Below are 144,179 nucleotides of genomic sequence, written 5' to 3'. Positions count from 1 at the left end.
GTTGTATTGTTTTTGTTTTGTGTCATTATTGTTGAAAACTTTATAAATAAAAAGTTATTTTAAAAACCCCTGTACTATCCAGAATACTGTCCAAATTTTGATATTCGTTCCATTACAGAGAGTGTTGATCAGTGACAAATCCAAACAACTCTCTGACTTATGTAATGGAACAAATATCAAAATGTAGACAGTACTCTGGATACAAGTTGAACAAAAAGAAAATAAAAATAATGTTACTTCCGACAACGACAGAGGAACTAGAAGAGATTGAAAAAATAATGGACTGTGCCATTACTACAAAGCCTGTAAAATACCTAGGGATAAACATATCCGTACAGAATGAGAATCTTTATAAGAACAATTATCAAAAACATAGCTTCAATGCAGAAATAGACTGAGTCCACCAATCTCACCACTGATGTTGCCAATAAATGCTCATCATGATGCTGCCACCAGAAACAGAATCGATCAGTTCAGTTATGAATCTATGATAGACAAGCAAGGAAATGTGAAAACATGGCAAGAAATCCCAGCTCAAGGGGAAAATAGTCCATGGTTGACGTATCACCAAATAGTATCAAGGTTCAAAGAACAAACTCTTAAAGAAGGCAGCAGTTTAAGAGAAAAAAAGAATTTGAATTACTAATGTGGCAACCTGAATCATCTATTAGGGAAAATTTACAAAATTTTATTGCAACACCACACAGAAATGGAACCAGTTAAAATCTGTATGTTAAAATGGATGAAAAACTTTGGAGAAACTATCCCTAATAACATATGGGAAGATCTATGGATGAAAGATATTAAATTTACAGATTGTCAGTTGTTAAGAGAGAATTGGTATAAAATGTCCTTTAGATGGTATACTACCCCAAAAGACATCACAAGAATTTGTAAGGACTATAGTGGACAGTGTTGGAAATGTCAATGCACGGATGTAACATTTTATCCTATGTGGTGGACATGTAAGAAAGCATGAAGATATTGGACAAAGATACATGAAGAGATGCAGAAGATTCTCAAGCTCAGGTTTGGGCTAAATCCAAAAAAAAAATGCTATTAAACATTTAACCAAATAATATAACAAAAGAACAGGGAGAGCTTTTCCAGTACATGGTGACAGCTGCAAGAGTAATATATGCAGCGAAATGGAAAACAGAATTATGCCCTGATATGCCGGAGTAGATAGGCAAGATTTCTGAATATGCATCAATGACGAAATTAACTTCCTATGTAGGCAATAGACCAATAGCGGAATTCTGGAAAAAATGGAAAGATTTCTTTGACTATTTAGGTTAAACCAAGATAAATTAAGGTAATATGAAACAAGAAAAAACACAGGAGAAATGATTGATCAGAATTATTGATACTAAAGTTTGGGTATAAGTAAATAAGGAGAGAGAATGAGAGCTATTATATAATTTAGTTGTGTTGTCATTTACTCTGAATATATCTTTCTACTAGCCTAATTTAAATTCACATGTAGTGCTTGTATAAGTTCTTATGCACTTTCTATTATTATATCTTTTCTTTTTAAATAAGATTTTTTTAAAAAAAATTTAAACCCTCAACCCCAAATCCCACTTCTGATTAATTAAAAATCTTTCTAAACCGAAGGCTTTGTGGGCTCTGCAGAATTATTTTAAGTCCACTCCCATTACCTACAATGTAAACCAGGTTTAAAAAAACCTGGTTATAAGATCCCTTCCTGGAGCTGAACTCTTCTGAAAGAAGAGTTTTCATATCTGTCTGTCTGTCTGTCTGTCCATCTGTGGCTGATTCCACACACATTGGATAATGCACTTTCAATGCACATTATCAATCATTTGAGGTGGATTTTTTGTTCCGCACACAAAAAAATCCGTTCCAAATGATCTATAAAGAGGATTGGAAGTGCATTATCCAATGTGTGTGGAATCAGTCTGTCTGTCTGTCTCTCACTTTTCTCCCCAGTGGGGATCCAAAATGATTTAGAACATTGTTCTTCCCTCCTCTGTTTTCTCACAACAACAACAACCTTGTGAGGTAGGTTAGGCTGAAAGAATGTGACTGGCCCAAGGTCAGCCAGCAATCTTCCATGGTAGAAGTTGAGATTCAAACTTGGATCTCCCAGGAACTCAGTTTGTCATTCTATTCACTACCACTACACCACATCCAAAGGAAGCACATCTTCTGTGTAACTAGTCTTAAAGTAATGAGACAAAACTCAACACTGAAGATTTTTAGTGTGCATTCCAAGACTGCTCAAGTCTTCCTCTTTGTTTCTGTTGAAATATTGTTTACTTGCTCTGGCTATTACCTATTTAGTCTAAGGAAATGTGTAGATTTAAAAGCTGGCTTTTATTTTTCCACTTTGGGTAGTAAATAAAGGCATATTAATGGCCCTTGAGTTTGCTGTGAACATTGGTCCCATCACTAAGCTATTTTCCAGCAAATATTTTTTCCCTAATCGTAAACCTTAAAAAAAAGTCAAAGAGACAAAGTTAACGCAACCTTCACAGATGCCTTAAGAATAGCTATGTACTTTCAGAACCTATCAATAAAGTCTTCCCTGGCTGTATAATTATCTTATTAATTGGAACATTATTTACAAGGAGACTTTGCAGCTCAGCATGCATCTATTTTCTGAAATGCTTATAGCACTTTGTGCGCAGCAGGCTGCCTGCATAAAACTCAAGTTAAGGAAATAGCAGAACGGCTGTGAAAGCGCTGCTTAATGAATTTAGTCCTTGCAGCATCAAGAGATGAATCAGAGGCGCCCTTTTCAATCAGAATGAGAAGTGACCTTCCAAGGTTGTCCAGCTTTGCAGATATTAACACACTCTTGGTAGTGACTGACAGTCAATTTTAAACTTTGCTTTAAACAAAATAGAAGTCACAGGAAAGGAAAAAAGTTACAAAAATGAAAATGGCACTAGTTTGATGCTTGTTCTTGGAAAGAAATCTGATCTGCGCTAGTTTACAAACAGTGCAATCCTAAACAGGGTTATTCCAGTCTAAGTCCATTGATTTCAATCGGCTTAGACTGTAGTAACTTTGTCTATGCTTGCATTGAAATGGCACTTTGGATTGCACTGAAAAAAGGGTATGTTGATTTAGGTTTTTATCATTGTTTGAATAGAGGTTTGAAGTCACCTTGGAAATATTTTCTTTAATGGAATGCCAAGATATAAAATAGTCTAAATAAATAAATACACACGTTTACTTCAAAAAATTCAAAATGTACTCAAGAAAGGATATTTTAATCTGAGTATTTCAAAAAAGCATTTCAAAATCATTTTGATTATGCATAAAAATGGGATTTAAAAATAAAATCTTTCTTTAAAAACCGAATGCTGCTAAATCCGTAAAACAAAACAATCGGCCTACCGTTTCTTCTGAGTCAGAATGTAGCTAAAAACCTGTTGAAATAAAAAGAATATTATTCAATTTATCCTGGTAGCGCGTAAGAGACAATTCCCGTGTTGCATGTATATAGCAGCTGCTGCTCTCACATGGTCAAATCACACACCAGAAAGGTTTGAACACGCCATGTAGACCATGTAGAATGAACAAACGATTGTGTTTTGCACATAGTGCTGGTTGCTCCTATGATGGTTTAGTGATGTAGTGGAAAATAAGTCTACCATCTACCCATCCCATATAGTTTCCCGTTTCAAACAATGTCAACATGGTAGGGGGACCCATGCTGCTCTGGGTGAACTGTGGACAGCCACGCCACACAAGTAATGTGAGAATATCCTTTATTATTGCACTTGAGAAATCTTAGAGCCAAGCTACAAGTGACGCCTGACACAGGTTGGAAACTTGTCAGCTTCCCTCAAGTTTTGATGGGGAATGTAGGCATCCTGGTCTTGCAGCTGTAATGGAGAGCCAAGCTGTAAAACCAGGACGCCTACATTTCCCATCAAAACTTGAGGGAAGCTGACAAGTGTCCAACCTGTGTAAGGCGTCACTTGTAGCTTGGCTCTTAGTTTATTGCAGGTGCCAGGCCATCAGCTGATAGGGTCTGATGAAGAGCTGGCTATCAGCTGGACAGGACAAGAGCACTATCTTGAATTGGTGATGGTCAGCTTCTAGCAGCAGGCAGGCAGTTGGGGGTTAGCAGATCAAACTGTAAAAGGCAACGGTGCAGGGGGAAAGACCAGACACTTTGCAAAGCAGTATCCTTTCTTGTAAGTTAATTATGTCTGCACAGCAGGCTCTGCAAGTACAGGTTTATCAATGCAGCAAACAGATATTGGTCCTTCCCAGAAGTAACTGACTGACAGCTCAGCCAAGTGGCAGGAATGGTACTGCAGCAAAGGTGGAACCCTTGAAGCATGGACCAAAATGTGCAAAGCCTGTTGTGGGAGAGAGGAAGCAGCACGCCAGTGACACAGGAAATAGGGCACTGAAGTCCAGCTGAGGGAAGCCACTCCTCGACACAAACAGGGATAAACACATGCACACACTGGCATCCTAGCAAGTGTTTATGGTTTTTGCAGTCATGAGGCCATAGCACAAAGGGTTCTGGTAGCAAAACGTGTGACTTGTAGATCTGTTGTTTCATGTATTTTGCTGCTCGCTGGACTGGCACTCTTTTGGCTTAGCCTTTTAAAATTAAACATGAAAATGGAGATGGGATTTCAGGTGATTTAAATAATTATTCCCTGCATAAATTATCTTTGCTTCATATGCGCTGGACATATTTATTAATTAGAACTTTTTCAGTGCAATCCTAATCAGAGTTACTCCAGTCTAAGCCAAATGAAATCAATGGATTTAGATTGGAGTAATCTATTTAGGATTACACTGTTTGGCACTTGGCAGCAAGAAAAGGACTTAATATAAATGACTGTAAATTAATTTCCAAAGTATTGCAAGCTTAACACTTTTATCATGATCAGTCAAAGGGGAAAAAAACGCATATTTTACAGAAAGTTAGAAAGCTCAGAGGATTTTTTAAAATGTTGTCTGACTCTATTTTGGGATGTCCTTAGGAAGCTCATAATCCTAACAGTTTCTTCGAACAAGAGTTTAGTCTAGAAATTAGAAACGAAATAGAATCTAGGAAAATTGTTAAAAGCTGTAGTTCATGGAAATTGAAAAAGAAGAAGTTCTGTTAAAATACCCTACTTCCCCCTAAACTGTATTTGCTGGAAGCATTACAGTTTTTCATTTTAGGTACCATCCAAGCACTCATTCATTTGTCAGAGAGGATTTTAACTTTTGGCCACTGGTAAGTTACGGAAAGAATCTGATAATGCTCTTAATGAGTTATGAACATCTAAGTGTTCTTAGCTGATTCAAGATTTGATTCAGCTGATTAGTCTTGTTTTTCGATTGGTCAAACCACCTCTGATAGTCTCTTGCCACTAGGGGTCGCCGTAAGTCAACTCTGACTTAAGGGCACCACACACACAATCACGTTACCAACTGAAACAGGTGGGTTTTTTTTCTTGAAAGAAGTGGTGTATTAAAAATAGATGTGGCCCCTTTTGAGTAAAGCATGTTTAGGCATATAGTTTTAGATACAAGAGAGCAAAAATTGCTATATCTATGCTATACCTGAGCAATCAAGCAAAATTTTAAAAAATTGTCTTATTTTAGCTTGCTGGCCTTTGGCTTCGATATCAGCGACAACTCTCCTTAGGATGGCGTTGTTGGACTCCTCCGCCCGATTCCCATTCATCCTTCCACATACGGGGCTTTTCTACACCGGATTTTTTGGTTGGTTCTGGCCCCATACTGCTTCGGTTTATGCCCTGGTTGCCACATGTATTTTTGTGTCTTCAGTTTTTGCTTCGGGGTTTCCTCCCAAGGTTTATTCTGATTCCTTTAAGACCATTTTTATCCTAATATTTTTCTGGAAGCCAATTTTGAGTTGATTCCCCCCCCCCCTTCACGCAGGGCTTTTTCTCAGCTGGAACAGGGTGGAACGGAGTTCCGGAACCTCTTGAAAATGGTCACATGGCTGGTGGCCCCGCCCCCTGATCTCCAGACAGAGGGGAGTTTAGATTGCCCTCCGCGCCATGTGCGGGGCCACCAGCCATGTGACCATTTTCTCCTAGGGCAACCCACTGAGTTCCACCACCTCTTTTCCCAGAAAAAAAGCCCTGCCTTCATGCATGATGTTTCTTTTCGTTGTACCTTCCACTCCCTTCCACTCCCACCCCCCCTCCAAGCCACTTTGCGATAATTGGACTGTTGTCATCGTCAAACTGCTCCCTCTCCTCCCCTCTGAAAACAACTGTTTTTCTATTCAATCTTTTTCGTTCAATTCAACCAAATTTCTTGCGCACGTTTATATCACTGTACTGATGTAAAGGCTGAATTTTTAAAAAAGATTAAGTGTGCATTGGGGAGTGAACGGACAAAAGGTAACAACCCTAATGCAGGTCTTTCCTCCATTGGCCCAGCAACAGCTGTGGAGAAGCCCTGTGTGAGAGAGCGATGGAGCTCATGCCAGCCTCCACCTGCTCACTCTTGGTTGGCTGGCCCGAGTAGGGGAAATCTGGCTTGGACCACGGGGGATAGCTGGCAGAGTTGCTCCCTTTCAGGCGTTCCCCATGCAAAGGCAGGAAGGTAGGACTTTTTTGAACGGAAGAGTCCCCTAGCTGAATGAGGGATGGGTAGCATCAAATCTCCCAAATAGCCAGCTGCAGCCCCCCCCCATCCCCAGAAATGCTATCCTTCCCTCCCACAGTCTTGTGTGTGTCAATGGAGCCCCCTGCTCTTTCTCTTTGGGCCAAGCTACACGTGACGAATGACACTTGAATGGCAAGTGTATTTCTCCCTGTTCACTTGCCTTCCACTCAATCCACTTGCCGTTCAAGTGTTATTCGTCACTTGTAGCTTGGCCCTTTGTCTCAAAGCATGTGTTCATTTTCATCTTTAAAAACATTCATGTATTATATCACTGTATTAATACAAGCTCATGCAAAAATAAAGCGGGGGGGGGATGCCACCGAGGATAACAGCAGCCTCCCTTAAAAATTCTGAGTATTTAAGGCATGTGAGGAAGATAATAAACAGACTCCACAACAGGAAAAATGCAGGGGGGGGGGCAGACTTGCAAAGCAACTGTAGACCAACTGAATCCAATACCAGGAGATCGACTGCCACGAAAATCAGGAGTCAGTCAAGCAAAGGGGGGAAAACCCAAGTACTCCAGACTGATAGGATGGTTGAGGAAATGGATGCCGTGCCACAGCTGAGAACTTTTGAGCAGACTTTATCTTGGCAAGAATGCGGCTGCATCCAACCAGCTTTTTGGCCCACGGAAAGGGAAGGAGGGAGTTCCTTCGAGTTGAGTTTATTACATTTAGATCCCGCCTCCCCGCACGCAGGCTCAGGGTGGCTCATAACAATTAAATACAAAACAGTGAGGGGGAGAACTGGGTGAGATTTAGCTAAAAAACTAGCTGGATCCAACCCGTGGTATGTCAACAGTCAGGAATGTTCCCGGTTAGATACCCAGTTTCTGTTGTTTGTATTTGGCCTGTTCTTTGTTTTCTGTACATTGTAAAATTTCTGATAGGGTGTTGCACATCTGATCCAAGGGTCCCTATTTTCCTTGTACGAAAGGAGAGCTCTGTTGATTGTCTGCTGTTTAGAAACAGGGCTGCTTGCTGCTGTTGTAGCTAAAAAGTTTCAGCAGATGGCACCGTTCGTCCATTGGTGGCTGCCAGCTGCTTTTGCTTTGGCATTGCCAAATTTTATTCTCTGTATTCTACTGTACACAAATAATGTCAGCTGGAGATACTGCATAATGCTGGAAAAGGAAGGAATCCTCCAGGTGACTGAAGGTGCTTAATTCAAAGTAATACACCATGTACATTTACCAATAAAAAGAGTCCAACCCCTATTCAGGCTTTCATCCAGGGTAGAGCAATTCATGGAGCAATGCATTGTAGGTGAGTCCTCTAGATCTACTCTGGATCTACTCTAGATCTACTCCGGCTTTGTTTACTTGCTGGGACTTGCATAGAAACACCCCCCCCCTTTGTTTGTTTCTATCCTAACTTTCTCTCAATGGAAACTCAAAGTGGTGTCTAAAATTCAAACATCACACACACACACGTGTGAACACGTGCACATATATGAACAAGACAGTACTCCAAATTCTGGGCTGGTCCTGGTCTTGAAGTTTTGAGGGGCTCAAGCTATGAGCCATGGACCGTGAGCCAAGGGCGAAGAGCCCTTTGCCTCTTGCTCTTTGGCTCATGCCAAAGACTCACACCTCTTGCTTCTCTAGCCAAGGGGCCTACCCATTAACTTTTGTGACTCCCTAATGTACCCATTTTAATTGTCTCCTAAAATGATCTCCGAGTTTTGCAAGACCAGGGGAGATTGTGGATTGGGGAGTGGCAGTAGAATGGAAGTGGTGTGAGATTTAATCCCCTCTCTTCACTGATCTACTCAGTAATGGGAAGCTCTCTTGTGAACGTGTATCATGTGGTCAGGACCTATATATAGATGTAGCACAAAATGATCCTAGTAAATGCTTCATATCCTCCAAGTGGAGCCGTACGACAGCTGCACAACATACATGCAAGAGACACGGGTTGTGCACTCACTTGAACTCTCTTGGGCTATACTTGGATCTTGCTTGTTCATGACTTCAGATCTGTATTTAACCATGTCCCAGAAAATGATTTTTTCAGAAGCGATCCTTTTCCAGGACATGGTCAAATGTAGCTCTGGTTGTATCTTCTCACAAAAACATATTAGAAATGATGGGAATCTCCTTGGGGTGGCATTTTTTTGGACATAAAACATCCTGGATAAACATTAAGGATACTTTTCTAAAGAGGTGTAGACTAAGAGTTGGGCAAAGTTAGTCTATTTTAGAAGTGATCTTCCTAGGATTCTCCAAAGGGCTGGTATTGCCTGTATGCCACGGCAGCTGGTGCCAAACCAAGAACCTTTGTGAACTATCCTCCACCATCTCTTGTGTCTCTACAGTTTCCGTGCTTTAGGAATAGATTGTGTTCTCTTGCACATATGTTACTGCTCTTACTGGGTATTTATGATTCTGATGTCAAGTCATATGATAAAGTGGGGTAAGTACCCTATATTAAGTGGTAGGTTGGCGTGTAAGTAAACATCCAGCAAATGGAAGCTATGCAGATTGGAAGATCTCCCCAGTTTCAGGGTTTCTGTATCATAACGTAATGTCCGTCATGTCTGATCAGCTTATTTTTGAAGGAGAAAGCTTTCTGGTCCGGTATTAAATACAACTGAAAAATACAAAATACGTCCAAGCTGATAGAATATATATATTTGAATAAACAAATGCCTTGATCCCACCAGTCATTAGTGCACGGAAGTAAGCTTTTCAGCGTGGGATCCCCCTCGCCATTGGATTTAGCTTATGTATATGCTGAAGAGAGGTTGGGTACAACAAGAATCACCAGTATCCAGCACTGTGCTGTATCCAGGATTTGCGTTGAATCAGATTCAAATGCCTCTGGATGATGTGACAGTTTTGATGCAGTGTGTGTGTGTGTGTGTGTGTGTGTGTGTGTGTGTGTAGAGGGATTAAACACAAGCATCTTCTGTCCAGAAAAGGGGATATCAAAATTGATTGCATAAACAGTTTAGGAAATGTGTGAGAATTGCTAAACCGGCAGTGCAATCCTAGGCAGAGTTATGCCAGTCTAAGCCCAATGGAATCCGTGGGCTCAAGCTGGAGTAACTCTGCTTAGGATTGCACTGCTCATATTGAACGCATGGATCAGGGCCAAAGCGTTCTCTTCGTTGTGGTTCAGGCATTAGATAGTAGACAGAATTGTATGGAATCACAAACAGGAGGATTGTTTAGAAATAGTTGAGATTTATCAACTGTTTTTCCTTCTTTCTTGCCTTGCCTTGTTCCTGAATGTGAAAGCCCACCAGAAAGGTAACAACACCTGTTTCCTGTTCCGTATCTTTTCCCAAATGTGTGTGTGCGCATCTTCATTTTCAGATGTTAGAATGACATATTGAAACAGAAGGGGAGGGGGGATGCTGCTGTGCATGAAACGAAACGAGCCTTCGTCCGACTAAAGCTTCAGTGTTGCCTAGCAACTTCTCCCCTCCACCCTTTCCCGCAGCCTGGTTGCCATAGCGCTGTCTGCCAGAACTATCAAATTACAAAGAAGACGCATTACTCATTAAAAATTAGAGCTAGAGAGGCAAATAAACATTTTGAAGCATTTTATTTAACTCCGGTTGTCATTGACTGGAATAATGCTGCCACAAATTGTATTGTTTCTCTTAAGAGTGCCATATTTTTTCTTAGTTACAGTACAATTTTTTTTAAAGTCCTCCATGAGTAACTATTTTGCTCACTCATTCAATGGCCTTAAAAGTGTGCATTTAGGAGTACGTCAATAGATTTTGTTCCAGCCCAACAGAACCAATGTCAGATTAGAGTATTCCAGCAGAACCAATGTCAAACCAGAGAATCTCAGCAGAACTAAAATTCTCAGTACAGCCAAATCAAACACCAACACTGTTGCAAGCCCAAAAGAGCCAGCGTCACCTGGAGCCAAGCTAGCAGTGATGAATTACACTTGAATGGCAAGTGAACAGACATGAGGAATACATGTGAGTCCACTTGCCATTCAAGTGTAATTCGTCACTTCTAGCTTGGCCCTCACATAAGCCAGGCAGAAGCCAGGGTCAATGTGGGAATACCACAGAACCAAGTACATTCAGCAGAACCACCAACCTGGCACAAGCACAAGCAATGGCAAGGAAAAACACTCACCACAGTAACTTAGATCCCTTTCCTAAAGAAGGCCTGAGAAAGCTAGAAGGAGGGGTAATTTTGGGCGACCCAAGTTCTCCTTTCTCTGCAGTCTGCAGCCTATGCTGTCAATTCACTGGCGCAGAGGAGCCTAGACCCAGAGCTGCAGAAACTGCCCTTCATCACTGGCCCCCCAGTTCATACCCACCCCTGTAAAGAAGAAAGTTGACACAACAGCAACACAACAGCATATGCAGTAGTTTCTTTTTTGGTGCGCCTGTGAGTTTGCTTCTGCAACATATATAGTGTCAATTTTCTACTTTCCCTAACATCACTGTCCCTGTTCCAGTAGCAAAAGAACAACGTTTTGGGTGCCACTTTTCTTAATTTTCTGCACAGAATTGTCCCAAGGTCCAAGGAGCTGGCTGAGTTGGTATGTTTTTGGTGGTGGTAGTGCAGGGGGGGAGGGGGGAGATCCAAGTTGGAGTATGGATCTTATATAGTGTGCTAACTGGATAAAATGTCCTGCTGGTTTTCTATCCATATGAAGATCCCATATGAGGACAGACGCTGCCGTTGTTCCATTGGTGAAGTGGAATCACTTATTCATATGTTCTTCCTCTGTCCTTTCCATCAAGTTTATAGGGACAAGTTTATTTCCCCACTCTTAGACAGACCAATTGCAGAGGCAAATAAGGCCTGCCTAGAGAAACTCCTAATTGATGAAAATCCAACTATCTCTGGGCACATTGACAAATTCTGTCTCCATTTGGTTAAATTCCATAATAAGAAGCATGGCCATACATAGTCTGTTCTGCTCTTTTTACGATTTTAACTATTTTAATGTCAATATTTTAAATATTAGAATCACTTCTGTTCCTAGAGAACTATATACATTTTTAATGCGTCTCCTAAGATTTTAAATGCTAAACGTATTTTTCTATGTCCTTCTACACTTTTACGCTGGAATTAATTATTCTATTGACTGTTAGGGATGTATTGCCATTGTAATGGTCTCTGACCGCAAATAAATTCACTCATTCATTCATTCATTCATTCATACCTGTGTTTTAGCTTTGGGAAGAGTGCATTTCCCCACCTCCCCAACACAGAAAGAGAGAAGATGCAGGCTCAAGAAGAATGTGCTCACTTCTCTCACTCTCAGTCCCGAGCTGGGCAACTGAAGAGCCACAAGTTGACCTTGAGGAAGACCAACTGCAGGGGAGCAGATGAGTCCAATGAGGGCTGACAAACTCACACGGGAGAACCTACACTCACTCTGCATGCTCATCAGAATGCATGAGAGGAGCCCTGGAACCTTGAGAGAGAGGTCTGGCCGGACTGCCGCCTTCTTCGCCCAGTAGCTCTGAGGACAGGTGCTAGGCAGCTCACAGGGTCTGAGAAGCAGCCCCCAACTATTGCCTTTATCAAATCCTGGCTCACGCTCCTCATGTTCCCAGAGAAGCTGAGAGCCTCCCCTCTCCAATGGTCACCATCTCCATGAACATCTTGGGAGTGGGTGTGGGAAGGGGGACCGTGCCCAGAAAGCAAGGTCTGAGGAACAGCGGCAGAGTTGGTCATCTCCATCATCCCCTCTCCTGGCAGGGTGGCCTGCATCTGCTGCATCCGCTGAGAGAGCTGATCTCTCGAGCTGGCGAGCTTCCCAGCCTGCTCAGCAACGCCGCCCTGGATGTGCAGATCAAACACGGGCACCAACATGTGCACTTTGTTCCCAGTGAGGGATTGCAAGCAGGACTCAATGCCCCCTTGCAGCCTTCTCACGAGTGCAAACACTGCTGAAACAAAGTCTGCACATGTGACTAGGTCCAGAAAGGTGACCATCTTCCTCTGAGTGTCTGGACCAAAGGAATGACCAGACCCAGAGTTGCCTTGTCAGCTGAGACTGTGATGGTGAAGTTCTTAAAGCTCTTAAAGACCTCCACCCTCTCAGAGATGGTCAGCCAGTCCTCGACTGAACCAACTTTTCCCCCTCCCAGTGTCACTTTCCTAGAGTCACATTGTGAAGGCAGCCTTCAGATCCACCAAATACTCAAGCATGGAGTGGGTGGAGTTCCAGCCTGTGCTTACGTCGTTGATCAGGTGATGCTCCAGGACCGGGTTCTGGTACAGCTGATGGGAAGCATCCAGTGGGACCCTCAGGATCCAGACCCAGACCCAATGCATCCTTCACCATGAGGTGGAAGTTCGTAAGCTAGAAATTAAATATACTTCATTCCCACTTGCACTTCCGCTGCCTGGATGTTTTTGCGGCCACAGGTCACCATGTATCCTGTGGTGACATCCCTGCCTATGCACTCCGCCACGTGTGCCTCATTGAGGACAGCGGCATGCACAGAGCCTCCCGTGTCTCCCTACCTGACACTAGTTGTCCTGTCCCCACCTAGCAGAAAGTTGTTGGGTGGCTGTCAGTGCACAGTCAATGAGAGGGACGTACGAGTGCGCACACTTGTCTGTTTTGGCCCTAAGAACATACTGGGTAGAGGAAATACAACAATGACCTGAACAGCAGGTTCCTGAGGAAACGTGTGTGTGTGCGTGAGATCCGAAGAAAGATATAATCAAGGAAAAGATTAGACTTCAGAGCAGGAGAGGTGGTGGACTGTTGGCAAGAAGGAAATAGACATGCCTGGCAGGTTTGGACAGCTCAGGACGTGAACCGGCAGCTGGGAGAGATGCATAGAAAGGGGAAACGTTGCCAATTGTGGCTTTTGCAGCCACTGCAGCGTTGTTAACTGGCAACCTTAAGGAAGCAATGAGGACCAAAAAGTGGGTGGGGAATGTGTTGCCCTGATATGAACTAACCAGGCTTGTTTCTCTGCTGCCAACTTCTAGCCCGACTCAAGTAGTTGCAGAGTTTGCGAATGGCAAGTTTGTCTACTTGGCTTAGGTGTTCACTTCTATTATTAATCTATTGAGTTTCCTCTGCCTGATGTGAACTGCAGACACCAACAAGCTGGGTGGTCTCGTGTACCTGTGACACAAAATGCTTCTTTAAACAACAAGTTGAAGCAGACACATAGCATGAATTGGCTCCAATGATCTATCAGCACATGATGGCTGGGGGTTGCAGATCTTTCCTACATTTCCCTGCCTTACCCAGCATGACTTTTGGACTCCTGGATTGTTCTCTGGGCTGTGATTTTGGAGACCTGCCTGAACTAACAGCCATGCAGGTCAGGAATTGCATTGGGGAGGGGAAGGGAGAGGCACCCATCCTCTCTGCCTCTGTCATCAGAGTAAATCCACGGCTGAAAGAAGGTGGATGACTTCTCCCCTTTCCCACTATAGCTTCCCAATGCACATGGCTATCAGACCACAGGAGTCTCATAATCTGGGAATAAACTTTCCAGGATTAGAAAGAACTTGGGGGGGGGGGGGGGGAGATCCGCAATCCTTGTTTCTTCCGATCACTGGATCCAACAGAATGCAAAAAGAGCAAATTAGGACAGTCTTAGCTGGAGTCTGCCTCCTTGAATTTCAGAAGGGACCATGCTCTACAATGAGACATTAGAGGAAGCCACCATTTTGAAACATTCAACTTCAAAATATGAGAATAATCCGTCAAACATGGTTGCTGCTCACTCTACCATAATTTCAATGGAGTTTGAGCAGGAGGCCAATCCGTGAAATGAATAAAGGTTGTTCTGGTTTGTGTTTTCATCCTGAATTGCGACATCAATATCAATTTTTTAAAAGGATGAAGGGCACTGAGCTGCAGTACTGGATGGATTTTGCCTCCTGCCCTCATTTGCCCCTTTTAAAATCTAGTCCTGAATATCAGCTTGTTTCAAGAAGTTCCTAAGGTTTGGGCCGCTGGCCAATTATGAAGCACTATAGCTTTTACATCTCTTGGCTAGTCTGTGCTTGTTTCTCCTTTGTCCTTGGAAAGCACTCTCTTCGTTTCTTTAGCCAGGTGTAAGAAGAGAAGGTATCTCTAGATTTTAGGCCTCTCATATTGAAAATGTCTGTCTAGTATCTTTTCAGCAGGCAAGGCTATTACCAGCTCATGCTAGATACGTGAATGACGCAGGCAGTCTGAGATGCTATTTTAGAGAAAGCATTTTGCAGATACAGTGACACCATTTACAATACGAAATACAGCTACTAGCATAATAAAAATCATGGGGGAATTAATGTTAGCTTTATGTTAGGAAAATACTGTTTTTAAGAATTCCCTTAAATTACATGACCCTTATTTGAGATTTTTATACCTTAGTTTCTTTCCAAATCCAAAGCATTAGGTTTTCTTCACCTCTATTCTATGTAGATTCTGTGCAGTGTAAGAGTCTCTCTACACATGTAGAGTCTCTCTACACATGTTCTTCATGTGTCGGGACTCTGGAGACATAATGTTAGCCAGGAAGCGTAGTTTTAAAAGACAGAGCTGGTGGAGATTGCTCTGGAGGAGATGGATTCTCTCACAGCCCTCCACTGCCTCTGATGTGCCTGACTGTCTCACCTTCCGGAACCTTTGCCCTGCTGAGGCTTGGTTAAATCAAAGTTTTAAGCAGCGAGGGTGTCTAACATTGCATCTCCCGAGTCCCAGCGCTTGATGAACACGCGCCCAAGTGTCTCTTGTAGAGGGACTCTAAGTGAACATCACAAAACAATACATAGGTTTAAAAAAATCTGGCACACCAATATACTTGTCTGTATTTCATAAGAAAGAAAGAGAGGTTGTTAAAAACATATTTTAAAACATACCAGAAGCTTTACAAGGATTCAAATTCTTGATTGCAGTTCCTGAAGCAACCTTATCAAAAAGAGGACCACAATTCAGATTTACAGGGAAATATACAGACTTAAAGCTTAAAGAAAGATTAAGGCTGCAGTTGTATGCACACTGTTTTGCAAATAAGTCTCATTAAACCTGCTGGGACATACTTCCAAATTAGCCAGGCGCAGGATCAACCAGGCTTGGAACATTATTAAAGATTTGAATAGCAGAACCAATCAGAGAAAAGGTGATACATTTTTTCAGAAAGAAATGCATCCGAAGAAAAATGGTACAGGCTGTTTTAGTAACTTTAAACTTCACTATCAATCAAGAAGGACATAAGAAAGGACTTGCCAGATCTAGTCTGGAACCCAGTTTCCTGCAATGGCTGACCAGGTACCCCAGAAAGCTTACAGAAAAATCACAAGGCCGTCGATCTCTTGGCTGCTGTTTCAGAATAACTGGATAATATTCAGAGGAATAATGCGTCAGAACAAGGCAATCCTATTCAGCCATCATGGATAATAGCTTCTGGTGGGCCTGTCCTTTGTGAATCTGTCTAATCCCCTTTTAAGGCCTTCAGTCATCAACATATACCATGGAAATTAATTCCACAGATTAATCACACGTACCTTCTTTTGTCCTGAATCTACTGCCAGTCAATTTCATTGTATGACCACATGTTCTACTTCTTTATATGACAAGTGATTAAAATGTGGTATTCGCTGCCACAGGATGTGATGGCCACAGGTATAGACAGCTTTAAAATAACAACAACAACAACAACAACATTTGTTTTATTTACTGCCCTTCAGGATGACAACACCCACTCAGAGCGGTTTACAAAGTATGTTATTATTATCCCCACAACAAAACACCCTGTGAGGTGGGTGGGGCTGAGAGAGCTCCGAGAGAGCTGTGACTGACCCAAGGTCACCCAGCTGGCTTCAAGTGGAGGAGTGAGGAATCAAACCCAGTTCTTCAGATTAGAGTCCCCCACTCTTAACCACTACACCAAACAGGCTCAGACAGATCGGTCTGGCTCAAGGGATCCGACAGATTCATGAAAGATAGGTCTATCAGTGGCTACTAGCCATGTTAACTAAAGAGAACCTCCACAGTCAAAGGCAGTAAACCTACCAGTGCCAGAAGGCAACATCAGGGGATGAAACCTAACAAAAACAGGATAACCTGTATGTGAAGGAATCAATTACCATACTATTTAATTGTAGAGTTCACACTCAATATTAGCAACACTATAAATCCCTTCCAAAAGGTTAATCAAATAAATAACATCAGTAATAAGCAAACAATTCCAGGCTCAAGCCACTTACAAATAAATAGTCAAGATAATTCAACAGGTAAAGTCTGATCAGTTCAAGGTAAGTCCAATTGATTAATATTCCATAGAACACCATATAGGCTTGCTGAGCCTGTATCTTCTGGTTATGTATCTTATGTATCTGCTTATGAATGCTTATGTATCTTATTATTTATTGCAGGTGCAGACCAAGGGACGTCCGGGCAGACAATCCCTGCCACCCAACATTCAGGGCCGGCAACATGACCTGATGTTTCGTATGATTACCTCCTCAGGGGCAAATAATCTCAAGCACCTGTAAAATTTAAACAATGTGTATCACAGATTTGAACAGTTAGACTCAGCAGTTAGAGATCAAAGACAGCGGCTATATACTTTCTGTATACCGTGCACAATTTTAGAAACCTTTGTGCATAAACTTCTATCATATCACCCCTTCTCTAAGGGCCAAGCTACACATGACGAATGACACTTGAACGGCAAGTGTATTTCTCCCTGTTCACTTGCCCTCCACTCAATCCACTTGCCGTTCAAGTGTCATTCGTCATGTGTAGCTTGGCCCTAAGTTGTCTTTGCAAAGGCCTATTACACCATTTCCTGCTTTGGTCACTTTGTTTTATTGTTTTCATCTCTAGATTACGCTCAGAGTTCTGACCAAGTAGATGATAATATTAGAAAATTTACAATGCCCCCCATCCCCGCTCTTTTGATTTTCCATAATGCACAGAGAGGTGGCTCTAAAACACTGTCCTTTTAGGGTATTAGTAAACAATGTTTCCAAAGTGCAGCAACTTACCACCTACAGTTTTCATTCTGGAAACAAAAAAGAAACCCAGAAATCTACTTATTTTGCATAAAACTTAGAGCCAAGCTACAAGTGACGCCTGACACAGGTTGGACACTTGTCAGCTTCCCTCAAGTTTTGATGGGAAATGTAGGCGTCCTGGTCTTGCAGCTGTAACGGAGAGCCAAGCTGTAAAACCAGGATGCCTACATTTCCCATCAAAACTTGAGGGAAGCTGACAAGTGTCCAACCTGTGTCAGGCATCACTTGTAGCTTGGCTCTCAGTCCTTGAAGTGTATCTGTTTTTTTTAAAAAAAATACCCCATGGATTTCCCCCCAGAAATCACAGTTCCAGGGAATCTTTTTGAAGTTTTCCATCCCTTTTCGATAACCTGAAGAATATCCTCATTACAGGGAGAAATGTTATGGGGTACAAAAATATCCTGATAGAAATAAAATGTGTGTGTATTAACGTTATTATTAAAGCAATTATTTTCCATCTCATGTAAAAGTGTTTTTTTAGGCTCCGAACATTTTGCTGGATATTTTCTATTACAAGATACGTTGGAATTTGGTGTGGGGGTATCAGGATAAAATGTATGATCTGTTTTTTCCAGAGTACAGTAAGGTTAAGGTAAATTAACAGATGACTGAGGGACATTTATTTTGGTTAAGGGCTTATGGAAGTGATTTAGTTGATGCAGATAAACTTCCCGAGAAATTATCAAGTAAACATATTAGAGACTTTTAAAAGCCTCATGAAGGGTGAGATCCTCGGTGATAATGAATTCCACGAAACGTTTATTATGCATTTGGATAAGTCTGATGGACCAAAGCATAAACTCTACCAAAATGCTAAAAGACCTTCACTTGATCAATCTTTGGATATACCTAAAGCTTAAAGTACAGATTTTAGGCAGTGCCATGTTGTTTTTATGCTTATATCAATTATTCTTCTCCAGGTATTTTTCAAAAGCTGTTTGTGTACAGATGTATTCTCGTAATTATAGAATGGGCCCTGCTTAGGCTGTAATCCTAAGAACAGAGTAAGCTCAATGGAAAACAAAATGGCCTACTTCTGAGTAGATCTGCTTGGGAGTGCTCCTTTAGTAATTTATTAATAACTAGCAACAAAGCCCGTTGTGGAAAAAAATACAGCAGGCTCTAGAAAGGGGAGGGTGGGCAGGTGGGCATTCCATCATCTTCTGTCACTGATCCTGGCCAGATGAAGGTGGGGTGGGTGGGCATGGCCACATCCTCTGTGCCTGATTCCAGCCGAGTGAAGGGGGGTGGGCATTGTAACCCACTCCACTCCTGATCCTTCCTGGGCAAAGGGGAAGGCGTTGCTGCCTGCTCCATTCCTGATCCCAGACTGATAAAATGAGGAGGGCATTGCCACCTTCTCCACTCCTGATCCCGGCTGGGTGAAGGGGGGAGCGGGCATTGCCTCTTGCTCTGCACCTGATTCTGGCCAGGTGAAGTGAGGAGGGCATTGCTGCCTGCTCTATGCCTGATTCTGGCAAGTTGAATGGGTGGCAGGCATTGCCTCCTGCTCTGCTCCTGATCCCAGACGGGTGAAGGTGTGGTGAGCATTGCTATCTGCTCCACTCCTGATCCCAGCTGGGTGAAAGGTGGGCAGGCATTGCCTCCTGTTCCATGCCTGATTTCGGCCAGGTGGAGGTGGGGGGGGGCGGGTATTGCCACCTGCTCCACTCTTGATCCCAGTTGAGTAAGGAGGGGCGGACATTTCCACTTGCTCCACTCCTGATCCCAGCTGCTTGAATGGGGGCAGGCATTGCCACCTGCTCTGCTGCTGATCTCGGCTGGGTGAAGGGGGGAGCAAGCATTACCACCTGCTTTGTTCCTGATCTTGGCTGGGTGAAGAGGGAATGGGCATAGCCGCCTGCTCCACTCCTGATTGCAGCTGGGTGATAGCGAGGGGTGGGCATTGCTACCTACTCCACTCCTGATCCCAGCTGGGTAAAAGGCGGGTGGGTATTGCCACCTGCTTTGCTCCTCATCCCAGCTGGGTAAAGGTGGCAGCAGGCATTGCCACCTGCTCTGCTTTTGATCCCACAGGACCTCGGTGGAAGGACCATGCCAAGGGTCCAACAACTTCATCAGGGGCTTTGTGGTGCGCTGAGAATATCAACTTAAACATTGCAGATTTTCGAGTTTGAATCTTTGTTGTTATGGTGGACCGACTGCTTGGCCCCTGATGAAGTTCATCCTGTATGAAACAAGTTATTATCCATAGCCAACCACCCGGTGGGCAGGGGGATCCTTCTGGGTCCTTCCCTCAGTGTTCACGGCTCTACCTTAAACACTATAAAAAGAAAAGTTTACTTCTGGTGAAGCAACGTTATTGTGTATTCCTTACCTGTTGGATTAACATTCACTTTGAAGCATTCTTCTTCGGTACAGCATCCTGAAAGGAAAGAATACGGATTTCGTCTCAACTGAAGTTTTGGGCTGAGATAGTGTCTCTTTTAGAGACACGACAGTCGCTTATATATTTCTCATATTGCCTTTAAGATTATCATTGTCTTTCCAATAAGGTTACGTGGATTGATTTTTGTATAAGATTTTTATATTAATATTTATACATTTATCTGTATTTATTGCACTTGTCATTTTTCGCCTTTAAATAATATTCAAATTGTTGTTACATTCATTAGTTTTTGTTTATTCATTCTAACCCCTTGGCATGGTCCTTCCACCGAGGTCCTGTGGTTTGTACCACTGCCTCTTTTTCTATTGTTACTGCTTTTGATCCCAGCTGGGTGAAGGCAGAGGGCAGGCATTGCCACCTGCTCCGCTACTGATCCCGGCTGGGTGAAAGCAGGGGGGGCAGGCATTGCCCCCCCCTGCTCCGTGCCTGATCCTGGCCTAGGCTTCCCACTGTGGTGCTCTCTCTGGAGGTCTGGCTGCCTCATCTGGGCTTCCCTCCACAGCAGCGCCCTCTGGAGGCGCACCAGGGTAGGAAGTGAGTTGTGTTGAATACGATTAGCCTTTTATATAGTAGGATAGATACTGGTGCTTAAATAACTTCATTTTGAAGCTATTATAGAAAGAATAAATAAAGAAATAGGTTATTGTTTCTCAGTCAGTGTTACAAAAAGAAAGCTCTAGAATACTGAGTGGGCCTCAGGAAAAACAAATTTTAAGGCATTAAAAAAAAGTCCTAGCAATGAATTCGTTTGGAGGACAAAAAAAAAGTTAATGTGATAGGGAATACAATTAATGGAGAAATCCTTTCTAACATCTAGCATTATATTTTTGTAAATGGACCCTCAGCTCTTCCTTTCATTAGTTTCAAATAAAATGTATTATAAATGTGTTATAATAACAACAACAACAACAACAACAACAACAACATTCGATTTATATACCGCCCTTCAGGACAACTTAATGCCCACTCAGAGCGGTTTACGAAGTGTTATTATTACCCCACAACAATCACCCTGTGAGGTGGGTGGGGCTGAGAGAGCTCCAGAGAACTGTGACTTGCCCAAGGTCACCCAGATGGCTTTGTGCTCTTAACCACTACACCAAACTGGCTTATGTAGTATTGTTGACAATTTACCTCTTCTAAACTGTTTTTGAATTGCTATAATGTAGTTATTAGAATCTAAGCCTTATCACTGTTACTTTACATTGTATATAGTATTGTTATTTGGTTATTGGTTGTGTTTTAGTTACCAATTGTTACTTGTTAATCTGTGCTATCTTGTAATTTATTGTATGCATTTTATTAATAACATTTTGTTTAAATTAAAATAAATAAATAAATAAAAAATAAACTGAGTATGTCCCTGTAAAATTACATGCTAGAGATGTAGTGGATTTTAATCGTTTGTTGCAATTTTCTAAAGTCCACATTTTCTGGAAAAAAATATACCTAATTAACAGCTCAAACCTGAGATCTGTTTTGAAAGGGCTTAGGACTTTGACTAACTGCCACGCCTGGCATATTTTAGAGATACGCTAGTGTCTGGGTTGCCCATTAGTTGCAAAAATGAATCTTTCATTCGAGTCCCTCTGTAAATTACTGGAATATATGGACAAAATTGCTCAAGATCAGAAAAATCTGTCACCTGTTAACGGCTTCAAGAATTATGATAGCTGTGAAATAGAGTTCTTCTGAAATACGTCTGTGAAAATGGGTATGTCGTATTTCGAATGCAGTTTAGCTATCAAAGATTATGAGAGCGTACAATTTAACACACTTTTAAATGCTGGCAACCATTCATGAGCTTTTTTCAAGCAAAGATTTAGTATTGATTTGTATAAATGGAGTTGTTTAATTAGTGGGTTTATATTTTCACAAATGTTGATTTGATATAACAGATCTCTGACGTTAAATCTTCGGCAGAAATCTTCTCTCCCCCACTCATCTTCTGGTATTGCTCTGTCCTTCATTCATTTTTAAAAAAAAATAATATAATTTTATTGAAATTGTAAAATCTATAACAACATTGAGATAGCAATCAATAGCAATAAATAACAATAGATAGTAATAACAATAATATTAGTAATAACAATAATTAATATAAACAATGTGTAGCTCTCTAAAAAACAAGAAGACATATCTAGTTATATAATTGCTTTTTCGGGGAGAATATGTTAACAATATCAAATGTGGTGCTACAATATATAAGTCCCTTACATATTTGCGTATAAATTAAAGATTTTTAATCCAGGTAGAGAACTATTAATCGTGTCGTTCCTACATCTAAGTAATCAAAGAAAGGGAACCATTTCTCAATAAAGTTTGTTGTGCTCGGGAAACATTCTGCTTGATATAGTTTGTCCTTCATTCATCAGATGTAAGGTGGGCAAATTGGTTTACTTCATATTTATTTTTTTCAAATGATTTGGGAAGCCAGTTCTCTTTGGATAATACCGGGGCCTCTGAGGAGGCCATAGCAATGGCAGCCATGTCATTTAGAATTGAACCAGGCAGTTGATGATCCACTAGAAGCAGAGCCTGGAATTTTAAATGCTATGACAGGTGAACCTCGGAATGTAAATCAGGTGAGTGCCTCCATGGCAAGAACTAAAATGAAGATGGCATGACCTACAATGGAATAGTAACAGAACTTCATTAGCTTGCATTAATTTTATAGGAACATCATTAAAAAACTAATTAGCATTTTCTCTACCTGAGGCAGTCTTAGGAATGGACTGAGTCTTTAGTTCTGCAATTCAGGGCTTTTTTTTCAGCTGGAATGCAGTGGAACAGAGTTCCGGCACCTCTTGAAAATGGTCACATGGCCAGTGGCCCCGCCTCCTGATCTCCAGACAGAGGGGAGTTTAGCTTGCCCTCCGCACTGCAGCTGCAGCATGGAGGGCAATTTAAACTCCCCTCTGTCTGGAGATCAGGGTGCGGGGCCACCGGCCATGTGACCATGTTCACCAAGGGCGATTTAAACTTTAAAAAACTCCCCCCTTTGTTCCAGCTGACTCAAAGTGACGTCATTGTGCGTTCCTGAGTTCCACCCCCTCTTTTCCCAGAAAAAAAGCCCTGCTGCAATTTATACTTGCAAGTCCAATGCCAAAGGATGAGAGGATGAGGGCAAAACAACAGAAGACACAGACACAATGTGATGGAATTTAAAAGGCCGCAACTTCATTAGTTAACTGCTTATGGAGACTTGGTGCAGATCCTCAGTACCCCCCTGGCCCACCTGCTGCGGGGGAGAACCACGAAATGACAGTAAGTGGGAGACTGGAAAGGACAACAAAAAGGGGAGAAAAACAACAACCCTGCAAACCAAGGAGGCTGGAACAACTGAAAAAATAAAATAAAATTGTTGAAAATGACTAAATATATGAATTAAAAGCAGTTGTATAAAGTTTAATTAGAAATACATAAATTTGTATTTTTATTTTATATATAAGATGCAGCTGAAGGAACCAGGTGGGCTGAGCCTTTAAACGGCCACCCGCACCACTCCTGGGGTGCACCAGACCTAAAGCCTGCAATGCAGCCCAGCCAGAGCTCACTGGCCAAGATGAGGCGACTCTCAGGCGCCAGCTCCTCCTGTTGCTGCTGCCACCCCTCTACTGCGGCTGTTGTAAGGGGGCCTGGCAACCCTAGTCGAGACTCAAGTGCTGGAGGGCCTGGCCGGCTCCCACATATTCACCCAGTTGGTAGACCTGAGTGAAAACTGTGTGCACCCGGTCCGTCAGCTGGAACCGCCCCCTTAGCAACCTGGCCAGCCCGTTGTTGATTGGCTGGTTTGGCATTTCAAATCTGAGGTTGCCAACACAGCCCCATGTGGGCTGCTGGGAAGCCACCATGGCCTGCAAGCAGTGGCCCCAAGTCTGGGCCTGGGGGGCTTTTAGCCAGAGAACCAGCCTGATAATGCTGTCACAGAAATCTCTAGACTAAGGTGATAGTAATTGCATGAACCGCTGCAGTCCTGCCTTGTGTGAGCCACTCCCTATTAGAGCAAAACTCATGCATTTTGGATCTAGTCTACAGCCACTATTGGTCTACTTCAGGCCTGCACAACTGGTCAATGACCAAGCTGAAGATGGGACTGTGTGACATCATTTTGAGGGTTTGTGTTTGCTGCCTGGCTGGTACTGGGGAAACAAGACTGACGGCATTTGCCAGGCTGCAGTAAATGCCAGGTGGACTGAGTTCAGCTTGGCAGGTCACAAATGGAACAGCCTGGTCTGATTTTTACTTCAGTCAACAAGTGCAAACCAAAATATAGTCCAGATTAACACAACTGCAATGCTAAAGGTTGGTTGCTTTTAATGGTTTAAAAAGGTGATTTTATTACGTATTTTTAAATTTGTTAGCTGCCTCAGTGGCTCTTCTGAAGCCAAAAAGGCGGGATATAAATGTTGTTGAAGAAATAAAGTTAGCTCTGTATTTTAAACCTGTTTGAAATATTTCATTCTTGCAGTCAAAAAGAACAGAAACACACACATGTATTTCTCTTTATCAGTTTGGTCGGCTTCTTAAGAGGTTTTTACCAAAAAAGATTTTATTTTGTCTTGATTTTTTATTTTGTGATTAAGTTTTCTGTTTATCAGCATTTTCATGATTTGTGGCAGGTTTTGGTGTGAGTAATCCAGCCTAGAGAAATGAAACTCCACTAGCTTTGCAAGCACCTGTTTGTAGGTTAAGGCTATTTCAACACAGTTTGTAAATCCACATGGAAGAGAATTTCCTTTTATTGCTCTGTTTTCTTGTACATTTACCAATGAGAGAAATAACGGCATTTATATATACTGTCAACTAATCTGGTAACAGATGATTTTATGCAGCTCCAGAACATATTAGCAATGTCTGCAGCAGTTATAACACTAGTAAAATGAAATTGGTGTCGTATAACAGGAAAAGAGACCATACAGGTATTCTGAACTTCCAGTTTTTTAAAAAATGAAAAGACCCAGTCCTCATCCAGAGAAGTAAGTCTATACTAGAGATGGGCACGAACCGGAAAAAACCCAAACCATGTGGTTCGTGGTTCGTCAAATTTCACAAACCATGAACCACTAACTTTTCACGAACCTTCCCTGGTTCGCGAACCGGTTCATTTGGTTCGTGAAAATGTCACATCCAGGTCAGAAAATCATCATTTCTGGGTCAGCAGAAGGTCACTTCTGGGCACCAGAAGTTCACTTCTGGGTCAGCAGAAGGTCTGCAGGAAGTCCATCCCCTGTTGCCTAGGAAACTGATTGATTGGCACCAGGCTGTCTGCAGTGACGAACCAAAAAATGAACCAGCCTAAAAGTTCATGGCGGTTCGTCAGAAATGGGATCTGACGAACCGTGGTTCACGAACCACGAACCAGCCTAGTTCGTGCTTAATTTTGGTTCATATTTCAGTTCATGCCCATCTCTAGTCTATACCACACCCCCAAACAGCGTGCTCTGGGATGGGCGAAAAAAAGACTTCAAGAATAAAGCTCCAGTTTGGATGCAACATCATTTCCTGCCTACTGGAGCAGAGAGGCTATTTGCCCCATTTATCCCTCCTCTCTTTGCCACTATATGAGGATTGACATCATCTAGAAAGAGGGTGTAAGGGCTGACCAGGACTCCCTGAAGCAGCCACATGCTACAACTGACTGGGTGTGAGGGAATTATGCAAACTTCACCATTGCCCAGAAACTGTGCCCCCATGTTTGAGCCTCCCTGAAGGCTCTGTCAATTTTACCTCCCCTTTGGGGAGGCAAAGATAAAATTAACAAACCCTCTGAGGAGCAATCTCTGTCAGCTCTGTCTGTTTAATCTACCCTGGTGTAGAGAGGAGAAATTGACAGAGCCTTCTGGGAAGTGAAGATGAAGTAAACAAACCCTCTGAGGAGCAATCTCCACTGGCTCTGTCTTTTTAAACTATGCTTCCCAGCTAACATTGTGTCTCCTTACACTTGAGCGTCCCTATGTAAGATGTCTCATGTAGAAAGACTCTGACTGAACAATGGGTAGGATGGGGCACTTGGAGGTCGGGTTGCCAACTCTGGCTTCGACAATTCCTGGAAATTTTTCTGGCAGGGTTGGGTTTGGAGAGGGGAGAGAGCTCAGTGGGGTTATAATGTCATAGAATCCACCCTCAAAACAGCCATTTTCTCCAGGGAAACTGACCCCCACTGTCTGGAGATCAATCATAATTCCAGGGGATCTCCAGGCCTCACCTGGAGGTTGGCAACCCTACATGGAGGTGATAACTGGGCTATGCATCAACAGCAAGGAAAGTACTTGCTCACTATAGTCTAGGAGTTGATAGAAAAATATATATGCAGGTTTTTTTTCTTTCAAAGCATAAGAGTGAAATGTGAAACACCATTCAATGCTCAGCTTGATCACCTGAGGCACAAATATCAGAATGAGTCTTTGGATCTCATTGATTATGACCTAGAGTTTAGCTTGGCTTTAGGTGTGTCAGAAAAATAAGGGTACTGCAGCCCAAGCTCTGCTCACGACCTGAGTTCGATTCTGGCGGAAGCCAGGTTCAGATAGTCAGCTCAAGGTTGACTCAGCCTTCCATCCTTCCAAGGTTGGTAAAATGAGTACCCAGTTTCCTGGGGGTAAAGTGTAGATGACTGAGGAAGGCAATGGCAAACCACCACATAAAAAGTCTGCCAAGAAAACGTCATGATGCGACATTCCCCCATGGGTCAGTAATGATTCGGTGCTTGCACAGGGGGACTACCTTTACCTTTTTAATGTGTGTTCTACCCGCTTCTTTAATAGATTTTTGCTTCCAGATTCATCATCTACATGCCAAACTGATATGTAAGACAGTCTATGTTTGTTTGTTTTCAACTCTTTCAACTACACAGAACATAAACTTGGGCCCTGTAGTAAATTTCCACTAAAAGAATGGGGGATGATTTTTGCAGTTTCCATCCCTCCTGCTGCCGATCTTCTACTTCTCACTCGTGCTATTTCTGGAGTTCCTCTGTCCCCCAGGAGCAGCGTTTTGGGGAGCTGTTGGAGGAAGATAAGGAAGTCCTGTTCAACAGACCAAAATCCCTTTCATTAGTGTAGATTTACTGTGCAGTCTAAGTCAGTACAAGTACACACACACAGGCGCACACACAAACACAATGGCAACGTTCTAGTGGTGCATCTCATTTTACCTCACATTTGTTTCTTCTTTATTTAGATCCCTTTTTGTTCGTGTATTAACATGCCACATTTTAGCCACAGGCTGAAAGTGCTTTGTAGGGAATTGCCTGAAATTAAAATCAATTCAGTTAATGAATTTAAGTATGGATCTTCTAGCCCTTTGTGAGAACTCTAGAACAGGCAGAGAGCTAGAAGAAAAAGATTTCTCCCCCACACAGAGAACTGCTTACAATCTACAAGCATCTTTTTAGCTGCCACAGGGCATCTTCTCATGCTGTCGTCCAAAGATTGTGAAATAGTATCTGGTCTCTTTTCGACATGTTCCTGGCTGCCCCTGCAAATCCCCCAGTCCAAAGCTTGTTTGAAACATACCAATTTTTTCTAGTTTTTGTTTGTATATGATGGACTGTTATTGTTTATTTTTCATTGAAATAATTGGTGCAGGCCAAGGAAGTAGCAGTGGTTGAAGGGGTGCGTCTGCACTGTGACTGCGTGGAAAGGAACCTGGAGAATAGGCTCATACTGCTCTCAGGCAACCTGAACTGTGCACCAAACAATTGGCTTCCTGCTCATAACAAGCAAGTGGGACACGAGCCAGGCCAGCAGCTGCCCAAGTGTTTCTTCTTATATCCCATCTGTGGCTTGGCTTGCCGTACGTTGCTTTGGAGAGGTAGATTTTATGATTTGAGTTTCAAAGGACATAGGGGAAAGTGTCCCAGGTCTGAACTTTATTACAAATCACTAGCTGTGATCTGTTCATTTGGGCATGTGTGGGGTGGGGGGGTGGAGGGGGGCTGGTCGTAGTCACACCTGCTGGCCCCTTCCACTGCCTCCATGGGAATTGCATATACAGGACATTACTCATGTTAGGGTGGAAATATGTCCCTTGAAGGTGTGAAGTTCCCCTTCAAATGCAGAGGGGCAGCAGAAGTGATCTCACTCTTTACCAAATGAATGGACTACAGTACCTGGTTAGAGCTAGGGTATCTTGAACTGCATGCATCTACATATCAAATTTCAGTTCTCTGGGGATTTGGAAAATATGTCCATCTGTCTAAAAAGCAGGCTGTTGAGACGGTCTTCCTTGGCTGTCTTCTTCCAGCTCTTGCTTCAACAGTGCTTGAACGGAGCAGGGTCGCGGCTGCCCCATCCTCCATTTCTCTGCCAGTCCAGCTAACCAGCCCACTGCCTTCGTCTGCGCCATGAGGTCCCAAGTGCACCAGAACGACCACGCCGAGAGTGAAGCTGGGGTCAAACGCTTAGTCAACCAGTTCCTCCATGCCAGCTACGCGCACCTGCCCCTGAGTTATTATTTCACCTGGGATGATGCAGCTTTATTCAAGTTTGCGTCCTTTTTCTGGCATCTGTCTGAAGAGAAACATGAACAAGCTGAGAAACTGTTGACCTTCCAAAACCTTCGTGGAGGGAGAGCTGTCCTGCAGGATGTCAAAAAACCACAGCAGGATGAATGGGGGAATGGAGCCTCTGCCATGGCCTTTGCCCTTCAGCTGGAGAAGAGCGTGAACCAGGCCCTGCTGGAACTGCACCAAATTGCTTCTTGCCGTTTGGATCCTCATATGTGTGACTTCCTAGAGACTCTCTACCTTGATGAGGAGGTGAAGCTGATCAAGAAGCTGGGGGATCACCTGACCAACCTGAAGCGTGTGCGTGCCAGTGAGGACGGCCTGGGCGAGTACCTCCTCGATCGTCTCACCTTGGGTGAGTCCAGCGACTGAGCTGCAAAGTGCTGGCTGCCCCCAGAGTCCTCTCGCCAACACGTCCTGCTGCGTTGCTCTAATGCATCATGCGTACATGTTAAAAGCTAGCTGTTCAGTGAATGAGGCATACCCCTGTACCCTGCTCATCTTGGGGGGAGAGTCTAAGTGGCATTAAATAGAACTTGGCATTAAGCACTAAAAAAATAAAAATAAAATAAAAATAAAAGGCAGGCTGTTCTTGTGCAGAAGGCACAGTCCTTTCTTTTGTTTCCAAACGGAGAGTTTTGTCCAACAGGCATTCAAGTCAGTGGGAAAGAGTCCCTCTCTGTCAACAAAAGCAAGATCATTCAAGGATGTAGACGTCATTGCCAATTATGAAAACATGTTTGTATCTAAGAATGAAGAGCAGCATTACCAAAGGTTACAAAGCATGAATGCTGACTTCAGGGGTCCTTCTGAGAACACTTGGAACATCTAAAGATCAACAGAGAAGGGTAAATAATACCGCAACACTCAGCTTCCCAATCTAATACTCATATGGCCTTCCTGAAGTAACAAACAGCGCAATCCTAAGCAAAGTTACTGTAGTCTAAGTCCATTGATTGCAAAGGGCTTACACTGGAGTAACTCTGCTTATGATTGTACTGAAAATCATTTTTCCATTATGTTGTTTTATTTGGTGAGTATCTAGATCTCATAGCCAAGAAGAACAGTTTGTGAGTTCAGTGGGCAGTAGACTACCATAGGATGGAATATTTTCCAAGGAGGAAATGAAGTGGCTTTTCTGTCAGGGGAAGATGCTACATGAAATGCGGGAAGACTTCAAATATTAAATAGTAGAGTTGTAGGATACTGGCCAGTGAACCAAGACAAGGTCTATGTGAGTGTTACAGAGGCTGGGCTTATCAGCTCTTCCTCCAGTTACGTTCCAAGTACTTGGCCGCTTTCACACTGCTTACCAGCCATGGAACATCGCACCAAGCTCCCGGAACAACAGCGTCTTCCTGGCGCGATTTCACGTGAGAACTCAGGTGAAATTGCACCAGGAAGATGCTGTCATTCCGGGAGCTTGGTGCGATGTTCCGTGGCCGGTAAGCAGTGTGAAAACGGCCCTTGCCCATGATCCGTTGGAGATGGGAGGTAGGCGGCAGAAGAGATGTAAAACACACTGTACTGTGTTGTTAACTCACTTGAGCACTAAGAGACCGTAATGCAACGCAGTAATCCAGTAATGACATAATATAGTAATCCAGTAATTCTTCATTTCAAGCTCAAACACCAATTCAGCATTCGTACTGCCAAAAAAATATATGCAAAATTCATTGTAACTCAATACCTCTTTTGAAGATTGGGTTATTAGAAAGAAAAGTGGAATTCCCTCAAAGCCTACTATCTGCTTGATGTGAACCTACGTAACAAGAAGTTACTGGAGACTAGTATCCTCAGTGGATGCAGAGAGCCAGCCACATGGCAACTTCCATTGACTATTAGTTTAGTTCTGCTGCTTTTTAATCTGTGTTCTGGGGAAATTACGTGCCCTGACCAGAGGGCGACGGGGTGTTCAGTTCTGTGGTATAGAAAGGAGCTCTGATTTTCCAGGAATAAAGGCCAGCTTGAATACAGTTTTACATCTAGAACCTTGGCATGATTGCGTTCCGTTGTATACAGCAGAGAAAGCCTTGTTTACTGTTAGAGTTTTGTATGATTCATGCTTTATCGTGTGTGGTTTGATTCACGTGATAAATAGTCAGAGAAGCAGTCAGAGAAGGCTTTAAACTTGGTGACTACGCTTAAGGTCCTGTTTGCTCCATGACTTGACAGGGCTTTGATGTTTTCCTCTTCAGAAGGGTCACCCTCAGAGCAGCTGGTACTTCTGTGCTATTCACACCACTGGGGTGCATGAGTCATGGCTGCAGATGCCTTGCAAGATGGAGTCCAGGCAGGGTTTTTTCCCACCCTGGCTGGCTGCTTGGGATAATTTTACAGCATGGAGATGCCAAGGACTGAACGTGAATCCTGCATACACAGGGCAGTAGCTAGGGTTCGGGCACTCGTGCTTTGCCCCACCTAAAGGACAGGTTCACCTGACCGAGATTAAGGGGAGGGGGACATGGGTTTTTAAAAAGGCAGCATTAATGCTTGTTTTTTCCATAACAGGAAATCTCTGGATTTGAAATAAACCGGGGGGGGGGGTCTGATCTGACAAGACTTCAGGGTGGATTTTCAAGACCATTAATAGTTCTGCTACAATAAAGTCAGTTAGTCTTAAAGGTGCTACTGGACTCTTAATAGTCTTGTTGTGCTTAAGTTCTCCAGGGAAAAAAAAACCTCCTTTAGCTACAATGGCAACGAATAAGGGAGGTGCTTAAAGGAATAAGAAGCAACATAAAGCACGGGTGGGTGACTTCTTCAGCCTGGGCTTGGATCCTCCTCAGCCCCCCTTTCTGGGGACTGTTTCTTTTCCCATGTACATTGACTAAGGAGGGATCGGCCCCCTAGGCAGAAGCACCCTCCTTGCATTAAATGAGAGAGCTTTTGCATCTAACATGGAAAAAGGTCTTCAAATAGCGCATACGTACGTATTCATAAACCTGTTTCTTTTACTCAAAGTATTTATTTATTAAAGAAAAGGGTTCGTTGTATGAGAGTAAAGTTTCTACATCTGAAATATCTGTTCTTCTCTGATTTCTATGTTGTGGATGCTAATTATCTGTAAAATGCTAATATACAGAAAAAATTACATTGGCAGCAGAGTTCCAGAAGTTCCAGTTATGAGGAAATCACTGGTTGATTTCTGGTAGCTACCTTCACTTCTTGAGAGCAGGACACACAGAGAAAGGCTTTCACAGATTATTTTACTTGGAAGGCACAGAGATACATGGCAATAAGTGGCTCTCTAAGTACCATGGACCTAGGGTTGCCAACTGCCTGGAAAAAAATCTTTAATAGAGGTTTTAATGGGATGTTATTTACCAGGTGATGTAATTTTCCTCCATGCTATGAAAAGCTTCAGTTGCCCATTTCCACACATTACATCTTTGTTAAAGGGACAGGACATTTTTCTCCAGGCCAGTTGGCAGTCCTTCATGGACCTCAAATGTTTAGGGATTTAAATTGCACTGTAGCTTGTTCTTGGAAGTTCATAGATCTCCTTCAGTACTGACAGAATGTGTACTAGCTAGATTGTCTGGCCCTCTATGTACTCAAGACAACATCCTACACACTTATGATACAATTCTACCTTTCAAGTGCAAACACCAGCTCAATCCCTGCATGCATTTTCAAAGGTTGGAAAAGCTTATAAAGCATCCTGTAACATGATAGCACTCTTGAAAAAAAGAGAGAGATTGCTATAACTTGATATGTTAGGCTACTGCAGACTTCTCACCATATTTACTCAAAGGGACGACGACTCCAACTGTAAGACAACTCCCTTAAAAAACCTATTATTGAACACAACTGTAACTTGTACTTAAATGTAAAATTGCCCTCTCCCCTTTTTTTGATGTCATACCTGTGAAAAAACCTAGTTTTGCATCTGAGTAAATAATCTATGTTGTAATGAGGCATTTAAAACGAGACATCTCAAACACTGGACTTTACTACCATATTGCAATTATATAATGTGTTATTTTCCAATTGCATGATTTAGTATTTGTCATTTTTCTGCATTCCCCAACCCATAATATTGGGAATGGAGGAGTAAAGAATGTATAAATACCACAGAAGCATTTTATTTCATAGCCATTCATTTACACAGAGCTCTTTGCATTTCTGACTCTGAGTCCTCTTGTTGGCTGAAGGCCAGTAAAAGGAATACTTTTTTAGACTGATGGCTTAAGGGGAAAAGAGTGAGCAGTGACTAAAAGTCTCTTTGATTGAAATATTGCACAGGGATTCTTGGCGAAGCAGTTTATTTGTGGACATGGGAAATTCGGAGGTTTTTCCCGAGACAGAAAAAATAAGAAGTGACCAAGAAAGATGTGGAGAACTGGAAATTTTGGCACAGGAATCTTATTTGGGAGGTTGTTGTGGATTTTCCGGGCTGTATGGCCATGGTCTTGGCATTGTAGTTCCTGACGTTTCGCCAGCAGCTGTGGCTGGCATCTTCAGAGGTGTAGCACCAAAAGACAGAGATCTCTCAGTGTCAATGTGTCACTGTCTTTCGGTGCTACACCTCTGAAGATGCCAGTCACAGCTGCTGGTGAAACGACAGGAACTACAATGCCAAGACCATGGCTATACAGCCTGGAAAATCCACAACAACCATTGTTCTCCGGCCATGAAAGCCTTCGACAATATATCTTATTTGGGAGATTTCCATGACGGATTTACTCAGGCTGAGCATCTCAAACTGGAAATGGGAATATAAGTAAGTCTTTTGGGCTCCTAGAAAATTCTCCTAGGCATATAACAACCACAACTTCAGGACGACTTAATGCCCATTCAGAGCAGGGCTGTTTTCACATGCACATAGCCTCTGGAAAATCGCGCAAAACTCACAGCATGAAGTGTCTTCCTAGCATGGTTTCCCATCATGATCCCATTTAATGGCGCGATTTCTGACATCATCGCGCCATTAAACGAGAAGTAGCGCTAAGAAGACGATTCATGCCGTGAGTTTTGCGTGATTTTCCGGAGGGTTACAGGGGTGTGTGAAAATGGCCCAGTTTACAAAGTGTGTTATTATCATCTTCATGACAATCACCCTGTGAGGTGGGTGGGGCTGAGAGAGCTCTGAGAGAGCTGTGGCTGAGCCAGCTGGCTTCAAGCGGAGGAGTGGGGAATCAAACCTGCCTCTCCAGATTAGAGTCCTGCTGCTCTTAACCACCACCCCAAACATGTCCCATGTTTCCTTTCATTTAAAAGCCTTCTCTTCTTTCTTCATTATTTTAAGTACTATTTATACTCATCTTGCAAGTTGCTTTCCCTTTGAAACAACTGGAGAAGAAATTGCATTTGCCCTTGCAAATGCAAGATGCCCATCCTTCACAAGGAGAGTCATACAACAGTTATACTGTGAACTGGAAAACCAAAAGGGAAGCGCTAAAAGGGAGGAAATCAATTTATTTCATCCCAGTGCATTTAAAATATTCACAGCACAATCATAAGCAGAATCCATTGAAGATGAATCCCTTTTAAAGGTTAGATTTAATGGCAGCACATTGAAACTCTCCAGGATCAACTTGTAAGTTGCTCCTGGAATAGATCACATGATGAAAAGACAAAATTCACCGGGAAAGACAATAATCCTAGGAAAGGTGGAAGGACCCAGATGAGATGGCTTGACACAATAAAGGAAGCCACAACCTCCAGTTTGCAAGATCTGAGCAAGGCTGTTAATGATAGGCTGTTTGGGAGGGCATTTATTCGTAGGGTTGCAATAAGTCGGAAGCAACTTGACAGCTTCACACACACACACACAAGTCTATTATAGTCAATGGACTTAGAAGGGCATAATTCTGCTTAAGACTGCGCTGTTAACCTTGGAATTGTTGTTGTGGATTTTCCGGGCTTTCTCCGGCCGTGAAAGCCTTCGACAATATAGCGAATCTTGGAATTGTGTGAAGTTCACATGTAGGGTGTGATTTGGGTCACACAGGATTATAGTAATGAGATATATCAAGGTATACTCAATAAATCAAAATTGTTATATATTTTTCTAGTCTTGCGATATCTTTACATTTTGATCAGAAACAATCCTTTAAAGGGGACAAAATTAATTGAAAATCAGCTTCAAATTAGAATCTGTCACTGTGTGGTAAATAACATAACAGGTAAAAATATAAGCAAAGAGCTATTTTCCTCTGGCTGGCTGCATGCTATATGCAATACATGCTAAATGGATTTTTTAAAAAAAAAACAGTTTTCTTATGCCTGCTGAGAAATACAAAAGATTTTAGTAATGTCTTTCACTCATCATGAGCAAGAACCAAGCTGTGATGCTAGATACGCTCAACTAAGAAGGATGCTCATTCTTGAAAGCTTTCTTTTAACTAGTCGCCATTAATAATCCCACTGACACATCCTTGGGAACATGTTTAATGGCTCGGCTGCAGGGTTACCAATCTCCCGGCACGGACTGGAGTTCTCCCAGAATTAGAACTGATCCCCAGACCACAGTTATCAGAACATGATAGAATATGAACTGTTCTTAAAAACATGATAGAATATGAACTGCTCTAAAAAACAGCAGCCTTGGAGGGTGGAAGAAATTGAAATCCCTCCCGAGGCACACACACACCCTCCAAATCTCCAGGAATTTCCGAAGCCACATTTGCCAACTCTACTCTGCTGATACCTACAAGGGCTTGATGGAAAGGACTAGGAATGTACTGAGATATCTTTTTAACTGTAGCTGAATAATACCAGCTGTGCCAACTTGGAATTAAAAGCAGATACTTTGTTCAAGTGTTAAGATGGGTTCAATGTTGACCTCAAGATGGAGGAAGAGTATGAAGTTACTTTCCAGTTGACCATGTCCATGACCACCCTTTTTTTCTTTCAACACATACTTGTGTCCCTAATCATCTTGTCAACGGTGACATACTGTGTTTATTGTGTTTCTTGTTGGAGGATAGCAATGTCTTGTGTACAAAGAAGAAGAGAAGAAGATCCTTCTGGGGCAGCAAACTCTAGTAGGGAGAATACCTTCTTTCTAATAAGGGGTTTTCTCCTTGTAGAATGCTACTCCCAAGGTACTCTCCTTTTCAGAACTCTGGAGAACTCCCTCAACTAGCAAGCAAGGCAGCTACATTTATTTTTCTTCTCTTTCCTATCCAGTTTGTTATTCTATTAATAAAGCTTTTGTTACTCTCAATCAGTTCAGTATCCTGGCAGCTGCATAAGCACTCCGCCAACAGGAAGTTCTGACCCCTGCATATCACATTCATAAGGATTTTGATCTACAAACGGTTGTATCCTACCACTCTGATTAATGAAGTATGGAGCCTATCTCCTGCTCAAGGAGTTTTCCACTGACAGAAAAGGTGGTTATACTGCTGGCTTTTCTTCTGGAGGAAAGCTCCTTGAGTTTGAGGAAGCATCTGTACTTGGCTAAACAGAGTGATAAGGTACAAGCCAATGTTCCATGGCTACTAGAATGGCTATGAGACCCTAGCCTGGCTGTTGAATTCATTCAGCAGGCATCCTGCTGTTAATGTGAAAAAATTGCCAAGGAAATACAGCACTTTGCCTTTTCGAGGGACAATTGGTATGCTCCCAGTTGTGTAATATTCCACGCTATGCTGAATCAGGTACTTAAAAATTACAGCATGTCCATCATTTTTGAACACACGGAGCGGCCTTGTAATTGCATCAGACTGTTGGTCCACCAAGGACTGTCATCTTTGATTGGCAGTGACTCTGTGGGGTGAGTCTCAAAGAGGGACTTTTCCCACCATCTCCTACCTGCTGAGCCTTTTAACTATAGACACTGGGAATTGACCCTGAGACCTTCTGCCTGCAAAGCAGATGTTCTAGCATGGAACCATGCCCCCTCCTTAGAGAAGTATTTTGAAAAAGCCCATAGTGGTAAAGGGTGTTTTTTTAAAAAAAATTAAAGGGCTCCCAATTCCCAGATGTGAACAATTAGCCTTGCATAGCCAGAAATTGGTTTGACATGCCACTGTTGGTGGCGGCGGGGGGGGGGGAGTTTACCTACCCCTGACCTAACCTATATAAGTGGATGGCAGTGAGGATGAAAGGAAAGAAAGGGCCGTGCGCTCTTTTGAAATCCTATGGATTTTTCATGGTGGCCAAATGCCTGGGAAGTGGCTACGGAATGTGTCTGGACATGGAAGCTCAGCTTTACTGTGGTGTAGTACAAATTCTTTGTCACAGTGTATCTGCCTGTCTGTGATGTGTGGGTGGATTCTGCTAGTGGAGGTGTGTAGGGGGTTTGTGTGCTCAGAATGGCACATTGCCTCCGACTGCCTGAAATTTCTAGATGCCATCTCTAGTGGCTGGCTCTGTTTTCTTTTCCTTCCATCCGTTTAAACTCAGTCCCTACTCTACGGGGAGCATTACTGTTTGAGGTTTGGGTGTTGTGATGAATCCTCATCGGGATTATTATGCTTGTGCACACGCTGTTTTCCCTCTGCCATGTCTTCGATGTGCATGCTGTGCCTCCCCGGTGGCAGCTGCGCAAGTTCCTGACTTTTTGTTCTCGTTCCATAACCCAATGTGTGTGCATTTGAGAGAGAAGTGTTGCTTATGAAAGCCTGGGAAGTGTATGTGTGTGTATTCATGTAGTAATGGTGTGTGTGGCAATGGGATGCGTGGCCATTTGTGTGAGATGCCGTTAACAAATGAGGGCTGTTTCTCTTATAGGTCTCTTATAGGACCGCCAAACTGCTATTGGCAGATTGGTTGCTTGGAATTAATACCAGGGGTGACAGCAGGGTTTTTTTTCAGGGGGAACACGGGGGAACGGAGTTCCGGAACCTCTTGAAAATGGTCACATGGCTGGTGGCCCCACCCCCTGATCTCCAGAAAGAGCGGAGTTTAGATTGCCCTCCATGCCGCTCAGTGGCGCAGAGGGCAATCTAAACTCCCCTCTGTCTGGAGATCAGGGGGTGGGGCCACCAGCCATGTGACCATTTTCTCTGAGGGCAACCCACTGAGTTCCACCACCTCTTTTCCCAGAAAAAAAGCCCTGGGTGAAAGTAAGATGCTATGGGTGGGTATGGAGCAGCAAAGGGGCCAGAATGGTACCTCCCATCCTCTGCTTCGAGCCCCTGAGAGAGAGAGTGCCAGTCAGGGATTTCTTTCACTCCGGTTGATATTCATGTTTCAGCTGGCATAACCCAGTGGCTTTGTAGAGGGGAAGGACTATAAATTATCGGTAGTGGATATGCAACGAGGACTTAACGTTACCCCTGCTAATAATGACATTGCAATCCCACATTCTGCATTGTTCACAGGATAATTGACCTTAGGCAGTTTGCTGTTTTCATTGTTGCTCACATTGATTTTGGATTTTTAATTTCCTAATCCTATTGGGCCCTGACCTGGATAGCCCAGGTGAGCCAGATCTCAGAAGCTAAGCAAGGTCGGCCTTGGTTAGTAATTGGATGGGAGACCTCCAATGTAGACCAGGGTTGCAGAGCCAGGCAACGGCAAACCACCTCTGTTAGTCTTTTGCCACAAAAACCCTACCAGGGCTCACCATAAGTTAGCTATGATTCTCCACCAGCAATCCTATTGGATTGTTCATTGATAGAGTTGCCAGGTCTCCTGCTATAGTTTCCTGGCAAACCCGTTCACTGCCCACAAGTGGCGAAAAGTCCGGCAGGAAGGAAATGGGGGAGGGGCACCAGCTAACATTGCTTCCATCAAAAATCATAAGTGACATTATGTCATGTGCAAAAACTCTACGATTTTACCATAGAGTTTTTTGCAAATCCTAGAATCCCTCTCCACCCTGATGTCAGCCTCAAAATGGAGTTGCAGGCTGTGGCCTAGCAAGCCTTTTCTGCTCTATGGTTACATTCTGTTTTCTCTTTAATCTGAAAACCGTCTTCCGTCTCAGTGAGAAGGGGGGGGAGGCTATAAATAAGCTAAATAAATAAATAAATAGCTTTCTGAAGTTACTCTAAACCCTTAAGGTTACCACCCTCAAGGCGCAGCCTGGAGTTCTCCCAGAATTAAAACTGATCTCCAGACTGCAGAGGAAATGGCAGTTTCGGAGGGCAGCCACTGTGGCATCATATCTTTGTCAAGCTCATTCCACTTCCAAAACTCCACCCTACCCAGGCATTGCTCCCAAATCTCCAGGGATTTCCCAAGCCAGAATTGACAAACATTATTAGTTGTCCCCTAGAAAACGGGCCTCTAGAGATATTCATAATCAGTCAGAGTGTCTGGTTGATTGGGATCGTGGAAATATTGTCCACCCAAAATTAGCCCAGGCCCCCTGCAGTGTGCATTCCTGTTACTGGTGAATTAATTCAAGGGAAAGTACCACATCAGGACCCAGAGTTAAGATCAAGGATTAACTCCAAAATAGCAGTCTATATGAAGTAACATTAAGCTCATTATTAAGACTTAATTGCCCCTCTGCCACCAATCATTTATAGTCTTGTCTCTACACTTTTAGCTGAAACCTGATAGAATTTGAGTGGTAACGTACCATGACAAGATGGTGTTTCTTTTGTGTGTGTGCAGCGCATCGTACCATTCAAGAGGGAATTTGGTACAAGGGTAGGAAATGACAAACTTTCCCTGCTCCCCTTTTTGTGTGCATGATACCCATGCTCCACAGTTATGCTGTGTGTGAGCTTTTGCTCATGCAACGCAGTGACTGGCTATATGTGCCAAGGCAGCAGAAACCCTGCTGCAATTCTATCCAGCACATTCCTTCTTTGAAAGAGGAGATGACCAGGCAGTAAGAACATCCCTAAAACTGCCCTAGCTGGAAATTCTGTGGGTCTGGATTTGAAACATACATAGTTCTTTACAGGTTTGACTTTTAACAATTTAAGCAGCAACTGATGTGAAGCTTATATGTGAAAACGCTTGGTTATGGAACGGACATCCATACATATAAAAGATTGTTTCCAAAATCCCCATTTTCCAACACACTCTTTGCTGGTTGTTGTGGGTTTTCCGGGCTGTATTGCCGTGGTCTTGGCATTGTAGTTCCTGACATTTCGCCAGCAGCTGTGGCTGGTATCTTCAGAGGTGTAGCACCAAAAGACAGAGATCTCTGAGATCTCATCCTACCAGCACACAGATGGCACTTCTGGTGAAAGGCAGAAGTGAGGTCATGGAACTAGACACTGCAAAACTTAGGAACTGCAAAACTCTAGGGTAAATCCACTAAGTGTTTGCAATTTATAGAAGTTTCCATGACTTCACTTTCAGTTTTTACCAGAAGTGATATCAGCATGCCTGTGTGCACTACAGTTGCCAGGCCCAATCCGGCAACCAGCAGGAGGGGGACAGGGACATAGAGAGGCATTGCCATGACATCACTTTTGAGTTAATGTGGAAATGATGCTGTACCTCTCTAGGAATTGACTGGAACTGTATGGAAAACCATAAAGTTTTCAACAATTCCTAGAGAGGACTGAATACAGTGTTTAAAAGGCCACTGGCCATCAGTACAATGTCAGTTCCAGGAAAACTCAGAAGTGGTGTTGGTCCTCTCCAGGAATTGCTTAAAACTCTATGGTTTACCACTGAGTTTCAGGCAATTCTGAGACTGGCATGATGTCCCTTTCAGGTTTACCTGGAAGTGACATCACGCCAATAGCCTTTTAAAAATTTATTTTTCTCCTGCAGCCACTCAGAGCACACACCTCCATCGCCCCTCCATTTCCTCCAGCCATTTCCTTCAGGAGCTGGCAGACAATGAACCGGTTGCAAGGATGTCTCCCAGTATACTAGGATATCTGGCAACTTTACTACAAATACCAAAACCACCACAGCAACCAAACACACAGGTTTCAAGCTTGATTCCTATTATCCTAATTTTCTCTTTTTCTGGAGTTTGCAAGCACGTCAATATCCAAAGGTAGAATCTATCATCTATGGTCTGAAGTAGGGCAGGCCATGTTACCACCTCAACACTAGACCACTTCATTCTCTGGCATGTGCAACCCAGGCCTGAGAATGATACCCCATCTATTTCCATGGCAGGAATTTTGCTAGTGTTAAAATAAACCTGAAGTGGCCATCAAGCTGAGGTTGCCGCTTGCTTGGGAATAAGTCCCATTGAGCTCCATGAGATTTGTTCCCAGATAAAAAAGCATAGGATTGATAGACACCAGAAATGGGTCCACCAAAGGTGAGTAGTGAGAGAAGATAGGATAGGGAATGAGAACATGCTAGTGATAAAGGAGAGGAAAAACCCACTGTTCAGTAGGTAGTGTTCCATTTTTCTTTTTCTTTTTGGGATCACCTCCTCTGGAAAGGACAAAGAGGAATACTGGGAATAGCAGCTTAAGAAGGAAACTGAATGTAGAGAGAGTTGACAGGAGACAGCCAGTAAGCTGATTAGAAAAGAAGAGGGCAAAGTTGAGAGTCAAGAGTCTGGGCTTAAAGCGGAGGAAGTTGGCAAGGCCTTCAGACTTTCTCCAGAGGCATTTAATAAATAGCACATGTGGGCAGAGTAATCTAAGGACGGAGTTTCAGTCATCTTTAGAAACGAAACCACACTGGTTGTTTCTTTGTGAACAACCTTGACTCGGGTTAGAGCAACAGTGAGAGAAATAACATTCAACTGAACATGAAAGTAAACTTTCTAATAAGAATAAGAATAAGAATAAGAATAAGAATAAGAATAAGAATAAGAATAAGAATAAGAATAAGAATAAGAATAAGAATAAGAATAAGAATAAGAATAAGAATAAGAATAATAATAATAATAATAATAATAAGAAGAAGAAGAAGAAGAAGAAGAAGAAGAAGAAGAAGAAGAAGAAGAAGAAGAAGAAGAAGAAGAAGAAGAAGAAGAAGAAGAAGAAGATTTGATTTATATATTGCCAGTCAGGACAACTTAATACCCACTCAGAGTGGTTTACGAAGTATGTTATCCAATCCAATCCAAGCAAGCCTTTATTGGCATATATAGTATGGTGATCAATCAGTCAAGTTAGAAAAAAATTCAAAGTAAGATTAAAATTACAAATAAGAGCAGAACAATAGGGTAGCAAAACCTAATATAAAGTATTACTTATCAAGGCATATAGCCATAACACTGTGAAGAAACTTTGCTACTATTTTGGTTATTTCCACATCTGGGTTAGCAGAAAATGAACCTTAGAATCATCAGAAAACTCTAAAAGTTGGGCTAATGTAGGATGTAAGAAATCCCGATGTGGTGCCAAATAAAAAGGACGCTGAAGAAGGACACGGGAAACAGTTTCAACACAGGCCATCATACAAGGACAACATCTGCTAGAATAAGGAATCCCGTGGAATCTACCAGATAAAATAGCTGAAGGAAGAACATCAAATCTGGCCAGAGAAAAGGATCTACGCAAATTGGGAGCCAGGAGTTGATAGAGGTATACTGCTGGAAAACTTACATTAGGAACAATCCCTAAGTTTAGGAGAGAACAAGTTCTTTTGGCAGAACTATACAGAGTTTGTAACTCTAATCCCAATAGACTGGGTTTTATTTTTGAGAAGGCCTCAGACTCAGAAAGCAGGGATAAAGATTCTATGGATAAATTCAGGGAACTTATTTTAGCTTCAATATAGGCTGACCAACTAGAGTTGACAGATTCAGATAATAAATGATACATATAACTAGGGGGGTTAGAATTAAAATGAAGTCTCAACCAATATTTGATAGTTACCCCACAACAATCATCCTGTGAGGTGGGTGGGGCTGAGAGAGCTCCAAGAGAGCTGTGACTGACCCAAGGTCACCCAGCTGGCTTCAAGTGGAGGAGTGGGGAATCAAACTCAGTTCTCCAGATTAGAGTCCCGTCGCTCTTAACCACTATACCAAACTGGCTCACTACACCCGAATGACTCAAGTTCAGAGCTTTTGTAGTTACTAACATAAATCCATCCTATCTATACAACATCCTTGTATTTTTATTGCAGTTTTGGGGTGGGTACGTTGGTTCTCCACAACAATGTGGAAAGATGAGTGAGTGGGCCAACACTACCCACTGAAGAGTGAAAGAGTACTCTAAAGTCAAGTACCCCCCTTTGTGGAGGCTGCTTGTTGCATCTCAGTACAATTTGTTTGTTAGCTGCCCTTGCGTCCTATTCAACTTCTGCTGGTCATGGGTAATTCTGCAATTAGTGCATCAGATATAACTGTGTCATTCAATCATTACTGACACCGAGGTGCAGCAAGATTACCTGGCCTCTGCATGAGTTGCTGCTCTGGGCTTGCCTCCTTTGTAAAACTGTGAGCCATGCTGAATTTTAGGAGACAGTCTCTCTGGGGAGAGTAATTTGCAAAACTTCCTAGTGGGGAGTAATTCGCAAAACTCTGGAGCTGCCCCTCCGCTTTGGCCTCCCCGATCCAATCCACGGATCGGAAACGGGAGATGATCGGTGTGGATCGGTGATTTGGGGTCTTTGCCAGAGCCTATCCCCGATCAGCTTGATCGGTAATTTTTTTTGGATCGTGCCCACCTCTACTTGGAATACTCCACAAGCAGCTTCAAAATTTTGCTGGGGCCATGTTGGCTAGAGAAAATGGCTTAAAGGGGAACACAGGACCCCCCCCACTGCCTTTCCAAGAAGAACTGGGCTCCTGCCAATTTTTAAAATGACGTGCCATGCGACTGCGGTGTGGCTCCATGGAAAGAGAGTTCGGTCTGTAGAACCCTGACCCAACTCATTAAATAAAACCATGTAGTGTAGCCCTTACCTGATGTCAGAAGCCATTGCAAGTGGCAAGAAGGGGCAGCTTAAAATCCCAGCTGCCCCTTTGCTTCCAAAAGTTCTGAATGCTCCCTGAGGTCTGTGCATCACTCCCTATTAAAAATCACTGTAATTGTTCATGCAGTACAAAAATGAAGCCTCAAATCTGTTGACCTGATGGACAAAGAGATAGCACAGCAGGTACCAAGGCTCCAGTCACTGGACAGAGAATGAACGACTGCAAAGGACTTGTGTAATGATTTTAAGTGTGTGTGTGTGTCTTTAAATGCTTGGTGTGGTATAGATGAAAAGTGGGGTGAAAGAGAGGCATGAGTGAGTGAGATGATTGGTTGATGACTGAGAGGGTGGGCTGAGTGAATGCAGTTTTTAGTTACTGAGGGAGAGAAACAATTCAGTCAGGGCAAGAGAGGCGAGCTGTGTGCAGCCTGACAGGGTCCTTGCATTTTTGAGAGAAAGGCAACCTGTGTGGAAGCCTGAACTGTGTGTGTCTGTGGGACCAGGGCTTTTTTTTCAGGGGGAACGCGGGGGAACGGAGTTCCGGAACCTCTTGAAAATGGTCACATGGCTGGTGGCCCCGCCCCCTGATCTCCAGACAGAGGGGAGTTTAGATTGCTCTCCGTGCCACTGAGCAGCGTGAAGGGCAATCTAAACTCCCCTCTGTCTGGAGATCAGGGGGCGGGGCCACCAGCCATGTGACCATTTTCTCTGAGGGCAACCCACTGAGTTCCACCACCTCTCTTCCCAGAAAAAAAGCCCTGTGTGGGACTATATATTCATTCTGTTTGAAGCAGGCAAACTGTGTGTGTGCCTGAGAGAGAAAGTCTATGTGTATTTGAGTGAAAGGTTGATATTGGAAGCAGGCAAACTGTGTGTGAAGCCTGAGAGAAGATCTGTGTGACCGTGTCTATGAAAGGAAACTTTAAGATCCAATAACACTCTTTGAAACCATCAAGCTTAAGAAATAATATGAAACCGATATGCTTCTTATAAAAATAAAAGTTTACTTTGGTTTTTTTTTTATATCCCAGAGTATCTGTCATTCCTATATCCCATTCCTACCCTCAGAGCCACACAGTACCAAGAAGGAGCCTGACGCTTGGGCACGTTACTAAAGGGGAAATTTAAATAAAATATCTTGTAATATAATATTCCTGGTGGCAGCAATCTACCCAGAGGGTGTAAGGGAAAAATTAAAGGCAAAATTTACCTAAGAAAAAGAAAGGGTCGTAACAACTTGCTTCCCTGCTCTTTGCCATGACAAACTCTACTACTAAGCCAACTGCCCCAAGGCCGTGGAAGTGAAGGTGCTCTGCCATAACTAAGGCCGCAGGATAATTGCGCTGCCTCTGGAAAATCAGCTTGGCCCCAAATGGACATTGTCACACTGATCTTCTCATTTTCCTTTCTCCTCCTCTTAGGGAAACCTTTTTAGTCTCTAAGCCCAAAGGCTGGGTCTGTGTCTCTTGATTGGCATAAGCTGCTTCGGAAGACAATTATCTGACATCAAAACAGAAGTACAATAAATAAAGATTGTGGGACATGACCCAGCTGTGCCCGCGATCTGTGTATTATGCATACATATCCTCAATGTACTTCTATAAATAGAGGTGTCTTGTCTGGAGTGCTTCTTTACTCCCATTGATTTCAATGACTGAGCATTAAGCCAACAGGGCTTTAAAGTATACATTTGGCTGCGTTATGCCCAACATATTTCTGATGCTCGTGTAAATCAAAGTATTCCTTTATTTGCAATTAGAATAGATTGATTTCAAAATATTATAGCATAGCAAGATTTAACATTAGCCAAACACACCCTACAGTCAATTTTCAGTGCTGTCTTTCCCTTGCTAAAGGATACTTGAAAGCAGTTTGTAATGCAGAACATGACAAGATTATTAACCATTATTATTATTATTTTACCTTGAACGGGCTATCTAGAATGTAGCATGAACTGTAAAGATGTAAGTTATGCCACTGCTGAAACAGCAGGACAAATTAAAAATCTGAGAGTACTGAAAGAGGTAGACGCGATGTTACTTACCACCTGAAACAGTCATAACACCTTCCCTGCTTTCCTTTTCCTGTACAAAGAAGGAAGAACTGAGCAAGAATGGTTTGTTGTTGACAGTTTCCCCATGCACATTCTGTGAGTGCTTTAAAGCCATCAAACGTCATGAATCGTGCGCGTGGTGGTGGTGGTGGGGGAGTGACAACAAGCAAGCGGATAAAAGGTTTATGAATTATTTAACATGGAGGAAGGGGGTTCTCCAGTAGAAACTGAGTATCTGTCTGTGATGACAGAGATTTTGATCAAAATAAAAGCAATGTCTAGTAGTGACTGCAAGGAAGAAAGGGGAAAGGATTTTAAACTGGGGTAAGGTTAATCTCTAGATGTCAATCAAACCACCAACAGAGCCGTGGAGGTCAACAATTATCAGCCCATCATTGCTTTGGACTTGGGTCAACGTCTACAAATCCATCTAAGTGATTAAGCAGTTATGAAGATTGTGTTGTGTAGCCAGTGGGCAGCGGGGTGGGGTGGGGGGGCTATTTCAGAGCCCTTCCTTGGTTCTCCAGCGCTTCTTTCAAAATGTAATGCCTACATATCCCTCTCTCTGTTATCAAAATCATTATTTGAAGGTCATGGCTTCGAGTTAAGCTTAAAATAAGTCTTGCTTAAACTCAGTATTCCCAAATCTCAGGGAGAAACTGTAGGTCAGCGGTAGATCAGCTGTATTATGTGCAAAAAGGTCCTAGGTTCATTCATTCGCATCCCCAGTTAAAAGGATCCAGGTAGTAGTGGATGTGAAAGACTTGAGACCCTAGAGAGCCTCGCCCAGTTACAGGAGGAGACAATACTGACCTTGATAGGCCAATAGATTCCAGAGGGAGCTTTGTATGTTCCAGATTGCCTTTGAGAAAGCAATGATCTCACAAGAAGTTGTGGCAGCAAAGAAGAGCACCCAGAAGGGTCTGAAGAATAAAGCAAACTTTCTCAGGCTACCCTTATATAATATGTACGAATACGTAACTTGGCAGAAAATCAAGCCCAGCATCCTACTATATAAAAGGCTAACCGTATTCCAGACAACTCACTTCCTACCCTGGTGCGCCTCCAGAGGGTGCTGCCATGGAGGGAAGCCCAGAAGAGGCAGCCCGATTCTCCAGACAGCATGTCACAGCGGGAAGCCTAGGCCAGGATCAAGAATGGAGCAGGTGGCAATGCCCGCCCCCCACCTTCACCCAGCTGGTAACAGGAGCAGAGCAGGTGGTAATGCCCGCTCCCCCTTCAACCCACTGGAATCAGGTGCAGAGCAGGCAGCAATGCCTGCCTCCCTTCATCCCATCAGGATCAGATGCAGAATAAGCAACAATGCCCGCCCCTCCCCTTCACCCAGCTGGGATCAGGCGTGGAGCATGTGGCAATGCTTGCCCCCTGCCTTCACCTAACTGGGATCAGGAGCAGAGCAGGTGGTAATGCCCCCCCCCACCTTCACCTGGTTGGGATCAGGTGTGGAGCAGGTAGCCATCCCCATCTTCACCCAGCCTGGATCAGTCACAGAGGAGGAGGCAATGCCCACCTCCCCACCCTCCCCTTTCTAGAGCCCATTGAAATTTTTCCCACAACGTGCTTTGTTACTAGTACATTAATACGGGCACGCTTGCATTACGTAAATGAAATTATGCATATCATCCTAGTTCCCTGTTCTCTTGTGTTTGCTTAATAGGTACTGAGAGAGATCAGATGTATGCTATGTACTAACATGCTCTGTAGTGGTGTTTAACAGTACTATATTTGCTTGCATTGTCATAGATATGACCTGTTGGAGTACAGTTATAGGTCTTACTTGTACAAATATCAACTAAAAATAATACCTTTTTTAAACTGGAAAACAAAGGGACGGAAAGAAAAGTTGAAAATATCCCATTCCAGGAAACCTTCAGTAGTTTCACACGGTGCTGAGGATTTTTGAACGTTCAGGGGTCCTGTGAACCAAAGGGTTGGATCCAACCAGCTTTTCTGTGGGTAAAAAAGGGAGAAAGTATCCTTTGGTTACCCATAAAGGCTATGGTGGGGATCATCTGGCCTCTCTGGACAAGACCTATGTGGGAGTCATAGTAAGGAGCTATAGTAAGGAGGAGGATAAATGAGAAAGCTGGCTGGATCCAACATGTCGTTTAGTAATACAGGTTCAGCAGGGGTCATTTCGTAGAAAAAGAGTTGGAGGAATTCATTAGCATAACTCATTAGCATATGCCATGCCTCTTGCCATCACCGGAAGTATGTCATTGGTATAACTGATTTTCATATGCCACACACCCCTGACATCACCTATTCTGGCTGTTTTGGACCCAATCCTGGCCATTCAGGGCCAAAACTGGGCCCAAAATGGCAAAAAGGGGCTGAAAATGGCCGAAAAGGGGCCCAAAATGGTCAGGATCAGGCCGCTGCTGAGTGAGAGAGTAATCCACCACCCGTCAGAGGCCCGATCTGGGCCGTTTCGCCCCCAATCCAGGCTGAAATGGGCCCAAATGGCCGAGAATCAGGTGGGCGGGGCCACCTGACATGCAACCTCTTTGGGGACCTGCCAGAACTGCGTTCCTGTGCGTTCCCCCTCAAAATTAGCCTTGAGGTTCAGAAACCAGTAAAAGTCTGTGAACTCTGGCGGTCCAAAGACAAGTTGGCAATAAAAAGGGAAATCAAAGTCAACACTGTTTAATCAGCACATTTCAGATAATTTAAGTTCCTATGTAGTTTTTTTTAAAAAATTACAATAAAGGCATGCATCTATTTCTTGCTGCAATGGTCTTTCAGTTGCACTGTAGCTACAATATTTTGATGTTGGGAGAAAATATCTCTCTTTTGGTATGGAGCATGGCACTCTTTTAAGGTATATAAATTCTCCCCATAGAGATTCTGAAACTGTAATTGCCAAGGAAGATATCCTAGCCCATTATGGTTGGCTTAATATCATTTCTTCCGGAGCTGGTGAAAAAAAACTCACCTGCCCATATGAATATAGGCATATAGCTCTGAAAGTGAACAGAATGCCACATGAGATTTCACTTGGCAATGGGCTAAAACGGAGGTCCCCAATCATTTTGAGCCTGTGAAATTTGGAATTCTGACACATTTGGAATTCTGACACAGTGTGGTGGAGACAGGCACAAAATGGCTGCCATAAAATGGCAGCCGCAGGAGGTGGAGCCAGCCACAAAATGACTGCTATAACTTACCTTCAGCCACACCGTGAAGGTCCTTGTGGTGTGGAAGCTGTTTCTGCTAAAGCAATGCATTTAAAAATCTGCACAGCCAATAAAATCTCCAATGGCCAATCAGAATCCATGCTTGGCAAAAGCCCCACCTAGCCCCACCTTGGTGAGCACCAGGAAAAGTGTCAGCAGGTGCAATGGTGCCCCTGGGCACCATGTTGGGGATCCCTGGGTTAGAATGTAGGTTGTCTCAAATAAGTTACAGAGAGGCTGGATTGTGCTGGAAAAAACAAAGAACCATCTTGGCAATTTCAAATTGGTTTGTGTATGTGTGCACGTGCTAGATTTGTGCATAAACATTAAGGCCAGATTGTAAATCTCATTTTTTCATTAGGTGAGTACTCCAATATAGAAAGGAGCTGCTTCTGGCTTCTTGAGTTACCTGAAACAAAGGAACATTTTAAAACGTATATATTTTTGAAAACTACTGTGTGAGTTGGTATAACAGTATGCACACTTATGCAGTACAGTCTGAAACATTCCAGAGACTGCTCTTTCAAAACCCACCTCCTGGGCTCCTGATCATTTGCAGCGTGTTGAAAATTAACATTAAAAAATGAATGTGGCATTTTGCTTCAATCGCTGTGTATAATCCCATCTTCCACCTCCTGGGCTGCCTGAGATGTGCGTTTCCGCAGGGCCCCGGGGGTGCTCTTTCAAATCCCACCCACTAGACAAATGGCCATTTCCAGCAGTCTCTTGGACTTCGAGCAAGCAAGCTGAGGGCTGTGAAAGGAACAGTTTTCTCATCCATTGTTGGACAGAATATTCGCTGCCCATTGGGAATGAATTAGCATCTTCCTAAATCTCAGCCGAAGCCAGCAATATTTCCTAGCAGTGGGAAAATCCATAGCTGAGGACCATCTGGTCCCAGGACTTATTTGTTAAAACATTTAGGAAGCAATAATCTGTTATTTCAGGAGAAAAGAAGACACATGTCTACTTCATAACACGCAAACAAGAACATTTTAAAAATCTTTTTAAAAAAAACGCTTTCTCATGATAGTGTTAAGTTAAAGAATTAAAGATACCTATTCGTCATCAGGTAGAACTGTAAAGATGCACTGAATTATTAGTACAAATATAATTTAGTATTTCTTCACGGAGTTAACCAATACTGACACTTTAAAACTTCCAGTATATATTGATTACAAGGTAACAGAGAATGTTATCTTAGGCCCAATTGAGTGGTCAGTGTTTCCTTTTTGTTGAGTAAAAAAAAAAGTAGCTGCAATTTAAGATGACAACAGCATTCGATTTACATGCTGCCCTTCAGGACAATTTAACGCCCGCTCAGAGCGGTTAACAAAGTGTATTATTATTATCCGCACAACAATCACCCTGTTGAGGTGGGTGGGGCTGAGAGAGCTCCGAGCAGCTGTGACTTACCCAAGGTCACCCAGCTGGCTTCAAGTGGAGGAGTGGGGAATCAAACCTGGCTCTCCAGATTAGAGTCCTGCTGCTCTTAACCACTATACCAAACTGGCTCTCAGATTAAACAGTTTGATAAGAGTCCCTCGTGTTAAAAAATGCCTGAAATGGCTTTATGGTCATAGAAACAATCTCTAATAATTTTTCTCCCCTTCTTGCAAGCAAGTATATTTACAGTTTCTAACCAATATTTTAAAAAATAGGTAGCGGAGAGAAGCCATCCCTGTAGCATGCGCTCAGAGGAATGGAGGAAAGGGATTGTAACTGAGGATTATGCTGATGGGCTAAGAAGCTGCCAAAAACCCATTCCTTGTAGCATAAGAACTGAAAATGGGAGATTATCTACCCGGTAGTTTTACAGCTGCTATGACACTATGGAAAAAGAAGTTGCACCTAGGAAAGATTTAGAAATACGCAAATATTTGTAAACTCAATTAACAGCCATTTGAGTAATCTGCTACATTGTTTTAACGGCTAATAACTCTAGCAATTACCAGCGCTGCTGATGCATTTTTTTTTAAAAGTCTGTGTTGAGACTGCTTAACTGAATTTATTTTATCAGACTCCCCCCATGCCAAATTACACCCTTCTAACTCTGTTGGTCAATGGGCCTTAAGGGTGCAACTCTGTTTAGGATGGTATTGTTGGGTGTGGGCAGAAGTAATATCAATATATCTAATTTTCAACCTGGCCCCATTTGTGGATATTTAAATCCATAGATCGGGGGGAGGGGAGCATGAAGAGAGAACGATGTTTCTGCAACTTTGCAGAAAAAACAAGGTTTGCAGAAAAATACAAAACTTTTTTAAAAAGGGAAATTTTCTTAATAACAACATTCAATTTATATACCACCCTTCAGGACAACTTAATGCCCACTCAGAGCGGTTTACAAAGTACGCTATTGTTATCCCCGTAACAATCATCCTGTGAGGTGGGTGGGGCTGAGAGAGCTCTGAGAGAACTGTGACTGACCCAAGGTCACCAAGTTGGCTTCAAGCGGAGGAGTGGGGCATCAAACCTGGTTCTCCAGATTAGAGTCCTGCCGCTGTTAACCACTACACCAAATTGGCTCCAGACAGAGGAATATAGTCTGTGATTAAGCTAACTGCTGGCTGAGCACAATCCACCCTCCTCACCACATGTAGGAGATGTTGGAGGAGGGGAAGCTGCTGCTGGAGCCAAATAGGAGAGGGAGGACAGAAATGGCTTCCTCTCTGTGCAGAGTGCCAGTGAGGAGAATGGGTGGGCAAAACAGCAGGCGGGGGGGGGGGACGTGGCTGGGTAAAGCAGTGAGGAGGCTGATGGACTAGGGGAAATGGGGAACAGCCAGGCAGTGGAGGTGGGGCAGGCAAGCAAGCAGGAACCCAAGCCATGGCTGTTTCAGCCAGGCCCATGGAGGCAGCAGAGCGGAAAGCAAGCCAGCAGGCAAGCAGCGGGGAAGGGGCAGAAGTGAGCAAATGATACAGCAGCGGGGAACCACTGCCACCAGTTACCCTCACCCCCATCCCAAGACTCCTGCAGTTCTCCACTTGTAGAGGTTCTGATTCACACCATACAGGCCACAGCCTGAACTCAAGCCCCAAATACATACATGCAGAATCCAGTAGAGTGCAGCGTCATGAGAGCCGTGTCACACCACCATGTTCTTTAGGGACTCCTTAAGAGTGCAGAGGAGGAGATGAATGGTCTGTAGGAGCAGTGCAGGTGGCAACACGTTCCAGCTGCAGGTGTTAGGTGGCAATGAAGTGCAGTTGTCATATAATAATAAAATGCGGATTTCCACATGAGTTATTTGCCCTCGATTGTTGCTGTTGAGCAGTTTTTCCCCTACATTCATGCACTTAATCAAGGTTTCCTCAGCTTTTCTGTGATCTTTCTCAAACCTGCTTCTCTGTGAAATTTTGGGAAAGATCGCTGTAAAGCCTGAATTGATTTTCCCACCCACATGGCAGCTATTTTTCCTGACCTTGACCATTTCCTCCCCCCATCACCAGAGGGATTTTTAAAATCAGCAACTGAATATTGTTATATTAATAAAACATTTTAACAATATGTGTATCAGGTTCTCTGAATTCCCAGCTTTTTTTAAAAAAAAAAACCTCTAGCCCCTTTCATTGTTCAGATATAAGGGGAAAGGCATGTCTGTTTAAAGGAAATGGCTAGAGACTTACTGTTTTAAAAACGAAAGTTGGGAATTCAGAAACCCTGATATACACACGGCTATAATTTTATATCGCTGTAACAATATTCAGCTGCTGTTCTGAAAAAAGAAATAACTGAAAAAGCTGCAGTGGCCCAGTGGAAGTCAGATGGCTATTGCTGAGTTACTGGGGCATGGGAACCTGTCATGTGGAAACCCTGCCACTGTTTTATATCAGCAGCCATTGCAGCAACAAGAAAACCATGCAAGACTGTTCTCATGCCGAAACCACCTTGAATGATTTTTTTCAAGTTTATAAAAGCTTCAGTCTGCACCCAAGAGGAAAAATAACAATATTAAAACACTTGGAATTAGTATGTTGACATCAAATATATTTTGTTTTTTACTCAATACATTTTTTAAATCTTATTGAGAGCCACAAAGTCAGTCAAAATTACACCGATTTTTATTGAACCAACATATTCGTAGAAATACACTAAGCTTTCCGGTTCTCAAAACCCTTAATCAAGCTAACATGAAATTGTCTTGAAGTACATTATTCAAAATGTCAAACAGAAATGCAAACGATATATAAATTAGGAACAGTGAGTGGTAAACATTAGAAAAGGCTAATACTATATTATCCTGATTCATACTACAAACGTTCTGGGTGATGAATACATGGAAACACAACACAACCCTCTTGCCTATCTCCACGCAAACTGGTGTGCACATTCAGAAGACTACAGTCCAAGCTAGCATCCAGTCCAGCCTTTCTAGTTCAGAGAAGTGGCCGCAACCGCTTTACGTGCAGGCCCCAGGTTTAATCTCTGACACCTCCTATTAACAGATCAAGTAGTAGGTGATGGGAAAGACCTCTGGCCGAGACCCTGCAGAACTGCTGCCAATCACAGTAGACAGGACTGACCTTGACAGACCCCAGGTCTGTGTTTTACTTTTTTCAAACAGGGCATGAAATCAGCAAAAGGGACTACAATGCATCCTGAAGAGTGAAACATTAGAAAGAGAACGGAAGTGTGCATCCCAGAGGCCTTCACCCATCAGAACATATGCTTAACCTGGGGTTGCCAGCCTCCAGGTGAGGCCTAGAGAGCTCCTGGAACTACAACTGGTCTCCATACCACAGAGATCAGTGGAAAATGGCTTTTTTGGAGAGAGAACTGTACGGCATTATACGCTGCTGAGGCCTCTCCCCTCCCTGAACTCTACCCGCCAAGCTCTACTCCCAAATCTCCAGGAATTTTCCAATTCCGAGCTGGCAACCCTACTTGGCTCCCATAGCCATTTTCAGGCGTGGGGGTGGGACAATGAAAATCTGAGTAAATGCAATATAAACAATAAGGCCAGCGGGTTTCTCCTTTAGCAAGGCGGTCAGTTAGCCCCTCTCTGGTTTATGAGCTTTTCACGCTTAACGGTTGACCCAGGATCGGGACTCGGGGGTGATAAGAAACATCTCTCCCTTTCTCCCATAGAAACGGAGCCCAAACCGAATTTCCTCTATCCCCCATTATGTCAAACGGTTTCCCAGCCGCAGGCATCGGAAAGCAGACAGCATGGCAGCCCTTGCTTCTCAGGCTCCTTTGCGCCTGCCTCTCTTCCCGATTTACGGTTGTTAACTCTGGGTTGGGAAATTCCTGGAGATTTGGACGTGGAGCCTGGGGAGGGCAGGGGAGAGACCTCAGTGGGTATAAAGCTATGCGGTCCACTCTCCAAAGCAACCGTTTTCTCCAGACGAACTGATCTCTGTCGTCTGTGATTCCGGGAGATGTGCAGGCCCCACCTGGAGGTTGGCAACCCCACACCATGTCCTGGAGCGCCTGCCCAGGACTTTGCTAGCAGGCAATCCGTCGAACTGGCGCGCGGGGCCCCTAGGCGCGTGTGAAGGAGCGCGCGTGCAGGAGCGCGCGCGCGAGGAAAAGGCTCCGCAGCCGTGCGGTGGCAAGCGGGGATGGGAGGGAGCGGGGCCCGGAGCAGAGCGGCAGCAGGACTGCCTCCGCCGCAGGGGAAGCCGTTCCTGGTTCACGCCGCACCGCAGCTCCTGGGCGGCCCTTGACTCCGGCAGGAGGAGAAGAAGGGAGGAGAGAAGCGCCGCCGCCGCCGCCTTGGTCCAGCCCTTTGGGAGGGGCCGGTCCAGCCCGTCCCCAGCGGCCGCGCCAGGAGAGCTGCCAAGTGCCTGCCTTTCCCGCCGAGCCCCGGAGCGCGGCCCCCGCTCGGGCCCCCCGCAGGTGAGAGCGCCAGAGGCGCGCCAGCTCCGCCCGCGTCCCCGCAGCGGCGCCTTGGAGAGATTTTGGCGCGCCGGGCGTAGAGCGGGGGAGGGGCGGGGGGGGCTCAAGGCTGAGGGGGGGCGGCCGCGTGGGGGGGGCTCGGGAGAAGGGCCGGAGCGGAGGCGCGCGGGCGGCGCGCTCAATGGCTGCGGCGAGGGCGGGCGGCGTTGCCAGGCGTCCTGTTTACCCTCCAGCCGCCGCGTTCGCATTGGCGCTTCGTGCCGCCGCCGGCCTGGGAGGGGACGAAAAAAGAACATTTCGCGCCCAGGGTGCCGCCGCCGCCGCCTTTAACCCCTCGCTGTCCGGCGGGCTGCCCCGTTTGGCAGCCGGTCGAGGAGCCCCTCAGGGCAGAGCGCAGGGGATGCAAGCGGGAAGGTCTCTTCCTCTCCCAAGGACGGGAGTCCAGGGGCGCCTTGGAGACCGACAAGAATTTCGAGGAGAGGCTCCCGACAATCCAAGCTCCCTTCTTCAGATACAGGCAGGAGCGGAGACCCCACGAATACCTTGGAAATCTTGTCGGTGCCCCTGGACTCCAGTTCTGCTGCAGACAACCACGCGGCCTGCCTGAACCTGGCCTCTCCCAAGGAGACGTGTGGAGAGGTGCTGTGCGGCTCCCTGTATCTATCTGTGTGGCAGTTCAAGCTCTCCCTTTGCCCCGCGAGTTTTATGTCATGAGAAAAGCCTGCCCCCTTCCCCCCCCCCAGGACAGCCTGGATAAGGAAGCCGAGATTTTCAAAGCTTCCACCTCTTCTTCCCAGCAATGAGCAGTAGTAATATAAGGACTGTTCTGACGCCTGCCTGGACACGGAAATCCAGGAGTTGGGTGATTCCTCTAGTATCCAACAACGTGTGAATCCAACCCTAGCCCTTTAAACCGCTTTAGGGCTTAGGGTGAGTGTGGCTCCCTTGTTGCTGTCAGTTTTTAAAAAGATGATGAACTTTGGTGTGTAGGGGGGTGTTATTTGCTTCTGGCTTCTTGCAACGTGCAGAAAGAAAGCGACCGGTTCCCTATTATGTTTGGTTCAGTGCTGATTCACAGTTTTGTTAATTCAGCATTTTGATGACCTGGTGCTTTTGGCAGACAGCAGCAGGGAGCCAAAATGAATGGCCGAAGTTGTTCTAGCAAGGAAGACTTGCCTGCGAAGTATACATATAGTATTGAGCATTCTTTTAAAAGTTTCTTTCTCACTTCTGCGGCTCCCGCTGGTATGCAAGATTGGTGTGAAAAGCAACACTGTAACTTGATGGTTCCTGAAGTGTTTTGATAATAGATATTAAATATGGAGGCCATACGTGTCATTCCATCCACTCTTAATGATTCCTGATGAAATGATATTGAAAGTGCAAATGTCAAATCAAATGTAACATGTGAAGCAAAGGAATTACTTTCAAAATTAGGGGTTTCTCACCAAGATTGCATGGAGGAAGCTTTTCAGATGCTTGGAACAAATGTGCAGCACGCTCCTATGCAGTTAAATTAATTTCAGTGGTCTTAGGATGGAATAGCTGCATAGGACTGCACTGATATAATACTCAAAACTGTATTGTATTAATAAGTTTGCAGAAAGGCGGTTGCGGCTGCTTTCCCCTTTACATCACGGTTTTTGAGTCGACAACATACTTAAGGCCATTCTGCATGGATACAAACCATCTTCCGTTTGAACCAGTGCTGAAACTATATTGGACTGCAAGTCTCTGGCCCTGATTTTTATGTAGTCGAACGCAGTAGAGTTGCAGGCAATTAATTAATGGCTTGGAATAGTGGAGGCAGATGAGTGTTGTATGCATTGTAAATGGGATGTACCTCATCTAACATGCGTGTTGTGGGTGATGGTTGTATGGGTTGTCTTGCACTTAAGTTCCCATAGCAGCCTGCTTCCCACTGTATCTTCCTTGCTGAAGATACAGTGCCATCCCGTTCCTATTGAAATGGAAAACAAAACTCTTATTGATTCTGCTGGAACAAGATTGCTGCCTGTGTGTGGTGAAACAAAAATAATCACAAAATGTTTCTCTCTATTGCAGTTGTCAGCATGTGAAACAAACTTTTAAATGTTATTTTAAAAGACTCGGCGTGTCCATTTTAAAACTTGATACAGATTCAGATGCCAAATTGTGATTCTGTGCAAGTATAAATACAATATTTCAGTACGGGAGCCCTGGAATCAATGTATGATGTGTGAGAAACATAATCCAAAATGTCAGGCAGCTGGTGGGTAGCTAGTACTGAAACTGACCCATTAAAGTCAGTAGAACATACTTCAATCAGTGTTACTGCATCCCTACGTAACTTTACTTGGGAGTACACCCTATAGAACTTTGGGATCTTGCTTCTAAATAAATATGCAAAGGATTGAACTGTAAGCCATAAGCCTAAATCTGATAACACTCTATATAGAAATAAATTGGACATTTCAGAGTACTTGAAATGCTCCTAGGAGATCCCATGGAAATCAGTGAGAGAAAATAATAGATGGATCGCAACATAGACTTTGCAAAATAAATGAGTTTAGTATCCGTCAATGACCATGATGTTGACCAACTTAAGATGCCTCAAGTTAGAGTGACTGTAATTGTGTCCATTCTTGTAGAGTGAAAATATTCATAATGCTCAGCGCAGAGATGAATGCAGTAGTATGATGTCATGTTAATAAGGAAAACGTGTTTTATCATCAGCAACAGGGGATGACTCTGGCCTTCCTGGTTGACTGCTGGTTGGCTGCTGTGGGGAACAGGATACTGGAATAGGTACCACCAGGGCTTTTTTTCAGGGGGAACGCGGGGGAATGGAGTTCCGGAACCTCTTGAAAATGGTCACATGGCTGGTGGCCCCGCCCCCTGATCTCCAGACAGAGGGGAGTTGAGATTGCCCTCTGCGCCGCTCCGGCCCAATCTCAACTCCCCTCTGTCTGGAGATCAGGGGGCGGGGCCACCAGCCATGTGACCATTTTCTCCAAGGGCAACTCACTGAGTTCCACCACCTCTTTTCCCAGAAAAAAAGCCCTGGGTACCACCTTGGTCTAATCTAGCAATGTTCTTCATTTTAAAGTTTTTCTCTTATTGCACATGATCTTCTCCCAGATTTCTCATTGAGTTTTTAAAACCATAAACACACCTTATCAGTTGGCAGAAGAAAATGTCAATGAGGAAGATCCAGCAGCAGCAGTCTCTTTCTCTCCACATGCATTGATCCCCTTTCTTTGTTGGCATTTGTGAATGACAGACTGCCAGGTGCTCAAGGGAAGAGGGCTTTTCTTTTCAGTTTCTAAGAATCCGATCCTAACAGCATTACTTAGAAATGTCTCATTGCTTTCAGTGGGATTTGCTTGTGTGCAGTGAGGTTAAAGTGTTTGTACAATAAAGCAAAAGGTGTGTGTCACTCCTGAATAGTACCTCATTGTTTGTTTAATAAATAAGCTATAGCACAATAATCATGCGTTACATCCTCAGGTTGTGAGCAAAGCTTGGATTTTTGAACAGACGCATGGATTTCAAATTGAAGAGATTGAAAACCTGCAATAGTTCTAGTATCCTATTTTCAAATGTTGTTTACTTAAAATTTGGTCCTCTGCAGTCCCTTGGATACAGTTTGCAGGTCAAAATCCAAACCTAAGTTATGAATGTTTAGAAAATAGTATTGGCATTATTGACTAAGGGCAAAGAGATGTTGTCTATGTTGCACGAAGCATATGGCACATACTGAAACTATACCATACTGTGATTTAAGTACTGTACCATAGCTATGACAGTGGTGATGAGGTTTGTGGGGGAGCTATCGAAGTGCCCGTCAGTGGAATTTTTCCAGATGTCACAGAAGTATGCAAAGTTGTCTTTCCTAGCTCACTGTGATGAGTATTCAACTATTTCACAGTCAGACTTGCTCAGACTTGAGTAACTGATAGGACAGATAGTTGGAATGAGGAATAATATTCCCTTGAGAATGCTCCAGTGAATTCACTGAGACATACTTCGTAATGGGATAGGTGTAGGATTGGGAGACATAGGCCTTTGAAGGTCCTACAGGCATAATGCTGTTGGCTGTCTGCTCTGTGTCAGTGTGTTAACCAACAACAGTAATATCTCTGTTCTGCTTTAATGAAAAGTAGCAGACTTAAGACTTCTTCCAGAAATAGCCTTGCTGTGGAGAGAGAGGCCGATGTCTTTTTAAAATTTTAGTTTAGTAGTTGGGCATGGAAGAAGATGCAGTCTTGGAGGGAAAATTAAAACTGAGGTAGAAACATTTTCCGGCGGCAGAGTGCTCAAAATAGTTTAGGAACGTGAGGGAGAGATTTGTGATGTACCTACCTGTGATGTAATAGGAACTGTACTGTTCCAGCAGCAAGCTGAATATATTAATCAATATGTACTAGACTAGAATGTATGCCTATAGTTTTAAGAGAAGTGCATCTTGGGAGTTGTAGTCAGCCCCAGTGCCAGGGTTTCTCGCTCCGGAGGCCAACCACGCGCACGTGCCCTGCGCGCACGCATGTCCCGGACTGTGTGATGACATCATCATGCAGTGCTGCCGGCGGGTGGCTGGGGTGGAGTGAGGAGGCCGCCTGCTCGCCGCACACCGCCCGGGATGCCTGTCGTCCCTGGCCCGTGGCTGCTGCACCTGCCCGGGGGTGGGCAGTGGCGGTGGCGGTGGCGCGGGGCTGGCTGGTGGTGGCGTGGGATGCACACCTCTGTCCCCGACACCCTCTCTGACACCCCCTCCAGCCCCGCGGCCCCTGCCTCACCGCCTCAAAGGTGGCGCCGGCCCTGGTTGTAGTACCTTACCCTACAGGTTCAGTTCCTGGGCATTCAGAGCCCACCAAAACTTGTTAAGGCCATTTCCTCTTTTGTTCATTCACACCTCAGCAGGGAGAGGAGCAAGTCATCTCTCTTTTTTCACCACATTCACTGGGTCTACAAAGCTCCACCAAGCGCCTTTATGCATGAAAGATGCACTCTCTCCTTTTGTTATTTAGTAAGAACTGTGAATAGAGATACCTTGAATGTATGAAGAAGTTGAATAAAAACCATTTAAGTTTGTAAGCCGTGCATGTGTGTTGACACTTGACGACAAAGGGCTGGGATTCCCTCCTCGCGTCGGAATAGGAACCCTCCACTGAGATGCCGTGGTGGTAGTGTAGGCCTACACCAAAGAATGTACAACAGTTATTACACTTATTGGAGGCAAGAATCCAGCTACTTGAGTTGTACTGCAGAGTTAAACCTTTCCAAGCCCTTTCATGCCGGTGGCTTTGGAAAGGTGTAATGCTGTTTTACAGCTGCACTGCTAGAGGTTAGCATTTCTTGGCTCTAGTTAATTTGGTTCTGTTTCTTAGTTATGGTTATGATCTGTGGATTGTTACTAGTTTGACGCCCTCTCATTTACTTGCTGATATGTTTCAAATATTTCTCTTTTTGTGTTTTATTTGGTGTAGTGGTTAAGAGTGGCAGGACTCTAATCTAGAGAACCGGTTTTGATTCCCCGCTCCTCTGCTTGAAGGCAGCTGGGTGACCTTGGGTCAGTCACAGCTCTCTTAGAGCTCTCAGCCCCACCCACCTCACAGGGTGATTGTTGTGGGGATAATAATAACACACTTTGTAATCTGCTCTGAGTGGGTGTTAAGTTGTCCTGAAGGGTGGTATGAATCGAACGTTGTTGTTGTTATGTTTATCTTGACGTACTCTGCTTTGAACAAAGGGGATTTTAGTACCTATAAGAATCTCTCCTTGCCAACAACTCTACTTAGTGGTGGTGAATGGCAGTGAACATTGTATCCTGTACAGTGGGAATGCTTGGTTATCGGGCCCTTAACTGAAAGGGTGATTATATTTCTTTTCAGGATGACAAAGCTGCTCTGGATATTAATAAGTCTAGTTTTCCAACAGGTTTGTGATGTTGAGGCTGTGCTTGGGGTTTTGACCAGTAATTTTCACTGAAAATTGGTATGAGTAATTATACTGGCATCTTATTGGACCCTTTTGAGACTTCATTTGGTTGCCCTGGGACATTCAGTAAGAGCCATATCTCTTCTTATCCAACATATAAAAGCCGTCAGGTAAGATTGTAGGAATGGGCTGGAATTAATATGCTAGTGATGCCCAACTCTTCTGCATGTTGCTCAGGGCCATTTCACATCACATTATGCAAATCCATGTCTGCCAGCAAGTTCTTAGCTAATTTTTTCTTACAGGTTGTTGTGATCAAGCAAATTTTAACAGGCTTTTTTGGGGGTGGTGGGAATGCAAACCTTTGAACCCAAATTGACTGTAGTACATGCTGAGAGGTGTGTCTTTTTAATGTCCTTGCAGTACTGCTTCGAGTGTAGGATAAAGTATCTTATATAAATTCACTCGCACGCATGCGCGCTCGCACATGCACCCACATGCACACACAAACAAAACCTTAACTAGGTAGCTGTGTTGGTCTGCAGTAGACCAGCAGGATTTGAGCCCAGTAGCACCTTAAAGACTAGCAAGATTTCCAGGGTATAAGCTTTCAAGAGCCAAAGCTCCCTTCTTCAGATACATGATCCCTGCATATTAATCTCACACTGACGGATGACCTCTCGTTAGCTGCAGTCTGTTCTGTCAGTCCAGAGTAGACCCATTAACACTAATGGATTCGTTCTGAGAAAAATCACTAGCGTATTGCAATTTGGATCAGTACTCCTGGCTTAAGACATTGTTTATTTCCTTCATACTATGTGTGCTCTCCTGCGTCTCCTTTTAGAGCTGCCTGTAATCTCCCCGCCAGGGAATCAGTGCTTCAGCATCAGATCGCATTGTTGGTCTTAAATTTCTGAGCTTTTTGTAGGTGTCATTTTACCTACTCAGAAACACCATTTTACAGAGAGAAGGAGATTCCGCTTTCATTGGCGTGGATGCATTGTTTTTGCACATTAGGCGAGCCCTGCTGCCTTGTCAATCACAGCATTCCAACCAGTTTAAGACCAGTAGAGCTGCTGAACTTTTGTGTGATTGGTTACAGTAGTCTGGGAGGGATTTTGCTGGAAGGAAGGGCTGCAGTCCTTCACCAACTGAGTTCAGGCTGTCTTTGCTTCATCATCTAAAGGAAAATCCCCAGATAAGGCATAGAGCGTTTTCGTTGAGGCGAGAGAAAATAAGCAATGATAATTGTTTCACTGGAGACTTATTTGTCCTTATGATGCAATCGAAAAAGATAAGGCGTGCTATTACACTGGAGGTTTCTCTTTGCGTGATGAAAGTGTCTGATACACAAAGCTGTACAAGGTAGGTAGGAGGCTGTTTTCTTTTATCGAATGTTTAAAGAGTTTTTTCTGCAGTCTGCTGCATACCATATGTGTGGCTTAGGGGAGTCAAGGAAATGAGATTTCTTCAGTGCACAAAGGATCTGTGTAGGTGAGTGTGTTTATTGTTTAAGCAGATTCAGTTTGAAGCAATTTAAAATTGTTGTGTGTCTTTACTGATCACTGGGATGTTAACCTTCCCGTTAAAAACACACACACATACACGCAAAAATTTATATAAAGAAACAAGGATACAGTATCTTCTAAAAGACAAGTATTACTTGTCTAAATAATTAGGAAAACTCTGTATGGGGGGTGGGAATCAATGAACTTTACAGCAGATGGATTTGATATATATTGTCCTGAGGGCCTGCTAAATCACCGTAAGCTAAATATGATCGTTTTAGCAAAACTCTGCAGTAAAATAAAGTAACTGCCAGCTTCTGAAATAACTATATATCTATAAAAGAATAGAGGAAATTGTAAATATTTATTATACAGAATTTCACATTGTGGTCTAGTTGAAATATCTTTTTTTCCTAACCATTTTGAAACTTGTAAGTACTCTGGAGCCTTAACATAAAATCAGGAAAGGCTAGGCTAGTAATAGTTGCTGCAGATATCTGATCTATATTCATTTTTAATGAGAGCACACAGTTGGAAGGATAATTTAATGAGTAGGGCTGGCTTTTAAAACATTGCTTTCGCCATGCTGAAATGTGTTGGCTTAGTTCACAGGAACTAGTAGTTGCAAGCAGCAGAGAAGATTTATGTTAAATACTTTTAAGAGGGAGAAGGCTGCTGTGGGGATGAAGATTGGACTTAGAAAGGCAGGGTTTGTAGTTCGTTTCACTATCTGCAGCATCCATTGCCTTAAAATAGAAATTTTATATTTTTGTCAAAACTTGTCTGTTGTAATTCCCCACCCCCACCCTGCCTGTATCGAACATTTTCATATCATTTTCATCAAAAAGAATGACCTGGGCCTAATTCATGGTGTTTTGTAAATATTTCTGCAGAAGGGCCGGGTTTTTTAAGGGTTCCCTATTGAAGAAACAGATGTTGACAATGGCAGAATACTTTCAAGAGCGGCCCATAACCCAGTATTTAAAAGAAACCAGTATTACAAAGCAAGAATAGTAGCTTAGTTTTTAAGGTATGTACTTAAAGAAAGATTAAGTTGTTTGTACGCACTGCGACATTGCTGTAATTCGCAACAAAAATATTTTTTTTTTAGTTTGTCTCTCTGGGAAGTGTCTGTACACAATCACATTTATGCCAATCCAAACTCTTCAGTACCTGTTAAAATAAGAGTCTATCACATTTCTTTTGCCTTGTCTTTTACTTTCTCTTCTAGTACAGATGGGAATGGGTCTAACAAGTGAACATGTCTCCTTAATTACTGCAAAAATGCCTGGAAGGTTACTTTTGATTTTCTTTGGCTACTTTTTCGGATGCAAACCTGTGCCTTTTTGAAATTGCCACAGTACAGAGAAGAACCCTTGCTGTTAGTTTTCCCTTAACAGAGGCTCATTGTACTGCACTGCAGTCTGCTTTTTATATTTTCCTACGTTTCCGAAGCTCCTTTTCCAGTAGCATGCAAGACTGCTGTAAAGGGATAAAAAAGAAGAAGGTTTCTTGTGTGCATGGAGCAGCCCTCTGGCTGGCGGCCTCTTTGTAGGCTGAATATATATAAAAAAAATAGATCTGCCCATTTAAAAGTAATACAACCGTATCTAAATATTGAGTAGCAGCACTTATCAGTAATCATCTTTTAACTTAAAGATGTTGGGGGCATATCTGTTTAGCTAGAAAATAAATATATTTTTGTTTAAATGATCAGTAATATCAGTTAATATGTCCTGGTTACTGTACATTAATTAAAGTAGTATCGAGGCCCTGTCTTTAGCTGTGCAAGTTCACTAGCAGCTCTTTATAACTACAACTCAGTCTGCCTTTTTAAAAACAACAACAGACTGACTGGAAGATTTCAACATTTATATTCATTGTATATTTATTTTACAGCGTACAATTCAAATGTTCATTTTTGGTGATGAGAGCAAGCACAATATTGGGAGTAATAGGATTTGCACCCTGTATAATTTCCAGGAGGGATGACTCCATAGAAGGATTTTACTCTCTCTTGATTCGGGAAGGAATAATCAGTCAGGCCAAATAGGCTTCATACCGATGGGTGGGAATTGCATTCCTGTGCAGAATGTGCCTCAGTCCTTTTGCTTGGGTTGTTAACAGCTATTTGCTCTGTAAGGAGTTTTGTGCAACATATCAACTCTCCATTTATGGGGCATTGTCGTCTAGCCTGTCTAGAATGGCGGATGGGTGGGCCTGCTCTTTGGCATGAGATGGCGTTAGAATCCCTGTGATAATTTTCATCCCTTTGGTTGCCAAGCTAGGTAGAGACCATTTCTGTAGGGTGCCTTGGTGACCCACAGGAAGAATAGATGCTTTGTCTGTATTGGTCTGGAGAAGTCTAGGATATCTTTATACAAATTAATGGAATGGGATTTGCCATCTGACAAAGGAAGCTTTGACTCTCAACGGGTAATACCTTGGAGATCTAGTTGGTCTTTAACGTGCTACTATTGGACCCGGATCTTGCTGTTCAACTGCAGACCAACATGGCTACCCACCTGAACTATAAATAACTTTGTATGATTGGTAAAGAAGTAAGGAACATCTGCTTCAATAAGCCCTTCATATTTTTTTTTTTTGCCTTTCTTCAGTTTAAGACCAATAGGAGAACATTTTTTATTCTGAATGGTGATGGGTAGTCAAAAGTCAGATATTTCAAGTCATCTGCTTAAAAAAGAAATGTATGACGGTACTGTTGAATGTTCCTTGTATACACTGATTGATTTGAAAAGGGGGTAGAGATTTAGAACATTTGTTGTTGCAATGTTTAGAACCTTGAGGCATGATGCAGTCTAAATTAAGCACTTTTAGATGCCATTTCTTTGAATGGGAGAGGTGATTACATCTTAAATATCTTCCATGGAAATGGACCTGAAAGTATTGTGCATTGAGTGGACTGCACGTTTCGTTTTTATCCTAGAGTGTATTAGCCTTTTTTTGGAGTCCAAAGAATTGTAGTTTTCTGTTTTCTTAAAGTAGAGGTTCTTTTTCTTAATAATAGCATTAAGTACTATTGAAAATGGGAATGCATACATACAGAATAGATCTGAATACATATAAATCTTTATATAAATAAAGATTCTTACATAGGCAGTCTTATTGTTGTGATATCTGAGTTTGAAATAGAATATATTGTATAAATATTTAGGAATTGCATTAAATCATATTTTTCAACAAAGTTATATATTTTGCAAAGCATTGAACTGAAACTTGCCTGGTGTTATTTCATAATTACACAAACTTCACCCAATTATTGATAAAGTTATCTACTGTATTAATTAATGTTTTTTTGATTGATATGCCGTACTATTCCCAGCCATTCTTCTCTTGAGTGAATTGATCTTAATTTCCTGTGTATTTTTAATGCAGATTTAATAACAATATCATCAACAACAGTGTTCTTATATACTGCTCTTCTAGAAAGATTAGTGCTGCACTCAGAGCGGTGAACATAGACAGTGTTATTATTATGTGGTACTGGTCAGTACCAAGTTCTAAGTATGTTATGTGGTTCTCTCACATGGTTCTTAAGATGGGCCCAAATGGTCTGCTACCAGACTCTCCTAGAGTCTGTTATGGCGCTTCCAACCCCCCCCCATGCTTCCTGATTCATGAGCTTGCTTAAAATAAGTATTTTAAACTCTTGCTCACTCTTAACCTATAAATTATCACCCCCTTTTTCTTCTAAAGATTATGGCAAGAACCCTGAACTTCAATAAGCAGTGACTGCTGTAATGTTCAGGGTGGAGGAACAGGTTGTGAGTGATGCTTTTTTCACAAAACAGAATTCTGTTGATTCCAGTTTCCTTCTTTTGTTTATTTGGGTTTTTTTAACCCCAGTGTTGTCTCTAGTTCTTTGATAAGAACATTAGTTGCTGCCTCTAAACATGGAAGTCTTATTTGACTTCCACAGCTAATAGCCATTATCTTCCATGGATTTGGCTAATCCCCCTTTATCAAAGTATCTGGGATAGGGCTCATTGTTACATGCTGGTTCCTTAAGTTAATTACTCTTTGAGTGAAGAAGGGCTTCCTTTTATCTATGCTAAATCTACTGCCCATCAACTCTATTGAGTGTCCCAGATTCTAGTATTTTGAGGAAAAGTCTGTGTGGGATAGAGAAAGTAGATAGCTTTATGAATGGCTATTGTCCTTAATCTGCCTTTTTTCCTAAATCTAAAAGCCTGAAATTGTTAGGAAAGGCCCTCATAGGGAAGTTATTCCAATCCTTTGAGCATTTGGGTTGCCCTTTTTTTGTACCTTTTCTTGCTTCACAATATTCTTTGTGATACAGTGATCAGAACTATACACAATATTCTAAATGCCGCTATACAAGGGCGTTATGATACAGGCTGTTTTGTTTTCTATTGTCCTGTTAATAATCCCATTCCCTAGCACAGAATTTGCCTTTATGTCCACTGCTGTACACTGAATCAACATTTTCATCCCGCTGTCCATTATGATCCAAATATCTCTTTCCTGTTTTAGTCACCCTAATACTGGTAGCTTGGGGGACTCCACTGCTTACCTACTGCCTTATCTATGATGTAACAACTGTTTACTCTTTCCTTCTGCCTCCTGGTTGGCTGCTTACCAATCTGTGGAAGAATATGTTCTCTTACTCTATGACCGTTGCATTTTCTTCAGAGCTTTTGGTGAGGGGCTTTATTAAAAGTGTCTTTGGAAGTATAGAATGCCTTCTGGATCACTCTAAACCTCATGCTTGTGAACACTTGAAGAACTCCCAAAGTTTGGTAACTTAGTATTTCCTTTTGTGGAATCCATGGTAATTCTTCTTCAATAGAGCATTTCTATATGTTTAATAATTCTGGACTTGATCATACCATCTTTTTTGCTGATGTAAGATGGTAAAAGAGCAGAAGGAGCCCCCTCCCCAGGCTAAGTTGGAATACAGAATTAGGCTGCAGCAAGAGGGGAAATACACAGTATCACCCATCATCCTTCTTGTACCGATATTGTCCAACCCTCTCTATTTAATAGCACTTTCCACCAACTTAGCTGGCATAGATGCTAATTAACATGCTATTCCCCAGGTCTGCCCCAATGCCGTTTTAAATAAATTGGCTTTCCAGTTCCCTTAAGAGGAGCCATGTTTTAGTACAAGCTCTATATTGTCCTTAGTGGTGTAGTTGCAAGAGTGTCAGAGTAGGATCAAGCGTTTATAGGCGTATAGATAAGAATCCCTTTATGTACTAGGTGACCATGAGTCAGTTTCTATCAGCCTAAAATACCCTGGCTGAGCTCCTTGAAAGAATGATACTACTTTACTACTTCAGATTTGAGTTCTTTAAGAATTCTTGTATATATGCCATCTGGATCCCGTGACATTAGGTTTAATCTATCAGCTAGCCCTGGAACTTCATCTTTTGTCTTCTCCACTTCAGGTTGGTTGTCTTACTCATTTTAGTTCTAATGGCCTGGTTCAAAAGATGGAAGAATTACAATTTGAGCCAGTGGTTTAGTATGATTTGCAAAGCATGATTTGCTAGTACTCATCATTAGCACTAACCATAGCTTGCCCAGTTTTCATGTTTGTTTATGTTATTTATAGCCTGTCTTTCTCACTGAGACTCAAGGCAGATTACACAGTGTTGGTCAATATGATCAGTGGCTGGTGTAGCCAAAAAACAATGGTTTATGGGATTGCAGAAATTTGAAAAAAACAATAGAACTGAATGTAGATATGTAATATTTCAGGAAAGAAACAAAAATAATTTGACATGAACATACTGAATGATGTAGAAACTCTTAGTAGGAGCATGGCTACACCAGCAGATAGTACCTGGTAGTATATGGTAGTATAGTCTATATGCCCTGCCCTTTTACCAAGATACCTGTCTAATCGATTTCTTTCAAGACAGACCTATTTCCACAGTTATAACGCCTTTCTTAATAATTTAATTTTGCATAGTTTGTGGGAAGCCCAGAGAGGGGGAGCTTTCATGACCCTTTCAGGCAGGTCATTTCATAAGGTAGGGGCCGCCATAGAGAATGCGCATGTACAGGCAACTGTTGATCTTGCCCATTTGTAGGGTGGCATCTGCAGAAGGCAGATGAGCTGTTCAGATGGGCAAAGCTGCCATGGCAGGACATAGGGAAAGAGGTGATCCCACAGATATAAAAGGCCACGAAGGGCTTTGTATATATGATAGCCAAAATCTTGAATTGAACCTGGTAACCGATGGGCAGCTAGTGGATTGACTGCAGAATGGGAGTAATATGCATGCTCTGAATAGCGACTACTAATAATTGAGGTGTGGCATTCTACACCAGTTGGAGTCTCCGAATTGGCAGACATAGGTCTCCTCTCTCCTTTGTCTCTCCTATGTCTCTCCTTTGAGAGGAGAGCATATTACAATAATCTAATCTTGATGCTACTTTGGCGTGAATCCAGGTGGTCAGGTTGGCCGTATCAAGTTAGGAAGCCATCTTCCAGGCTAGTCTGAATTGGGTGAAAGTCCTTTTTTGCAGCTGCATTTACTTGCTTCTCTAGCAGTAGTGCCGGATCTAGTATAACCTCCTAGGTTCTTAACTGAGTCTGCAGGGGTCAGACGAACTCCATCAGAGGTGGGGAGTACAATGTCCTTCACAAACTTTTCCTTTCTGCCAAGTATCACTTCTGTCCTGCTTTTCCTCTTGGCAAGTAGAAGCATACAAAACAAGGCCTCAAATAACTTACCTCCTCACGTGGTACACTAAACTATGGAAAAGAAGAATAAACATGTGAGAAGATGGAGAAACAGGGAGTTCATGAGCCTGCAGTAGATGCTCAGTTTTTAAAAGACGATTGACAATCAGACGTAGGATGGGCTCATGTGATATGGAGTTGACAGAATAAAAATAGTTGAATTAGAAGATGCTAATGCTAGCTTGTTCAAGTCAATCCTAACAGGTAAAGTCAGAGTTTCCCTGTTATCTATTCTGTTCTTATTGTATAATAATGCTTCTGTAAGATATTTTGATATGGTGTGCGTCTGTATTTAAGACTAGAATTGTGCCTCTTCCTTCACTAGCCAACCCCATAGCTTACTGTGCTTACAATATTTAACAGAAGTTTGAATACTGAATGAGCAGTTCTGTCTCCTTCCAGAAGAGCTGTAGCATTTCTGGCTTTAACAGCAGCAAGAGTGATCATCTTCTTTTGCAAAATGTAGCCAAAATTATAAGAGCTTACATTGTTTTCCTGAACTCCATTTGATCCTCATAACAGTCCTGTGAGGCTAGGTTAGGCCGAGAGTGTATGACTGGCCCAAGGTAACCCTGCAAGTTTCCATGGGAAATTGGAGATTTGAACCTCGTCCGAAATTCTAACCCTGGTGCTGATCTCACGGATAACTTCTTAATCCTACTTTGTTTTGTAAAGGAGGGAATATTGCCCTTCCAACCTACCTCTGCTGCCTTCCTTCCAAATGTGGACCCAGAGCGGCTTCTACCATTCTCCTCTCCTCTGTGTTATCCCCACATCAGCTACCACCCTGTGAGATAGCTTTGACCGAGTGTGTGACTGGCTCAGGGACACCCAGCAAAAACAATCTGGGCCAGGAGGATGTTCCGCTTCTCTTCATTTTTGGCACTGCAACTCCCACAGTCACCTGGAGGCTGGGGGCCAATTTTCAAACAGGTGCTTCATTTCTTGATGAGTTATGCCTGTCACAAATGGACAGGCACATCCTTTTATTGTTACAGATGATCCTCAGCTGTTATCTTCTGCTCTTCACTTTCTTACTACACATTGTCTCTAGATCCCATATTCTTTGTATCTGATGAGCTGTTTGGGTTCCATTTGTTAGGTGTTTCCTGTGATTATATAAGTGCCCTTGAGAGAGCCACGCTATCAAAAAGGGTTGTGTGCAGTCCCAACAGCGAGGGGAGTTAAGACCATTTTTAGCTTGTCCGCATGGTTTTTTCAGTGGCAGCCCCTCTCCTTCGGAATGGGCTGCCTAGAGAAGTGTGGGACGTATTATCACTGGTGATCTTTGGGGGGTGGAGTGGAGAAGGAAGGCTGACTTTATTACTACTACTACTACCACTACTACTACTATTTGGAGAGCCAGCACGGCATAGTGATTAGAGTATTGGACTAGATTGTGGGAGAAGCAGGTTCAAATATTTAAAACAGACTTAGAAAATTGACCCAGTGTTGTGCTGAGTGTTTGAATCTGTTGTTGTCCCTTTATAAAGCACATTCCTGAACCATTTGGTTCGGTGCTACACCTCTGAAGATGCCAGCCACAGCTGCTGGCGAAACGTCAGGAACTACAATGCCAAGACCACGGCAATACAGCCCGGAAAACCCACAACAACCATTCGGTTATAGTATAGCCAGTTTGGTGTAGTGGTTAAGAGCGCGGGACTCTAATCTGGAGAGCTAGGTTTGATTCCTCACTCATCCACTTGAAGTCAGCTGGGTGACCTTGGGTCAGTCGCAGCTTCTAGATCTCTCAGCCCCACCCACCTCACAGGGTGTTTGTTGTGGGAATGATGATGATGATGATGATGATGATAATAATAAATGACATACTTTGTAAACTGCTCTGAGTGGGCATTAAGTTGTCCTGAAGGGCGGTATATAAATCTATTATTATTATTATCATCATCATCATCATCATCATCATCATCATCATCATCATCATCATCATCATCATCATCATCATCATCATTATTATTATTATTATTATTATTACCATTGCATGCTCAGTTTCAGTGGGTTTTCTGGGTTTTTGGCCTGCAAGGACTGGATCCACTTTGGGATTCTGTAACTCCAGACTTGAGGGAGTCAAACCAAAGTGGTATCTGGTTTTTATTTCTGCATTTAGAAAAATGCTCCATTTCTGCTGCGGGCTTTCTGGGGCAATGATGTCAGTGGTTTCATCAGTGTGACTTTTTTTCGGTGCATGTGTTACGGCATTGTAATGTTTGGATGTTAGAGGGTGCTGTGGTTAACCTCTGCCGCCCTTTGTCCATGATTGGATGGTGTTGTTTGAGTTTCAGATTTAACAATTTCTCTGTGTTGATCTGCTGAGATGTTCTGGAGGAAAACTTTAAAATATTAAGTGGGATTTAAAAAAAAAAAAAGTATTTAATTTTTTTTAAATTGGGGGAAAAACCGAAAGGTGCAAGGGGTGTTTTTAAGTAATGATAGAAGAATACTGTAATTAGCTTGACAGATACCCCTCCTACCTTCTGGCTGGATCAAATCCTACACACTTCACTTCTAAACATACCTGAAGAAGGGAGCTTTAGGGTTTAAAAGTTCATACATTGGGAACCTGCTTGGTCTTTAAGGTGCCACTGGACCTAGATACTACTTTTCTACAGCAGACCTGCAGGGCTATCTACCTGGATCTATCCTTTGAAATATTTTTTTTGTTTGGAATTACTGAAATGCTTTTGAAATCACTCAGAATGTGTATTATGAAAAATTTTGTCAGAAAATCTATAGCATTAGATAATGATAACTACTGTGTATACTCTAAATATGTAATATGTTATAGAATATGTATTTTCAATGATATATTTATTGTTTGAACGTCACTAATTTTGTCAATAGTTAATATAGTATAATATTATGTTTATGTATGTAAGTACGTATGTCATTTGTAGTCCATCTTTCTCATTGAGACTCAAGGCAGATTACACAGTGTGAAATTAGTACAGTCAATATCAAGAAAATTTCCATAAACAATGTGATACAGTAAATAAATACAAGTTCACAAAGACATAGCATTAGCAGGAATCCAATACAACATAGTGGTGAAGTCTATGGTTCCTAACTCATTAGCAGATCATCTGAGATCCCTTCCCTACAATACAGTCCTCCTATCTGATAAAAAGCCTTTTTAAATAATTCGGCTTTGCATCGTTTGCGGAAATAGTATCAAAGAGTCCTCTGTTTTCAGTGTAATGAAATTGATATCCAGATATGTTGCTACCCTTATTATGACTGCATACGCTTCCTGTTCAAATAACATGCTTTTGTTTATTACAAAATTTATGTTTTCAGCTTTCCCCCTTGCCTCCCACGCTGCAAATACAAAATTAAATGTGCTAGAGTAGCATAGAGTACAGCAGTCTGCACCTCTCTCTGTCTTTCATATTAGGTATATTTGTCATTTTGCTTCCAGAAAAGTAAAGCATTTATACTATTAAATATGCCAAATAGTTCATTTTAATATGGTAACTAATTTAGAAAGGGAGCATTTTGTGCTGCTGACTAGAGATGGGCGCAAACTGGAAAAAATCAACCACGTGGTTCATGGTTCGTCAAATTTCACAAACCACGAACTTTCACGAACCTGCCCCTGGTTCACGAACCGGTTCATTTGGTTTGTGAAAATTTCACATCCAGGTCAGAAAATCATCACTTCCGGGCCAGCAGAAGGTCACTTCCGGGACAGCAGAAGGTCTGTAGGAAGTCCATCCCATGTTGCCTAGGAAACTGATTGATTGGCACCAGGCTGTCTGCAGTAACGAACCAAAAAACGAACCAGCCTAAAGTTTGTGGCGGTTCATCAGAAATGGGATCTGACGAACCGCTGGTTCAAGCTTAATTTTGGTTCGTGTTTCAGTTCATGCCCATCTCTACAGCTGACACAGTAAAGTACATTTAGACTTGATGTGGAAGTCAGAGGTGGATATATTTCAGTTTCCCCCCAAATGTTCATTTTTCAGCCCAGGAACAAGCAAACTTGTTTTTTTGCCATGGCTTCAAATTTTCTGGAAATTAAGCATTTCTGATCAAAGCCACAGTCATCCATCATGTTAGGCTTGCCTAGCTAGCTCAAACAGATAAATATGAACAGAAAGTGCATATCAGACCATGAGAAGCCATTGCGAAGAAAGGAAGCATTAATTGCAAATACTTATGGTGTAAGTGGCCAGGTGAGTTGGTGTATTAGATAAGTATGTGCAAATTAGTTTCCTTTCATGCTAGCAACCAGAGGGAGACAGTGGAGGGCAGGGACATGGAAGTTGCTGTCACTTGCTCAACAGCACAATATCACTTCTGGCACAAACCTGGAAGTTGCTGTATGGTAAAACAATAGAGTTTCAGTAAAGTCCTAGATTCTTTCCCTGGCATAATGATGTCACTTCCATATTCTCACCAGAAGCGACAGAGCAATGCAATCCCATTTCTCCCCCACCTCCTACTGAGCAGCAGTGGTGGAGTGGGGCTTCCAGGTTGGTAATTACCTGCTGGAGAGGAAGACCTGTCAATCCTACTTCTGCAGCTTGTGTTATTTTTCCTAGATTCATATATGTCTTCGCCTATTGCAGTGTCCCACTAATGAAGTATAACAGTTTTCCAGGAAAAAAAATTACTCAACTAGTAATTTTGAATGTTGCTGGAATAATGGTTTTGTTTGTTTTGTTTTGACAGGTCAATGAATTGAACGTGCCTTTGTGAAGTCACTTGTACAAGAGACAACTTGTCTGTCACTGTTAAGATTTAATTTCTGCCAACTAAATATTGCTCTTATCGTCTATGTCATCTGTAGCAGTTTACCAACTGCTTGATGGGAAACCAATTCCAGCATTTAAAAGGCCTGAGGAAAAGATTAGGTTGGGCATGAAAACTGCTGAATGTATAGCTCTTTATATATAATTGCTGCCAACTCAGAAGACACGGAAGCTAAGATGTTATTGAGGAGTGCCATTGCATGAAAACGAAGCTGAATACAAGTGTGTCAACAAAACCAATCAACAGGCCAGAAATGCTATGGAGCATGAATATATTGCAGCTGAAGGTTTACAAGTGGCATGTATTGATTAACTGACAGACTTGCTGATCAATAGTTGCTCCTTCAGCTTTGTGCTTTTTGAGTTCTCCTAAACATTTCTTACGTCATCGCTGCTGGGAGCTACTTTCACTGAAAGGCTTTCAGTTTTGGAGTGATTTCAGACATTCTCAAATCAGTTTTACACTATGGCTTTGAATGTTGCTCCAGTAAGAGACACAAAATGGCTGACGTTAGAAGTGTGCAGACAGTTTCAGAGAGGAACTTGTTCACGCTCTGATGAGGAATGTAAATTTGCACATCCCCCGAAAAGCTGCCAGGTTGAAAATGGAAGAGTTATTGCCTGCTTTGATTCTCTCAAGGTAAGAACAAACATCTGCATGTATTAGTCGTCATGGCAAATAGAAAAGCTATAGTAAAGATGTTATTGACATTAAAAACTGAGATCTAATTGACAAATCCTGAAAAGTGTTGCACTGTTGATGGTTTTAAAAAAGTATTCTGTGCCCACGTGTCGATGAATGCAGAGTCTTGGGTAAGTAATTTGCCATGCTTCGAGGCCAGGGCCTTTTTCGCTGAGCTGTCACAGACCGAATGCTAAAGACTCAGACTCTACTTCAGGTACAAATTTACAGCATTAGCTCAGTTGGGACCAGTTCATACATTTCAGTAAAAGGGGCATTTTGCATAAAAGAATTGTGTACTAAGTTCTTCTTCTGAAATCAGTAGAAAAGTTTTTGGGAGTAGTGGAGCTTTGGACGCCCTGCAACTTCCAAAGATTTCAGGTGCTGGTATATGAAAATGACCAGTTTCACATGGTTTGATATACTCACAAAGCTACCTCATAAAAGGCAATGGCCAGATTGTTTCAAATCCATTAGAGATTTTCTGTTTTAAAATCAACTGTGGGCTCTGATCCAGAGATTCGAACGGGCAATCGTGTTCCTGCTGCATGCCGAACAGATGACTTGTTGCCAGTCATCTGTTGAGAGGAAGCAGGTACACACTTGCCTTACAAGCTGTTGAGGGAGATAGGTAAGTGCGTCTTACACAACAGCCAGCATGCAACTTGCTTCTCAAAATGAAGACCCAGAGATCCAGAGATCTTGAATATTGGATGCATGGATTTTCCTCACAGTGCTCTTATATGCATGTGGGATCCAATCCTTCTAAGTTGCAATTTGATTCTGCAAATAAAAGCATGGTTCAGTTACAACAGCAAACCATGATTTGTAGTTACCTGAATGAACTTATGGGGATCCCTGGAGCTTGTGTGCAGTTATTCTCTTTCCTCACTACTTGCATGTAGTCATCTAATTTACGATATTTACAGCCTTCCATCCTTCCGAGGTTGGTAAAATAAGTATCCAGTTTCCTGGGGGTAAGGGGAAAGCAATGGCAAACCACCCTGTAAAAAATCTGCCAAGAAAACGTCTTGATGCGACGTCCCCCCATGGGTCAGTAATGACTCGTTGCTTGCACAGGGGACTACCTTTACCTTTTAATTTTGTACCAAACCATAGGTTTTCAGGTATGTCTGAACCACAAACTGTGTTCCCTGCAAATTGTTATTCCAATTTCTGGTTTTATCCTGGTTTTGAAAGTAAGAAAACAATCCATAGTTTCTGGTTCAGATACACTGCCAAACCAGGGCTGCATTCAGATGTCACATCAAATCTCTTTTTAAGATGGGCATGAATCTGACTTGTTTGCTGTGCTCATGCACTCCCTCTTCCCCATGAATCATGAGGGTTATTAAAGTGTTTGAATCTTTGAATCAAACCTCAGTTTGCCTCGATGGTCAAATGCAGGCACCTAGGCAAACTGGAGTTTGTTTCATCACCACAAACCAGGTTTAAACCTGTGGTATTGCATTGGCATACGGTTATTTTTCTGAATTCCCTCCTGAATTAGCATTTGTATTTATTTTCTTAAATTACGTAGGTTTTGATGTGTTTCTGTATGAAAATATCCTAAAGTTTTTTGGACGAAGGCATCCAGAAAGATAGTTGGGCTTCATTAATGTACACGAAATACTGTTCCTGCACTAATTCATGTTACCTGACCAAAATTGATTAGCTTAAGTATATATTATGTGCCCATGCACCACAAAACCATGGAGAATCAGTTGGTACCAGGCCTTGGAAGGGGCTTGTCAGTCATTGTCAGTCTTCTTGTCAGTCATTGACCTCCTGTGCTAAGAGCAGCAGTGTTCCCCACTGGCGGTTGGGTTTTCAGCTCATGCGTTCACAAGTGTGTGCGTCTGCAAGTTGCAAAGTCAGCTATGGTAGGTTTGTCTTGCTTCCTACGGCCTTTTGTTCCTATACAGTGTGAGCATAACTGGAGTTTTGAAGATGTCCTTTTTTATGAATGAATTGTTTTTGACACATGCTTATTAAAATTCTGCTAGTCAAACTCTCTGTTTAATTTAAAAATTGTTAATGTAAGATCAGGATAAGAGAATAGGACTAATTTTGGTTTAGTCTAATGCTTTTATGCAAACAGTTTATTTCCATGCCTTTATTTCCATAAGCATTTTTTTTATAATGCTGCATTCAGACCCTTTGCTCTTAATACATATGAAGTGTGTTTAAGCCACTTGGGGCCGTGTATTGTTTGCTTTATCATTCAAGCCCCACTTAACTTCCTGCTCCATTTGTGTCAAACTTTCCTATCCTCGTGTTACTCTGTCAAAATCCCTCACTTCTTTCCCAGTGCTGTCTTGGGTGTCTGTAAAGTAATGTGTATGGGTTGAGGGAGTACTTTTTTTGAGTGGGGGAGGTAAAATTAGACGCCTTTTGTGTGAAATGAGAAGATGTGAATAACTAATACACTTTTCCCATCACATCCAGTTTAGTCTTCAGTCATGGATTCACTGGGTGTTTGGGACTTTGCCACTGTATCTGTTCTTTTACCCCATTAGTGACTTAGTTCAGAGTTGGTATTTGAGTAAATAATGTAGACCGTTATTAGGGAGTGAAAATTACTTTCCATTGTTTGATATGGGCTTGATATGGGCTTACAGAAGGAACGTGTTGCCAAAACTAATCTCTGAGGTGTTCTCTGTAGAGGAGAGTGTTAACTATTCTGAGGCTTCTTTAAAGATTGAAGTTAACGACACTTCATCATCTTCCAAATTCTCACTATGAAGCTTCAAACCTCTCTTATATGGTGGAAGAGTTACAGTTCCACATAGTTGAGCTGCAGCGTGATTCCACTTTTGAAAGCGGTGACACGTCTGGAAATACCAGAACTCAAAAACTAAGGGGAATGCGAAATTTAAAAAGCCTTTTTTATACTTATGTCTTACAGACACAAGTCCAGCTTATTGAAGCCCTTGAAGATGTTGCTAAGACTCCGATCATTGGGCTAAATTAATCTATGGCTGATTCCGCACATGTTGGATAATGCACTTTCAATGCACTTTATCAATCGTTTGAGGTGGATTTTTTGTTCCGCACACAAAAAAATCTGTTCCAAATGATCTATGAAGAGGATTGGAAGTGCATTATCCAGAATCACTCTATGTCAGAGGACCATAGCTCAGGGGTAGAGGCTAGGGCATATGTTTTACATTTGGAAGGTCCCAGTAGTTCAATTTCTGCACTACCATGTCCAAGGAGCTCAGATAATATATTGGAGAAAATCTTTGCCTGAGACCTTGGAGAGCTGTTACCAGTCAGATTAGACCATACTGGGTTATATGGACCAATGGTCTGACTTCATAAAGTAACTTCAAATATTTAACTTTTCAAACAGTTGTGTTCTGATGGGACATGTGCAGATGTTTATGCTGTTTCAGCATTTCTCCAAGTATTGGATTTCTGATTGTTTTAAATGTTTTGTTCATTTGTATTTACGTACCCTATTATGTGGTTTATTGAAATGTCTTCAGCAGTGTTTCTTCTCTGTATTTGGAATTATTTTTGTTTTCAGATTTCTGCAATCCACACCCTACTGTACTGTTTACTGAATGTCCTGCCTGTTGATTGTATTGACTTACACTGTGTAATCCGCCTTGAGTCTCAGTGAGAAAAGCGGACTATAAATAACATATAAATAAATAAAATACTCTAATAGTTGAGGCAGAAGCTCTGTTTAACAGGATGTCTTTTAAAAATGAACATGTTGTTTAAAAATATTTTCTTGCATACTGCTTTAGTCATACAGTGATGATCTTTGTGCTAAGGTGGCAGCTGCCACCAAAGCAACTTTTTAAAAATCTGCCCAGCCAGTCAGAAGCTCTGCTGGGTAAAAGCATCACCTGGCGCCTCTCACTTTCTGAAAACACTGGTGGGCATCAGGAAAGATGTTGGCAGGCACCATGGCAACCACAGGCACCACATTGGGTGCTCTACAACTAAAGTGTCAGCGTGAGCTAGATCCCCTGGCATGTGTGGTGGACTGTGCAGAACTGACTTATCTGCTCCCCAGGATAAGCTCCTTAATTCTATTCCCAGGCAATACTACCTGAAAAAGTATGAATTCACATTAAAGGTTATCTGACAAGGTTATCTGAAAAATTTATAGATTGACCGATTCTAAGTATTTTAGACTAAAAGTAGTAAAGTGGCTAAGTATTTAAGACCCTCCCCCTCATGTACTCCAGACTAACTGCACTAACTGTGCTTATATACTGCTCTTCTAGACAAATTAATGCCCCACTCAGAGCGGTGAACAAAGTCAGTTTTATTAATATCCCAACAATACAGCTGGGGAGCTGGGGCTGAGAGGAGTGGCTTACCCAAGGCCAACTTCTGAGGTCATGGCAGTAAAGGGATTCAAAACAGCAGAGTACTGATTTGCAGCCACTATGCTGCAGCTGTACATACACATGCAAAATGGACCCCAAATATTTGAGGCTTAATAGTTGGGGATTAAATGCATCATGTTCTTTAGCATTGTTGCTTAGCAGCAGAAGCAGTATACTGGCAACAAAGGGCTCTCAGCTCTGTGTTGATGTGTTCTGTGGAGAACAGGTTAGAATACTAACAGTGCAATCCTAAGGAGAGTTACTCCAGTCTAACTGCATTGAAATCAATGGCCTTAGACTGGAGTAGCTCTCCTTAGGATTGTGCTGTAAATGTAGCAGATAACTCTTGTCATTTCCAGTAGAAGACAACACTTTATTGTATTGTTAAAGGTGGCTGCCACAAACGCATGTCCAATTCCGGCTTGGGCTGACCTTCCCCTACCCGGACGTAAAACTTCTCCTCTTTAAGCCTATGAAGCTGTATACTGGGCTGGGAAGCCTCTGGTAGCGTGGTTGATGTGTAGCTTCAGCTTTCTTTCTTGTCCCACCCTTATGGAATATTAAAAATGGTTACTCAGCCAAGTCTTAGTAGGGGACAGATCAGGGGTTTGCACTTCCCTTTAGCAGAAACTGGCACACAAGGCTTGGGGAGGTTCAAAAGGTAACTGAAGGTTTATTTACAGTAGGTGAAGTCAGAAGGCAGGTAGGCAGGTGTTTGAACTGAAGTAACAAAGGTTTTTGTACAGCAACTTCACTGGTGTGAGGCACAAAACACTTGGTTTCTTTGAGAAGTTGGCACTGCTTCACAAATGTTTCACTTTTTTCACACAAACCCAGCATGACTTTCCCTCCTCTCCAGACCTTAGGATGCTCCACTGAGTCAAATCCTTACTAGATACTGGGCAGGTGTTATAGTTATGAGCTAGAACCCTGTTCCTGGCATTGAAGAGGAGACTCCTTTCTACCCACTTCCTTGGCCTACTATACATAATTCCCAGATCTCTTAAGTCTAAGCAGGAGTTAGTGCTGGTTTGTCCCACTTTAGTCCAAAGACTTAAAGTGCTTCACAGACATTATTTCCTCTCCCAGAGGATTCTCTGGCTGACCCTCTCTGGTCTAAAGCGAGGCTCCAACTCCCTTCCACTCTCTTGTTTACTTTCCAACTCCAACTGACCGCTTCCCCAACATTCCATCCCCAACTGCCATTTCAGGCTAGCCACATTGGCCGGGGGGGGCGGGGGGGGGGGAGAAACATGTCAATCATAGCTCACTGCCTGGAAATCTCAGCATCTGAAGCTGAGTCCGTCACAGCGGCCCTTCTGATATCCTTGTAAACATGAATATATATGACATAATGCATTAATGTTTAAAGCCGCTGCTCAAAATTATATTGAGTTGGTTCCTGCAACTGTGTTCTCATAACGATGGCGTTATCCTCTAGTTTAAAGATCCATCCTCTAACATATGAGGGTGGGAAAGGGAGGCTCCTTTTTGTGTGTGTGTGTGTGGAGGGGGGTAACATATCATCAGTAGCCGAACAAATCAGTGAGGATTTTTTTTTGTATCTATATTTAGGAGGGGGTACTGAGCTGTGTTACTTGAAATTGTAATAATACAAGAATCTCTTAGCTGAACTGATGTATGCTTGATTGAATGGGAAATCTTGAACAAGAAAAGAAGACTTTTTTTAGAATCTTGGTGGAATGCAAGATTTGGGGAGCGTACAGGTTAGGCTTAACAGAAGGAAGTTGTTTAGACTTTAAGAGTGTTGAGATCTGTTACTATTCATCCAGTTGTTGAATTGATTTTACCTTCTGGATCAGACCTGTTATCTACTTAGCAGAAGAACAGGGCAAGAAGTGATTTGTCCTTAAACTGAGACTTGAATAAAACTGACACTGCATACTCAGTGTGCAAGCTTTTGAGTTCTCCAGAACTCTTCATCATGCAGGATGCAAAAGTGGGGGGGGGAGTTTTTTATGGAGGGGAGGGGAGGAATTTCTTAGACCATGATCTTAAGGTCTCTTCATTAGCATCCTCTGTGGGATGCTTTGCTGATTTCCATGAACACAAAATGTAACTGGTATCAGGGTTGTACCCTTGGCATGTTAGGAACAAGAAGCAAAAAATGGAAGCCATCCAATTGGAAGCATAACAACTCAGTAGCTGGTCAAATGTCTCCAGCACCAGACACAACATATGGGTCCTTTGAAAGGCTGAGGGCAAAGGATAGTGAAGTAGTCCTCTTGTTAACATTTCTGATAGGAGGACCTTAAAATTTTTTTAACTGGATCCACTAGGTAGGCAGAATAATAGAGTATAGATGCTGCTGGCGGTTTCACTTCAAGGATATTTAAGATACATTTAAAGACTGAACATGTTGAACTTTTTTCATATACCTTCCTAAACTTGGGAAGTGGCAAAACTATTATAATCTTCTTTGTATTATGGAAATCTATTTAATTTACTTTATTTTACTTCATTTATACCCTGACTTTCTCCCCAATGGGGACTCAAAGCAGCTTACAACATTCTCCTCTCCTCCATTTTCTCCCTCACAACAATCTTCTGAGGTAGGTTAGGCTGAAAGTATGTGACTGGCCCAGGGTCACCCAGTGAGCTTCCATGGCAGAACAGAGAATCAAACCTGGGTCTCCCAAATCCTAGGCCGCCACTCTAGCCGCTACACCACACCGGCTCTCAGTTTGGAAAGTAAGTCCCAGTGACTTTTATTTTGTTTATGGGATTGCAACCTTAGTTTTAATTTATCTCAGGCTCAATAAAAATCTACCTTTGTGAAGTGCTCAGCTTCCCACAGCTGGATTCCTCACCACTTCCATGAGACCAGAATTGGCAGATTTGGTGGTGGAACTAGGAGGACTAAGCCATGCAGGTACTACTTAAACTAACAGCCCTGGTCTGAATTGGGAGGGAACATCATAGGCAGCATATGTGTGATTTGTCTCCTCTAGCATAACTTGTCTGTTAGTAGTTTCACAAAGTAACGCTAGCTCCTCCACTACAAGAGTAATATTTAAATTGAGTTCTATTTAGAATGCTGTCTTATAAAGTCTAATCCCCTGCAGAGCCCTGATTCAAATTTGCATTTGCAACTTGCCTCTGTGAGAGAAGAAAATATCTTTAAATGAGTGTAATGCCCCTTTCTTTGTGGGTGAGTCACGAATGTTACTGAAAGTAGCCTAGCATGCCAGCTCACTTTCAGTTGCAAAAGTAGTTCTCCATTAACTCTTGATGGGGGGAGGGGCAGTAATAAGCAGACAAGGACTTCCCTCCCAGGTGTCAAAATCTATTGGGGATTTGCCATGTTAGAGGCAATGTATCGATGCATTGTCTTATTCGGCAGCTGGCATGTAGCATGCCCCAGCCTGCTAATGCAGCTTACTGCTGGTTCCACATTCATTTTTGCAGTACTTAATATATGTACAGGGATACATTTTTGCATGCATCTATAGCTTAACTCTCTACCTTGCTTAGAGTTGTTAAAGCTATTAAGGTTCTGTGCCATAGCAGATGCTTAAAAATCATTTCGGCAGGTGCGGCTGCACCTGTTTTGTGCTACATTCACCTAACAAAATTCTTGCATGGAGTTTTCTCCAAATATCGGACTGAAAGTACAGATGTGGAGTGAGGAGTAGGGCTAGGAGGTGCAATTTCACTTCCCTTTATGTTTATGCAGCTCATATGCTTTTGAATATCTATACAGCCCTAGGAATACTGCCCCATGGTGAGTCTAACAGCCTTATGCATATGTCCATGTGAATATGGATTTCTTCTCAAATGGAGCCCACATTCACAAACTGGCCTCAGATACCTCTAATGTAAAGAAACTTTTTCTCAGACTGACCTTGACTGTAGAACTGTTTGCTTGGATTTTAACACTGACTGAAGCAAAATGCTTCGTTAAGGACTGAGAATGATCCACATACTAGCAGTCATGATCCACATACTAGCAGTCATGGTCCTTAACTGGATGAGGAAGTGCTACCACAAGGGTGGAAGCGGCATACGAAGAGGCCGGATGCAGTTAATATAAAAATAGTTTATTAAAGGGGAACTGTACAAAGCGAGTGATTCCACTCAGGTGGAAAAGCAAGGGAAGGATGGTGAGAGAGTGGGTGAGACAGAGTTAAGGTTGCCAAGCATCTAACAGGAGACAGAGTACAGTGGGGATATGGGGTAGTGTTGATTATCACCTCTCTAGGAAGTGGCCAAAAACTCTATGATAAAACCATAAGAGTTACAACCAATTCCTTGAGAGGTGTGATGCTACTTCCAGGTTTCCTGACAGCCATGTTTAAAATTTATTTGTCCTGCTCCCAGTTTGATACACAAGCTGAGGATGGAGGATTCCCAGCCCCCACTGGGCTGCTAGTAAATCTAAGGGCAAAGTGGGGACCGCTAGGAAATTCCAGGGGAAAGTGGGGCCATAAGTAGGGTTGCCAGGTCCCTCTGTCCTCTCAGTGGGAGGATAGGGGCCTGGAACTTACCCTTGCGCGCGCGCATCAGCACAATGACATCTCTTCCGGAAGTGATGTCACCGCGCCAGGTGCATGGCAACCTCACTTCTGTAAGTGATGTCGTCCCGCTGGCTGTGGGAGCGCTCCCGTGCTCCGATTTGGCCGGTTTGGGGCCAAATCAGAGCGCAGGGATGCTTCTGCCGCCAGCATGAGGGATGGGCGTGCGCTCCTGAGGTGCGTGCCAGTGGCAGGCATGCTCCAGGAGTTTGCCCCCTCCCGCTGATTGCTCAACGATTGGTGGATAAGGGGGCAAAACCCCGTGAGTTTGCCCGCCACCCTAGCCATAAGGTATGTAAAAGAAGAGGGGCTGCACCAAGTCAAAATGAAGAAGAAACAGAAAATAGTACATGGAAAGAATTCTTTAATGTTAAGTAATCCCTACACATTTCACCTCAGCTTCAGAATTCTTTTAGAATTCTTGAACCCGTGCCCCTACAGAATAGACATCTAAAAGAATTCTGAAGATCCTCCTGATAAGCTGAGGTGAAATTCATAGGTTACTCAGCATTAAATAATTATTTCGTTGCACCATTAGCTGTTCCTTCTTCGCCATAAGGTTTGTGTCAGATGGAGGCTTTAAGCAACATTCAAGACGGAGATGGTCAAAATGGGCAAAAAACTTTGACATTCTGCCCTCAATCATGGGAAAAGCGGACTGGGCATAGAAATGAAACTTTTTTCTTTCTTTCTGGGATTCAGAACAAAAGAGGACAGGGGCCAAGTACGTGTGTCGACTGTCCATGAGAGTGGTAGTTCTTGCTCTCACAAGTTGATTTGGACAGTGAAAAAATTGGGCCTTTGGACTTTGCTAGTTTCAAATATGGCCGTGGCTTCTGGATAAAGTGGACATGTTAATAACAATAGGTGAGGCCTTTTGTGGATAGACAAGAGGACATATTAGAAATAACAGGGAGAGTCTTTTGGGAGGAAAGGCACACAGATGATATTACTGGAGATTCCTAATTATAATCTGATTATCTCTGGGTGCTGCAACTTTGAGTGAGGCTGTTTTAGGATTTTTGTCCTTCAGGCTCCTCTTGGGGTGCTCCCATCTAGCAGGACTGAATTCAACGCAGCCTCATTCTCCCCTTCGGTCTCTTCCATTTGACATTTGGAGGCCAGAGTTTCAGGTTTAATAGATGTACAGAGCAGGGGAGACGACAAATAGATGAAGAACGTGCACAGCCTGCAGGCTGTATGCCATAATAATGGATTGATCAAAATCTTTTAGGTTGGTAGGTAAATACTCATATTTGACAACCAAGCCAATTGCAGAAGTATCTAGTGGGCATAAAAATTGTTTGCTTGTGTTAATGTATGATTGTGAAATTAAAAATTTAAATTAAAAAGTTGTTTTTTAAAAAATAAAAACGGAATTCAAAATCACTGTATTTTCCTGGATAAACTGTACATGCCTTGATTCCGTAATGGCTCCTTTCCCCTGTAAAATAAGCACAGTTCTTATTTTACCACTCTTCATACAGATTGCTAATACATATTTTTATACAGAATCTGAACTTATTCAAGAGAGAATAAGAGCTCAGCTGAGAGAAGATTCGCAGAGGGTGATTTCTTGGCCCACTGCACCCTCAGTGCAGTCCCTTGCCCTACCTAGCAGGTCTCAGGACCATTGGAACTAACTTTCCTGGTATCAGAGGTGATGCTGAAGGAGAGGAGATTGGCACAATTCATGACTCTCAACATCTTCCATTGATGGATCACTGGAGCCAACCCACGGTGCTTATTAATGCCACCCAAATGTGAATATAGGCAGGGCTTTTTTTCTGGGAAAAGAGGTGGTGGAACTCATCTGTTGCCCTGGCGCGGAGGGCAATCTAAACTCCCCTCTGTCTGGAGATCAGGGGGCGGGGCCACCAGCCATGTGACCATTTTCAAGAGGTTCCGGAACTCTGTTCCACCGCATTCCAGCTGAAAAAAAGCCCTGAATATAGGCTTTCTAGGTTGGGGAAAGTAGGCATTTCAAAACATGCCACTGCCATCCGATCCTAAAAGTATATTTAAGTGCCTCTATGAACCCTCTGTTTATGTTGCTTCATATAAAATAAGCATACCTATTTTTCTCTGAACTATTGTATTGGATGGAATTTCTGGATTGTTTATGAAGCCCCCTCAGCAGCCGTAAATTTATTAATGGCCATGATAAGCACACAACAAGATACCCTCCACATTCTTCCATGAAATAATGTGACTGTTCATGTTCTTCATGCAGCAGAATAAGTGTTTTTGTTTAATCTTGGTGTCTTCAACAGAATATGCAAAGATTCTACATCATTGTAAATATCTAATTATGAAAATGCTGACATTAACCACTTCACAGCGGAGAAAGCTGTACCTGTGGAATCATTGCATTTTCTTATCTTCTCAATTTACCATTTATGAGTATGAACAGCATAATATGACCTAAGTGACAGTAGGTATGGTGCAAAGTTTAAAGCAGTCCAAACAGTGGGCAATGTTCATTCTGTGGGATCTCTGTGTTTCAAGCTCCATATTTTCTCTCTTGCTGTGGTTGTCTCTTAACAGAGGCAAGATGGTATATTGCAGCAAAAATCCATCTTTCTTATTATTATTCTCAGGGCTTTTTTTCAGGGGGAACACAGGGGAACGGAGTTCTGGAACCTCTTGAAAATGGTCACATGGCTGGTGGCCCCGCCCCCTGATCTCTAGACAGAGGGGAGTTTAGATTGCCCTCCGTGCCGCTCCAGCACAACAGCATAACAATCTAAATTCCCCTCTGTCTGGAGATCAGGGGGCGGGGCCACCAGCCATGTGACCATTTTCTCTGAGGACAACCCACTGAGTTCCGCCACCTCTTTTACCAGAAAAAAGGCCCTGATTATTCTTGACAAACGATGCACATACTATGAGACAACTGCACTGGATGCTTATGATTGAAGATTGGACCCATAGTTGCGTCCCGGAAACAGCATTCTTCCCTTCCCCATTTTATCCTCACAACAGTCTTCTGAAGTAAATTAGGCTGAGATTGTGTGACTGGCCCAAGGCCACCCAGCAAGCTTCCATGTCAGGACGGGGATTTAAACCTGGGTTTCCAATACACTAACAAGAATACCTCACTGGTTCTTGAGTTAGAACATGTATTAGAGCACCTTTTTTCTTCACGCTCCAAAACATTGCCTAGTTTGCAAATCAGTTTTTTTATACAATTTTGATATCTTGAAAATCCAGTAATTTATTTGATTCAATATGTGTGTATCTTAAGACAGAATCAGGTAGGTAACCATGTTGGTCTGCAGTAGAACAGCAGGATTTGAGTTCGGTGGCACCTTAGAGATCAACAAGATTTTCAGAGTATAAGCTTTCGAGGGTCAGAGCTCCCTGACCAAAGAAACGGTTCTCTGATTCTCGAAAGTTCACACTCAGCTGAAGAAAAACCAAATATTAAAGGTGCCAACTAGTTCCTAGCTGAACACAGTGTATTAACATTTTATTTCTACCATCTTTTCTGCGAAGCCTGGTAATCTAATAAAACTTGAGCATGTTTCACCCTTTTCTTGCTTCTCAGCTGTTTTCTAACTGTCTTACTTCCCTGCTGAGCTTGAATTTTATTGACTCATGCAAAGTATGTGTGTGTGAAGTGCTGTCAAGTCATCACTGACATATAGTGACACCCCCCCCCGGGGTTTTAAGGCAAGAGATGAACAGGGGTGATTTGCCATTGCCTGCTTTGTGTAGCAACCCTGGATTTCCTTGGTGGTTTCCCATCCAAGTACTAACCAGGGCCAACTCTCTTTAGCTTCTGAGATGGTGAGCCTGGGCCATTCAGGTTGGGCCCATGTAAGTATAAAGAACTTTTAGTAATATTTCTGTCGTAAACCTTATCTAGCAGCATACTATGAGAAAATGGCCTAAAAGAAGGGAACTATTGGATCCAACCCCAAATATTGTTGTGCAGATTGCATTGTCTTTCAGAAATAGGTCTACAAATGAGATCACTTGCCAAATTGCAGAATTATTTTGCAGGGTTGCTTCTTTCTTTCTTTCTTTCTTTCTTTCTTTCTTTCTTTCTTTCTTTCTTTCTTTCTTTCTTTCTTTCTTTCTTTCTTTCTTTCTTTCTTTCTTTCTTTCTTTCTTTCTTTCTTTCTTTCTTTCTTTCTTTCTTTCTTTCTTTCATGCAACTATAGTAGCTCTTGAAGTAGAAACTTCAGGATATCCAAGATTCAATGGCTTGTAACAGCTTGTCCTAATAATTATAGATCCGTTTCAAATTGTAGCCTTCTACTAACCACAAACTCTGTCATCTTGGAAAGAATTGTACAATTAAGTCTGTAATGTAGTAAAAAGGATTGTTGAAAGAAAATCACAAAAATACGTTGATCTTTGTTTAAATTTGGGTTTGTAGCTTTTCTTGTTTAATCTGAGGATTCGTTATAACAAGCGACATCATTCATCTGTATTTTCCCTAATTATTAGTCAGTCACAAATTTAAACAGATACTTCATGTAGTACTTTTTTCTAGCGCAAATCTGTGTGGAAATATTTGAAGATAGAGAATAAAAAAGACCAGTCACTTGCAACATCCTCTTATTCAAATAGTTGGAATACTTGAAATATTCTTGGGAATTGTGATCTATGAATTCCTAGATCCTAGTTAAGCACTGCTGATGTGATTGATGTATAATATAACTTAGTGATCAAACGGGAAGGAAATTTCACCAGCTTCAGGGAATATTTAAGAACTCCAACACTATAGGGTGTGTGTTAAGGTGGTGCGTTATGATGTTTATAGTGTTTTATGATAGACATGTTGCCAGTATTTCTGATCTACTAATAAAGCAGCTTTGTGGTCATTTGTGGTCTCAAATCCTGTTGAGAAAGTTTTGTCAGTATCCTTAGAAATAATCTGTACTTACTGTCTGCAATTATATGTTGCTGAAAGCTGTTCCTCACTTTTCCCCAAAGGAAAACTGTGTACAATTATTCTTTTAAAAATTTAAACTCCTTAAAAACCCTTACTTTAAGCCGGGAGTTGGTTCTCCCCTCCAAATCCAAGGTTGCTTAGTGATCAAGTGATGTGAATATTTTCTTCTGCTGAATGGTTCTTATCCATCATCATTTTTACTACCACATGCTGATGGAAGATAAGGAGAAGAAAAGATTTTGCTGACGTATATTAGTTATTAGGTATAATTTTTAAAATGTGGAAAAATTGTTGACTCAGAGGGCTAATGGTGAAGCTTTACTGTATTTTTAAACAAAATGTCTTTTACATGTAAAGTGCAAAATGTCTTTTAGATGTGAAGTGCCATGTCAGAAAGAGGACCTTGAAACAAATAATTAAACCTTCCTAGTTTTAAGAGAACAGCTGTGTGGGAGAGAGAGAGAGAGAGAGAGAGAGAGAGAATAGCAATGTTATGGCCAGTTTCGAAGTAGAGATAGTTGCCAATCTTGAATTCAGTTGAGGTTTGATTTCCTGACAGAACTAGTCTTTGTTTTGGGATGTCCATTGAGAACAATGACCATTATATCTTGCTACCTTACTCATATTATGGCCTTCCTTTTAGGTAGCTTTATAAATATTCCTGGAGATCTGACTAATTATTGCTAACTAGGACTGTTTACATATAAATGTTTTGGTCCAAGTTTTTGTCTTAACTGGAGTGGGATTTTTTGGGAACACATCATCTCTTAATCAACCACTTTCCGTGTTTTACTCACATTTTGCTGCAATGTTTTCTTCTTTTGGGGGTAATCACAGTCAAACTGCCTTTGCATGCTATAGGAACAGGAAAGGATACATTTTTTGTTTGAATAATTCAGCGTACATTAAATTAGAAACAAAATACTGGCTGTAATTCCCGCCTGGTGGGGAGGGCGGACTAAAAATCTAATATAATAAATCTAATATAATAAATAAATAAAATAATTAATAGCACAATCCTAAACAGAGTTACACTTTTCTAAATCTATTAAAGTTGTGAGTGATGTTAAATTTCCTGATAATTCCAGTAGTGGCGACGTCGTGTTGGGGCGGGATCATGTGCACAAAAGTCATTACTGAGATGAGCGCCGCTGCTGCCCCCTCTCCAGGGTCCAGTATTTTTCCAGACCTCATCTGGCAATGCTATTCAGGGTATATGCAAAATCTTGCCACGAGTGGTGGGAATCTCTGATTTTAAAGTATACATGTAAACTATAAATGGGCAACTACAGGTTAAATGAAGCTTGAATGATCTGTTTTTCTCCCCCCGCCCCGCCCGCCTTATTCACATATAAAGGATCTTCTTTCGTTTTTAATTTCTTCCTGTGAGTTCTTTATCACTTTCCCAGTAAATGGGAATATGTTTCATACTCTTTCTCTCATTGGCAAAACCCAGCAACTAAACCCATGCTTTATTAATAACACAGCTGTAGTTTTGGGATTGTCATTAAGTGCTAGCTTCTGTCTCCTTTTTTTTTTTAAACTTCACAAGAAGATATACACTTCTAACTCCCCTATAATTAGGAAACATTTTCATCTATTTACTCTTTTTTTTACAAAAAAGTTGCCTCCTTCCCTCTCCGCCCCTTTGTGTGGAAAATTACTTTTTACCTTCTTAATGAAGAGTGAATCATAAAGTAATATAACCCCCCTATACATTGTTCATAAAACAGAAATGCTCACAGACTCTTGATGCAATCAGACTTGCTTTAGGCTGTAGTACAACCTGTTAGTATTCACTGTCCAGGCAAAAAGGAAAGATACCTGACTTTTTGAGGTCAAGCATTATAAATAGGACAATGAGTGATATCCTGCCTTAGGCAAGAGAAAGCTTCTCAAATTTAAGAAGCCCTCACACTTTGCTGAGCGGAGGGGCAGGCTACTGCTGTGTACTATGCAGACAATTAATATTTGGGTTGTCGACTAAGAGGCATGGACATTGATATTGTATCGTAGAAGAGATAATGTTCTGCCTGGTAACTACCAGTCTTTGCTCTGTTTTGGGAGTTAGGGTTGATCCAAAGAACCATGAACAAAGATAATACTCATAAGCAGGGCTCATTTTGAGGGGGAATGTGCTGGAACGCAGTTCCGGCAGTTCCCCAAAGAGGTCACATTAGGCCATTTTGGGCCCATTTCAGCCTGGATTGGGGCCAAAACATCCCAGATCGGGCCTCTGATGGGTGGTGGGTCACTCTCTCACTCAGCAGCGGCCCGATCCTGACCATTTTGGGCCATTTTCAGCCCCTTTTCACCATTTTGGGCCTAATTTTGACCCTGAATGGCCAGGATTGGGTCCAAAACAGCCAGGGTAGGTGATGCCAGGGGGTGTGGCATATGCAAATCAGTTGTGCCAATGACACTTCCGGTGATGTCAAGGGGCGTGGCATATGCTAATGGATTATGCTAATGAGTTCCTCCAGCTCTTTTTCTACAAAATGACCCCTGCTCATAAGAGGTGTGCATAATAGAAAACACAAGCCGAAATTACACATAGAACTCACTGGTTTGGCTCATTAAAGCAGCTTCTAGAATGCTGAACCAAGTCTGGGAAAATAAATTCAAACGAGTCTCTCCTGCTAAAAAGTTTGTGAGTTTTGTTTTGGTTCGTGCCTCCCAGCAGTTTTCCTGAACAGTGCCAATCAGATCCCAAGAGGAGAGGGCCCTTACATTATTAATTAAATCTGTTGGCTGGAAGGCACAAACCAAACAAGAGTTTGGCATAACAAGAGTTTTGAATTTTGCTCCTCAGTAATATAAAGACTGTGCTTACAGGCAATGTGATATATATTTAATTTTTACAGCAATCCATTGCTAGGCTTGCTTGCTTAGGAAGTACATGAATTAAAACTCTGGAAGTTTGACTTGAGTTGGGTTTTTTTTTCTTTGATGATTAGTATAAAGTAGTGCTTTGTGCAGACTATTTAACTTGTCTCCCCTGCTGTTTTTAATGGTGTAACGTGTCTACTAACTCTTCTTTACCCAAGAATCAGTGATGGATTTTCTCTTCAGTGTGGCTGTACTGGAAATGGAGGTGGTGGGAGAACCAATTCATGGGGCTGGGATTGTCATAGGCCACAACCTTATGAACTTGGCAAAGAGCCTGGTGGTGAGAAGGCAGCTCCCAGTTTGTCTGCTGGAACATTGTAAAGGTTGAGAAAGATGTGAGGCAGCATCCCATATGGGTTAATGACTGCCTCCCTTAACCATGTCCCCGGGGCTACTGAAGTTTCTCCGTAGTGACTGGTTGGGGCACTGCAAATTTCAGGAGATTCTTCAGAAGACCTCCACATGAGGTTAACAGTTATCCCCTTCTTTCTCTCATCTGTGTGATGAAGTAATTATATTATGTAAAAAGGGCCATTGCAAATAGGCAGATCATCAGAAACTTCAGATCGGATAATTTTATTACGTACTGTCTGTTGCTTTAAATATGCGCTCCTATGAGCTACCTGTGCTTCATGTTGTCTAATGTCAGCTCTAGAAATACTTATGTTCTGTTCCAGCATTTCTCCAACTCTCTGTTGGATTCTTGGTAATGCTGTGTTTTTCTAAATTTATGTTTGTTTATTTACCCTATGGCATTGTTTATGGAAATGTCCTTGATATTGACTGTACTAATCTCACACTGCGTAATCCTCCTTGAGTCTCAGTGAGAAAGGCATACTATAAACAACATAAATTAAATTAATTAATTTTGTTCTCTTTCTTGCCTTCGACAAATCAAAACAATCCATCCTGCTTGGTTTGGAATTGGTCTCCCCTATCTTTTCACATGTTGCCAATTCTGCAAGGCACAAAATTGCCCGAATACTTATTTATTTCCCTTAAGATAGCCAGTCAGAGGCCCATGATTGAAGTGGGCAAACTGTTTTCCTCTTTGCCTAGCTGCTAGCCTTAAGAGTAATACATCTTCCAAACAGCAGACCTCTTGTGTTGGCTGTACCTGTAGGTAAACTGGATACTAACAGTGCAATCCTAAAACGAGTTACTCCAGACTAAGCCCATTGAAATCAATGTGCTTAGACTGGAGTAACTCTCCTTAGGATTGCACTATAAGTAGAAGCATCTAGAATTGCTAGTACATCTGTGCTATATAAAGTACTAAGAACTTCCAGATCTTTTATGTTCAGGTGTAGGCAAGAGCTAAAGGATAGGATTGTTCTTGGCAGGTGTGACAGACAGGAGGCTGTCCATCTCATAAATGTGAAACAGCCTGTCATGTGTGACAGCTGATGGGAATGCTGTTCTAGCATTCAGTCGCTTTTTTTGAAAGAGAGTTTGAATGCTGAGGGTAGCACAAACATTGATAGTTCCAGATCTACCACTGCAGGAAGAGCACCAGACACAGATATTTCAGCTCTGCCTCAGCAGAATGGCGGAGTGACAGTCTAGACTTGCCTCTAGTAGTGCACAGTCCAGTGAAACCTGAAGGCCGCAAGCCAAACTAAACATGATGGCGTCCTCGTGGTGGCCACGAGGAAGCCGTCACCTTTAGTTTGGTCCTGTCTCTTGGGGAAAGGGCAGACTGGAGAGATTAGAGCCCCCTGCTGTGTGTGAGAGGTTCTAATCTGGTGTTCTGGCAGAAGAAGCCTGACAGAAGCCTATTTGATTCCTAGGAGAGCCCCTGAACGATATCAGGTTGATTCAGTGTCATGCAGAGGTGGTTAGGAACTGAAAGCCTCTGTGATTCTAATAACTGAATGTGTACTTCAAACCTAACCTGAAGCTGTAATTAGAGCACAAGCAAATGCATGCCTTAGCCCAGGCTGCTTCTTGTCTATGTTTGGAAGCTCATGCCAGCTGAAGTGTTTAAACAACTCTCATAAGTTAAATAAACCATTGTTCGCTTTTACTCTTTCTAGCGGTCTCTGAATCCTACTATAACTCAAATAAAATTACTTCACAACAGCAACCTCTCGGTTATACAGAGGCTTTTACACACGCTACCGTATTTTCACCTTGGGGAGGTAGTGTGTGGACAGTTTCTCACAACAAGCCTAATTTCCCCCTCCCCATATAACTGTTAAAAGAGGCTATCCCAAAAGGCTGTCACAGTAGGCCATGAATCCCTCTCTGTTTAAGTCCAAGGGTGGAGGTGAGAAATCTGTTCCCTGTACCTCATTCCCTGTGCCAGGCCTTACTGAGTGCCACAGGAACAAGACAGTGCATGGGGTTACATCCAGGCATCTTTTCCTCCGGTGAAAAGGAGGAGTCTTCTTTGCCAACCCAAAAAGGCTCTGCTGGGTCTCGTGGGACCTGCATGGACAAAAGCCGGGTGAGCTGGGGCTGTAATACAGAGGAAAACTGGGTGAGATTGAGTGAAAAAACTGTCTAAAGCCTAGCCATTCTGTTGTAGCTTTCCCTCCCTACCATACTGGCATAGTTTGAGACTCCACCTAATGGTAGAAGTATTACTTTGTTATGCAGCCGATGATCACACTAAATGCGGTATGCTGAAAGAAGTTCCAGTGATTTCATTTGAACCTGTTTCTGTATAATGTGATTAAAGAGGGATGTGACATCTTGGGCAAAAGCCAAGAAAATCACTCCTGTCCAGACATTCATCTGATTTCCCTGGAACAGTTGCAGATGCTCTTTTTAATGCAGTAATCTTTGCTGTATATGACATCCCAAAATGGATAATCATACACTATTTTACAGGGCCGTTGCACAAGAGAGAACTGCAAATATCTTCATCCACCAACACATTTGAAAACTCAGCTAGAAATTAATGGCAGGAACAACTTGATCCAACAGAAAACTGCAGCAGCAATGCTGGCCCAGCAGATGCAATTTATGTTCCCAGGAACACCACTCCAGCCGGTGGTAAGTACCTTTCAAGAAACAATAGCCAGCTTGCTGTAGCTTGGTAAGCTAGTCCCCACTCACCTGTAAACATACAGTATTTTCAACTCCACCATGTGCACTACCTTTGGGTTGCATTTATGAAATGTGCTGGAAAAAAATTCACAGGCTCTTTTTGAAATTTTTAAAAAGAAAAATTCAGCATTTTAAAAACATATTATCTTTTTCAGCTGTCTGGGGGCATTGCAATACATTCAGGGCTATACAGCTTATTCATGATTAAGGCTATTGGTGAAAAGATATAATCTTATCCACATAGCGGCAGCTAATCTGCAAAATACAGTTACAGTCTGTATAATGTAACTAATACGATTAACATAATTTGCATGAATTCTTAGTAGAAGACATGAGTATTGGTGGATGTGTTTTCTTCTGAAATTATTTTTCTAACACATTAAGATCTTAAATTAGACTATGAAACATTTGATAGGTAGAAGTCATAAAAATATAATGAACTTGCATTTCATATTAACATCGTTGTCAGTAATCCTTTAGCAGTTTCATTATCGTAATTTCAGATATCTGTGAAACGGATGTCTGAAGGGCTAATATAAAAATGTTATTTCTTCAATAGGAAAAAGTAGTTTTAGAGTTGCATGGGGAAATGCATCATTGTTGTTTCCCAAAAAAAAAGCTGTAGTCATATGTTGCATCTTCAGTAGAATTTGGATAATACCTATGCATTTCTTAATATGTAATTCACACCTGTCCTTCTCTAGTATAATTGAAGACGTGCAGCGTTTTGTGCCCTCGTGTATAATGAAGTGTAGTTATAGTGCCATCCTGTGGGGAATTCTACCCTTCTAGGTCTATTAAAGAACTCAGAAGGGCGTAACTCTGTTTAGGATCGCACTGTAATTCTCTGGACTGAAGGCGGATCATTAAAAAGATGGAGTCCATGAAAGACCATGCCAAGTATGTGCCATTAATAGTGCCACCCTAAGCAGAGTTACACCCTTCAAAGCCAAAGCCAATGACTTCAATGGATTTAGAAGGGTGTAGCTTTGCTTAGGACTGCAGTGTAAATATTCTGTTTGCTTTGTTCTCTGTAAACTTAACCAGCAGCTCACCCTCCCTACCCCCAACTGGTTCTAAGAATCTGCAAGCTGAGCTGTTTATGTACAAAAGTATGTCAAAGTTTACATTTTAATGTTTGCTTTTGAATGGTTGGACTTTGAAATAGAAGCCATCTCAGTGGAGTGTGATATGTTCTGATGCTATACATGCTACTAATGATTTTTGAACTGTTTATTAAAGGGGTTTACCAATGAAGTTATATCTGTGTGGAAGCACCCACCAGTTCTGTTATGAGCCCTGATGTTATGCATACTGTGTAAATCCTTCTTCCGGCAACTATTGGATCTCTCTTCTGGAAATCACAGCTGCATAACTCTTTATATCCTATTGTTAAATTGTGTTTTTACAGCAAATGCCCACATGTCTTTAAACCATGCAGTTCTGATCTGCCTCTTGTTTTCTTCTTAAGAATGATAGTTTGTCTCAATGGCAGGCAGCAGCCTATAAGACTAACTGTACTAAAAATTAGTATCCAGGTTCAAAATGCAGCCAATTAAGACCAATGAACTTTATTATCTGTTTACTGCATTCGGTTGCTACACTGCCTCGCAACGATATAGGCGGTATGCCTAAATTAAGACAATTAAATGACAGAACTCTGTTTTCTTGTAAGATTTACATATTCCCCCCGTCTCTTCTCTTTCTTAGCCCTCCTTTCCTGTAGGGCCAACAATAGCATCCAACACCGCATTAAGCTTTGCACCGTATTTAACACCTGTCACGCCTGGGGTTGGATTAGTTCCTACTGAAATTGTTCCCACGCAACCTGTCATTGTTCCTGGAAGCCCCCCTGTCACAGTTCCTGGGTCCACCACGACACAGAAACTCCTCAGGACAGACAAACTGGAGGTATGGCAGGTGTCGCTCTGCTGATACGTGCATTTCTTTAATACTTAGTCAGCAAAGAAGGTGAAAGAAAATGTGTCTTTAAGCACACAGAAACAAATACCCAACCTCTGTTTCTGCTTGGATTACACATTGTAGATATGCTGCCTATGCTACACATTAACGGTATCATTGTATATGCTGTATTTTTATAATATATGATTTTAGGATTGCATTATGGTGCTGGTTTGTTTACAGTGAAAGTACCTAATAAATGCAGAAAGTAAACGTAAGGGAAAGTTTGCTCCTTGTTAGGTCTGCTAGCAAGCATGCAAAATGGTTTCTCGGACTGGGAGGAGAACACAAACAATATATTTTGAAAGGTCTGTGCTTCCCTCCAACCTCCATGGCATCTGTAAACTTAGAAAAAATGTTTAAGTGTAGATAGAAATATGATAGGATGAGTGCTGTGGATATGCTAAGGCAAGCCAGTGGGTACAGGATGGAGGAGGCCATTCTTGTGTTCTTTTCTGCGTCGCAGTCAGTGCCGCTGTTGCTAGGTGGATAGCAAAGAAAAGAGAGCTCATCTCTTTGCATTGCGTTTCTAACAGGCTGTACCAGCAGCAAGCTAGGAGCAGCAGAGGAAGGTTTCAGTGATGATTCTAGAGATGCATGTATGTGTTGAGTCATATTTAGACAACTTTAAATGGTCTTGAAATTTGTGCTACTAAAATATTAAAACATCTAATTCTCCTAAAATATACCAAGGATGCAAATGGTTAGAAGAAAAATTTAGGCCGATAGTCTTCAGATGGTGGGTTGTGATCTTACTTAAGGTGAGTTGAACCAGTCGCACAATTACCATCACTTGAAGAGAGAAGGATTACAAGAGAGTGAAGGAAAAAGATGGAGAGGGGAGAACATAGTATATAAAATACAAAGCAAAGAGGAGCTGATTTTCATTGAATCCTCCCTTCTGTGGCAGACTTCCTACCCATATCCTGGGTGTGTGTGTGTTCATGCTGCAGTGTGGGAGGGAGATGAGGAAATCCCTCTGCAAAAATTATAGGTGGGATTCAAGCCAAAATTGGATCCACTACCACAAGTTGGGTATAAAAGTAGACCCTTTCAAGGTCAGTGATCTAGAATACAGTTTGAAAACTATTTTTTTAAATTTCTGTTTTTGTTCTGTATTTAATGCCCCGCCCGTCCTCTGTTGATCGAGTATGCATAATCAATCATTGTTTTGCGCACCAGGTATGCAGGGAGTTCCAGCGAGGAAACTGTGCACGGGGTGAAACTGACTGCCGTTTTGCTCATCCTGCAGACAGCACAATGATTGACACAAATGACAACACCGTAACTGTTTGTATGGATTACATAAAGGGGCGCTGCATGAGGGAGAAATGCAAATATTTTCACCCTCCTGCTCACTTGCAGGCCAAAATCAAAGCTGCTCAGCACCAAGCCAACCAGGCTGCAGTGGCCGCCCAGGCAGCCGCTGCCGCTGCTACAGTGATGGTAAGTGGAAGGCTGCATAATTACGGCTTTTGTAAAGTCAGTGTTGCCGAAGAGTGTTATCTAGCTTAACTCCATTCCTGAAAATAAAATGTTTCTGTTACGATCAAGCCAAAAGAATCCAGCAACCCCATCCCCCCCCGCCCCAGTAATTTCAGCACAATAGGTACCTTCTTGGAGCACAGTGAGCTAAATTTCTCTTACTTTATACTCGTGTCCTAATAAGTTGACCTTTTTTCATTTTTTTGCAAATGGCTCTAGGTCATGCTTTGGTGGTCATAAGTTTGAATGAACAGGTCTGCTAACTAGGCAACACTTGAATGGTCATCTCTGGGCTTGGATCCAAACTCCCATGAATGGAATGGAGTTTGTGGAAGAGGTCTTTGCAGGATTTCAGCTGATTCCTCCTGCCCGGTATGCCACATCCCTGCCCTATCACTTTTTGGGTGGGTGGGAGGGGTGCAGCTGCAATGAGAAGCAAAGAATGGAAAAGATCTTTTCAAGCTCCATTCTGTTCATGACAGTTTGAATCCCAGCCGTTACAGTGATCTTAATGCAAAGGAGAGTCAGATACTTGATATGTTTTTCCTGGCAAAATTAATAGTTAGAAAGTTAGATAAGAGGAACTGAGAGACGGCTCTGTTTCTGTACGTGTGTATTACATGTGTGGGGGTGGGGTGGGGATACTGGAATCTTTCATTCTGTTAGCTTTTCTCAGTTTATCTTATATGATTAGTATGGTATTAACTCATTCCATTAGTTTAATCGTAACGTGGTTAAAATCACACAAGTTGGGATGATACTTTTTGTGAATTATTTAACCTAGGTTGAGTTCTCTGGGGTGGGGGAAATGAATCTGTACATGGTGAGAAGCAGGTTGGAATGTTTGCAAGATTATTTTTTTAAAAAAATGGCAACGTTTGGTGGATATGCTTTATCTGTATCCAGTCAGAATGATCTTGTGAATTGTCATTTCTTAATAGTAAAATAGAGAGTGGGCTATGTCCTGTCACCTCACTAAGCAAGATTTGGAAACTTCTTCCAGACCGAGGCCCTTTCTCCTACTTAAGTGGCTCTTCTTCTAATGGAAGAGCCACTTACTTACTCCAGAGTTAGAGTAAGTTGGAGGACATTCCTTCAGCCTAAGATAGGATACTGCCTAGTGTTTTGTTACCTCTTAAGTTTGTGGAATAATGTAATGAATTGATGTGGCATCATGACAAAACTTTGAGAGCCACTTTAAGTGCATAGAAGAGCTTGTATGTGCACATTGGGGTTTTGACTCTTCCCTTAACATATTTTTTATACTGCATTACAACCCGTTGTTTGCAAGCAGAAGTCAAAAGCGTAAAGAATTTACTAGGTTCCTTTCTGCAAAGACATTCTTAGGGCTATCAGTAATATCACAATAATAGATTATTTTTTAAAAAAAATTCTTTGGTTGCAAAGAGAGGCTGAGGGATGTTGCTCTTGGAGGCAGGGGTTTGACCTGAAAAGAAAAAAAACCCACCAGTATATTTGGATTTCAGTGAGGATATAAATTCTGGTATTCGATGGTATTCGATACCCCCAGAACTGTTTTTGATTCAGGTTTTTCCACAATTGTGGAATTATTTTGGTTCCATTATTCCCTATAGGGCACATTTTTTTTCCAGGGATAGGTGAGTGGAGAGGCTGTCTCTCCCCCCGCCCCCCCCCAAATTGCAGGGGAGCTAGTGCTTCCTCTCTACTAAAGATCCCTCAAGTTTTGAGCAACTTGGACCACAAGGTCCAATTCTATGGATCTCTGGGCAGGTTGCCCCCAGCCACTCTATTTGTAGGGCTCCATCTCCACAAAGGAGAAAGGGAAAGAGGAGCTAGCCAGACCTACAGCTTTGGGGTCCTGTGCCTGGCTTGCATTAGCCAGGAGCTGCCTTCCCCGTGCCTGGAGAGACTTGAGCTGTCCACAAGCCACTGTCAGCATTCCAGAAGATGCTAGTGCCACCTATGAGCTGCTGTCCCCAGGCAGAAAAAAGACTCACACCAGCTGCAAGCTGGCGTTTTGTTGCACGAGAAAGCTGTTAAAGGGGAAAAAAGAATTCAGGGATCCTTAAAATGCTAGCCCTGTGCATTTCCAGAAATACACAGGATTCAGCTAATAGTATTCCCAAGAATCCTGAATACCACTCCAGATTTCTGAATATACCCAGAAATACCAATAAGGTATTTGGGGGGCGGGGGTGATATTTGGACCGGATATACCTGAGCGTACATCCCTTCTTAAAGGTTTCTTACTGCTTTTGGAATGTGCCATAAAGTAGTTTTTCTGCCAATGTTTATGGTGGCTGATGGTAGCAAAGTGGCAGTAATAGGGTTAGATAAATAAAAGCAAGCAGAATTTTCATCTCATGAAAAGCATGCTCAGCATACAGATTAAAGAAGTATTGTTCTCATTCCTGGCACTGCCCAAGTAATTAAACAAATGTGACTTGTGGCTATTGTATAGACAGTGCATCCAGTTTCACTATGATGCCTTTCAGAAGAAACACAGCATTGTGTAAATGAACGCTTATATTCTGTGAAGGCTTACCTATTCCTATCAAACAAACAAAAAAATGAAGGTCAAAGTCTGGACTTGTTCTGGAGCAAAAAGAGGTCTTTAATATGCTCAGCATGCTACAACATTTTAAAAAACAAGTGCAGTACAGCAGTAAGTGTAGCTCAATCACATGTCTGAAGCCTTCCCCACCCCCATATCCAGGTTCTTGTGTGCAAAACATCACAACATCACTTGGGAGTGAGAACTGCTAATAGGGAAATTGCCCATGCGAGCATGTTTGCTCTTTATTTAGTAACTTTTGCTTGTTGGCAATTCAATACTAGTCCTACAAACTATTTTTTTTAAAATTTAACAATGTTTACAGTATATTGCTGTGAAGTACATTTTTAACAAATGTGATCTTACTCTACGCACTGTCAGTATAACTGTCTGTCATTTTTAAAAATTCCATGTTTCTATCTCAGAGAACTCCTGTACATATAAAATAGACATTAAATCATAAAATATACTTCATCTAAACTCGTCCTCCCTAACAAGAGGAGTTTCAAATTTTGACAGCAGAACATTAGCATAAATTCAACTGCACAAACAACACACCAGCAACAGATTAAATTAAAAACCTGCTTAAACAGTATAGTATTTTTGAACTGATTCCTGAAAAACTAACAAAGATGCCACCAAGCAATACTTATGGGGAAGAGGGTTCCATAGTCATGGGGCAGCCAAGAATAAGTCCCTTTTCTCTGGTGCTTTCTGCCAAGCATCAGGGGAGCGCAGAGCAAGGTTGCTCCCGATTCTTAGTGATTACTTAAGTTCATACTGAAGAAGTGATCCTTGATGTATTCTGGTCCCAAACCATTTGAGGGCTATAGAAGTCAGAGCCAGTACCTTGAATTGCCTTGGAAACAAACTGAAAGCTGATGAAGATTAACTGCTAGAATCCCATGAATAGCTAAGTGCCTACACATTGAGCAAGCTGATATTTTCTAATAACTTTTCAAGTGCAGCTCATGTCTTGGGTGTGCTCTAGAACTATCTCTTCTCTAAGATTCGTGTAAATCAGTGACTTATCTGAAGATTTTAAATGGAAGGGCTGTAGCCTGTACCTAGAGTATTTCATTTATACTCTTAGGATAGAGCACCATGCATTCTACAGTTTCCCACTTGGAAATTTTAGAATCCACGCAGAAGTTCTTTTTCCATGTAGTTAGTTGTTTTTTTTTTACTGCCATCACCCTGATCTAGCTGTAATTGTGTGCAGCGATAGCTCGAGGTCCTGGACAGGACAGTCATTCCCATCTGAATGAAAAGACGTACCCATCTATTTTAAGTGGTACCTTGTCAGTGTTGAAAAGAAGAGGGATAAGAAACATAAATGCTACGATTTAATTATTGAACTATGATTTTTTTTTTTAATGAATGCATGCAAATGCTTTAAGAAATACTGGGTTTCTTATCATTTGCTGCTCTAGCAGTGGAATACTCTGAATGTGGTTTGGCTGCTACGCGTACTTAAAATATATCGCAGTCTTTATTGGAACCTTGCAGCTCAGAGCATGGCCTCCCAACACACCTTCAGTAGGCGCAGAAAGGAAGGAAGAAACTGAATCACCTTAGAGCCAAAACACACGAGAAGAAATACCCAGGTTCAGCACATGTTCTCTTACCTCAAGGTTTGCCGGGATCTGTAGGCGTCCTGGAAGCTTAACGTTTAGCATTTACAGAGCAGCAGGAAGGGAAATACAGGCGCCTGCATTTCCCTTCCCCTTCCTGCTGCTCTGTAAATGCTAAACTTGTTCTCTTACCTCAAGGCTTGTTGGGAAGTGTAGGCATCCTGGAAGCTTAAAGTTTAGCATTTACAGAGCAGCAGGAAGGGGAAGGGAAATGCAGGCGCCTGTATTTCCCTTCCTGCTGCTCTGTAAATGCTAAACTTTAAGCTTCCAGGACGCCTACAGATCCCGGCAAACCTTGAGGTAAGAGAACACGTGCTGAACCTGGGTATTTCTTCTCATGTGTTTTGGCTCTTAGGGCCAAGCTACACATGACAAAAGACACTTGCCTGGCAAGTGGATTGAGTGGAGGGCAAGTGAACAGGGAGAAATACACTTGCCATTCAAGTGTCATTTGTCACTTGTAGCTTGGCCCTTACTGTTCTCTAAGGAAAGGAATTACAGGTTGTTAAAATTCACCATTCAAAAGCATGGCGCCTCTTAAACTATTTATCTTTTGACCCTTTTAAGCACACTGATTTCAGGGTGTAACTCTGCACTGTAAAGTACTTTGTGATACTCTAGACTTTTAGATCTATAATCTACATTATTAAACTAAGTAGAATATCACATTAAAATTGATAACTAGATTTCTTTCTGTGGTATGCTTTTGCGGGGTAGGTGGGATGTTGTCTTTGACGTTATTGACCTTCCTATTCCATTAAAATACAGGCTTGAAAGGGACAAAAGGCCATCAGATATATCCCCTCCAGGGCCAGCCATCCTCACTGATTAGCCCCGCTCTATGCTGGTCATAGTGTGCTGTTCACAGAAAGGCAGATGTACCACAGGAAGGTGCCTGCAGAGTAAACAGCTGCTAATGGCTCAAGCAGGGGAATTAAGTCTGGAAACACTCATCCTAAGGAAAACACTGTGTATAAACAAGGAAATGCTAATGGCTCAATCCGAAGCAAAGTTGCACCTTCTAAGTCCGGTGAAGTCAGTGGGTTAGAAGGGTATAACTGCGGAGGAATGGACTGTAAATGACAAAGGAGGAAGTGGATGAGGTAATAGTTTAAGACAAGTTATCAGTAGCAAGTATTTAACTGGTGATCATTTTTAGTATTCCAGGAAGTGTGGGGCTTATTGTACAACCATGGGAATAAATTGGAAACTAAAAAGGCTTTTGTGTTGCTGTATTGAAATTTCAAGCTAGCTTTGCCTGAACAAAATAAAGGACACTCTAGGGATTTGATGATGGAAATAGGAAGAGGTCCCATGTGACATCAGATGTCTAGCCAGCCAACCGGTGTAACAGTATGTCCCACCTATTTAACTGCATTTCTCTCGGGCAGCCATTTCCTTTCATTGTTCTTGTACCAATTCCAGACTGCTTTTTTGAGCTTGGTGGGGTTTAGAGATTCTGTGGGGGCAGCTATTGACTTTGAACATGAAATTTTGCAAAGAAAAGAAGCAAAACATACATGCATACATTTTGTATTTTGTACGGATACTACAAGTGTGGCAGTTGCCCTTGGCAGGCTTTTCTTATTAGTTGGCATGAAACCGTTCACCACGGGCTTTCCAGATTTGCTTCCTCTTGATTTATTATAAGGGATGATCCTCAAATGGCTCCATTATTTTAGAGGACTACTAGGTTCTGACTGTGCCACGAGGATTAGATCATACTTCTTGCAATCCTCAATATTAATACCTCCTGACGGGTGACCTATTGTGCTGACTGTGTAAAAAGAGCTTCTTGATTTATTATACGATTCCATACTTTCTGACCAAATATAAGTTTAATATTAAGAAAAACTTTGCATGACAAACATCAGAATTCAGTCCGACTGCCCTTTTTCCTTGTTGCTTAACATGTTGGGGTAGCCCATGGAAAGCCCGTACAGATTCTTTGCATGCTGAAGGAACACAGATAAATCCCCAGTGTCTTCAGCCAAAGAATCTTAGGTAGCAGGGCGGGAGAGGTCCCTGATTGGAGCCCCTGGTAGCAGGGTGGGAGACGTCCCTGATTGGAGCCCCTGGGAGCTGCAGCTGATCAGGACAGACATAAATGGGCTAGCTGGACCAATTTTGAGCCAGTGTGTGTATAAGGCAGCTTCATATGTGAAGATTGCTAGGAACAGGACTGAGAGAAAGACCCCTGCCTGACACCTTGGAGCGTCTCTGCCATTCAGAGCAGACAATATTGTGCTAGAAAGAAGCTTCAACTTAGTGCATGAAGCAGTTCGTTTCATTGAGGTCTTTTACAATGCATCGTTAGCTCCTGAACTTTTAGTTTTGAACGGCAAGTAAAATTTTTCATTTGCAAGAGGCAGTGTTTTCCGTTAATAGTTTTTTTTCTGAGAACTTGGGATGGATTTTGTAATGAAAGACCCCAAACAAAATATACAAATGCTTAATTAAAAATAATGTGCAGTTCTCTTCAACTTAATGCGGTAAGTTCACGGAAAGAAACCTAAGCTGTTGTTCCCTAGCATAGCAAAAATCAAACTGAATTTGATGATAAGTTAGTGATCAGATACAACTAAATTAATATACAAAAATCAAAATGGATGTTAATGTTAAAGCTTTGTTCACATGTACTTTTTGTTAATATATGTTCCAAGTAACATTTGCCCACTTTTAAGTATATACATGTGCTCATTCTATTAAATAATAAAAGATATTTTTAGTTCTTTGGATTTTGAATGTGAGTGTTTGAAAGTTAATTTAGGCATTTTAAGATGGCATAACTAACTTATCAGAAATTCTTTGAGGAAAACCCTAAAATAACTATGCTTTTCTATGTAGTGGTAAAGCTTTATTGGTGCTTATAAATGCTTAATGGTGTCTGCAAGCTGCTGTTTTTAATCAACTTGCCTAAATTTCAAACATCTATATTTTACTCTCTTATATGCTTTTAACTAAGGTATAGTAGATGCATTTTTGCTTCAGTACTAATTCAAGGTGTAATATTCATCTCTTTAGAAAACAAAACATTTTTGTTGTTGTGCATGCCTAGTGTTTTGTATGTTGTATATTGCATTCAGTATATTTTTTTCCTTCTCACCTATCCACAATGCAATGCCGTTCCCATGATGCACCTCTGCTTGCTGTTTACCTGTATGTTAATTCGCTTGAATCCCATTGGCCCACTGCCATCATGTGCTCGCTGCCTGTTATTAAAAGACTCAGTCGACTGCCAAAGCAATGAAGCGACCTCTCGAAGCAACTGTAGATCTGGTACTTTGACCTTTCACCTTTTGCTTTGCATGTAGCTTTTCCAAAATGCAAATAATTTTTAATGTTAACTGAATTTTCTTGTATTAGTAATTTTTTTTAATAAACCAGTATTTAGCCATCTCATTTTCATATGTAGTTGTTGCAAAGCAGCTTAACTTCTTCCTTTAACATGGTTTCATTTTTAAATATGCATATATATTAAAAAGTTTGAAATGAGGGAAAAAAACTGCCTTTGTAACTGAAGATGCTCGTGCTATACTAATTAACGTAGCTAACAATACAGATATTTAACTCTTTAAAAAATCATGTAATACAATGCAAGCGCTGTTTTTCTCCTACGATGTTAAGTCCTGTTTTAAGACAGAAGTTTTATTTTTAAATTCCCTACCGTTTTGAAAGCTTTACCCCAGTTATTGTGGTGCTATAATTTTTAGTTTAATTGTACCATGCTTTTTACGATCAGTAAACCCCCCCCCCCCAATGCTATCCATTTGACATCGCTGCTGTTTTGAACTAATGTGCATGGCAAGGCATCTTCAACAGATTTTTTTAAAAGTTTTTTAAAAAATGTTTTAAAGTTAGCCTGTCTCTTATGGGCGCCATTTACCTCACTGTGCTTTCCCACTCATTTACAGGCCTTTCCTCCCGGCGTACTTCACCCTTTACCAAAGAGGCAAGCTATTGAGAAAAGCAACGGGGCCAGTGCCGTATTTAATCCCAGTTTCTTGCACTACCAACAGGCTCTTGCTAGTGCACAAATGCAGCAACACGCAGCGTTTATTCCAACAGGTATGCCGTTTTATAGAGTTAAAAAAGACCGTAAAATGTCCACAGCAAAGAAACTTCTGCGTTACCAATTCACTCTGCTGTCCGACTGAATTAGATTCATCATTTTTCTAACTTCTTTCATGGCATGCAAAGTTTAGGCAGGAATATTAGCAAACAGTTTTGTTTGAATGATAGGAATTCAGAAATGCATCAGAAAGCTTTGAACGCTCTAAGGAAGTACTTAGTCTTTCTCACGTATTTAGCAGTCTCTTGAACGTGAGCTTGGACCCCCCCCCCCCCCGGAAGATTTCTGTACGTGCAAGAGTCCTTGTGCAAGTGTATGTGTGTGTGTGGGGGGGGGACCCTCTAGCCCTCTCCACTTAGTTGAACGTGACATATCCTGAAGTGTTTTTCTTCTTGCACAAGATGTGCAAGCAATATTTGGGGCATTTTTAAGATACAGGGAGGAAAGTGGCAGGTGTTATATTAGAGCTTACGCAAGTGGAACTGCACAGAGTCTGTTCTAGATTTGATGGATTTTCCATCTGCTTGAAATGTGTTTCTCTACCATAGATATTTTGGGAATTGAGGGAAAGGACCCTGAGGGAGAAAGCAGGCTTAGTCAGATTTGCCAGGAGTATGCTAAATGCTCATAATTACTACCTCTGTCCCTCCAGTATATCTTGCATAACATTTTGTGCTTCTCAACCAGAGTCAGACTCTAACTCTACACAGCACTCCCTTTCTAATATTCAGAGCTAAACTACATGAGACGAATTACCTGAGAACGCTCAAGTGAAGGGAGATGTAATGTTAGCTGGGAAGCATAGTTTGAATTTCACCTCTCTCTACAGAGCTGGCAAAGATCGCTCCTCAGAGGGTTTGTTAATAATTGACAGCACCTTCAGAGAGGCAAAGAGGAAATTAACAAACCCTCTGAGGAGCAATGGTTGCCAGCTCTGTAGAGAGGTGAAATTAACAAACCCTCTGAGGAGTGATCTTTGCCAGCTTTGTAGAGAGAGGTGAAATTCAGACTACACTTCCCGGCTATCATTGCGTCTCCCTTTGCTTGAGCGTCCTCATGTAAGTTGTCTCATGTAGTTTAACTCTCAGACTCTCCTATAAAGTATCAAAGTGTTGGTTATCGTCTGCACAGAAATGCCAGAGGAAGGAGGGAAAGTGTGAATTCCATGTTTGTGAGGCCTCTGCCCAAAGGCAACAGCATAGAGCATAGGTTATGAAGACTCTCTTACCCTCTTGTGGCAAAACTTCATTCCATACCCTCTTTTCATTCCTCGTCTGCTTTGCCCTCTGCCACCTCAGTGCTTGCTGCCAACAAAGTAAATTATTCTAAAAACAGAATAAATTATTAAAATAACCCATTTGCGTAATTTATCTTTAGAGAATAATCTGAGTCTGTTGGCACAAAATCCTGACTTCTTTTGTGCAGAGTAGGCGTAGGAGGTCCTGACCATAGATATAAAGGGAAGCTGGAAAGGTGTTTTTAATGAGGCGAGTTACGCTAAGTCATGTCAAAATGTTTATTTTTATAACCACATAGTTTGTTGTACAAATATCTATCCAGATTCTTTGGTCAACAACTGATATTTAAATCTATTACTATGTGGCTCATCGGTAATGGAATGCAGTAGCAAGATAAGAGTTCCATTTGCCACTTTGAACTTTACAATGCCATCCTCAGCAGAGTTCCCCCTTTCTAACTCATTTGAAGTCAGTGAGTTTAGAAGAGGGTAACTCTGCTTAGGATAACACTGTTAGATTTCAAAGCTAGTGTGGGCATTACTGTGATCAGTTAAGCCCCATAATTAACTGAGTGCTTGAGTGATGTAGCCACTCAAATAATGTAATGTCTGAAATGGGCATGCATGGAAGACTGGTGGCTGCTTTCATGACTAGATACACTTCTCTGGTTGCAGAAGAAGCTGGTGTGATCATGTGTTCTTCTTCAGACATGGTGAAATAAATGAACATGTATTGGGTTGGATCCTGCCAGCTTTCCTGTTCAAGCTCACTGAATTTTCCTCCTTACTACAGCCTCTGCCCCTGCACAGATTTGGTCCATGCTCTGTGATCCCTAGCACAGCCTTTTTTGAGTTCTTGGAGGGGCCCCCTCCACCTGTTTTCACCGGAGGAAAAACTATTTGGATCCAACTCAGTGTCATCACCTGTTCTGAGAATGAAGTTAACTAAGAAAATATCACCAGGAGTGTTATCAGCAGGGCTTTTTTTCTGAGAAAAGAGGTGGTGGAACTCAGTGGGTTGCCCTCGGAGAAAATGGTCACATGGCTGGTGGCCCCGCCCCCTGATCTCCAGACAGAGGGGAGTTTAGATTGCCCTCCGCGCCATTTTCAAGAGGTTCCGGAACTCCGTTCCACCGCATTCCAGCTGAAAAAAAGCCCTGGTTATCAGTAACTCCTACTGGCGGCATGTTGTTATATTTCTGGGGAAGAAAAATGATGGCATAACCCATCAATCATACTTTCATACAGATGGAACCACCACCACTACTGGCTCATGCGTGGTTATATCACCTGTGCACATGTCAAAATGGCCAATAAAGCAATAAACGTTTGGGGGGGTAATTGTGCTTCGGAAATCTGGAGCGCCTCTTCCCTTAGTAGCTCTCTCAGAATTAAACTACTCAAGATGCTGAGAAATCTTGGTTGGATTTTTCCATCATTTTTAAGGCTAAACTGCCAGCCACACATTGCTCCAATTTAGACACAATAAGGAATTCAGGATTGTAACCATTGTCTGATGCATAGGTGGCTTATGAATACAAGTTTGCATATATTGATAAAGCCTTATTAGGTTTATTTGTTCTTTTTCGTAGAAAAAACCCTACATCTCCATGTTTTTCTTTTACCTTTTCAACTTAAGATTCCTGGGTTTACCTTTGCTGTCTCACATAGCCTGGTGCTCTCAGCCCTTGGATTAACATCCTTTCAGTGTTCTCAAGATGTGGCGCTGCACACGACAGCAAATATTTAGATCTGATTTTTATAGTGTTGTAGTACCTTTTAAACACATTATTTGAAATGCAGAGGTATTTTACGGGTTTTTTATTTTTATTTTTATTTTTTTTGCATTTTTCATTAAGAGCCCAAGAACATGTGATTTTGCTGTTTGGTCCAATCATGAAAATGACTGGGACAATGTTGCCATATTCAATTAAAATTGTAGGAAATAGTAATGAGTCTACCTGCTAAGACCATTGAACGATGATATTGTAATACAGAAAAGTCCTTACAAATCGCATTGACCCAGTCATTCCATCAGAACAGAAGTTACTTTAATCTACAGCCAGTTTTGTGGTGTATCAGGTAGGGAAAGCAAGAAATGCAGCCAGAACCCTTTATAAGAGATCACCTACAGTGGCAGGACACATACTCATGTACATTATAAGCCTTGTATGTATTGGAACTCCTGCTCTGTTGACCTGCAGGAAGCAAGCTTTAGGTATTGCTTGGCACTAAGAAATGGAAGAACAGAATCCAGAGATGCCTCATTTTGCACTCTGGGGAAATAGCATGTACACTAAGGGACAACAGCCACTCTGGATAGACAGCTAGTCTTCAGTCTGAACTGGCTGACATTTTCTGAAATGCTTTCACTTGCATTTCTGTGCCTCCCATTTATGGAGCAGATCTACTTCCTGTATGTGGATATCAGATTGTCATGTACAGAGGGCAAGGAATCCCAAGGTAGTAGCTATGTACTGATCTAGGTAAATGGGATATCAAAAATGAGCACTGGTTCCCAATAGAGGAGACAATGTGTGCACTGCCTGAAACAGCCCTTGAACTCCTCTGATATCCCAAGTTATGAAGGACTTTGAATGTAGCAAAGCTTTTAACTGTGCAGTGATAAACATAGGTGCCAGAAACCTTAGACGAGCAGCAGAATGAAAGCTTCAGTGCCCTAAATTTTGGCACTTAATAAAAATTAAGTAAATGGAAGTGAGCGGTAAGTTCCCGAAACAAAAGATTTAGCATTACTAGTATCATCCTTACTTTCTAATTGTTTTGGTGCCATTAGTGGGTTCTTCAGTGTTTGCAACCACTACTTTTATATTAGCCCCACGTGAAAATGGGAAGAATTAATCCCAAGTATCTCTCTGTTGATGGACATGTGGGAAAATGCATGTTTTCATTTTTAAAATAGAAATTCCCACTCAACCTGTATGGAAATATTGGAGTCGCTTTCTCTCTCTCTCGTTTTCGATTCTCTCTCACACGCATTGCATGCTAACGCTGTAGTCCACAGCCTGCAAACACAGGAGCCATCTCATTGGTTCTTTCAGAATTATTGTAAAGTAATTGATTGGTGGATTACAGGCTGAGTTAGTGTGCAGTTAGCATAAGTATTTGATAATGTGGTGCCTGATTGTTTTATACTCTCAGAAGCAGTTTTTTAAAAAAATCTGCAAATGTTGTTTATTTTTTTAAAATGAGCCTAGTAATGGAAATACTGACTTTATTCTCTGGAAGTTGTTCCTTCATTGTAAGGTCATTCATAGTTTGCTGATTGTACATTTAAATTTTCTTTAAAAATGGCTGGAAGATGATTAAAAGTTTGGGCTTTTAAAAAAAAATCCTGACCAGTTACAATTGACAAGATACATTGGCTTGGATCTGACGCTACAGGAGTGCAACAGCCCTCATGAAAAGGAATTTTCCAATCAAAGTTCTTCTGTTGTAGCCTGCCACACTCCCCGAAATTCTACCCGTGGGGGTTGATGGAAACCTGGGAGCAGCACGGGAAGAAAGCAGGAGAGAGAAATTGCTGAAAATCACTTTCCTAATTCTGCTGGCGGAAGTGCCTTTTGAAAGTGGAAGTCATAGTTAGTTAGTTAGAAGCAAGGCGTTTTTTCTTGGAAAAGAGGTGGTGGAACTCAGTGGGTTGCCAGCACGGGGGGCAACTCTTGGCGGGAGGTGGTACCCCTGGTATACCACATGTGCACTCGCAAAGTGCATGCATGCTCCCAGGACCAACGATGTCACTTTGGGGAAGCTGGAACAAGGGGGGAGTTTTTAAAAGTTTAAATCACCCTCAGCGAAAGTGGTCACATGGCTGGTGGCCCCGCCCCCTGATCTCCAGACAGAGGGGAGTTTAGATTGCCCTCCACGCTGCTCCAGCAGTGTGGAGGGCAATCTAAACTCCCCTCTGTCTGGAGATCAGGGGGCGGGGCCACCAGCCATGTGTCCATTTTCAAAAGGTTCCGGAACTCCATTCCACCGTGTTCCAGCTGAAAAAAAGCCCTGGTTAGAAAGATCCACACCTTTGTTTGCAGGATATGGTGTCAGTTCAAAACATTTTATGTCTATGGAGTGCTTTTTCCCATCATGCCCCCTAGAGAATGCTGGAGTTAGAGTAGATTCCAAGTATATCAAAGCATATGAGAAAAATAATGGGGCATCAGTCATTAAATACATTCAGGAATATAAAATACACACTAAAATGATAATTTATGTTTGAGATTTTTATATGTTTTTTAGATTTGATAGCCAGTAACATCTTGACTATGGGTTGGATCCACCAGAGTGTTTCTGTGGATGAAAGGACTTCTGTCCTTGGAGCATGACTTTCTCATCACTGCAGCCCACTTCCTCCCACTGCAGCCCAAAATGCACCCAAAATGCTGTTCTGAGGTGGAGGTCCCCAAGGAGCAGCGTTGTTTGTGGGGAAGAGATTTTGGACTTCAGTAGGTCAAGGGAGGTAAGGAAGTTATGCTTCTCTGACAGAGATCCTGTTAGCAGAAATGCTTTGTGAGATCCAAGCCTACAAGCTTTACTAGCAGGAAATAAGTACATAACCTAATTTAGCCTTATCAGCGTGCAGTACAAATACACCTTGGTGCTATAAATGCTTATTTGGAAGTTAGCCAAAATGAGTTGAATTCCAAAAGAAGGTGCATCTAATTGTGGCCTACAGTGAAACTTTCTGCACACTGAGAGTAAGCACGTGAACACAGTGGAAAATGTTTCTGAAAAAAAACCATGCATAGGATGAGGCAATAGAGCTGCATTTGTGCTATGAGGTAAATTCAGTGAACTGAGGAGGATTTGCTTCTGAATAAACATATTTATAATTGAGCAATAGATCGGGGTTGGATTTATTCAACTAGGGGGGTAGCCCCTTCCTCCAGCGCAAGGTGCCCTCCCCCAACATCCAGAAGCTCTTCTCTTGTCTTGGGAAAAGGCACCTTGTGCTGGAAGAATGTGCTACTATTATTGGAAGAAACCCATAGGATCCAGCCCAGGATGTAGTACAGGTTGTTGTTAAATGGTCTGGCCTATTCAGGAGGAAAGTTTTTTAAGGGCTCCATCCATCCATCTCAGTTATGCCCAGCCTTTCACCCCAATGGAGATCCAAAAGAGGTTATATCATTCTCCTCTTCTCCATTTGATCCTCACAAACACGCTGTGAGGTAGGTCAGGCTGAGATACGTGACAAGGTCACCCAACAAGCTTCTGTGGCAGAGTGAGGATTCAGATCTGGGCCTCTCAGATCCTAGTTCAATACTAACCACTACACTGGGACTATGAACCGGTAGCTGGAAGAAGATATTAAATGAAGTGTTGCATAGTACCTTTTCCAAGGGGAAATATGTGACATATTTAAACAAAAGTTTAATTATTTATTTACAAATATGTAATCACGTATATTGAGCATTAGCATCGCTCTCCTCTCCAAGTCTGTGTTCCCTCTCCGTTCAGCTCATTCCTTCATATAAAGGAAATGTCTCTCTCATGGCACAGGCTCATCCTTGGTTCCCAACAGAGCAAACTGGTAGCAAACTTACAAAGACTGGTTAGCAAAGAATGAAAACAACCCAGATGCTGATGTTCTTTACATATCTTACAAAGCTGAAAGAACCATCAAAGAGTTGTGTTCATATGCACAATGCTTTAAAATGGTACTGGAGCTATGAATGACCTTTTTGAAGTTGTATTGAACTAACTTTGGCTTATCCTTGGGGATGCTTGGATCTCACTTTGAATGTTAACTCTAAACAGCTAACCTGTTTCTTCCCTTTATTCACTTTTTTTTTTACCTATCATTGCATGACACACAGGGTCAGTTTTGTGCATGACACCCGCTACCAGTATTGGTAGGTTTCAAACTTCTTTATTGATCTCTTTTTTATTGTATTCTGTATCTTCCTTTGTTTGGAGGAACTAAAACATAGCTTAGACATTTGCTTTAATTTGATGGGTCATTTGGACTTTTGCTTGAACTGTTAAAATATTTGGTTTATTTTAAAAAGAAACAAAAAATCTGCTGCTTAGATGCAACATCACTTGCTATAACAATCCCACTGCAAAAAGCACAAATACCATGAATTCCAATCTGCTTTTCTGTTTCCAAATTTTTTCTCTTGCTATATTTTATATTGCTAGCATTATTAAACCATGAAATATTGAAAAGCAGGCTAATTTCATCAGTGTTTTGAAGTTTCATAGTGGTGTGCATATTTCTCCCTTTTGCTATGCTGTAAAAAAGTTTTTATCAGCGTTTCCCAGAAGCACTCTTGCAGTAGAAATGATTAACAGATCTTCAGTCTGAATTTGGTTTCACCTTAAATGACATCAAGACCACCTTGCACATGAAAACATTTGAAAAACTTGCCTTTTTCTGATTAAAGACAAAATTAGGAATTTGTCCTGCAAACTTCACCAAAATGAATGTACGTATATTCAAATTATTTGGACAGGTTTATTTTAATTGGACATCTCCTGTGTCTTTAAAAAACTTTTTGAAGTAATTGTTTTTCAGTACAAACTTTTGTTGTGTTTGTGGTAATGTTTGCAATAAACACAAAAATCAAGTTATGTGTAAAACTGAACAGACATAAATTACCAGAAAAATTGACCTTCCTCTTTGGGGTCAAATAGATTGCTAGTTAAATTTGGGATAGGCTATGGATTTGTTCTTTCAGAACAACCCATAAAATAAACCAAATTACAACTAAGAGTTTAGACAAAGTTAATGGCAGGATATGAGTCCAGTGGCACCTTAAAGACCAACAATATTTTCAGAGTGCCAGCTTTTCAAGAGTCAGAACTCCCTTCTTCAGACACCTGAAATTGCCACTGGACTCATACCTTGCTGTCCTACTGTAGATCAGAATACTTACCCACCTTAGTATCACTTGTCTTTTCACGAGACAGAAATTGAAAAGTTAATATGAGGTAGGAAATTAACAGTAGTTTACAGTTGCTAGTTATAGATCCCAGTGTTAAGAAAAGAAGTATATTATACTTATATCTAGGTGTATTAGTATAAACCCACTCTGTCATAATGATTTCACTGTGTAGCTAACAAGAGTCCAAAAATGGCAAACTGGAGTTAGTTTATGCATATGGTATACTTGGACTATACTTGACTAAAAACAATGGCTTGGATCCAAAGGTGCTCTTCTGCTCATAAGAGGAGTCTTCTGCTCATGAAAAGCGTGTTTGGATCCAACCCTATTCTTACAAGAAGCTGTCCATCAAAAATGGGGTAATCAAATGCTTTAGTTCAAAACCCAGGAAAATGGGCAGATGTTTAGATGTGTTTTATGAATGGAAGGTGTGTTAATGATTGCTTAGCAATATCATCAGGGATAGTAAGTGATATTTTTATATAAGAAGCATATTCTGTGGGATGTAAAAGAGGAAGGTCATTGGGGTTGCATCTTGGAAGAGGGGAATAAAGGAACCAGAAGAATCTGCTCAGAGCAAGGAGCTTAATTATAGTTGGAGGCAGCGTGTTGGTGAAGCTTAAAAGGCAAGGCCAAGAACAATGTTAAAGAGAATTGTAAAGTGGGCCTAGCCTGCCAGTCTGGAACTCATCTTTTCTGCCTATTGGGCATGTGCATCTACAGGGCTGTAAAGAAATATGGGAGCTGGGACTAGAGCACCATGAGCAATAGGAAAAAAGTACCCGAGTATAGTAATGGGAACAGAAGAAGCTGACTGGCGTAACCAGTGTTCTTCAGATCTACATAGGAGCTGAATCCTTTCTGAAAGATCCATGCATGCATAATTGTTTATTTAAAATATCTCTATGCATGCCTTTCTCCTGAGCATCTTGGGACCCAGTTCCCCTCTCCTGTGGCAGCCCTCAAACTCCCCCCATCATGCTACTCCTGAGGCTCCCCCTATGAGCAGTTTTATTTTATTTTATTATTCGATTTATAAACCGCCCATCCTCAGGGGCTCTGGGTGGTGAACGACAGTTAAAATAAATAAAAACAAGAAAACAATAATTCTAAAATCAACATACAATAAACAATAATAAAATAAATTAACCAAATACATTAAGGTGCAATGGTGAGGAGAACCCCGCACCCCAAAGGTGGGAGGCCGACATGGCACCGCCCCCTTCAACCACCGAATGCCTGGCGGAACAGCTCTGTCTTACAGGCCCGGTGGAACAATAATAGTGTGATGGGGCTGTAGTGGGAGGGGGTGTGGCAGGGAAGTCACACTTCTATATGCAGAAATTTAAAATGGGATCCCACCCATCGTAAGAAATAATATGACACCCCTCCTTTAAAAAATCCCTACAGAGAGCTGATTTAGTAGCTTAAACAGAAGAGAAGTATGATCATAAATTAAAAAGAGATTATTTTATCCGAATATACTTAATTGACTATAGTGAGAAAGTGGCGACAAATGAAAGTGAAGTAAGAGAGAAGGAGTTTTTAGTTGTCTAAGCAGGGCTTTTTTTCAGGGGGAACGCGGGGGAACGGAGTTCCGGAACCTCTTGAAAATGGTCACATGGCCGGTGGCCCTGCCCCCTGATCTCCAGACAGAGGGGAGGTGAGATTGGGCAATCTCAACTCCCCTCTGCCTGGAGATCAGGGGGCGGGGCCACCGGCCCTGTGGCCATTTTCTCCAAGGGCAACCCACTGAGTTCCACCACCTCTTTTCCCAGAAAAAAAGCCCTGTGTCTAAGGAAGAGAGGATCGTGGAATTGCCAGAGGGGTTTCAGCAGCAGCTGAAGGGAAAGGGTGAACAAGTATCAGAATGTTGCCATGTCCCCCCCTATGCAGCCAGGCAGACGTCCACGCTGGAGGGCACCAAGATTTAAGTGTCTAGGGAGGTACTATGTAGAATGATGGCAGAAAGACTAACAGAAATATTCCAGAAGTGGAGGGCTTACTTGTAGTTCAGTGGAAAAAAACAGGAAGGAATTCAGAGGGGGAAAATGTCTCTGTCAAGGATACAGGATCAGGGAGAAGGCCAACATTTTGGCAGAAAGGATTCATTGGCCCAGTGACAAAACTGGAATCATAAAGCAAAGGAAAATGGAGGGAGGGGGGGAAGTGTGCAGGATATAAACATTGTAAATTCAGAAAACAAGGATTTTTTTAAAAATAGCGTAATTCCAAGTACCAGCAATTCTACTTTATGTCTTTAAACTTTGGTAGGGAATTGTAACTAATATAATTTGAGAAATACCTGTCAGTTTTTTTTACACATAATCCAGCCATTATGAAAGCATCATTGGAATGTCACAACGTTCAACAAAAACACCCCAAAATGAATTTTCAAAACATTCTCGCTTCTTTTCTGGGAACCGCCGATAACTGTGACAAACTTCCTTTAAATTGTACTTGTAATAAGCTATTTTCCCTTTTGTTTTATTTCTCTGCCACGCTTCCTTGCTTTGCATTGTGGTTGCATGCCATCTGCTGGTTTAACCCATGATGGCTTGCTGCTCTGATATTCACCATGCCAAAATGCCACTTCCACTGCCATAATGCTACACACTCCTGTTCATTGCTTCCATGGCTCCCCTCCTGAAAGTACCCATGATGCACAGCGCTACGTCCGCCACTGTCTCTGCAGCAACAACTCCTGCAACAAGTGTCCCCTTCGCCGCAACAGCCACAGCCAATCAGGTTTGCTCCTTTTAAAGCTATCTTTCACAAATCCCAAACTCTAAATGAGTGCTGGTACTGATTTAAAAAAAAAAATTCTCCCGGAGAATTTTTTTCTTCATGTTTTTTTACCCATCAAACTTTATTTTGAAATAGTTCTGTAGCAAGTATTTATGGACAGGTTGCACTTATTTAGAGTTAACATTTATTTGCAAATAATGGTGTAGCTGTGTCGTAGTGTTGCACTGTTCGTTTGTTTGTTTCTTTTTGTTTCCTAACACTGTGTAATTAACCCAACTGATACAGAGTCATTTTAGGAGTGATCTAGTTGTAGAGAAAACATTCAATTAATTTCTGAATCCTAGAGGGGCAAATGCATTAAACCAGGATTCAATCAAATGTTAACATCCTTTTCCTCATATTACACATATAAATAACTAAGTGGTCTTTTCCTAACTCTGAAACAAGCCCCAAATGGACACAGGCAGCTGGAAACAACAGCTGGAGGACAGGGAATCCCTCATATTTGTGCTTAGCATGATACAGTGGAAAGCTGTATTTTTATTATCCTGAGATGTTGAGGGAGCTCTCTCAAGCTTGAAAAATCATAATTTGCTGCCCAATGATCCTTTAAAATCTGTTAAGTAATGCACAAGATTGCTAATCACTGTTCTATATCCTGTCACTTTTCACATGTGTAAGAGATGTATATATTGCAAAATATACACATCAGTAACTACTTCAGGGTGCCCCGAATAGGATTTGTGTCCAAACAGATACAAAAGACAGTAAGCAGCTTAGTATTAGGAGGTGGTGTAACATAGTGGATAAGAAAATGAGCTGGGATTTGGAAGGTTCTTTTAAGTTTTCCTCTGCTACAGACTCATTAGGTGACCCTAGGCAAGTCACATTCTCTTAGCTTCAGCATCTTCCCAACAACAACAACAACAACAACAACAACAAAACCTTGCAGGGCTATTGTAATAATTACAGCAAGATAATATGTGTGAATGCTGAAAGCACTGTATAAATGCTTAAGGATGATTACAGTTTGTGGGATTTTGCTTTTGGCGAGACGAGTAGATTGCATGCAAGATATAGCGAAGCAATTCCTGACAAGTCTGTACGTTTTGTTCCCTTCACTGTGGTGCTGTGATTGCCGTCTTAGCGCTTAGTCCTCCAAATTCTCATGGTATCTAGCTAAATAGATCCAGTGCAAGGAGTGGAAGGAGAAAGATAGTTAATAGCAGAAGCAACAGAAAGCCGCAGGTTAGAACTGGCTTCCCTGCACCATAGAACTACTAAAATTGCTTATGTGTATGTTGGTAACTGTAGCTGTTTTTCTTCCTTAAATATTTTCCCAAGAGAGGAACAGTCAATCAGTCCGTCTCTGTCTTCCCTACCCCCATATGAGTTCTGTCAAAAAGTCCTATTTTTATTTTTAGAAAACCAGCAAATTTGGATCTGTTAAGTTTTATTTGTGGCCCTCTTCATGACACAGGAAAGTTGATGTGGAAGCATATGCACCAAATTCTGCACTGACCAATATTCTATTTCTCAAACATGTATGGCTTTCTTGGGAAAAAACTATAGATCCACAAGGCATTTGTGTTTGCCTGTGCTGTGCTGTTGGTTGTAGTTTATTCCTTTTTTCAGGTAAACTATTCTTTCCTGTAAGAAATACCGAGAGCTAGCTTGGGATCCTAAGAAAAATATTAAAAGATCATGTTTAAAAATGGAAGACTATGGAAGAGTTAATTTTAAATAGCATGTGTGCAAAGAAAACTGATTTTTTAAAAAAACCTGATCCTATACTTCCGAAACCACATGACCCAAGTAAATCTTTATGAGGCACAGATCCAGAGGAGTTAGCCGTGTTAGTCTGTAGTTGCAAAATAGTAAAAAATCCAGTAGCACCTTTAAGACTAACCAACTTTATTGAGGCATAAGCTCTGATGAAGAGAGCTGTGATTCTCGAAAGCTTATGCCTCAATAAAGTTGGTTAGTCTTAAAGGTGCTGCTGGACTTTTTACTATTTATGAGGCAAGCTCTGATCAAAATTCTTTCTTGAGCTTGAAGTACGTACCCTAACCCTATCCCTATCCCTACTACTTCACTGTGCTTCTTTGAAATTGGATGCCTTGATTATGAAGCAGTCAATCGTATGCTGAAATAATGAGTAGCTTCAAAAAGAAAAGCCAATGTTTTTTACACTTTTTAAAAGAAAATATAGAAAACAAAATACTTCCGCTCCCACATCCAAATGCTTTCTGAACACAGTCAGGAGCAGTATGGTGTAGTGGGTACAGTGGAAAAATCCAGGTTTGAATCTCCATTCTGCCATGGAAGCTTGCTGGGTCAACCTAACCTACCTTATAGGGTTGTTGTGAGGATAAACTGGAGAAGAGAATGATGTAAACTGCTTTGGGTCCCCATTGAGGAGAAAGGCGGGGCATACATGAAGTAAATAAATTATTTCTTAACACTGTCAGTACCAGCAGCCTGAAATAGGATCAGTTGTGTCAAGTAGTGAGTGAATTGTCCAACATAATCCAGTCCTCAGCTGTGTCAAATCCCAGTACTATTGGACTAGTAGTATGAACTGTCCAGGTGAGTCTACATCTCCTATTGCCACATCCTAGATGATACCTGAGTGGTCAGAAAGCATTTGGATGTGGGAGCGAAAGTAGATGATACTCGAGTGGTCCCTTCTCACAGACCAACTGCAGTTTAAGAACATTGCAAAGTGGTAGAAAAGTCACATGTCAGTTCCTTATGCGGAAAAATCTATGAAACTTCTAACATTCTGAAGTCTTTCCTCTAAGGCTGCTGTCAGACACCCTTGTTGAAACATTTTGACCTCTTCACAACGGTGGGTTGTTTAAGTCATTTCACACACATTTCATTTTTAATCTCTTTCCTACCCTGTCTCTAGGGCTTTATCCACAGTTTTTGAAACCTCTGTTGCTCCGAAGTCGTCTTTTGATGTGATGCGGAGGTGGCGCTTTTAACTTTGCCACTTCCTTTGTATGGCATTGCCCCTGCAAAGGTGGCCTCACTGTGCAGACCACATCTCCGAGCAACAAATCAGCCGGAAGGGGTGTTTTGCCTCTGCAGGCCAAGCTGGGGTTTCTGCAGCGCATTCCTTTTAAGGGCTTCCTCCTTTCCCTCTTCCTTTTTGGATTTTTTCCGCTTCCAGTTGCTGGCTGGCTTTGAGTGAGGTATTTCCAGTCTCTTAATCTTCTGTAGAGAGGTTTGATTTTTCTTCTATTCCTTTCTCCTTTTCTCCATGTTTTTCACTCCTTTGCTCTCTCCAACTTTCTCTTAAAATGTCTATAAGGAAACTGATTTAAACACTGTCTGATATCTCCATCCTCACCTCACTTCAGAGAATGATGAGGCAGCAACAGGGTAAAATGAGGGTACGGTAGTAGTGTGAAAATGCCCTAAGAGAAAATTCAAGACAGTGTCAGAAGGATGTGGTTTCTATTCTGATGCCTCATTTGTGTTTAGTGGTGTGAGTAGACATCAGATAGAGGATATCAGAGGGTATGTAATTGTGCCTGAGAAAATTTCCCATGGGAGAACATGGGTTTCATTCTCACTTGTGTTCTATAGCTGGAGGGCATTCCATAATGCTGGAGATGCTAGCAAAGAAGTGGATATTTGCTGTGACCAAACAGACAGCTTGAAGGGAGGACTCAATCCTGGCACCATCTGAGGTGATGAACAGGCACATAATGGAAGAAGTTATCCTTTATATAAGCTGGCTCCATATTGCATAGGGCTTTAAAGGTCAAAAATAGTACCTTGCATTGGATCTGAAGGCATAATGATAGCCAATGTAGACTAACAGCCCTCGTCTGTCCCAGCGATAACTTCATTCCCAAGGGCAGCCCCACACAATGCGCTTTGCAGTAGTCGAGCCTCAGGGTTACAGAAGCATGGATCAGTATGACTCAAGTCCATGGAGCTTAAGAGCTGAGATGATTTCTAAACTAAATGTAGTACTTGATCCTGTGACACAAATGTAGGATCCAGTAATAACCCTAACCTCTTTATAAAGGAAGTCATTTCAACCCCACTACATCCAGTGCAGATAGGGCAATCCCTGCTGACGTCTCTACCTTACTAACTAGCATCACCTCATCTGGATTCAGGTTTAGCTTGTTCTTCCTCAGACACTTGACCATAGCCTCCAGATAAAGGCCCAACAGAGAGATTGCTTCCTCCAGTGGCTTGTTGGGACAGAAATACCTAACAAAATTAAAAGAAACACATTTCCCTTATCTAGCTATGTCCAGAAATTGTCCACCAGGGCAGTCTGTGACCCAAAGGCAGGTCTCGGGCCAGAGTGAAATGAGCCAAGAGCAAATGATACATCCAGGGCATCCTCGAGTTGCTGTTCCGCCAGTTACTTTGTCCAAGAATGGTGTTATATTTATACCCCACTTTTCTGTCCTCATGATGGCCAGCAAGACGACAAACAAATTAAAACATACATAATAAAATTATATCTTTAAAAAAAAATTAAAAACACACATCATTAAAAGAGTTAAAGCCAGAGCTAAAATACACATACAAAACCATAAAAACAGCAACTAAAACATTGGTCAGCAAAGAGAGGTCACTGAGGAAATGCCAAACAAACAAAAAGGTCTTTACCAGCTGACGGAATATAACAAGAGAAGGGGACAGACAAGTCCCCCCTGGGGAGAGAGGTTCAGAGTTATGGTACCATGACAGACAAGGCCGTCTCCCAGGTTGCCATCCATCTTGTCTCCAAAGTGGGGGACACCTGAAGCAGGACTTCAGAAGATGACCACAGTGGTTCGGTAGGTTCATAAGGTAGTTGGCAGTCCTTTGGGTATGTTTGTCCCAAGCCATGTAGGGCTTTAAAGGCCAACATCAGCACCTTTAATTGTGTCCAGAAACAAATTGGGAGCTAGTGTAGATGCACCAAGACTGGAGTGATATGGTCCCTACGACCCATTCCAGCTGCATCATTCTGCACTAACTGAAGTTTCCTAACATTTCAAGAGCAGCCCCATGTAGTGTGCATTACAGTACTCTAATCTAGACCAATTGGAGTCAATCAGCGATTTCTCCTTTAGTGCAAACCATAGCCTGCTGTTTAAATGCAAATCTGTGGTTTGTGTTCCCCCTCCAAACCAGTATTGCAAACCAGCTTCAAACCATGGTTTTCAGTCTTAGCTAGGAAGGGAACCACAGACTACAGTGGAGTTTCAGATATAAAGGCCAACTGTTGTTTGTGCTAAATCAGAATTGATAGCGAGTGTGTAATAGCTGGAGTCTGACCCTATCCTGCATTACAGTAACAATACCTATTAAAAGGTAGAGTGCTATATGAGTTTGTTATTGCTACAAATTCAAGATAAAATTAGTGTACAGAAATTTGATTGATGGTTGAATGTAGTTTTGAAACTTGTTTTAAAGCTCTGTCTTTTATTGGGAAGAAATTCTACAATGGCTCGTGTTGAGGAGCTAGGCAGGGAAGTTGGTGAAAAAACAAATAGTTCAAAACTTATTTTATTGTCTAACAAGTATATGCTAAAATAATTTTTAAAAGATACAGTTAATAGGCGCCTTCCTTACTTTTGTGCCCTACTTACTCTTGGGAGCATGAAATGTAATCAATCCACCATCTGAAAGTTAATGGCTTATCTCCATCATTTAGGATATAAAATAGGTTGGTAGAGCAATATAGTAATTCATTATTAGCAGCAGTAGTGAATTGAACTTTAAACACTAAAACTCACACCACCTTCTGAAGAATCTTAAGAGAGCCTAGAGGCACAACCCACCTTTCCAGAATTCACAGCACACTCAAAAACCATTTCAGATCTGAAATTGAAGCTGCTTTGTGTGATTTGTTGGAAGTGTAAGGTTGTTTCCAGTAAGGGTAATTTTGTAAACTGTTGCAAGACATGTATTCTCTGTCCACATGTACCTGCTCCGAAGCTCATGTTTAAAAAAAAAAGCAGAAAACTTCACTTTGCTCTCATGAAACTTCTAGTTGATGGCTATGCAGATATCAGTGGTTAGTATTTTGGTAGTAATGTTTACAGTCAGTAAAGAAGGTTCAGTTCAGAAAGTTGTTGTGCATAGAATCATGCAAGATATGTCCTTTGCAACATTAGGAGGTGACATTTATAAAGCATCTTCAAAGTGTTAAAAAAATGAAGCACAGGAATTACTGAGGGAGTCACCCATGTATGTTATTATATCTAATCATCCACGGAGTTCATACATGTGACCAATTTTCTCCAGGGAGAATTTTCACACTCCAGGCCATCTTGGCCAACTGTATCATTCTGCTGGATAGTAAAAAACAAAACAAAACCATACACCAGCTGCTAATGATTGGTTTAATGCATGTCAAAATAATTTACTGGATTCACATTGTACTTCAGGACGGGGAACCATGTGGATGGCCATATAATAAAACTAGAAACTTTTGAGTGCATTTGAGATAACTCTTCTCCCCACTACAAGAGAGTCTATGACTATAACTAGGTTAATGAGTATAGATGACAAAAATTCTCACTTAAGCAGGAAAGAGGTGTTTATGGCAAAAATGAACGAATCTACAATAACACTAGACTAGGGAAAGAAAAGGGTACAAATGTGTATTTTCAGGATAGAAATAGAACCATTCTGTGTATCAGTTACACGTTATTGCAAACAAAACAGGATTTCAAAGTGAGGCTTTGAAACAATTTGACTGCACCTGTTGTGTGCTATCTTACGCAGATTCAATCCAATTTACATTGAAAATAAATGGGATTGCATTGTTAATATGCCAATCAAAGAAAGAAATATAAAGCCGAACTTTCTCTGGCTATAGTTCACTGCTTGGTTACACTTGCTTTTTATTGTAAATTCTGGAAATGAGAATGAAATTTGGTTATTTATTGAAATGCACATGAATGCAGTCAAGAGCTGTCTGTCATTCAGTTCTATGGATTAAGAAACATTGTTGAATGAATAGGTCTGTATTTCAGCTATCAAATCTGCTTCCTAACCAGAAATAGCCATCACTTTAAACTGTGTCTTGGGGTCAGTCCTATAGAGCGGTTCTCCTAACTTGGAAAGAACCTTCTGTCTCTTGATTTAAATGAGATAAGCATCTGCCTTGTTCATTGTCTTCAACTGAGCGAGGCAGTCCCAGTGCCAGTCGCTGCCAGCCACAATATTTTAGGGTTTATTGTCGTGGTACCCTGAATAATAACCTGGCAGCGGCCATAGCAGAGGGAAGGAGAGATCTCCCCACTGGATTTCATTCAAAGTAGTTGCTAAGGACACTCTCTACAAGAAAGTTTAATTTTGAAAGTTGATGAGATGCAAAAACCAGGCAAGGCCCCCCCCCCTTTCATTTGTAACAATAGCGCTTGGAAACATGCTTAGTTAGAATGATCTAGTGACTGCTCATTGTTCTGTTCACAGGCACAGACATTTCCCAGTGTGATTTGGATATAGCAGGAGGGACAGAATGTAGAGAACAGCCCGCTTAGTCCACTTCTGCAGGTGGGGCACAAGACCCCACTGCACACTCCCTCATCCTACGTCGTGTGCAAGTGGGAGGCTCACAGAAGTGCTGCGGCCCCTCAGTAATGGCATTTTAGAATTCCCGGCCAATGGATGTGATGAGGACCACAAGCACTGGTGGCTTTAGAAAGGAACTGGACACGTTAATGGAAGATAGGTCCACCAGTGGCTGTGAAACATGGTAATTAAAGGGAACCCCCTCCCTACAGAGCCAGTCAACCTCTGAGTACCAATGTTGGGAGGCAACATCAAGGGGAAGGCGTTGGTCAATGGGCCCTGTTGGTTGGCCCTCCAGGGCAACTGGGTGGCCGCTGTGTGAAACAGGATGCCGAATTAGGTGGACCAGCTTTTAATACTCTCATATCAATGGTGGCGGCGGCGGCAGCAGTCATTTATAGTTTACTTTTTATAAAGGCATTAATTAAGTAGCAGTTGGAATAAGCCTATTCTAGTACATGGCAAATGTGTTTTTTGTTTTTGGTCATCTGTAGGTGAGGGGTAATATTTTGTTGTGATTAGCACATCTTCTGTATAGCACAGTGCACACATTCGTAGTGAGAAGCTGCAGTAAATGGATTCGATTTTTCGTTAAGGCAGTGTAACGATTTGCTTAGTTTGATATAAGCTTCTTTTAAACCTTTGCCTTTGGGCCTTTAATTCAGCGCCTCCTTATGTTACCTTATACCTCAGGAGGGCCCTGGTCACAACCTCTTTATTTACACTCACACAGAGCTTCAGGTGTTCTCTACTTTACCCAAGATTTTACCTCAAGAAGACCTTCCACATTGTGTTTATGTGACCTTTATATTGCTGCCTCCATGACTGCCAAGGGGTTTCACTGCCTCCAAAGGCTTTTGCCACAGATCTCCTCAGTTTAACTGGTAATAATGGAAGGCTTGTTGTAGATGGTAGCTTGGCAGAATGGTCAGCACGTGAGGGTCGTTGTGAGAGTGGGGGGAATGGGTCTTTCTTGCTTAAACAAAAGTGGATTTTTTTAATAAGCACATAAACAAGATGACTGCAGAGTTTTGATAAGCGTATTGGTTTCAGAATATTCATAAGCTTGGTGGTTTCACAGATCATTAACTCTTCTTAAGGATATATATATACAGACTCTGTTGCACACTCTAATTTTCCACACAGATCTTCAGTAGGGTCACCAGGTTCCTCTACCTGCCCACTGGAAGGGCTGGGGACCTGACACTTACCTTGTGCCGACAGCGTGTTTGCTCTTCATGCGTGCTCCCCCAGGGCCGGTGTGATGATGTCACTTCTGGAAGTGATGTCACCACACTGGCGGTGTGAGCATGCTCGCACTCTGCACAGAGTCAGTTTGGTCTGTTTAGAGCCCAAATCGGCCCCAACGAAGTGCGGGAACGCTCCCGCAGCTGCTGTGGCGACATCACTTGTGGAAGCGATGTCGCTGCACTTGTTGGGTGTGCACGCACAATGCACATTCCCAGAGTGCCTGCTGGTAGTGGGCAACCTCCGGGAGCTTGCCACCTCCTGCCGACCACTGGTGGGTTGGCGGGCAGGGTGGCAAACCCCCGGGAGTTTGCCTGCCACTGGCAGGCACCTGGGAACCCTAATCTTCAGTAGCAGACTAAACTCTTTTCTCATGCAATTCATTCAGGCCTTTCCACAGAGCTTGTCCAAGCAACATAGAATAATCTGTCTCTCAGATATACACAGACTGACTGAGGTGCACACACAGTTTGCCTGACTGAGACAGAATCTTTTCTCTGAGATATATACAAATGCTGACTTAACCAGAATCTCCTAGCTGGTTAACTGTCTCTCAGAAATACAGACACTCCCTCGGGGTCCACAGTTTGTCTAACTCAACTAGAATTAGGTTTCAGGCATCCGCTCTGCTTATGTGCAGAAAACTGACTCAGGTTCATACAGTTTTCTTTCTCAGAACTCCCCACAGATTCCCTGAATTTGACAGAATGGACATTTTTTCTCAACACTGACTAAAATCTGCAGTTCATTCCCGCCCCCCCTCCCAGGGTACAGCTACCAACCAATCAGATGGCACTCCATTCACCCATCCAGCCCCCCTCCTTCTTTCCTCAGAGGTCTGCATTTAATCTCACAGCAATAATTATAAAAAAAAAAAAAACCACATTAGCAAGCAGAAATAAAATCCAAATTAAATACATTACATGCAAAACATGACCGGCAGCCTCAAAGTTTATCAAGAATATGTTAAGTCTAGAAAAAAAAACCCAGTTAAATGTTTATTTTAAGGACTGAAGTGTAGGTTCTCAGTATTAGCTGATGGTTTTGGTACTAAGGCCGTCAGGTCCACCAGTGGGGTGGATCACCCACTTCCAGTCTCTGCCTCCCACCGCCACTCACTTGGCCGGCAGGGGGACAAGGCTCAGGAAACGGGCCCAGGAGGCAGAAATCCTCCCAGGCCCGCGCCCAGAGGGCACGCTCCTGCTGGCTGTAACAATGTCACTTCCTGCCCATCAGCAGGCTCCCACTCCCACACTTCACAGGGGCCCCTGTGGAGTGCGGAAGCATATCCTCCGACTGGCGCAATGATGTCAGTTAAGGAAGTGATGTCATTGCACCCGCCGGGAACACACGCACGCAGAGCACGTGTGCAAGATTGACCAAGGTAAGTGCCAGGTTCCCCACCTCATCCCCTGCCAGGAGGGTAAGAGAACTTGGCAACCTTAGTTGATACAGGTTAAGTGAGGAACAACTGAATTTTGTGTATGAGATCACAGGCTACTACCAAGAGAGAGAGAATTTATTTTCAAATGATATCTTTTTAACAAAAGAAGTCAGCCATACAAGTAAATTTTACTAGCCCACCATATTGTGTGTGTAGTAAAGTGCTGTCAAGTCACAACTGACTTATGGCAGCCTCGGCAAAGCACCTTCAAGGCAAGTAAGAAGCAGAGGTAGTTTGCCATTGCATTCCTCTGCAGTGTGTTCCTTGGGAACCCCCCATCCAAACACTGGCCCTTGTTAGCTTCCAAGATCTGACTAGATCAGCCTATATACCATGCTGCTTTCCCTCCCAGCCCACCGAATTAGTCAGCCATTTATGACTTGAAAGAGAAGAACCATCCATTTTAAATAGCTTCCCTGCTTAGTGAATTCTTACCACATGGAACCAGGTGAGCGGTTATTTACAGACCTGAAATAAATCTCTAATGACTGGTCTCCAGCTTTTAGAGAGTATTCTTTCTTGTTTCTCAGTATGTCTAAGCATATTAAGTGTCATATGAAGGAGGTATTTATGGATCCTCTCTACATGTAGGGACAAGGGAATCCCAGATTAACGTGGCAGCTTGAATCATTCAGAACGTCAGCCAGAACCAGATTTTTAGGGTAGGGTTTTCCTTGATTTCCAGAGAGATTGCTGTTCTGGTATATCAGAAAAAAGAATTGCCTCCAGAGAGTTCCCTGGCTTGCAAAAAAGAAAAGATGTTATTTTGGAACATGAATTGTATTGGAAAAGCCCAATGCTTGCCAATTATTTCACCTTTTAGATGCTTTCAAACTGTTGATGTGTGTTCGTTACTAATTTCAACAAGAAATCACGGCTAAGCCTTTAGGTTTGCAATAATCACATACATCTTCCTGATGTCATCTTGTAAAATATATTGCGGCCGTCTCTCTGTCTAGAGACTTTAGTGGACACTGAAGGAGACTATTGGTGTTTCTGATAGTTAGCTGTCTGTGGCATTTGTAGGCACTCACATGTCTTCTCATACAGTGCAGCCCTCTTTAAATTCAAGACCTGTTTTGGAGTGTGCTTGCTTGTCTTCGGTTACTTGGTTTTCTTGAGGGTATATAATGAAAAGGAAAAGACAAGTAATACTAGAAAAGGCTTGCATGTAATAAATGTTTAGTTGATAAAATTTTAAGTAAATCTGTTTTCATTTTTAGGAAAGAGGAGAAAACACTAGTATTAATTATTTATTTTTTAAAAGTTCCAACCACACATCCCAACTTTGTTTCCTTTATTCTGACAGATAATCCTCAAGTAGCCAACGGGAATGGAATGGAATGTCAAGAGGCTTCATTGAGAACAGCAAAGCATTGTTACTGTACATACTACCCTGTTTCTTCCTCGATAGAATTGCCACAAACTGCATGCTGAGTAACGAGTTTGTTCATCTGGACAAATCACAAACACTAAGGATCTAGTGCTGCTATATCATATAGGAATATTAAATATGGTATGCTTAGTATATTCCAACTTAATCTAGTTAACTACCTGATGCCAGCTGTGATGATTGAAGACATAAAAAGGGTAATGTTTTACTTTAAAAAGTTTTATACGACACTGTTTACTTCTTAGGAGTATCGTCTTGCCACCATAAACTATAGCTAATGTAAGTAGTCCTATTCATGTATTGTTGTAGGGTTCACAAAGTTATGAATCTTTCAATGTTAGCAATAAACGATTTACATTGGCCGCTAAGCCCAGGACCCAAAGAATCACATGGCCAAGGGTGCTTTTGATGTGTGTTTCTCAAATACCCACTTTGCCCCTTCCCTGGGAGAAATCACTTTTGAAACTGCGGTAAATTTCTATGGTACTTCATGATAAAGAATCAACTCTATTTTGGGAGCTAGGGGAGGGGGTTAAGTACAAAAAGAAAAAATAACGCTGGGCATATAAAAACGCTAGAGTGCACCAGTGTAACTCTTTGGATCCTGGCCAATATACACAAACTGGAGATTTTAACTTTTAACCCTTTGGTGATTTTGTACTCTCTCAGAAAGCTCACTTCTCTACTAGGCGGTCGATGCCAAGATAAAAGAGGTGATGTGAAAACAGAACCCTCGATTCCTGCATGTCATCACCTAAAAATTCCAAATAGAGAATCCAAAGTAAAGCACAAATTGCAGAGATGCACATGAATTGATATTAGACTTGTATGGAGAAGCAGTACCAGAATCATGGCATTCTAGAACTAAAGTTAAACCTTTGCACGGTATGATTTTCATACCCCTAACAAAGTCTTGACTATGTTATTTTACAAAAGAGAGATAATATTTTTTAAAAATAAGCCTTTGCAGAAGTGCCTAAATTTTGCCACAACAGACTTGAAACTTAAGTGATCCTGAGGTCTATAATTGAATCTATACCAAGTGATTAAGCTTTCAGATTTACAATCAGGTTACCAAAAAGAACTTGTTATGAAATAACTTCTTCCCAACTAAAGAAATGGGGCTATAGATGAAGATACTAGCATGATAATCTAATTTAATTAAAACTGGCTGCAGTCATTGAAAACTTGATAAGTGACTTTAATCTTAGATGGTTAGGAGAATTTAAACATGATTCAGAGAAAATTTCACTTTATTCATTCTTACTGTTGCCGTATTTTTAAAACTGGGTTAAAGAAGTTGTAACCGGATTACAGCACAGAGAAAGAAACTAGTTCTTTTAACCTTTTTTTCTTTAAAAGCTTATTTTATGTCACAGAAATACGAAGATATCTTTAATACAGCTATATACATATTATATATACACATACATATATATGGACAAAACAGATTTTAATGTTTACTTTTTTAAATACTGTGTTGATTTACAAGGTAATTATATACATTTGATTAATGTAGGAGGTTTGTTTTTAAGATTTATTTCCTACACTGTTGTACCAAATATGTCATATTTCACATTTTATATGTTGCATATATATATATATATATATCACAGAAAATCATAGTTTTTAAATTATTGTTTATAAAACAAAAAGCAGCTGTTCTATGGAAATAAGTATAATTGTTTGAGACATCTGTTTTTCCATGTGAAGATTAAGAATGATTGCAGTATTTTAACTTAGCCTTTTTGGATTGATTCTAAGTTCTCCAGCAGCACTGCCTGTTTTGAAAGATCAGAAGCAGTAACGGATTGTTTGTTTAATGAATTATTTTCCAGTGTTACTCTTGTTTTTCAAAGGTCTTATATCTGTTTATCTTTAAACTGTAGATTTCATCACCTAAAGGGGAAAAGACCCAAAATCTAATGGTAAACATAGTGCTTGCAATCTTGCATTTGTTTTAATTTGTGAGGAATATGTATCTTCTTTTATTTTTACTTGTAAATTTTCTCAATCATTATAACTCGGTTTCTGATATGGCAGTTTACCTACATGTGTAGGTTTGGGGTTTTTTTTTTAATGATCCATTTAAACATTTGGTAGTTCGTTGGAAAATACTAAATGGTAATTTATGTATGTTTAAATATTTAAACTGTAGAAGGCAAACATTTTAGTGAACATATGTTTAAACAGTTATTTTCTTACTCTACTCTAATATTATTTTCTGTCCCTAAATGGTTAAACATCAATATATATGAATTTAACTCCTGGGCAAAGAGAGAGAAAGAGAAAATGTATTTTTTAAAAAAAGAGTTCCATTGTATTTGGCATATAAATTTCTTCTGTTCCTACAAATTCTTAATACTTATGTCGATGTTAAATCATTTGCTCCAGAATAGCTGCACTAATGGCTATGGGGTGTCAATAGAAAGAGTCATTTTGAGATCATGCTTTAAGAGCATGAGACAGAGGCTGCGCAGACAGAGGTACCAGCACCAGCAGGAATTAAGTCCATGCTTAATCCACTCTGGAATGTAGCTGCCCCTCCATAGCATGTGGTCAAATCATGGTGGCCGAGCCCTTCTCTGTTTTCTTGAAACTTCCCAAGAATACAACGGTCTGTAGTATGTTCTGATTGGCCGATTTATTTGTTCCCAAGTTCCTGGTATTCCCTCTCCCCCATGTGCAGTAAACAAGCCACTTATGCATGTCCATTCCCTTCAGAGTCCATTCCTGACTTTGCTGCTTCTTCCCTGCCCCTGTTCACCTGCTTGCCTGCTACCTCCCTATCTATGCATCATGTCAGACCAGATTCTTCCTTTATCTGCTCTCCCACCATCCATCTGCTTTCCATACAGCGTTGCTCCGCTCCATTCCCTCCCTGCCATTCTAACCCTCAAGATAATGTGCCCATTCTGGCTTGCCTTCGAAAGGTCTGGTTTCATCATTTCAACTCTTTAAATCAAACAGGCTGCTTCCTTCCATTCGTTTGTTGCTTGTCTCGCCTTACTCTGGCATCAGTCCTTGACCTGAATCACATGCCTTATCCCAGGCTTAGATTCTACCGGAATGTGTATCTCTTAAGAACTAACAATGAAAGCCCCGTCTGCCATGGCAGTCCTTGGATCAGCCCATATAAAACATCCCTGCAGGATCAGATCAGCGGCCCATCTAGTCCAGCACCCTGTTTCACACAGTAGCCGCTCACTAGCGTACAAAGCCAGCCTCTTCTGTGGCTGTCTCTGTGAAAGCAAAACATTTCCCACCTCTCCTTACCTCTTTCTGCCAGGGTGTTCAGCAGCACTTTGCTTAGCCTCTGCTCTCCTGCTTTTCAGTCTGTGCTAACAATAAATATAAAAATACTAAGCGTACCAGAGCATGCTTTTATTTATTTATTATAGAGTAATTTTGTAGAATTCATTGAATTTGGGAAGATCTAAAACTATTTTTCTGTATAAATATTGTTTGCCAAAACTTCATTTATATTTTGGAAAAGAATATCTAATGATGGCAAAGCAACCATAAGTTGTTTTTATTTTTTATTTTTAAACGGCTCCCTTGAAAGAACCATGAAATGGGCCAATAGAGACAAGTAGAAAAAAATGGGGGCCTAACTTCCAAATTACTTGAGATGTCTCAGAATTTTATTTTCTATAAAAGCGCTTCACCAAAATACCTTAATTTGCCCATACAAAATGGATCAGTGGCAACCTTTTACACTGCACATTTTCACCAACAGTTAAATAAATTTCTTCTCTTATTCCATATATTGTAACTATCTAGCAACCTGTTAAATTCCCTATATGAGTTTGTTGAGATATTATTTAATTACCCAATGTGCAAGTATGGAAATAAAAAGGAGCATTAAAAAAATTATCCTGATCCTTTGGTGGTATTTCATTGCTATGGAGAGAGAGAGAGAGAGAGAGAGAAGAAAAATGATGGTGTGCTGGTGCAAAAAGAAAAACGAGTCTTACATTTTTTTTAAACGTGAGAGGTAATAAAACATGGTTTGAGACAGATGACTTTGTTTGCCAGATTTATCATCTCTGACACCGGCAACCCTTAGAGGAGCAGCACCATGTCTGTTGCGGTTAGGATCGACATTACTGGCACGGTCACCATTGCACAGAACCAAAACTAGTAGTAACACCAGATCACCAGCTCCTCGTATACTAGATGGTTCTTCTTGCTGTCGGGCAGCATTTCCCTGCTCCTTTCTGTCTGGCACGAGGAGCAGCTGTGAAGGGCTGTATAAATGATATAAATGCTGTAAAGTAATATTCTTTGCATGCTAAGCTGGGTCTGCAAGAATCCCAACATTTTGGCCTCTTTCACTTGACAAAACGCTAAGACAGCAACGATCAGATCTGTGAAGCATTTTAAAGTAGAAATACTGCAGTGGGAGTCCTGATTCAAAGGGGCTCTTGTGCGTTTGTGCCATTTGAAACACACACCCCTCCCTAGTTGATGTTAGCTGACAAGCAGAAAAAATACAAGCACAAGCACACTTTCTTTGCCTGTACTTTCTCCTTGTAACATTGTGGGGTGCAGGTGTGCTTTTAATGGGCAAAATCATTTAGGGGTGATATCCTTCCCACGGTGTGGCCCTGAGCCAGATGAGAGTCATGTATAGCTGCTATTCCTATTTAGTCACTCTGTGTTCTATTCTAGAAAACATGCGGCCTATAAATAAATAAGTTTCTAAAATGTCAGAGAGATCCGATCACAGCTCTCCAAACATCTCATCTGGTGAGACCTTCAACAGTGTGGCAAACTTGGGTCTGGCCTGCTTGAGACTGCAGTTGGTAGTTCACATTTTTTAAAAAAAAATCCTTCCACATAGGAAGCTACAGTGCCAGGGAGAAGGCAAGTATTTTAAATTCCTATTCCTGGCATCTCATATTCTATGCCAAAAGATGGTGCAAGGTATGGAGAAGAATTCAGTCTTGGGTGATTCCCCCATCTACACACTAAAGGGGCACAGCCCAGCGGCAGGTTGACCTTTGTTGTTTCTTAATGCTTATTCCTTCTTTGACTTCATACACCATGTTTTGTGTGTAGTTTAAAATACTTAGACATTCCTGTCTTAGTTGGGCTGCTCTCTTCACTTTGTAGCAAACTTCGCTCTTTAAAAAACCTACCAAACTTTGTCCAAAGCTAGGAGAAGTTCATAACCCAGGCTAGCCTGATCTCATCAGAAGCTAAGCAGGGTCAGCCCTGGTTAGTACTTGGATGGGAGACTACTAAGGAAGTCCAGAGTTGCTATGCGGAGGCAGGCAATGGCAAGCTACCTCTGAACATCTGTTTCCTTGAAAACCCCAGCAAGGGTTGCTGTAAGTCAGCTGAAACTGAACAGCAAAAAAAACCCAACAACATTTGTACGGGTGAGCAAAAGGTAAGAAACTTCATGATAGCTGGTAAATACACATACATAACCACAAAATTAAAGCCTTGTTCAGACAATATTGCTAAACCATGGTTTGTTGCTACATGAGCAAACCTATTTGATCCTTCATCTTGCATGCTTCCCTCCCTCCCCTTGTGCATGGGCAGCTGGAGAAAAGAAAACACTCGCTTCTGTGGCAGTCCAATATCTCATTGTCTATCTCTGGAAAGACAGACCTTTTAAAATTTGCTAGCATTGTTTTAGTAAGGTTAGTAATTTAATAAATGAAGAGGTAATAGGTGCAGAATGTATAACCTACTTGGGATACATGCTACAACTAATTGCACCAAAATTTAACTGGTATGGACATAACCATAGAGAATATATTTGCATATTTACCAATGTTTTCAATGTTAAGTAAAGTTTATTTAAGAACATTTCTATGCTGCTTTTCTGTGAGACAAATGTTCCCCAAAAATTTGAGTGCTGGATATTGTAGACTTCCAAGGTATAGTTACCAACTGGTAAGTGCACTACGGGGGGAAGTATTAGGCAGTCTTGTAAGTTTGCCCCTGGTGGTTCGTCTCATGCTGTAAAGGCTGAAAGAAGCTAAAATAGAGATGGAACGCAGTGATGCCAAGGGAATCCGCATGGGAAATTTTTCTCTTCAGTATGGTACCAATGTAAAATTTTGAAATGAAAAGTGTGCTCAACCACCCTTTTGCAGAGGTATGTCCATTGCCATGTTACGTGCTAGAACCAAAGCTCCTGATCAAGCTAGTCATATTTATGTTAGAGTGACCCCATCAGACTTTGAGCTACTATAGCCATCCACTGGAATGAAGATCGTTCTGATTTTAAACTAAATGAGATACCTCTGACGCTAACCATGCTGCCACAGTCGGTTATTCCGCTGACTCTAAACTGGCATCAGTCATGATGTGCCAACTGCCAAGTCAGGGGGAGGCCTACCATTTTATCTTGTGAAATCTTATGCAAGGGTAGATTGCGGCACTTCTTTGGCTCCTGTTCAGAACGGAGAACGAGGTGCTACCGTTCCTCATCCAGGCAAGGGGTCCATCTGCCTCTATATCACCTGTCCGCTAGAGAGGCCAACACAAAGATGCTTCAGAGGAAATGTGCTAGAGCTGTTGTGGACTGATTTATCCATTGTCAACCATGGTTTTTAGCAAGAAGGTAAGTGACCTTATTCTTTATGCTGGGACTCCATCCTTTACTAAAGCTCACTAGTTGATGTGTGAGCTTCCAGGGGGTACTCAGTGAGCAGTTAGGAAATCTGCACGTTTGTACACAGTTACTTGGAGAGGCAGTGTGGTATAAAGAAAGAGTCCGACTAGGAAACTACATTCAAATCCTTACCATGGAAGCTTACTGGGTGACCCTGGGCCGGTCACATAATCCAAGCCTAACTTACCTCACAGGGTGTTTGTGAGGATAAAACGGAGCAGAGAACAATGTAGACTGCTTTAGGTCCTCACACTGTGTGTGTGTGTGTGCGCACGCGCACGCACGCGCGCACTGGTACATTCCTGTTCTGTTTGAAACCTGCCCTGAGGACACATGATTGCTGATTACTGGACATGAATCAGTAGAAGAGGCAGGCTTAATTGGATCTATGTTGTGTTGCACTTGTGGCCCCAAAGCCTCTGAGACTAGTTGGACCCAAGTGATCAGAGAACCAAGCTGTCAGAAAGTTTACAGCCCCTCCTTTGTGAGGAGGAGGAAAGTGTCCCTTTGACCTTGAGACCTTGTGCTCGTGCAGGAGTGGTTTAAGGGGGGGGGAGGTGGAAACAGGCCTCTTTTTCCTCCTTTTATCCTCTTGCCACAATCCCCAATTTCCTGACTCCACAGAGATCAAGTGCATCCACTTTCTCACAAGCTTGAGCAGAGGAGCTGCATGGCATGAGGCAAGTTCTAGGATTTCAATTTTCCTCATCCCTGCTGGCTTCACGGGGTGGGGTGGGGGGTGTCCCCTGGTGTGATGCTTCTGTCTTGAATCAAACCGATAATGCTTTTCAAGTTGTTTTCTGTTTCCTCAGTTTCCCCCCAATAAAATAAAACACATTTTCAATATCATTTGTAAATCAGTAAGTCACTAGAGCCCCGTGGCGCAGAGTGGTAAGCTGCAGTACTGCAGCCCAAGCTCTGCTCACGACCTGAGTTCGATCCTGGCAGAAGCCGGGTTCAGATAGCTGACTCAAGGTTGACTCAGCCTTCCATCCTTCCGAGGTCAGTAAAATGAGTACCCAGTTTCCTGGGGGTAACGTGTAGATGACTGGAGAAGGCAGTGGTAAACCACCCCGTAACAAAAGTCTGCCAAGAAAATGTTGTGATGTGACGTCCCCCCATAGGTCAGTAATGACTTAGTGCTTGCACAGGGGACTACCTTTACCTTTTTTTTAAAAAGTCACTATTATAAATCACAGAAAGTCACTATTATAATGTGTAAATGATGTATGTTTTATGACGAAGTGTATAAAAACCACAAGAGTATGTGTTTGGCATACAAACGATGAAAAGCAAAGCCAAGAAAAGCAAAACTGGAAAGGATCCTTAAAGAAACAAACCATCCACTCGTCTGCACCATAGCCCAGGCTGTGAGGAAGGACACTAGCACTGCTCCCCTTTTTGCCTCAGCTGGGAAACCCCTAGTGCAAGAAATGGGGGGATACAATGGGTACCCCGCTAATGACTTTGGGAGCAGAAGGGCTTAAGTGTGAAATCTCTGCAGGGGCTCAGGTGATGGACACCTACTCGTACTTCCGCTGACCACTATTGTGCCCTAAGGGGAAGGTGTTTCTGGTATGCTTTAGTCAAGGTCCCACACAGAGAGAGTGTCCCAACAATTACAACTTGTGTGTGCTCCCACAATTACAACTGATCTCCAGGCCACTGAGATCAGTTCCCCTGGAGAAAATGGCTGCTTTGGAGAGAGGATTCCATGGTACTATACCCCACTGAGGTCTCTCCCCTCCCCAAAGCATGCTCTCTCCAGGCTCCATCCCCCAAATCTCCAGGAATTTCCCAACCTGGACTAAGAACCCGTGTGTGGGTGGGTGGGTGCATTTTACCAACAGCCTAAGGGCCCTGACTGCAAGACCAAACAGTATGATATAGTCTATACTTGCATTTTCGGAACAAAGTTTTCTTCTGGGAAGTTGTACATGTTGGATACTGTTGAGAGGGCAGGATACAAATATGTACCAGGATGAGAAAAGTTGTAAGTGGTAGCCCAGTTGCTTTCATTCAGGCTGCCAGCCCTGGAAATAAGACGGCCCACACCTGCACATTGAGTGCTGCCAAAATGCGGGCTGTGCTCATGTGCAACACACCAGATTTTTGAGATAATTTTTTTTTTTAAATCCTGTGCACTCAGAGGTCACCCCCTCCCATCTGTAGGGACCTAGTACTGGCTGGACCTCTCCCTCATTGTCACACCCAAAAGCATCACACACCTAATTACCCACTTTATTAATACAGGGAGTGATACCAGTTTGGTAGGTCAACACGAGGCTATTTTTAAAAAAAACAATAACTGCTTGATATCCCATTCCAAGATTAGCACAAATAGCTGCATTAATGCAGCAAAAATAGTAACAAACCAGAGTGGCTGCAGACATCATGCAAAGAAAGAACATACATATCCTCACCTGCCCTGGATAGTAAGGCTCCCCTTGGCTGCAAGCAACACATGCAGATATGCACCTCACACCTCTGAGCTTTGGCACACACACAACGCCCCACATCTTTCATTAGGAGTAACAATAACAACAAAACCCAATCAGTGCTTTCAAAATACATTGCTTTTTGTGATTCAATTTTGAACCTAGCTAAAAGCCACTCCTGGAAACTTGCTTGTTTTCTTGTCCATTGTTTCATTTATATGCATTGTTATTTATTCCGTAGTTAGTGTTTTTTACGGTGCTTGTGCTACTTTGTTTCTTGTCAGAAATGATGTGGCAACCTTTGTTTCCTGCTCTGCACAGTGATAAGCCCAGCTTTTCAATAGTTTGCACACTACTCTGTAGCAATATACGCATATTATGTGTGTTTAATCTACAACAGCTGCAAAAAAGCCCTGTAATTGGTGAAATATCAAGTCATAAAGTTAGTTTTTGTTGTCCAATAGTACTACTTTCTTGTACCAAGAAAGGAAACATTAAAACGGTGGTGGTGTGGAGGGGATGTGAGAAGTATTTTGCTACACTGCCACCTTGTGGTGATTCTCTGGGGCATCTGGTTTTTTTAAAAGGATGATGAATCCATGTTAACTTTGATTTTTAAGAAAGTGGTAACAAGATCTGGTACGTATTTATTTTCAGTACGCTCATCTGTATTTTTAACGATATGTTTTGGACTGCTTTCTAGATTAGGGTTTTCAGTGCTACATTTGCTACTTCAGTTATTTCAAAAACTTAAACAAAAAAGCTACAGCAAGTGGATTTGTCCACGATATCCTTCTCCAGAACATCTCCTTATGATGTACTAAATGAATCCATTGGTTCGAATTCTATTTAAATAAGTGACTTTCCAAAACCCCGTCACTGTGCAAATAGAACTCTCACTCTACACACACACACTACTTCCTCTCAGGTCCTGTTATACAGGCCGTTTTCACACTGCTTACCGGCCATGGAACATCGCGCCAAGCTCCCGGAATGACAGCATCTTCCTGGTGCGATTTTGTGCCAGGAAGACGCTGTTGTTCCAGGAGCTTGGCGTGATGTTCCGTGGCTGGTAAGCAGTGTGAAAACGGCCACACTCTCTTCCTCCACCTGCTCTAGCAAGCAGGAATACACACTCTATTCTGAGAGAAAACAGACAGCATGGTGTGACTGAGGTTTTGTTTCCAGCCTACGTATTTGGTGTTTTGATTCCTTGCTGGCTACTTCTTTATTTGGAGGTTCTGAAGAAAATATCCCTGGACCCTGTCCAGTGGCCAATACTCTGTTTTTGGAAAAGGTACTTGAGTGGGTGCTAGTCAGCTTCAGGTGTTCTTGAATGAAACTGATTATCCATGCCTTTTTCAATCCAGGTTTGAGTCTGTAATTGCCTTGGCCACATTGATGGTTCTCATTGGGAGAGTGAAGAGTGTAGTGCATCTTGGCTGATTCTCCTGGATTATCTGGCTGGATGGCTTTTGATACCATCAGTCATAGTAACCTTCTGAACAGGCTGGCTAAATTGGTAGTGGGGACACGCTGTGCTTTTGTGGTTCCTGTCTGGCCAGCCGTTCCCAGAATGTGAGAGTCTACTGCTCAGCCCCATAGCATCTATGCTATGGCGGCCTCCCAAAGAATCCCATCTAAACCACTGGAAGAGATCACCCTGGGGTTTTGAGTGAAGTGGGCACCAATATGTGGATGATCTAGCTGTATTGCATCCTAACATCTGAATGAGGTAGAATCCTGAAAAAGAACTAGAATAATGTGATGGAATGGATGAGAGCCAGTAAACCAAAGCTTAATCTAGACAAGACTGTCAGTCAATGAAAAAACCACGTAGGGAATTAAGAGTCAGCCTGTCCTGCTTCCTCAGGTTTTTAACTGAAGCTTTAACCTATCAGTTTTAGTATTTTCTGGCTTATTTACAACCTGCTGAAATGGGTGTTTTTACAACCTGCTTTTCAAATTGTTTTATTCTGCTAAGTATAGGGTGGTTTTTATTATTGGGCTTGTTAGTTTTGTTGTGTTGGTTTAATTGATTGTTGCCTTGGGTTCTTTTAATTGTGCTTTTGTATTGTCAGCTGCCTCAAGCAGATCTCTGGAGTGGTGTCATAAAAATTTACTAAGTTAATTAATTAATTGTAGATTCTCTGCTCCCGACTTAATGAAACCATTGACTTCTACTGTAACCATATGTACCTCTGTTCAAAGAAGGGATATGCATTACTAAGCGCCATCAAGATACCTAGATATATATAACAATTGATTTGTCCTTTCCAATGTACAGAAGATCTTATTTGTGTTAATTCGTTTAGAATTACTGGGATTATGAGACTTTATGAGACCTTGTTTCAGAATCCCAGTAATTAATGCAGTGTAGCATTCCCACTTTCCCATCACAAACATGTTGAGAACCTTACAATTTGTAAGTGGGTGCCTGTTGTGGTGACCCCTCAAGGCTGTAGACTGGAGGAGATGGGTGGTATTATCCCCTTCAGCACACCACCACCTCCAGACAGCCAATCAGTTCTTCCTGAACTGATTTGGGGATAAATCTTTCGGCAACTGCTTGGCTTGGACTCACTGGCTATTTCTTATATCTGCCTCTGGCTTGCCTGGTCCTTGCCCCCATACGCCCCACTCTCCTCTGAATGATATATGAACAGTCACCAACTCTATTTTGAAATGCTTTTGTTGTGCAATACTTTCTATTGCCAGTTTGGTGTAGTGGTTAAGAGCAGCAGGACTCTAATCTGGAGAGGCAGGATTCCCCCCTACCCCTCTGCTTGAAGCCTGCTGGGTGACCTCGAGTCAGTCACAGCTTCTAGGAGCTCTCTCAGCCCCACCCACCTCCCAGAGTGATTGTTGTGAGGATAATAATAACACACGTTGTAAACCGCTCTGAGTGGACGTTAAATTGTCCTGAAGGGTGGTATATAAATCAAATGTTGTTGTTATTATTTGTTGTTATCTCCGATACTTCTGATCTCTGTCCCGTGGTCCCTGATCCTGTAGTCTGGAACTGCTTTGCCCACTCACAGCCCAAGGTGAGGTTTTCCTTATAATTAAATGCTTCTATATAGACAGCAGCGTTGGATTCTGGTTCTTTGATTCTGATTCCACCTAACGTTATTGGCTAGAAGCATCAAATCTCTTTTAGGCTGGATATCATAAAACATTCATTGCATGAAGGTTATTTTATAGGCCTTCTAAGAGCAGCTAGTCTCATGCAACAAAATATATACGGGCAGTGAATTAAAACTGGGTTAAGAGGATTTTCTCCAATCTATCAGAAACTTAAACCAAACAAGCTCTTCTCCATCCTGTCTGGATCCATATCCAGATAGGAATTCCTCCCCAAAATTACATAGGCAATTTGCATGTCTTTCAATTCTTTGGGAATTTAGCTGGAAGACAGGAGGGGGGAAATTACCAATTAAATAAAACAATAATTAAAAGTTTGTGGTGGCATAGGGAAAAGATCAAAAAGTCAAGAAAAACCATTATAAATGGTGTGAAGTATTTATCTCGTTTTAAGAACATCTATAAGCAAGTTCTATATAGATATACGATTTGAGGACAACATGATTTAAATGATAGTAGTTTATTCATTATGTTTTTTATATGTTCCAGATGATGTGCTTAGGTTTTATGTATGATCCAGATGATTACTGATGTTTGTAGAGGTATAATTTAGATAATTGTATGACTGTAGCTTGTGTCTTGTGTTTGAGTGCCTTAATTTTTAATTTTTTTTATTTCAATTAATAAAGTATTTAGTTTTAAAAAATACCTAAAACCCCTTCTATTGCCGAACGTTTTCTCCATTTCCTAATAATGTAGCTTGTGTAATACAATTGTATTAAAATACATTTTCCCCCTTGCAAATAACTATATTCCAAGGCATGAGTACTGAGTTTTAATCCTAACTGGGATTCTTTCTTGGTTAGCTTTGATTTTCATAGCCGATATTCCTTGCAATCTGCACTTCCCCTTTCCATAAAGGAGTGCCTTTTCTCCCCTGGATGTCAATAGCAAGCTATTGTACTTACTGTATGTTTTAAAGAAGGTTCAGTTTCATGAAGATCCCGCTACAATCAAAACTATCAATTGGAGAGCAACTGGAAATTAAAGCTGATTAAAGAATACAAATCATTTACCAACTTCTTAAGGGGGAAAAAAGGGGGGGGAAACAGTATCTGTGACTTTTTTCTCCAGAGATACAGAAATGAAGGCTTGAAAAATGTTCATGAACACTCTAGTAACAGAGCTTGCTGGCATGCAAATGGGAATCTCTTGTTTGGGATGAGCACCAAATAACAGAAGAAAACAGTAACTACATTTTGACCAGCCTTAAAGCTTTGGCAAAGGTACTGACTGTGTTCCTTTTAAGAGTTTAATTATCATCTGCGCTACTTTCAAATCCATTTTCTGGAATTATAATTATAGCTCCTTTAAATAAAAGACCCTGGCAGACCTATTCATCTGTTCCTTTTAAACACCCCACCCCACCCAGATGTCTTAGAAAATTACTCTTCTTTCTTGTATCCAACAAGGCAACTGAAGTTCTAAAATCAATTATTATTTTGTGCTCGGTTGTAGCCTGTGAGGGGATTTTTGAAAATATCATGATGAAATTTATTTGGCTAGCTTTAAAAAAAATCAGGCAAATACCCCAAATCTACTGTTGCCAAGTAGGCCCCCTCCCCTGCTTTGAAGCCTGCCATGAACTGTGCTAAAGTTTCCTGCGTTGCTGTTTCACTGCTGCACAAAGATTGCTTTGCACGTGTGTGTTCTGATACACGTGTCAGTTTCCTGTCTGCGTGTCAATTACCTTGCTGCTGCAATAGACTGTGTAGTTTACTGACTCCATGTTTGGGTAACTGCACAAAGGACTCTCTTTCTGGGCAGCCCTGCCCTGACCTGTATCTGGAATTCCCAGTGTGTGTTTGGACTGTGTTCCCCGTGCCTGCATTGCCATCTGCCACGGACCGTGCCTGTTCCCTGCTTTGGACTGTGTTTTAAAGTGTTGTTCCCCCTGCCTCCATGGAAGCCTGCCTCATATGGGCCCAAGCCGCTGCTAGCAGCCGGGCGCCAGCCGGGGAAACCTCCAGCGAGCCTGGCTAGGCGCTCCCTGGTCAGTTCCCGCCTGGAGCCTCCCGCGAGCCGGTCGCCGAGCTTGCCCTCGCTACCGGGCAGCCTGCTATCCAGCCCCAGCTATGCCCAGCCGGCATCCATGTTCTCAGGCAGCCAGAAGACCCTGGGAAGAAGACTGCTTTGAGAAGCCATTTCGGCGAAGCGGGCACACCACGTCCGCAGCGAGAGTACCTCGCCCCGCTCTGCATATCTTAGGAGCCGCCCCGGAGAAGGAACTAAGTGCCAACCATCCCAAGCACTTAAAGAATGCATCTCAAAGAAACCTCCGCATTCCAAAGCTGATGACATCAGGACAAGCCCTGTCCGCTGGAACATCCTTTCAGCCCACTCGGATTTCCCCCTCCCTCTTTTGTCCCCTCTTCCTGAGGTGTCACTTATCACAATCTGATTACCAAAGTGGCCCATCCAAGCCATTCAGTAGCCCATTAGACCCTTTGTTTTAAACTGTGAGAACCACCAAGTACAGCACCAGCCCCAGGGTACGTTTTGGGGTATTTAAGCTGGTCTCCCAGACCACTCGGTGCCTCGGCCATTCCCTATCCAGACCTCCTTGCTGTCCGTCTGTGGTTCCAGTGCTGGCATTGGGCCACCCTCGCTGCCGTGTCTCTGCTTCGCTCCAGGATAAGTGAGTATTCCCCCTATCATCGTTGGGAACCAGCTAATGCGAACGTCTCTGTATTTCCTACTCTGTATTTCTTAGACCTTGTATGTTCTTTGTATGATTGTGCAAGCTAGGCTTACGCTACACTCAATACACGTGTTTGGACCTTACTCCTTGTCTGCCTCTTTTTCACTAGAGTGTCTGGGATCGGGACCTCCGTAAACATAGGTTATGATCCTCGCTTAATATTAATAGTTACAGACTGCTACAGCTAATTCCCCATTATAATAAAAGAGCAGTTCTGGTAACAGTTTACTGGTGGAGAATGCGGGCATAACCCAGTTCGTGTGAATACACGTGAGTCGACACGCGTGTCTTCGGCGAACTGACTTAGAGGAAAATTTTCCAGACCTCTGTGTAAAGAGCGCAATTTAGCTTAGGGAATTAAAAGTGTGAGTGTGTGTGGCTCTAGCGAGCATTTCTATCTTGTGGGTTGGCTTTTCCCCATTTCCTCCTTCAGCCAGCTTTGGACTACTTGCCTTTTGTGGTGCACCGCGAGGCCCTCCAGCCGTTATAACCGGTGTACTGTGGGTGAGGACCTCTGAACTGGTGAAGTTCCTGGCCACCTTCCGGGCCGCCTAAACGCGTCTATGTGGGTGGGATCCCAGAAGTAGGCTCTATAGATTTATATATATCCTGAAGCAGCACATATAAAATTCTTTTCCGCCCTCCCCCGTCTCTCCTAAGTCCGTCCATACCCCGTTCCTGCCAGCACTTAGGCTTCAATCCCCGCTCCGGAGGAAACGTGAAGGGATTGTTAGTCCGTTTGGTCAGTTTAGCTTTGGGAATCTGAAGCCAGGTTCCTGAAGCCCCGCGGCAGCCGGCCGCACCGTGCTTAAGAGTTTTAAGTTAGACTCTTGGGCGCCTTTCCGCTTGCGAGTTGTAAGTCAGACTCGTGGGCGCACCTCGCTTGGGAGTCAGTGGGACTCTTGGGCACATTTTCGCTTGAGAGTTGGTAGAACTCTTGAGCGCCTTTTCCGCTTGGGAGTACAGTAAGCTTTACTCCTGGGCACTTTTGCTTGGGGACGTGCAGAGGCAGTCCTTGAGCGCTGTAGTCTTTTGGTCTTGGCTTGGAGACAGTTTAACCGTTTGTCTCTGAGCACGAGGCCTGGGGACTTTTTGAGTTTAGTTCTTGGGCAGAGAGCTTGAGAGCATTTGCAGCTTCTGAGCAGAGGCTTGGGAGCATTTCTGGTTGCCTAAGCAGAGGCTTGGGAGACCTCTTAATTGCAGTTTCTAAGCAGAGGCTTGGGGACACTTTTTGGTTTTCTGAGCAATAGGCTTGGGAGACCCCTGAGCTTTGGCTTCTGAGCAGAGGCTTGGAAGCACTGAGCGTTTTTGGTTCTTGGGCTTAGAGAGCTTGAGAGCACCTTCTGAGCCAGTAAACTTTTCCTGGTCCCGTGGCT

General features: G+C 42.2%; 2 protein-coding genes across 9 annotated transcripts; both read left to right on the top strand.

The window, feature by feature from the left end:
* Positions 1-28,356: 28,356 nt before the first annotated feature.
* LOC129326017 (ferritin light chain, oocyte isoform-like) lies at positions 28,357-28,950 on the top strand. Its single transcript, XM_054974090.1, has one exon. The coding sequence runs from the start codon at positions 28,360-28,362 to the stop codon at positions 28,891-28,893; it is 534 nt and encodes a 177-aa protein (XP_054830065.1). The 5' UTR covers positions 28,357-28,359; the 3' UTR covers positions 28,894-28,950.
* Positions 28,951-53,678: 24,728 nt separating this feature from the next.
* MBNL2 (muscleblind like splicing regulator 2) lies at positions 53,679-131,765 on the top strand. Of its 8 annotated transcripts, none has more exons than XM_054973207.1 (10): positions 53,679-54,321; positions 73,177-73,896; positions 93,453-93,617; positions 95,382-95,582; positions 96,816-97,079; positions 104,514-104,567; positions 105,203-105,356; positions 112,435-112,470; positions 116,159-116,253; positions 127,800-131,765. In XM_054973207.1, the coding sequence occupies exons 2-10, from the start codon at positions 73,723-73,725 to the stop codon at positions 127,812-127,814; spliced, it is 1,158 nt and encodes a 385-aa protein (XP_054829182.1). In that variant the 5' UTR covers positions 53,679-54,321; positions 73,177-73,722; the 3' UTR covers positions 127,815-131,765. The 8 variants fall into 8 exon arrangements, with proteins under 8 accessions (XP_054829182.1, XP_054829183.1, XP_054829181.1 ...); XM_054973208.1 differs by lacking the exon at positions 53,679-54,321 and adding an exon at positions 54,365-54,960; XM_054973206.1 differs by lacking the exon at positions 53,679-54,321 and adding an exon at positions 61,398-61,605.
* Positions 131,766-144,179: the final 12,414 nt, after the last annotated feature.

The sequence above is a fragment of the Eublepharis macularius genome, chromosome 3 (assembly GCF_028583425.1).
Source record: "Eublepharis macularius isolate TG4126 chromosome 3, MPM_Emac_v1.0, whole genome shotgun sequence".
Taxonomy (NCBI): Eukaryota; Metazoa; Chordata; class Lepidosauria; order Squamata; family Eublepharidae; genus Eublepharis; species Eublepharis macularius.
This window is presented reverse-complemented; position numbering and strand designations above follow the sequence as displayed.

Bases quoted from the DNA above. Each gene is read 5' to 3' on its own strand.
- LOC129326017 (XM_054974090.1), top strand. From the start codon at position 28,360: ATGAGGTCCCAAGTGCACCAGAACGACCACGCCGAGAGTGAAGCTGGG.
- MBNL2 (XM_054973207.1), top strand. From the start codon at position 73,723: ATGGCTTTGAATGTTGCTCCAGTAAGAGACACAAAATGGCTGACGTTA. The intron at 93,618-95,381 runs GTAAGTACCTTT...TCTCTTTCTTAG, and splicing joins GAACACCACTCCAGCCGGTG to CCCTCCTTTCCTGTAGGGCC. The intron at 105,357-112,434 runs GTATGCCGTTTT...CATGACACACAG, and splicing joins CGCAGCGTTTATTCCAACAG to GGTCAGTTTTGTGCATGACA.